The sequence below is a fragment of the Nyctibius grandis genome, chromosome 8, assembly GCF_013368605.1.
Source record: "Nyctibius grandis isolate bNycGra1 chromosome 8, bNycGra1.pri, whole genome shotgun sequence".
NCBI classification, from domain to species: domain Eukaryota; kingdom Metazoa; phylum Chordata; class Aves; order Nyctibiiformes; family Nyctibiidae; genus Nyctibius; species Nyctibius grandis.
Window position 1 is genome coordinate 17,906,852 of NC_090665.1, and position 136,886 is coordinate 18,043,737.

At 39.6% G+C, this 136,886-nt stretch overlaps 4 protein-coding genes across 4 annotated transcripts; 2 read left to right on the top strand and 2 right to left on the bottom strand.

Moving 5' to 3' along the window:
- The first annotated feature begins 22,922 nt into the window (after positions 1–22,922).
- On the top strand, positions 22,923–73,066 carry SPHKAP (SPHK1 interactor, AKAP domain containing). Its single transcript, XM_068406989.1, is given in 11 exon segments — positions 22,923–23,006; positions 26,913–27,023; positions 51,622–51,681; positions 54,957–55,091; positions 58,092–58,344; positions 58,629–62,367; positions 65,802–65,893; positions 65,896–66,079; positions 70,034–70,086; positions 70,171–70,355; positions 72,923–73,066. Coding segments are annotated over 11 exon segments (5,040 nt in total).
- A 6,881-nt stretch (positions 73,067–79,947) lies between these two features.
- On the bottom strand, positions 79,948–100,627 carry DAW1 (dynein assembly factor with WD repeats 1). Its single transcript, XM_068406895.1, has 13 exons — positions 100,588–100,627; positions 99,028–99,100; positions 96,121–96,265; positions 93,081–93,139; positions 92,298–92,420; positions 90,557–90,656; positions 88,436–88,543; positions 87,354–87,460; positions 84,496–84,598; positions 83,986–84,100; positions 82,826–82,902; positions 80,697–80,859; positions 79,948–79,982 (listed from the first exon to the last, which is right to left on the bottom strand). Exons 1-13 carry the CDS (start codon positions 100,625–100,627, stop codon positions 79,948–79,950), a joined length of 1,248 nt encoding a protein of 415 aa, XP_068262996.1.
- A 10,313-nt stretch (positions 100,628–110,940) lies between these two features.
- On the bottom strand, positions 110,941–112,568 carry CCL20 (C-C motif chemokine ligand 20). Its single transcript, XM_068407109.1, has 4 exons — positions 112,490–112,568; positions 112,114–112,228; positions 111,262–111,339; positions 110,941–110,968 (listed from the first exon to the last, which is right to left on the bottom strand). Exons 1-4 carry the CDS (start codon positions 112,566–112,568, stop codon positions 110,941–110,943), a joined length of 300 nt encoding a protein of 99 aa, XP_068263210.1.
- A 16,679-nt stretch (positions 112,569–129,247) lies between these two features.
- Positions 129,248–135,302, top strand: LOC137666448 (thiamine transporter 2-like). Its single transcript, XM_068406450.1, has 5 exons — positions 129,248–129,436; positions 129,800–130,616; positions 132,143–132,335; positions 133,896–134,037; positions 135,057–135,302. Exons 1-5 carry the CDS (start codon positions 129,287–129,289, stop codon positions 135,234–135,236), a joined length of 1,482 nt encoding a protein of 493 aa, XP_068262551.1. The 5' UTR covers positions 129,248–129,286; the 3' UTR covers positions 135,237–135,302.
- Positions 135,303–136,886: the final 1,584 nt, after the last annotated feature.

The window sequence follows — 136,886 nt, forward strand, 5'->3', positions numbered from 1 at the left end:
CTGAGCCTCTTCTCCAAAATCTATGAAGAAGATAAGTAAAATATAATACCACAGGTGCAAGTTAACCTTAACCACCTTACCCTTGGTGGTGACAAGGTTTATGTAACTACCGCACATAAACCCGTGAAACTGAACAAGGAATACACAGAATGAAGAGAGGCTGCAATGCTCAGGATGTGTTCAAGGGAAGGCATAAGAGGGGTTAGATGAGAAATTTGAGCCTATTAATGACTGAAATAGACGGCCATGTTACATGACTGGTAGTGTCTGTGTGTGGTATGTCTGTGTGCGTCAATAGAGCCAGGCACAGCCCTGTGATCAGTTGTACTCTTTAATTGTTAGTGTTTTCTGTGCAGAAAAAAAAAAAAAGTCTGGATGAGGTCACACTTGCTTTAAAAACTAAGAGAGTTTAAATATGAGCCATGCCCTACTCTGTGCCCATATGGCCAGAGAAGAGGCCTTGACCAGCTTTAATTACTAGCCTAAATGCAACCTAAGAGACACTGAGGTAGAGTCACATGTGGACTCAATCTGAGGTAACAGTAAATATCTGGGGCAGAAGAAATGCTTAAATATTGACAGAAAAAGAATAAAATAATGACAGTGAAGGAGGAGCAGACAAGCTATTGAATGAGGAAGGATGTGTGAAAGATTAGAAGCTCAGTGGCAACAGCATTGAATTTATCAGAGAGTGCTGTGCCAAGGAAGAGAAAATAGAATACTTAAAATACAAAACTGGAGATACGATGCAAAGTCATGTACAAACGACTTGGAGAATATAGGTGAAATTAAAGTAACTGATCAAGTGGAAGCTGATAGAAAATATTAAGCACTACATGGGTAGGGCAATGGTGTCTATTAGGGAAGAGCTGATGAGAAACAGAGTCGACAGGATTGAGGGACACAACAAACCTGGGAGTCTGATCAACCCCAAAACATGGAACACGGACGGTGAGAACTGAGGAGGAAGAAAGGACATTACAGCCTGCTTCCAGGAATGAAGGAATGCAAGAGCATTGGAAGAGCAGGAGAGAGGTATGGCACAGTGCTGCAGGAGTAATGTCAGAGTGGTGACATTCAAGTATTAAACAGAGATGGTAACGTTTCATGCAGACAACCAGTTTTGACACTAACCTGGGGTTGCATTTAAGCAGGTAAAGTCTCTGGTTTGTCTGGATCTGGATTTCAGGACTTTCCACTCACTCAGAGCCTGGAAAGTTTCTTCAGGACTCTATGCTGTTAGATGGGCTGGCTTTAGGCCAGCATTTTTCAAGTACTCCCCTAAGAGGCTGCCGTGTCTCTTAGTTTTCTCAGCTTCTCCACTTCCCATTTAAAACACAACACTTCCCGTTGCTTTGGTTCCCATTTACCCTTAACCACCATGATGTAGCTATCAGCCTTGCCATCTCTCATTTGTCACTTCACAAGTTGACAGATGACTGCTACCGTAGTAGGGATAATCCATATCTTTAGCACAAAGCCTTAAGAGGTATTTAAAAATTAACATGAAACTTTCTCCTCTTGTTTACACAAAAGTCACCAAGAACAAACCCTTCAGGTAGCCTTTCTTAACATTGAAATGTTGGTTCGGTAGTTAAATGGTACCACACCTCTGGCTGCAAAGTTGGTTTAAGAAATTTCTGCACTGTAAATTCGAACAGAAAACAAAACATGTTTTAGTATATAAAATAATTCCCTCTACATGACCCAGGCCCTCCCAAAACTCACTAAACTTCATGATTTCATAACGCTGTGCCAAGTAAAGTGAATAGCGAGGTGTAGAAAAGACACAGGAATGGCGCATTTAAAGGACAGAAACACTGAACCTTTATTGCAGAATAAAAGGATGGTTGCCAAAGTGTGGATTTAGTTACCCTTGCCACCTGCCCTTTGTCTTTGAACACACTCAGCAAATCTCTGAAAACAGCAATGACTAAAGAGCAGGACTCGCATACATCTGTCAAGCTTCCAGCAGTATTTGGGGATATTTATAAGTTCTTGCCACGGTTTTACTGCCTAATTCCTCTGTTGAGCACAGTGTTTGCTACATACCTAACAGAAGTAAAACGTTCATCACCTAACTGGAGAGAGCAGACCTTGGGCTCCGACCTAGATCATCAATGTATTGAAAATGAATCTCAGCAAAAGGGAGATCTTGCCAGCAACTACAAGGTGATGACAGTTGTCTCCAGCCCTGCAAATTTCACCCCTGAGCCAAAGGACTCCTACTGAACCCCGCAGGCTCTTCGTATGCTCTAGCTCAGGGTTCACAAATAACTCATGTTTGCACCGTGCATCACCTGTGACTCAGACGCTTTTAACCTCACCTCTCCATGACTAAAGACCAACTCTAATAATTTGTACTGCACAGACTCTCCAACGTGGGTGCGCAAACATGACAAAGCCAAGCCACGAGACATTTAGTATTTTCTTGAAAAGAGACTGCTGCAAGTAACCATATAAAACAGTCTAAAGGAGTTCAAAACCAGACACAAGTTGTAGTTAACTACGTAGGCTCCTTTTCTAAACTCGAGTCCCGCATGTAAGACAGAAAAAAAGAAACCTCCGTCATTTAAATCACATGGTTTTGGGGCTGGGGCTCTAAGAACATCATGACATTCATAACGGGGAGTCAGCAACGATCGCCTGTTTCTTGCTGGAGTCACCCAGCACCTCGTTGTCACGTCCCAGTTCCCGCACCACAAACAGCACACCACCAGCAACTTCTCCGGGCGCCCTGGACGCGGTGCAGCCCTCGACATCGCTGCAGCGAAGCAGAAACGACCCCGATCAGCTGCCTCCTGCCTCCCGACATGTTCCGGCCGGGCACCCGCTGCCAGACAGCGGTTTGCAGGTGCGAAGAGTCCCAGCGCTGCCGTGGGTGACCGCCGCTCGCCCGGGCAGCCCGCACCGCCCCGGGCGTGAGGGGCCGCGCCGACCGCTAGCCCGGGGAGCGCAGCCCCGGCCGTGAGGGAGGGACGGGGGAGGGCAGGCGGGGCGGGTAGGGGAGGAGTGAGGCAGAGAACGGGGCCGGGAGGCGCCGCGCCGCAGCCGCGCTCCTGCTGCCCCGACCCCGCCGGAGCGGAGGGTCCCGCCGCCGCGCCCGCCATGGCCGGCCGCCCCCCGCCCGCCGCCGCGCAGCCCGGCCGCCCCCCGCCCGCCGCTCCCAGGTAGGGCCCGCGCCCCTCCCCGCGCGCCGCCGCCTGCGCGCGTGGGGCTGCGCCGCGTCGCGAGGGGCTGCCGCCGCCTGTGGCGAGTACCGGCCCCGGGTGCCGCCTGCCCGCGAGTGACGACCGCACCGGTCCCTGCCTGCTGAGGAGCGGCGCTGGGCGCCCGCGGGTCCCCGCTGCCTGCCCGGTGAGTAACGGCTCCGGACGCCCGCCGGTCCCCGCCCGGTGACGAGCGGCGCTGGGCGCCCGCGGGTCCGCGCTGCCTGCACGGTGAGTAACGGCTCCGGACGCCCGCCGGTCCCCGCCCGGTGACGAGCCGCACTGGGTGCCCGCCGCCCCGGTGCCGAGGACCCCCGCCTGAGCTTACCACGGCACGGGAGTCGGGAGCCCGCAGGCAAGGGGTCTCCTGATGGAGGTCACGGAGGAGTGGGGACACCGCGGCGGGGCGGTCGCGGAGGCGCCGCGCTTCGCTTCTGCGGTACCTGACGGGGAGCGCGGCCGGGTGGCCGCGGGGAAGGCGGGAGGCGGCGGCCGTGCGGGGCCGCTGCCGGCGGGAACGGCCAGGCCGGGGCGCGGGAGCGGGGGAGCAGCCGAAACGGGCACCGCAAATTCGTGCTGAGCTGCAGAGAGACTGGGGACGTGCTGCTCCCTGCCAGGAGGTGGTCAACCGCCATGGCTTCAGTCCTACGCGAAAAGCAGAAATTAAAGGGCTTTTCTCAAAATAGGAAAAAAAAAATAGGTTTTGTCATCTAATTGTGCTATAACAGTTGGGTTTCGTGCCGTAGCGTCTAAGAGAGTCGGTAAGTTAATTAGTGCTTAATAAAATATCTTTAGGATATTGTGCTTAAATCACTTCAGTGCATTTACGCTAGCTAGTAAATCAGATTCTTTCACAATGGAAGAAAAACCTAAAAATCACAGTACTTTCATTATCCCGGCTCCACCAAACATGTATTTATAGCACTTACGAACAACAGATCAGAGCAAAACTTCCTTCAAGACGGAAATTGATGCACAGATAGGAGTAGCCTACCGGAGATGCAAGATGTGGTTAAGCATAATTTTCCATAATCACAAGTAAATTGCATTTTGATGATAGCAGGCAGACAAAAGTATTATAGAAATTGTACCATTTAAGTATGATACAGACTATCAGAGATAAAAAGCATATGTTGCAAATTATTACAATTCGTTTTGGTTTAGTTGCTTCCAGTGCAGTGTCCCAGTGAGAGATGAGTGGTAAAAAGGATAGAAATAAAGTTTGGAGAAAACACAGCCTTAAAAGGAAGGTAGTAAACCGATTTATAACTACCGGAATACTCAAGAGGAACTTGTTGGGGGAGGGAGGAACCACGACACTTAAGTGGGTGATAATTACTTGCAGGTGAAATTGCTTTTATTTACTTGAAGGAAACAAAAAGCTTTAAAGCAACTCCTCAAAGAGAGTTGACTGGGTAGTGTTACATCACAATACACATTTACTGACCAAAGCTTAATAATGTTTTTGCACTTTGATCTGAATTGCCTGATCTGGAAATAGCCCTCCCCGACTTTTTCCTTGGCATTTCAGGGTGAAATGAGCAGGATTTAGTGCTTTGTTGTTGTTAATCATGGCTAGTAGTTTTATATGCAGCTTTTTACACACTGAATACCAAAGTGATTGTACAAATTTTAGTATTTTATGGGAAGCCACAATCCGAAAGTGAGAGGGACTCAGAGTTTAAGGCCGGAGACACTTTTAGGTTGTCTGGTCTGACATCCTATATTTCACACTCTACAAGAAAAAGTGGGTAGAATGCAATCTTGACCCCAGTAACATGAGTCGGGATAAAACAGATATTCCAGAAAGACAGTCTTAAAGATATTAAGAATTAGACAAGCTGCTGCTTTGCTAGCTTATGGTCTTGCTTTCATACTTACACATTTACCTCCTCATAGGCATACAACAACCTTCCAACTCCACACAATTGTTGCTAGGCTTTTCATCACTGCATAAAACCGAGGAAACCAGCCCTACTACACTCCAGAGCTCTGCCATCTGGTCATCTCATCACCCCAGCTAGGCTTATTACCCAGAAAACATTGTTTCTGTAGCAAGGCCAAGGCTTATCTTGCTCCTGTGAGCAACATACCTCTTTCTTCTTCCTGAAGAGTGAGAGATTTCCATCCTGCAGCCTAAGCAAGTCAGACTTCCTTGCGCCAAGAACTACAGTTCTCTTTTTCATCTCTTTTATCTCCTGCAGCTGGTATGTTGACAGCTGCTCGTTATTTGTTAATCAAGGTAACCCTTTCTTTGCTGAACAGCTGTGTAAGCTTCATACTTTCTGGCTGTGAATAAGGGTCAGAGGACTCCAGAAAAGAAGGTGACCACAACAGCGAGTAATTTATTCAGGCCATTGCTGTCTTCACCAGGAAACCTTGGGAAAAAAGCACACCTAGGAAGCCATGGGACAGATAACTTGTCCTCATACACCTTCAGGTCATCATGCCTATCATACAATATTTGGGCAAATTTAATTGGGAACTAGTTACAGCAGCTGCCAAGAAATACAAACAATGAATGTTAGCATTCAGGAGTTAGCTTTACAGACCTTACCAAAGAAAGTTTTCACTGTCGAACAGTTATAAATAAAATAGTATTTTGCATCTTCCCTGCAGAATTATTTCGGCATTGGCCTGTTTCTGTGGCTATTCACGCCTGATCTTACTGACCTACACCCAACTACCTAAACCAAGGCCACAGCTCTGCCTACCTTCCTGACTCTCCTATCACATGCTACAATCAGCATGATCTCAGGGTGCATGTTAATTCCTGCTCAGTATCTTCCCTTGCTTTGGCTTCCATTTCTGAAGGCAAAAACATAGGCCCTGGGTCTGGATGCCTGCAGCCGCTGTGGAGTACAGCAGAGCAGGTTAGTTGCCCTTGGGCATCCACTGATCAATTAACATTTCTGCCAGTAGCTTCTTGCAGTGAATGCTTACACTGGGGATCAGATGAGCAGCTGCAGGGAACTGCACAGAACTGGTAGCTGTCACTTTTTCTTCAAGCAGCTAGAAGGCTTTTTTGGTGTGCATCACAGTTCGGAAGCTGGAACTGTGGTCTATAACTATTTATTGTTTTTTTGATGGAGAAACAAAACCACATGAAGACCTTACACATGCCAGCTTGCACTTTGCCTCTGCAGGTGAGAGGTAGGAAGAAAAATACTTGAATTTTTTACATATGAGCCAGGAAGTTCTGTGCTTCTGTCCCCTGTGTAAGCCAGAGACTATTTGGGATGCTGTTACACAGCTGCCTAAGGAGATACAACCACCCATTTTGGTAAAACTGCAGTTTCTCTGCTCAAGTTTATGAAGTTAAACCTATACGCATATGCAATTTGTGGCCAACCCTGTATATCTGGAAGTAGTCTTAGCTGATAAATAAGAGTCTTCAGACACACATATTGGACTGGCACATGCTTTCAACACCTCTTTTGTGTGAATACTGGAAAGAAATGGAGGGTTAATAAGGGTTCTTCAGTTCAGAATTAGAAGCAGCACTGGGGATTAGAAGCAACATTAGACTGAACAGTAATTCAAAAGAATTAAAATGCATATCCACCCAACAGAGATGAGAAGTAGCAGGTTTTCTATTTTAAACACTGAAAAGACAAGCCCAAAGAATGTCTGGCTGTTTCTGAGAAACTTACTCTCCGTGTGGCACAAAGAGTTTAGTATCACCAACATAAGATGAAATATCTTTGCTATATCTTAGTAATACCTGGCATAGCAGAAGACTTAAGCACTTAGGAGCACAGAGAATGGCTAAGAAAAGCCTTTCTGGTTTTACAGAGTCCTGTTGGAAACCAAGGATTTTTTACATTTGATGAATATGCTAGGGCGGACCACAGATGCGAAGAGGTAAGTTAAGATATTCAAAGCTACAAAGAGATCCAAAAGCTGCGGCTGTATCAGACCTTTCTTACAGACAGTAGGCATGTAGCACACACTGCTGTTGGTAACTTAACGCAGTAACACTGATGTCGCAGACTTCAGCTGACAGCTGCTCTTGTGGTCCAGCAAAGCAGCCCAGATCTTGTATAACAGAGAAAACAGATTTGGTGGCTCTGTAATAAGATGCTTTTTGGAATGAGTGAAATAAAACTTTGATCCTTTAAGGAAATAAAATTGCAGGCAAAGACCCAAATTATGAAGTTCAACAGTCATGGGACTAAGCTAGAGATAACAGTTTCTTTGAAGAAATCATTAAAAAAATTAAAAGTAAATAGAAAAATAGAACTCAAAAAAACCCCCCCAAAAACAGAACAGCAGCACATAAACCAACAGGAATCAGTACTAAGACTTTGTTTTGAACAGTTGTCAGTGATGAGCGGAAAGAAATAAGCGAAGACAACTACTCAGGGGGTGATGGGTGATATTTGGTGAGACTGACCGCATAGCTTACAGATCTGTTCTCCATATTTTTCCACTTCTGTGAGTAAAAGAGAAACAAATGTATTACAAATCTTGTTTAAATAAAAGAGGGAAAATGAAGAGATATCCTGAACAAGAGTGTAATGTCAAAACATTCATTATCAAGACAACTGCATGCATTAGAACAGAAGCTGGTGTCACATACAAGGATGAAATTTGTTTTTCTGCACTTGTGCAGAACCAGTACTGCAGCCCAACCAGAGGAATCAGTTTAATACTTGCTGGATATGCTTTTTATTTGCAAATTAGCAAATGAATTTACCAGATGTTTTGAGTGGAGTGGCCACAAAATTTATCTAATGCAATGTGATCATTTTGGATATTCACTACCTTCTCACAGTATCAGTTTGATTGTCAGTGGTGGGAATTCTTGAAATGACATGCTGCATCCTGTTTTCATGGAGAATTACTTTAAACAGTTCAATAACCTGTGTAACCTGTGTTGTCAAACATAGGCAACAATTCTCAGAGATGTTTTCCTTCAGTGAGGTCAGGGAGGAAAAAAAAACCAGCTAAAAACCAGAAGTAACTTAAATTGTAAAAGGTCGTAAGTCTGTGGATGAGGAATCTGATCCCTTGAGGAGTGGGACTGTGGGTGACAGGAGGAGGGAAACTTGCAGAAGTAGTAAAGAAATGAACTATATCATTTCCATGCTTTGTTTCACTAATCCAGTATGCACTATAGAGACAAAAACCTATTCCTTATTTCTAGACTTGCATCTCCACTTCTTCCTTTTACCAATCTCATCTGTTTTGAATTCTTTAATCCAGGCTACCCCAGCCTCCCACATGAACTTCACACATCTTTTTCTGAAAACATCCATTAATCTCCTCTTTTGGTTCCTGCTCTACTCCCATACATCACTTCTCCCATTTCTGACTGCAGTGCTTGTAGTAGTGTCAGTCACTCTGTTCACAGTTCCACCTGTATGTACCAACACTCCTTCTTCATCATTCAACCCTCTCCTTCAAATGTCCTTCCCCCAGGATTGACTTGAGAAACCCTAACAAGTTTGATATGCCCATAATTGTTGCTGTGCTTTTCATTTTGTACATGATTTAGGCTATGACCTCCTTCCAGTAATCATTGTAAGCACACTTACTAGGTTAGCAAGGTTTTGCCATCGCCTTCCTCAGCTCTATGTTAATTACTTTACTCCGTCTTGTAACATGTAGTTTGTTAGGCTACACTCTGAGTAGGAGGGAGGGAGGCATCGTTAGGCTGGTGGGAGCCTTTATCTGCACTGTGGGTAACGAACCCTAGCACTAAAACTTGCTTCAGGTCACTCCCTCATGCAACTGTCATTCCCTAACAACTTGGGTCTACAAACATAGCAAATTAGAGCATCCTCTAAAGAACGGTATTTTAAGCCATGATTGGCACCTGAACAGACAGAAGTCAGAACAGTAAGTCCCATATTCAGATAGCAGAGTGTCTTGTGTGCTAGAGGTGCTGAGGAGCAGGAACAGGCTGGTAGGAGAGGCTGAGAGAGCCCACTCCGGTGTGGATACCAACCTGGGATCACAGGGATCCCGGCAGTGGTCCCTCCAGGTACACTGCTCTATATTACATTCGTTCAAGCTCGGCCGGAATGCTGCAGCTGCCTCTCAGAGACAGTATTTAGTTATTTAACAATGGGGAAACAGCTTCAACATGAAGAACCAGGCACCCAAGCACTAATAGCGAAGTAGTTTTGAGCATTCACTCAGAAGTGGAAAAGGCAGTTTTCGTTTTCTCTCACAAGGAGAAAAATTAATTAAATTTCTCCATCAGAACAATAGCTTTAATTACCAACTCACTGGATAAAATGCAGCAGCAGCTCCCCCTCTCCCTGCATGTTGTGTAGGCTTGTGGCGGTGTTGGCTGTGCTCTCTGGGGAGGAGCAGGAAGGGAAAGCCTACCTAGCACTAGTACAGACAATGCACTTTGAAACACTTTATATATATCAGGAGCTCAGTGTCAGAAAATTGTGAGTGAGGGTTGTTTCCCAATTTTTAATCACCTCTTTGCTTATCAACAGATAAGCATCAGACTGCATGTACGGTACGCTACGCCTTCCCTTCCTCCCTCTTCACTTAAAACAGAGGGAAAAAATTATACTGGGTATTTCTGTTTTAATAAGAATTACAAATTCAGTATGTGTAGATTAATACTACAATTGCTAGGATTTATTTGGTGCCCGGCATGAATTTTAAACCTTCTTTTTTAGTCTTGTCAACCTTAGATTATTTTCATTAATCTCTTTAGTTTCCCTCATTGGTTTTCTTCCCTTTAAGTCTTGTCTGATTATTATTAAATATCTGGCTGCTGCCAATGCCCATGACACGTAATAGGTGCTCAGTGGTTTTTTATCAAAGCTATGTTTTCCCTTAGTTGTGGAATCACAATTTATTATATATCTAATTATTCTTGACTGCTATGTAAGAAAGTTTCATTTCTAAATCTTGATAAAATTTAATTTATAGCTGAAAGAAAAAGGACTTTTTAAAAAATTCTAACACAGAACCCAATGCTGCAGTGCACATTTCCAAGCTAGTGAAATTCAAAACTGGTCAACAAGTCCTGTATAACCTTAAGTGGTTACTTTTAAGCCTGGGACCTACCCTCTGTTCTGAGCTGGCTCCATGCACTTGCAATAACCAGCTTCTGAGTATTACAGGAGTTTTTAGTTTTCTGAAAAAGTTTTGATTTATTATATGAATTGCTGAAAAACTGGAATTCATTGAACTAAGACATCTTTGTGTTACCGTTAAAACATTTGAAACAGAAAGATGCACAGAGTTTAGGATGCCTAGAGTTGGATAATAGTTTTAACTTCGAGGATGAGCTTTCCCAAACATACACCAGGCACCCATGTGGTGGGATATGGTATAGAACTAGTTACTTAGTGGCAACTATGTAACTGGTTAGATTTGCAGGATTTATTTCTTGCATGGAGGTTAATTTTCTTGTTGGATTGGCAGCTCGGGGTATATGGGCTAGGTAAATTGAGAAAGCGTGAGTGTAACAGTTCAGCCCGCAGCCAGGAACTGCTGTAAAAGTAAGAGCATTCAGCCGGCCAAGGGGAGCTGCAGTGCTTGTCTATGCAGGAATCTAAGTTATTTGATTACTGTAGTTTCACTTCAGCGAAGGCTCAGTTTACTTAGAATGTCCCATAGGACTGGACTAGTATTTGCTTTCAGCAATGAAAAACTTAGGTGGTTCTCATGTCATCCTTGTGAGATTGAACAGTTATCAGAATTTCATATACCAGGCACAACACGTCTCCACCAGCAGTGGAGATGTTCATTACATGCAGTGGCTCTTCAGAATATTAGAGGGAGAAAGAAAAGGTCTCTCAGTTTTCAGAACTGTGTTTAAATTAGGTCTGAAGCATTTTCCCCCAAGATTCATTTATAACTGTCTATGCTATTTCAATTTGAAAAGGGAAGAGATCAAATCAGTAGGGTAACAATGTTCAACACCATGCTTATAGATTGTTCCTCTTCTACGTTGTCAAGGCAATGTCTTCCTTCTCAGTGAAAAATGTGTATTACCGTTGTAGACATCCAATAAAAATGAACAGCTGATTAATTTTTAAAAGGAAAAGATTTGCATGCTGTGATATTGACATGAAAAACCCATCATCCTCACACGAATTCTGGAATAAGACCCTCCCTTCAACTAGAAAAAAATTACTGTTTCTTGAATATGTAAAAATACAGAAGTGATAGTACGGCTATTAGGGAGCTTAGTTAAATGGTCACATTGTACCTGCCAATAAATTTAATCCTAAGTGTAATATATGCCATAAATTCAGTGAAATCAAATGGTCACATTACATTCTCAGAACTAAGTAGCATATATGAACTGTATCAGTGGTTTGCATGATGTAATTGAAATGTTAGTATAGTTACCAAATACAAAGTTTTGATACTTTTAAAAGTACAGCCATATTTCTAAGATTATGGAAATCAATACTGTACATTATGGAACAGCACATCTGAGTACAGGAGTACTACTATCAGTAGCAGATTTTTATTTCATACAGGTAAAATTAATTCATAGGTAAGCACATATTTGCTGAGTGCAACAGATGATTTTCTGATTCAGAAGGCATGGCTTTTAAGGTATCATGGTATCACGTATTAGAAAAATAATTGAGTAACTACTGAAAAAGTAGAGACGGACCACAAACAAATAATACGAATACAAATAATAATCCAAATCCAGTAATAAAAACAAACAAACAAGAAGCCATAGGACCAGGTTTACTGGCATGGATTGCTTTTGGATACACAGAACTTGACCTCTCTATTATACGGCATCTTTCTCCAGCTGAAGTTGTTAAGTGTTCCCCCGCTAATAAAACAATAGTAATTTTTCAAAACCTGGATTTAAGTGCATACCTCTTTTTTTGTTCCTTTGAATCAAAAGAACTTAGACTTTGCAGTGTTGATCAGAGTAAAACTTAAACACACCCGAAGACATGAAATGAGGCAAGCTCTGCCCATAATAAGGTTAATAGGAAGAGCATGGCTGCCGCTGGGATCTGCTGAAGCAGGGTAACATCCCTGACCCAGACAGTGAGCATCTTCAGCTTCCTTTGTACTGTGAGTTATGGTCATTTGGCACTTTGGGATGCATTGCAAAAAATAATATGGCAGCATGAAATGTTTGTGTTTATTTTTTTTAAAAAAGAACCCTGGACAAGCTAATGTTTGTGATACAGATGGGCGATTTAGATACCCTTTTTGTTCATCATCCAACTACATGTTCAGCTTCACTGAAGTTATTGTAGGATCATTCCCAGACTGTGGTGCAAGTGAACTTGTCTGTGTCTGAACTACTATCTAATAGAAACGCTTCTATCTGCAAGGACCAAGCATGAAAAAGAGCAAGTAGCATCAAAGAGCAATTTAACCTCTCTCAGATTCTCAGCAACCAAATCTCCTCTTGATTTCTGAAAATTCATTCTGCACATAATCTGGTCTATATTTTTGCATTAGGTGTAAATGCAAGAATACTAATTTAGCAAGTACTCACGTAATCACACTGCAGGTAGTGATAAAGTTATCTGAGAGCTTAACCTGAGCTCAGTTGATGATGCAGATAGTCGTGCTGGACCTTGTGCATCCCAGCAAGAACAAGTCAAGCACTTCAAGCCCAGTTATCACAACAGTTTCATAGTTACTCTGAACTTCACTGCAAAGCAGTGGCTGAAGCAGCTCTGCAGTTTATCTACATCATGCCACCAAGGAAAAATTTAGATTAATTAAATTAGTAACTCATTGATCTGGTTCACCTTTAGACTATCAGAAATGATGTCCTGTGTTCCTTATATATAGTTTTAAAGGCAGTACATTTTCGGGGGTAGAAAGTAGAAGGATTCATCTTGGCAAAAAAACCTCAATCATAATTTCTTGGACTGAAATGTCATGCTTTCCTTATGCTGGTATAAGATAGGAAAAAATTGAGAATGTTGCCTTTATACCTACCACTCAATCCTGTTAAACACCTTATAATCCACAGAAAAAAAGCTTCACAAATTCAAGCAAGCTAAACCAAAGACAATGTTTGTAGTATCTTGATAGAATTATACAAAAGCATGTTTTATTATATTAGAAGCCAAGATAATTAGAGGCAGCTTCATTTTGTTCAAATCTCTGACAATGTTGTTATGCTTTTTATAAAACCCATACGTTTAAACAAGTGGGTTTTGAGGCCTTGTTTTCTATAAATTGTCACAGATTGCTATTTATTGACATATTAACTTAGCATCAAAATTGATAAGACTTGTGTTCCTTTGAGATATTAGTAGCAAATCAGAATTGTTTAGGAAAATTTCAGGCATGTAAATTATGTTAAAATAAGATTTGTTGTGAATAAGCAATGACAGAATGTATCCTTTGGCATTAAAATAACTTCAGAAGGTACCTTGACATTTTAAGTAGATAGTGTATGAATATAACTGCAGGTGGACATAGAAACAATACTGGATTAAAGAGAATAGGAAATTTCTGTGAATATTTTAGATGAAGACACTTATTTTTAGACTACTGATTTACTTTTCTGATATCATTACTTAAGGTAAAAACATGTTGGTTTCTGAACACTATTATCACCCTAAACAAAGTTTTGAAAGATTTAGCAGGAATCTAAACCAATTTGGCTTTCTTTCAAATAAAAAGGACTGGAAACAAGAACGGAGTTGAAGAAATAATATGTTTACTAGATAGGTACTTTTGAAAGTACTTTAGATACTGTTGAAGTAAAATATTTAGCATGATCAAATTGAGTTTAGTAGGGACCAACATCACAACTACATAGAGTCATTTTGGCCAATTGTTTTTTGCATATATAGACATGATGGCAAAGCTGCTTGTCCAAGGAAATGAATGACAGTAGACTATGAATTGCCTTCATTTTTACAGCTGTAGAAATGATTTTGCAATTGAGTATTGTTATTTCTGAGAACTGAAGAAGAAGGGTAGGCTGTCCATGGAAGAATATCTACCAAAGCTTCCAGCTTTGGTCACAGCAGCAAAGTCTTGGTTCTCTCAGGGGTGGGCAAAAGGGAGGGATTCAAGCAGATGGGTTCAAAATACCTGCTTAGATCTTCTGTTCTGCCAAACAGAAGATCAAAACATCTTTGGTGGCTTGCCAGAACATCTGCAAGCCACCATTATGTTAAGGATGAGGGTAATCTGACCATTCCATGAATTAGAACAACCACACAGGCTAGCATGGTTATTTGGTGGTAGGAGGGATCATTCTGCAGCAGCACTGTTCTGTGTTATAAAAGGCTCAGCATGACACAAGTTCAGCTAGTTGTATGCCACACAGGTCCTGATAATAGGATCACCTCACCCTGTTCTTTCTCCCTCTACTCTGATTGACTTACATCTCAGAAATGCCCCAAGAAAGAAAAAAAAGAAAATAAAAAGAAAAAAAGGTATTGTCATGCTTTACTGATTCATTCTGTGGCTTACTGGTGGCTGAAGAGTCTTCAGGCATTTGGAATAAATAATTTCCTTTAGTATTCAGTAACATTAACTTTCATGATATGGAAAACTGCATTTTCAACTGCACTATGCTAAAGTCAATTCTAGGATCTCATGTTTTGTAAAAAAGAACACTGTACATCAAGATATTATGGCCTCTCAGCTGGTCGTACACATACTTTTTTTCCCAAGACATCAAGCTGTTCCATAATTCAGATTCTGTGTTTAAAAATTTGGTTTTCCAGTATCACCAGTCCATTTTCACTAACAGCTTTGCCCTTTACATTTTTTAAAGTACCTGAAAGTGATTCTGCAATCGTAGGAAATTCCCAAGCTTCTCCCTTAAATGTCTGTGGACAAGTCAGCCCTTTGTTAATCTCAGATTTCCAAAGCCAGATTTATTATTTCTGAGGAGAGCTGGTACAAAGAATTTCAGGAAGTCTGCCAAACATTAGAAACACGCCATTCAAAACATGAAAGCGATGATCACCTTCCTATCACGCACATCGTCCTGAGTACCTACCACATTTCAATTACACTTTTACAGTCTATTTGATTTATAATCAATCTAAAAAGGAAAACACTGGAACAGCTAGCAAGTTTTGATTAGTTACGTGCATTTTCTATTCAAATAAAATCATGACATACGCATTTACTTTTAAGTTAGGAACGTCTTTGTCACATTTCCTTTCAGAAATACTTAGTATCTGTCTTGAATTTAATTAATGAAATGCTTTTATAGAGTTGATTTGAGATGTTTAAAAGGTAACCTTTAAGAAAAGTTGTCACTGAAATACTTGATTGCACATGCTGTGCTTTGAATCCTGTTTTGTCAGTATTTGACTCTTGTTGCTCTACTGTTCATAATCAGAAACGCACTGCATGGGTTGATGGCAAAAGCTGATTGAGAAGCTTGACTGTGAAGTTTGGCTATATCATATAAACAAGATGCCAAAAAATACTTTAAAAACTAGTTAAGCCAAGATTAACAACCTCCACATGAAATCACCAGTTTCTTCCTATGTCGTGTTCCACTGGTTCTCCTGAAATGCCCACCTGACAGTTTGTGCATAGCAAAAGGATGAGAGGAGCAGTCAGAGAACACAAGTTGTTTGTTAGATACAAGAAACATTTGAAACAGCCTTTTAAAAATTACCCAATGGTTTGTGACATGAAAGCCTAATTTGCAACATCTTTGACTTCATCTGGAAAAATGCTGAGAATTTTAATTTCTAGTTCAAATCTGTGGGAGCTGCTTACACATTTGTTATGTATTTAATTTGGACCAAATTTCACCAGATTCCAGCTGTGTCACAGTGTTTTTTCCATTATCTTTAAAAGAAGATCAAATTACATCACACACTTGCAATATTACACTGTGCTGCACTAACAACATAATCTATATTAAGAATAGGCATTGCCATCAAAAGTGCAGTAATAATATAAGTTGCTTAATAAATACACAGTCATGAACATTCTTGTTTGAGAAGAAAAACAAGCGTTTCCTCTGTCCTCCTTTCTACAGCACAAGGACAAGTGCTATTGTACAGTACACCTACATATGCTAAGTGAATAAAGAATTTTTTTTAAATAGTAGCAAGCCTATTACTTTGCTGTAGAGGAAGTGAAACTACCTTATTCTGTTGTTTCTCTAATACCCGTGCCTGGATATAGTTAATTCGGTCTGTATCTTTCTAAAATCATCTTCCTGATCAGCACTGTCCACTCAAGTTATGTACATACAGACTAATTAGTTTGAAGAATTCTTCCTTTAACAAGTTTTCTTGTCTTTCCTGCAGTAAAACACTCAACAGTGCCTTAATTTCCCACCTAGCTGGCACTCCAGAACTGAATACAGACTCCTTGCTTTTAGGGCAGAAAAGCAGTCTTGGCTATCTTTCAGCCCATCTCTGTAAGGTGCAGTCCTTGAATTTAAGGGTCTGTTCCTTAATCTTTCCCAGGTTCAGTCATTCTTCCCCATCAGACTTTGTCTGGTCCCTAGTTGTTGATCCAGGACTTCTTTTCATACCTTCTAAAAATCCTCCAAATCAGGAACTCTTAAAAAATGACTGTTACCAATAATGCATCCTTCGTATCATTCTAGGCATTTTCTTTCATTGCCTTATACACCCTGCCAGGAAAAGATCTCATGGTTCCTCGTGTGCTTTTTCTGTAGTCTCTTCTGACTAAGGTCCAAGCCTGTCCTTTCTAGAAGGTTTCCTTACTAAGTAGCCATTCTATGAGCATAACAAAGGTCCACCTGGAATTGTCTTTAGGACATATCTTGACTTCAGGTCATGTCAAATCTAGGGACAGGTGGGAAAAAGGCAGGATGCCAATCAGCTGTATGCAAAAGCCCAGTTTATATTGGGTTGTCTCTCTGTCAGTGAACTACTGACCCTAAAAAAAGCCCCCAACCCAATCATCTGTCATTCAGAACCTGACTCCCAACACTTTGATTTGATTTTCAGCTCTCATCTGAGTATACCCTGCCATAACTATTGAATGTGGAGAAGTTTTTCAGGCTTGTACATAAAACTGTTATTTTTTCTTTAAGAATTCAATCAGTAAATAAAGGAAGGAATGTTTCTAAGTACTTCATGTAAAATTTAGTTAGTTTGGTTTACATTTATTCAGTGAAACTTGGCTGTTCTTTTATAATATTTTTAAAACTTGATTTGAAAGAAGGCTGATCATTGCGAACACTTACAGAGGCTTCTAGATTTGTTTGCTTTTTTTAATTTGGCACAGAATAAAGGGCATTCAGGGCTCTGTGAACATGGAAGGAAAAGGCTTTTTTTGTTGTGTGGTGTACCATAGTATGGGTTGTCTTTTCTCTGCTCCTGTTTTTCATTAGCACAGAGTTAAAGACGTGGCCTTTTTGCAGCTGTATCACTGATAAAAATGAAATGTAAATCAAGAGTATCCAATAGACATTACGAAATAAGCAATATGAATATAAAGCACTTAAACTTCTACTCTTTTTATTGCACTGATCTGTAAAACTAGCAACCCAATCCTGTACCTGTTAGACTGCATAGACACCCAGGTCTGATAATGATGGGAAGTATTCAATATTTTCAGTTCTCAATGAGGTCAATAGTAGCCAAGGAATACTGAAACAAGTCTATGCATACCTTACAAGATCAGACCCTGATACTGCCAGTGATTCTATTCTGCACACGGGTTCCAAATCCATAACAAAATCAGAAAGACATTTGTTTGAGGTATTTATAGAGTGTCTGTTTGACAAACCATCTGTGCTCTGATCGAAGTATACACATGGTCCAGACTGAACAAAAACCAATTCTATGGATTAAAATAGTAACTTTGACATTGTTACATCTGAAGATTTTACTGCTAGTGACTTTGTTGACCTGTTTACATATTAAGGTAAATTTTAGAACTGTAGAATCTGAAAGATAGCATAAGGAAAGAGTGTGACTAGTCTGTCCACTTGAAAAAGGCTTTGAAGTTAAGGGATGCTGTTTGAATGCTGCATGCCTTTCAAAACTGCTGCTTGCTTAGGGTCTGGATTAAGCTAGCTGCCTTCCTCAGTTTCTGAGTATCTTTCGGGTTTGTGAGCAGTAAAGGTAAGAATATGCTAGAGTATTTTTCCATGCTTTCACTTGTCTCACATTTCAGTTTCAAAATGAGATTTCATTCCTTTTTTTTTTGTTGTTCATGGTGTTCAGTACAAGTATTAGCAAAATATTAGAAATGTAGCCGACTGTAGCTTGGAGTTAACTGCACTGAGAAACCTCACTGCGTTCATTCAGTTAGTTTCCTTCATCAAGATTATCTTTTTCATGGATTAGTATGTTTTGTATGTTCAAAGTGCTGAGATCAGGAATCATGATGAAAAGATGAAAAACACTAGGCTATAATAGGATTGGTTCAAAAATATATATATAATGGTCACTTATTATTTACTGAAATTGCTCCTTCAGAACAATTATTGAACAGCAAGTTTTTGGAAGCTGGTTATGCTTGTTCAAGATGGTAGGAAATTGAAGTTTCTGATATTATTTCACAAGATTAATGTTCTTTAGTGATAACCTGGGGAAATCTTTAAATTACCTCCTCTTAGTTGTTGTAGCACCATCTGCCACATCTGCAAAGATGATAATGATTTTTAGGAGCAGCTGTGGATTTTTGATTAAGTCTTGATTCATCAATGTTAGTATTTTTGAATTATTCAATGTAGGAAAACAGAAGCAATTGTTTTGCATTTTGGTCAATAATAAAGGGTGTATTGTTATTACAGTTAGTGCCATAAACCTCACAGCTATTTACTACAGTCCTCTAATCCCCAAGAAATTTGTTTGCGTTCTTCATGAGAGCGTTTAGCTTTGTAGGAAAAAAGTATCAGTCATAATTTGTGAATCAGTAAGACAGCACCTGGTGGCAAATGAGTGACTGTGGAGAGACTTCTGTTAATGAAAATATTAAAGTGAAAATGGCGTACTTCTTTACACTGGGTCATAGGTCCAGGTTCCCAGCTTCAGTTTCAAATGCTGAATTTTAAGTTAGGATCTCTCACACAAAAGGAAAAATCCCCAAATGAGCCATCCTTTAACAGAGATTCCTTGTTATGCCTGTGGCCTTCCATGATAGCTCTAAATCAGATGAGCACATCTAAGTTAGATGATCATTCTCCATCACATAATAAACAAGGGGAGCCGAGCAAAGGTGAGAATTAGGACCTGAAACCTTCAACAGCTTGCTTTATCTTGTAGCAAAAAGGCTCTGATCTGTTCCAGATGCCTTGAAAGACTCGTGCTTTGTGTAAACTCTTAATGTGAAGTAATGAATATAGTAGATGAATGCAGAGCTATCATTTGATGATGAGATGGCTACATCTCTGCAGCAGTTTCTTTCTGCTTCCTGCTGTTGAGGAACTAATGAGAGCAGGCAGCTTCTCAAAGGCAGAATAGTTTTTCCCTGGGGAGTTAATGAAAAGTAGGTTTATCTTACTGGCTTTGCTACAGAGCGAAGGTGGCAGAGCTGTATGGCCTGAGGAGGGTCTCTTAAGAAATCACATACATGTTGAAAATTAAAGCTTAGAAAGGGTGCCCACAGGATAAAGAAAGAGAAGAGGAAACTTTGATCTGAGAGATGAGATAATTGAAAAAAGAGTCTGTTGAAAAGTCAAACCCATGTTCCATGTTGAAAGAAAGACCTGTTAATCAGAAGGTATCTAGTCAGAACTTCATACACCGCACCTCCTTGAGTTACAGAAGACTCAGGCATGTGACATTGGATGCCCAAACTGAAGCAGCTCTGCTAGGTGCTCATTTTCCCCCCAATTAGTACATACTGCTACATATCTACCTTGTGTGATACCTAGAGGTGTTCATGTAGCTGGCCATCAATGGTGGCCAAGGTGTGGGAATATGTGCTTCTCTGTACTTCTTTTAGAAATTGCGTACCTATAAACTCACTGAGGAAAGGCTGTGGAGTCTAAAACTGTTTCTGAATATAGCTCTCATAATGTAGCATTTCTTTGTTAAAATTATTCCACTTTTCAGTGACTGTGAACCCTCACTGCATGAACCTGTTTGCAAACAGTGGAAGCCTTGAGTTCATGTCACTAGGCACAACGCTAGAGTTGAACTGCAATGCAGCATGAGAATGGGGGTTCTGCTCTGAAAGTGTTACAGATACTCTTAAATGCGTTATCCCCTGTCCTGTGAAACACAGTTTCTGATTTTACCTGTGCTCTGAGTAATCAGCTGCATGTGAAATACAGCTCTGAGGACTGGGATAGCTGACAAGAGAATTTAGGTTTACCAGATTTCAGTAACACCAAAGGCAGTTGTTGTTGCCTCTCTGAACTTCAGTCCGAGATGGAGCCTTTTCTCATTCAAAACATTTAATGGCATTCTACATTTATTTCACTCATCATGTACTTTTAACAAGCTTTTCTGTGTTTACAAATGAAAAATGGGTTTATTTTGGAAAGAACGCAGATTTTAAAGGATTAAGAAGATTTTACAGATCTTTTTGCTTTCCACATGACTAGTTACTTCTGTATGGGACACATTATGTGCTACCCCTTACTGGAGCATTATCCAGAGATAGCACAAATTTGTTAATACTCCATAACATGACTCCTCAGCTACATTTTCCAGCTATGCTTTAATGCACTATTCTATTTGTACTGTTTAATAAAGGTCCAAAAAGGCCTTCAGTTAGTGGCCACACTATCATCTTTGTTGCTTTCAGACTCAACAACACTTCATGCACTAGAAGTTCAGTTCCCTGCACACAGTGTAACTGAGAGCAAATAGTCGTTATCAGCATATCAACTCCCTGTAGGGCAAAGCAGTGGCAAAGCCACTCAGTCTTCCTCTCAGTGAAGAGCAGAGGAAACAATGGGCCATGTACTTCAACCTGCAGGTCAGACTTGGCTTGTAATTTACTATTACAAGAAGTGATGCATCTTATAAAAACAGGCAGTGCACAGCTTCTTCTGGGAGTACTGAGCTGTACCTAGTACAGAGGCTGCATCTAAATGTGGACTTATCAAGGAGGGTACTTACACAATATTTGACCCTCTGAATATGAGGTTCCTATTTTTAGTGAAGATATAAAACCAGGATGACTTCATATGTTTAATGTCCCTCATTCTGTTAAAGAACTCAGTATAAGGCCTATAAAATGCTATTTTGTTTTGTCAAATGCCAGAGAAATTACAGCCCAGAAATGTTACTGTTTATCTATATAATCTGAGCAATGGAGCAGAATTTTGTAAACTGCCAAAAGTCTCCCTTCTAGATACAAATGATGCTGGTGTCTTAGAGAGTACTAAGTGGTATCACACTTTTCAAGTGAAGTCAGTTAACCTACTGGTCTCACTTGTGCATCTGTATTCAATCCTCCCATGCAATGCATGAAGCTTTCCCCCAGTTAGCAATTAATAAGTGCTAAGTTAGTTTTATATTTTTCGTTCACTCTTCTAATTCCAGCACATATACTTTTTTAATAATAATTATGGAATAGCACCATATATATCAGCAAAATTCTTATTGACAAAGTTACTTATCAATGGGAGTGGATATTCATAGCTGATCCTAAGCAGTATCAAGTGAAAGACACACACATGAATCTTTGAGAGAAAAGGTAGCCTTATTGGTGTTTAACTGTGGATTTGGGGAAAAAGTGGAAGTAGCCTCCTCTTAACATATTGGCTTAAGCTCCAATGAAGGTGACTTATGAAAATGCATTTTGGTTTTTAATTGAGCATACCAGGAAATTGCACATGGTCTGTTATCCCGTTGGAACTGATGAAACATATTAGGTAAGCCATAGCAACCTGGTCACTTGTTATGGTCTATCACAACGTGTTCCACATATTCTCATACATAACTTGCAACAAATTAAAAGCACTCTAGAGACCTAATTTGTGAAGCAGAACTTGATTGTGTAGGGTAATCTTTCCCTAGTACATTTCTGGAGAAATAGCCCTTTAGCACTGTGTGGTCTTTAATCACGACCACGTTGTGTCCGGAGAGAGAAGCTTCACTAAGCTTGCAACAATTTGATTACTATATGGAGGGAGATCTTACAAGAGTGTCCTGAACTATTGCAAAAGAGAAGTGTGAGAGGTGGTACCAGCCCTGCACACAAATAACTTGGCTGGGCGAGCTTGTTTTTATGGTTTTGTATTTCACATCTGCACAGTCCCAAAGTAAATACAGTTGTGTTGTGTACAACTGACTCACAAAACAGAGTATGTGCATGACTTACCTTTGTTCTAAACCTATAGCGTATCAAGCTATTCCCTCCAGATCAGGGAATTCAGCCACTCCTGTTGTGTTTTTTAGATTTTAATTGCTACCCCCTTTACTGCTAGCCAGGCAGGTAAAAATGCAGTAAACATTTCTTTTGTCTACCAAGCTGAATTGGTGCAGCAAGTATTTCATTTGCTGCTCCAAGCTGCCCGCTTATGAAAGCAAGCTAGTACCACTTTTTACAGTGTCATTCAAGACAGGCGGATATGACTATATACAGCTATATACTGTCCTCTAGTCTTCAAATGACATTGGTCTGCTGTGTTATATCCCAAGTACGTAGCTCAGGAGTGTCTTCCAAAAAGGGAAAATTAAGGTAATAAACAGGCTGGTAACATCAGCTAGGAGAGTATAGACAGCTTCTTGTAATCTAAGTTACATCTCTTTACTGAACTGTATTTTGGTATCATTTGAGTTATCTATGTAGCTGAGTCACTGGAAAGGTTTTTGGGGGTTTGTTTCTTTTTTGTTCTTCAGCAACTTTGAATCTCCACTGATGCATGAAGTCCCAGAGCACCAGGGCAGCAGCACAGACAGTTCGGCAAGCAGTTTGGGAAGCTCTGTCACAGCATGTAAGAAGGTAACTTCTAAGTATATATTATATTCAAAGACAGATATATCCCAGGTTATAGCTTTGCTTTTTAGCTTTTGTCTTCATTGGGGAATAAAAACTTTAACTGATACCTAAAAAAGAAAAGGACTAACACAGAAAAATAAATTCTGGGTGCTGTTATGGTATCTTACAATTTTGTCTGCCTGGTCTATACTTGTCTGGTCCCAAAATATATTATACATATATAAGAGAGAAACTCCCCCTGAACATTTCTATTTTCCCTCATTATCTGACAACATGAAATAAAAGCATTGCATAGCATGCATACCTTCAGGACTCTTCTTCAGTAGGTGGCAAGTTTCTGGGACCCAGCCTGAGGGTCCAGAGCTTTGCCTTTCTCAGAACAATACAATGGAGGGTCCTTCATGAAACAGCTTTTCTGCCTTTCCTAGTATCTGACTGGAAGCGTTTCAGAAACCCAGGAGGTAGTAAAGATTTGACTGTTGCTGGTTTTATTGCCTCAAAATGGGTTTATATGTAGTTATTTAATTTAGAGGATGGGGGGGGAGCGGTGCCTGTGTGTGTATGTATGTCATTAGGAGGAGTCAGATGTGACTGATATTATTTTATGCATAGGTAATTTCAGTACAACTGAGAATACACAGGTGAAGACCATGGATGCTTCCTTTTATTCCTCCTCCCCAGAGCCAGATTATGGCAGTACAGTCCGAGGGAAGAGAGCACTACCAAAGACCCATTGAGAAGGACAGGCCATCTTTCATCTCTCACTTTGCAATAACCCTCAGAGCTCTACTGTCTCCCACAGGCATAATTCTACAGCTCATAAGAAAGCATTTGTTCTAACACAGATATGTTATAAAACTTCACAGTTCATTCAGTTTTCCCATAATTCTTTTCTTTTCCTTCTGCTAGTAATAATAATGCTTTCCTTTTTTTTTTTTTCAAAATAACAAAAAATACATATTTTATATATCTAAGCAGTGAGGGAGAAAGGTAAAACAGTAAAAGATAAAGATCTATTTTCCTCATCCTGAAAACCACACAGTGGCTGGGGGGGGAGTATTGTCTGTCTACATAAAATTTATTAAATTTAAAATCATTGATATAAAAAGAACTCAATAGACTGATGCATATGCTGGGACTGGGCTTCTCCTGATCACCCCAAGATGGCTAAAATACAAAGTGTCAATATTTCATTCGATCAAAGGGTTTGTTTATTTGCAAAAGAATACCTGATTTTTAAAAAATGCTGCTAACTGTAATGGGAATCTTCTTATAGGCAAAAACAGGCAGAAAATCCATTGTGTGGGAGAACATCTTAAATTTTCATTTAATCTCAGAGTTGTCTATTTTATGTAAAACGGAAGTACAGTGGCACAGCACTGAGAAGTGCCACCAGTGCGTTTACGAATGCTCCCAGCTCTGTCACCTTCAGAAGCACCACTGTTTTAAAGGCAAGCTTTTACCACATGATTTAGAGCTGCTTCACCTGTCTGATCCCTTACATTTGAACTTTTCATTGTAACATGAGTCAATTTTATGATTGTCGGCACACTGAAAGAAGTGATTCACTTTGCCAATACTTCTGACAAACATCAGGTTATTTTGGGCTTCTTTACAGCATTGTCACAGAATGTGTTACCGTTCTTTTTTTGTGTGGAAAAGGATAAAGAAGTACCAAAAATAGGCCATTACCTTCTCTTTTAGCTACAGTGATTTTTAAGTTGGATGTGTACTTGGTGGTGGAGTGAAACACTATGGGTTCCTGCTGCAAGGGAACAATCTAAACAGTTGACTCGCAGGTTTGAGTAATTGCATTTGGCATGAATGGCTCCTGTCAGGAACCGTATGAGATGTGGCCTGTTACTACAGAGACCAATCTGAACAAATGCAGAAGATGTGCCCCTTGATATCTCATCTGATTCTGTATGTCCCACTTTCATATTTTTTTGATGAGTAGTAATTAACCAAAGCAATTAAGATGATCAGCCATGAAGACGCAGATGTTTCATTTGTGGAGCAGAGCCTTTTTAATGTTGTCTTGGTTATAGATATTTACTGTATTTTAATGTCTTATGATCTAAATCAGGGAGCAGGAAGCTGTTACACTAAAGTCGTATGCAATATTTTCCTCTGGGAAAGAGTTACTTTTCTAAGCCACACTCTGCTAGAGGCTGATTTAGTTCATTGATTCACAACACACTGAGTAATGCTGACAGCTGAGTCTCTAGATGAGAGTGGAAAACTTTTTTTTTTAGAACCATGAATTACTGCTGATTTCACATTTAGGGCATGATGCAAATTCATCCTGAATTATTTTTTGAGTGTGATGATCCTGCTCCAAACCAGATATACAGCAGTATAGTGTATGCAGCTGTTACATATAAGTATGGTCAATGAATCAAGTTCTGCTTTCAATTGTACCATTGCAAATCAGAAGCAACCTCGCTGAATTCAGCAAAATTGCTAACAATGTATGTCAGTGGGACTGGCCCAGAACTTGTCTTAATTAGGTAGGAATGAAGAGAAGTACAAGATAAGAGGAGGAAGTTTTGGCAAGTGATACTGTTTGCCTTAAAAGTGCAGGCTATATAAAAGAAGGATGCTGACTGACAGCTGAAGTAGTAGAGGTTTAGGTTTCCTATCCTTTGGTACAGACCAGCTCAGTATATTTTGAAAATATGCTTAAATGCAAAAATGGCAATCAGAATGTACTGGTAAAGTTACATCTCTGAGGAATACCAGTTCTCACATTGCATCTGGTTAATTAGCCCTGTTAATTTAGGCCAGCTCCTTCAAGCTTATACACTTTTGATCATCACAGTCATACGTTATTTTACTATAAGGACTTCAGTATATTCCTTTAAAAGCATGACTATCCCACCAAGTTTATTTTTTTCCAGGTAGAGCAACAGATTTCTATTTTAAGGTATCATTATTAAAATAAAAGGCTAAAGAGCTAAAGTACAGCCTATTTCCACATAATTTCAAGAAGTACAAATAAAATATACATCCATTTCACAAACATACTTCTTAACATTACTGGCTGGGTTAGACAATAAGCCGTATAAAATGTTCTGTAAGTAGCATCATTATTGCAGCTATTCTTTTCCTGCTGTTGCCTAGTTATTTTAAAAATACTAAGGGTCCCTCTTTTTCATGGAAGAATATTAGTACAGAGGCAGCAAGTAAGGAATTCAGCTCAGTCTAAGCATCAGACTTGGAAAACTGGCTTTGCCTCTTTATAGTCTATAGATATCTGTAGCTCCCCCCCGCCCCAGTTTTTGTTAGAGCAAAGCTTGTGGCCTGAGCTGTAGGACTGAGTCAACATAGAGAGATTAAACACGAAGTTTTGGTCTTAGGGTACTGACTGAGCTCTGTACTCATTACAGCAGGCCTTAAGTATTTTAGCTCCTCAGAAAGCAGAAAAATGTGTTTAAGAAAGAGTTTGTAGCCTAGGCTGTCCCAGAAATGAGGCTGCTGGGAGAATGAAGAGTACTGATCTATTGTGGAGAGAGATACAGTAAATCATAAAAGCTTCAAGTTTGTGCACTCTGGTATAATTAAATAATTAGTTTTCCCAACATCTATGTTTATCACTTTAACACAGAACAAAACTCCTAGCAATATTTTCCAATAAAAATGTTGGGTCTAGGCATCTCCTTCAAGTATCTCCAAGGACTTTCAGTTCTGAAAGAAAACAGACTAATACTTTATGGGATATATAAATCATTTCATTTAAGGTGCATTAACTGTACAGATCCAAAGGAACAGGGGTCCCAGTCTTGCCCCCCAAAAATTGTGTAGGCAAGATTTCCTTTGAGTTACAAAAAATGGAGTTCAGGCCCCCAAAGCACAGTAAGACTGAGTAAATTTTAAATTTTTTTAAACTATTTTAATCTATTTTAACAGATTCTCCGCAGTAACAGTCTGCTGGAATCAACAGACTACTGGCTGCAGAATCAGAGGACGCCATGCCAAATTGGCTTTCTGGAAGACAAGTCAGAAAGCAACTGTGCCTCAGTAAGTAATCACTGTAACCTCCTCAGGGGAAAAGTCCATTGAGAGTTATTTGGGTAGGGTGCGGAGCCAACCACAGTACATGTTAAATTAAAAAAAGTCAATGACTGACACTGAAATTATAGCAATCTGTCTATAGTTTGTCTAATTTGCAGCTTTATATTAAAAGCAAACATACAAGGCAAAAATGCATACAGATTTCTATACAGAGCACATTGATAAAGATTACTGCAGAGGTTTCCCCACATTTGGCCTTTGGACTTTGTGGCCCTCTGTATTTTTTTATGTTCATAATCTGCGACTGACAAGAGAGAAAAATAAGCCAAGGAGGAAATTATTCCAAACCATAACTTGTTAAGTGGCAGGTTGGAAAGAGCAGATGTTTAAAAGGCTGTTCAGTGTTCTTGAAAGCATAGAGATACAATTAAAGAGAAAACTCTTTCTATATTAGATGAAGAGAATCTGCTAAAGAACTCAAACAGAATTATTTTACATTTGAAATGAAATTTAAATCTCACTGTTGTGGTTTATAATGCAATTAAGAACAGCTTTTGGTTAAGGGTGTACACGAAGAAATAGGAGTTGTTATGTTGCTCTACACACTATCTACATGAAACTGGAAGGAAGTATGTTGCTATGATTGTAACAGTTTTTTATTTGATGAAGGACTTGGGAGAGCAGATCCTTCCTCAGAACTCCATATGATTGCTACTCCCTGGCCCCAGCGAGCCAACAAGGGCTTTAGAAAAGAGCAGTTTTATCTCAGGCGAAATTTGTCTGAGTTTTATCTCAGCACTGCTTGTGCTGCACACAACCCGAAGACCAGCTGAGGGCTGTCATGGATTCTGCTGTGATTCCCTCAAGGACATGGACATTTCAGCTCTAGCTGATGAACCCAGACACCTGCTGTCAAGAAACTGAATCTCCATCCCATGGTGGCCATGACTCCAGGCTTTGTGTCTTGCCTGGGGGTGATGCAGCATGCTCGAGAACAGCAGGAGTGATACAACAGTGTAATTGCAGCAGTTAAAAGTTAGGAATAGGGTCAAAGGTTATAGGGCTCAATTCACTGTCATGCCGTCCACTGGACTATCAGTTTCTACAAGACAGAGTGAGCAAAATACACAACCTAATCAGAGTGTGCTAGTAAGCAACTATACAAGGTATGAGGTGAGGAACTAAACAGACTCCTGTGTCTATTTTGGATGATGCTGAGTGAAACACGGAAGGGGATATTACGGAGTAATGTTTAGTGGTACTGATTTGCTATATTCCCAAAACTAGAGAGACAGCAGTTTCCTGTTCTTTGAGCATTCTGCATGTATTCTCCCAGGCAAAAGGGTCACAGTATTAGGAAGTACAAACATTGTTCAATTGCAGCTGAAATGCTGTCACTTGAACAGGATCCTGAATACATTCTTAACCAGAACGGGGTCATCAGGCAGGTAATCAGTGGTGTCCTTGTTGTTTGATATAGGAAAGGATTGCTTTTAATGCAACAAACACTGACCACAGTCACTTGGGTTTACTATTTAGTATTTCATATCCTAAAAAAAGGCTTATTTTCTCAGAGGAAATGATTACTCCAAATAATAATATAAAAATGAATTATGACTTGCTTTTTGATATGTTGAGCTTTGACTTTATTCCTCATGTTTCTTTGAGTTTTACAGGAAATTATATCTATCTCTGATAGCATGGAGCTACTGAGAAAAGATAGCTTGTTAAAGCAAGACTATACTCAGATTTGATTTAAAAATACCCAGTGTAGCTGCTTGATACACACTTTTCCTCTTGAAAGCACAGATCAAGTTTTAACTAGCACTGGTCAGTCACCTTGTAGGGAAAATAAGCATTACTCTTACCATCCTGCTGATGTGAGAGAAGAGGCAGAAGTACTGAAATGACTTTTCATTACAATCCCAAAAGGAGATTCTGAGATAAGGGGCTCCAGCAATTCACAGACCCAAATCTCACGTAAGCTGAATGCCCACAATTTTCCCTGGCAAGGTCATGCAAGGTGATAATTTTCTTTTAATCCCCTCTTTGTCAAAGAAAAGACAAACAAGACAAAGCTCTTCCCTAGGAAAACAGCTTGTGTTACTACAGTGTGATGGTGTAGTTCTGCTTGTAGGCAGAGGGTGGGCTCTGTGCTCCGTGAGGCTTCCAGGATACAGAACTGCCCCACAGTTCCTAATGCCATCCTAAACTAGAAGACCCTGACTGACCCCTTTCTTACATGGGAGGAGTATTAGGATATGCTTTGAAACAAGGTCTGCCAAACCATTTTCTCCCATTGCCTACTCTTTGCATAGTGTGCATACAGGGCAGCCAGCTTTCCCTGTATGGCTTTCTGAACACAGTGCCAACTCTACACACACAAGTTGTTTTGCAATTTTCAAAGCAATACTTTAGTACCTAGTTGATTCTGCAATTTACAGTTATCACTATAGAAGAAAGAGATTATATTGAAAGAATTTTGTATTAACAAGATTGAAGTGGAATGTACAATAATATATTGAGTGAAATTAAAATATTGTATAGAGAGAGCATTAATTTAGAAGCTAAGAAGTTAAATATTATTTTGGAACATTGCTGTTCACATCAAGAGAAAAGGTATTTGGTGGCCTGGAAGCTTACTTCTTGATCTGTCCCTGTGAGTTATGCTTTTGAGTTACTGTTAAATAGTTATTCATGAACTGTTAGAAGCAGAACTGGAGTTTTGTTCATATTCCTGGTTAATTTATTCTGAGTGGTAGTATAGTAAAGAATTTTAATTTGGGTGCCTAAAAAGTTGCACAACTAATGTAAATACAAGCAGTAAACTAGAAAACTTTGACGTTAGTCATCAAGCTTGATATGTGGATCAGAGTGTAAGCACGTATATTTTTTTTTCAGAATTGCTCTCCTCACCTTAGATATGTGGGTGGTTCATTTGGCTGTGCACAGTACATGAGCAAACCAGGGAACAGGAATACTTAACCACTGTGCAAGGATTAAGCATTAGTTCAGTATCATACTCTGAACCCGCAAAGCATTTCATCCTGAGCCCTTTCCAGTGACTGGCACTAGACAAGCAGAAGCTGCAGGAAATGAGGAGGAGAAGGATATGAACATGGAATAGTTTCCCCAGCTTGGCAATTAACAAGCAGCCAGACTGCCCTTAGCAGAAAATATGCTTCTCTTTCATGTGGAAGATTTTATAAATTGCTGTTGCCAGTGGTACCAGAGATGTTTTAATCAAACTGCCTTTGAAAAGTTGTCATTAGGTTTGTAGAAGGAAAAAAGAAATCTCCAAATGTACTATATCATTAATGGTTGCTTTTCCCAAAGATAGCTGGTAATACATTTAGCTATAGTGTTCAGTTTTCATTTGGAAGAGTTTCATGTTTAGTTTGTAAGAGATCTATTCTTACTGTAACTGTAAATGCACAAGACCATATGAACATAGCTTTCATAAATGTTATCTTCATTATGTCCTGTTACAGATTAGCACAGTTAGTACAAGTAAAATAGACTCATGGCTGTCCTACATATGCTCACCAAGTATACTAACATTGATTTTTTAAAACACTGAACATTTAACTCAGTTATAGCAGACTACTTTTTCAAAGAGAAGGGTTTTTTTAAGCAGAACAGGCATTCTGGTACATGTAACAGTCCATTCATTTCCAAACTGGTTAATGAAAATGTAGCCATTATCATATGAAAACAGTAAATTGTTTTAGAGGAACAGTATTTCATATTTGCTTGAGTTGGAAATCTTCTCCTGAGCTCTGAAATTGTTATTTCAAATTCTGGTACCCTAGCATAATAGGGACACACCCTAGCGTGTCCATATTTAATCCAATGTTTCTGGTCATCTGCAAGGACGAACAATAAAATCATAGGGAGAAATAATAGCAAGATGGGGTGTCTGTTCTCCATTTTTATGCCAACTTAGTGGTATGTTGGTGAGTGTCTATGAAAAGAAGTGTTATATGTATAGCGAGTGATTATGATGTGAACAGAGTTTTTAAAGATTGTCTTGTCCTAACTTCCTTTTCTACTTCCTGTACATACTATTTTTGGTCCTAATTCTCTGTGTTTACATTTAGGAAATCAGATAGATACACTGGGAATGAGTCCAGGGGGGACAGGGCTAACGTCTGAGGTTATAGGGCTTTTTTAGGGACTTCCCACAGAGGCTAGTCAGGAAGGGGCAGCTGAAAGAGACTTCTGTGTGCTTGAAGTAAAGGCACAGTGGGAGAGAGTGAAAGTAAATCCTAAGTACCAGCACTGTTTGTTTTCATTTCTGTACTGGAATAAAACATCCTACCAGCTCGCTTTAAAACATCCCTGGGTTGAAGTGTGCTACCCTCCTTATTTCAGGTGACCCTATCTGATTTTGCCATGCTGTCTGCTTAAAAACATTAAAATCCCTCAAAGAACTACTTCTACACAGTTTTCTGAGTGTTATTTTTCCTCTTCAGAGAATATTTGAGTAATTGCTAAACATTACATTAAACTTAGTTCAATTAACAACGCATACTGTTAGCAGCAGTTTACTGTCTACAGATTAGAATACATAGTTTCATGCTAGTATCATAATTAGCTAGCATAAATTTTAAAGGTAGTTTAATTATGGAAGTCTTTTGTTTGTTTCCACTGAATGAGAACTTAATCAAAATCAAAATTCACCTAACAGAATAAAATACATGGATTCATGAGACATAATCATTCATAAGCTGCATACAGTGACTTACAAATGCAATGAAAATATCTGTGACATTCTTCTTACCCCATGGAGAGACCTCATAAAATAAATGTAGTTTCACATAAATATATATACCTTTGTCCACTCTGTTATTGCCAACTATCTTTCTCTGGACCTATATCAAATGTTCCCTGCTTTGGACATGCTTTTAAGCAAACCTTATTTGAAAAGAAAAAACTGATAGATACTTTGTCCCTACTTTCCCTCCAAAGATCTAGATTATTTAATTACCAGTGCTGAACATTTGCGGTTGGCTTATGTTAGTACAAGTTAAGAAATTTAAATTCTTCCTTAATTAGATGATTTATAGTTTCTTCTAGCACTGGACTCTCCTAAAGTGCAAAGTCTTAATCTTGCACACAGAAGAGTAATTTGTGATTCTTCTTAGCAGTTCCTAAGATTTGACGTTTTTCTTTTCAATGCCTGTGCAGTAAGCATGAACATGATTAAGGTGGTATTGCCATGCTGCTGATGATGTATCTTAATTATCTTGTAGGAATTCTTAATGAAGAGAGTTATTTAGAAAAAAAGTAGGATACAAAACAAAACCAAAAAAAAAAAAAAAAGATGGTATTATAGTCCTGCAAGACATTTTGCATTCATTTACCTCAAGATGCATAGATCATAGCAGTGAATTTTCCGGAAACTCTAGACTTTCCAGACTTTTATGCTCTATACCAAGTAACAGATAGAAAAGACATTAGAAATTATATTTGCACTGAAAAAAAGATTTTCTGTCAAAATGGACCCAGACTCCAATAATCTCCCCACAAAATGTGACATCATGCCCTCTCCCTCTTCACATGACCATCTTGTCCCGACACGGAGGCTGGGAAGCAGGCCTTCCCGCGCCACACAGCCCAACAAGGAATTGCACTTGAGAACCACTGATCTAGGAAAATACACCCTACCCTTCCCTTCCCAAGCAGTGTGCCTCCATGTGAGGGGTAATGGGATTTCCAGACTTTGGCAGAAATGCTGCAAACCTGTTGTCAATATCTTGGAGAAGTAGAAACACAAACTTTACACCATTAAATGGCAGTGATAGATATGGAAGGTAGAAAATATCTGCTTTTCAGTTAAAGCAAAGCAATAAAAAACAGTGCTCATTTCTTACTATAGCATAACAAGACACCACTTTTTAAAGAATTAGGATGTGTCAAGGGCTTTAAAGCTCATTTCAAAATCATTACATGTCTCCTTATAGCTGAAAAAAACTCCTGGCTTTGCAGGCAGATGGGCGAGAGAACAGTTTCAATAAAGGGTTTAAAGATTTGAAACATTCTTCAAATAGTCCAGTAACTTTTCCACTTGCAAGTATACCTACTCTGTAACAACATAAATGCTCACACCAGAATACTCCATACAAGTATGCATCTAATGTAGACTATATGCACAAACATCCGCAGTTGTATATTGGTTAGATCCAGCCCCAGGGAGCAGCAGGAACACATGGCCAGAGTAGAGGGAAAGGGGAAGGACAGCAGCCTTCAGTCAAATTCAGTCTTGTTAAAGTACCCTCTCATCTAATTGTTGTCTGCTTTTATCTGACCCCGTGCCGTTTGCACTTTTTCTCCAAGTGGACTGATGAGTGCTGGTGGTAGCACAAAGGAGAGTGGAGGACAACATGACTAGGGAAGTGGGGATGGTGGGGACAGTAACCAGCAACTGGGTGGGCTTATGCCACAGGGAAGAACCCTAATCCATCTGCAGCACAGGAGGAGGAAGGATGGCAGCTTGGGGTTGTTAGCTGAGTACAGAAGACCATACCCAGTTTAGGAGACAGACATTAGCATCTCAGGGAAAGGAAGCAATGCTTAAATTAGTGAAGGGTGGCAAAGCTGTTGCTCTGGTGAGAAATAAAACAGATTGTTAAGAAGGCAAACAGGTGATGTAATTATGGATCACATTGTCTATAATCTCTCTGTTTACTTAGATAATGAAGAATGTCATTTTGCCATCATAGCAGATGGATTTTCAGAACTGGCTGCTTACCTTGCTACTGCATAGCTTTGCTGTCCTAAGCAGCTACCTAACCATTGTCAAGTTTATTGCAGTTTGGCCATCAAGCTTTTCAACAGATTCATGAGGAAGTTAAGGATGCCATTATGAGCTAATCTGAGCTGGTCAAATCAGGGCTTCTGTGGTCTCACCTGCTCCTCCAGTCCCTACTTCATCTTTTTTTACTGCCCTGGCATTTGTACAAATGTGCAGTTAAGTCGGTTCATAGAGAAAAGTAACTGTGAAATTAAGAAATTCATTTTTCTGGCCAATTCTTCCTTGAATCATCTCACCATATTGTCAGACAAATGCCAGTGCTCACTCAAGTGATGGAACAAAAACATCCAGGAAACAGCTCCCACAAATTAATTCAAACTGAATGGTAACATATGCAGAAAGGGAGAATCCTTGGCAAGGTGTATTTTAAGGGGAAAAAAGAGAGCAGCCTTCAGTTGAATTAAAGTAGATTGAGTGGTTTTCATTCATTTCTTCACCCAAGTCTTTTTAAGAATTTGACACTACATATCTTTAGATGTTTAGGTACACATATACAGATTTATATTTTACATCAGCCTTTTATGCTAGAATTACTTCCAGGTAACTTGCTAACAACAGTGCGGACACTGGGTCAGAGTGTTGAAATCTAAGCACTGGGACATTTTGTCTCTCTTAATCAGGGCCCCTATCTCCAGTATGTTCTCCAGAGTCTCCAAAGAATGAAAGCATGCCCTTACTGAAGGGTAGAGATTTAGTCTTCCAGAAGTTCAGAAAGGAGGGTATTTCTTCCCAGGATTGGTAGTAGTCAACAAGGCTCTTTATACAGCCAAGTAGGGAAGTGCAATCTTGAATCTCAAAGGAGGGGTTTTCTGTTTGTTGGGTTTTTTTAATCAAAACCATATGCATGTTCCTGAATAATGACCATACATAGCTGAAACAACTGTTTTGTTTTAGTGTTTGAATGAAGATTTACACTTCCTAGTAAACATAGCAAAACCCTATTTGTCTGCATAAAATAGACAGACCTACATACTAAGGTGTTTGCCCTCCCTCATGAGGGTGCATGCACACCCTCAGCAGTATGTCATATAGACAGGGGATACAAGAGTGTTTATTTTACCTTTCACTCAGTAATTACTCAACCATCTTCAAGAACAGCATTGTCTCTTTCAGAAATCAAAATCCATCTGTTGCTTTTCAAATCTAAGCCATAATTACTAGAGGTGTTTTAGTTTCAAGTCCCATCTTCCTATTCAGCCTGACGGTACCTTAATTATATCCTGACAAGGAGCAGGAATCAACAGCTGCAGGCTAAATTGTGGCATTGAGTCTTAGTCCTTTCTCAGGCATGTGTGGGTGTTCATGCTGCTGTGATAAGGAGTTGTACCTTCCAGAGAACCCCTCTTGCTTGCACAGGGAAATAAGAAACCCTCCTCTTCACCAATTACTCTCTGCCTTATGGAGCCCAGTGCAGGCAGACTGAGCACTAGTGTAAAAGACCACTGAAAGGATTACTTGTATAATCAGTAAAATATGTTTCTCTTTTTGCTCTTGTACATACCTGGCTCTGAAAAATATATCTTCACATATGAGCTAATGTTAAGGCAGAAATTAAATATGCCCTTAAAGGTTTTTATTTCTACATTTTCAGTACCGCACATGTATTTCATACAGCAGCCAAAATCTGCCTCATGAATTTCAGGGTGGGGAATATTGACCACAGATTTTATCCTCTTTCCTTGTAACTTCAGACTTTGACACTTTTTAATCTTCTGTCTAGATCTGTCATCTTCTTTCCTGTCCCTCTGTGATACTCTCATACAGCAGTGTTTTCCTACCTGTATTTAAGGGAACCGTATGCTTAGCCTTAGTCTGACAAGGCTATAAATAAACACCGGAAGGATCAAGCGTGGTATTGCAGCTGTGTCCCCTTCAGCATTTCACACTGGCATATTCTCAGTGCCTCCATGGTCTGCTTTATCAAGAAATGGGATTCTTGTGCTACCTCCAGAGTGGACGTCTGTAACTGCTTGCTGCTGTTATAACCACAGGCTCCCTCTAACATGAATTGCAGTGTGAGGCTTATAGAAATTTTTTAAACATTAAGTATACAGGGCACTGGAGAAAGCAGATGGTGCATGTGGCATAAATATTTATTGGCATATTTTCTTTAAGTCATAAGTGACAATTAATTACATCAAACCCAAAGGAACAAGCCTTAATGGGAAGAAAATATTCACAGCTGTTTTTGAAGCAATGGATTATGAAGAGATGACTTGGAATGATTCATTAATGAGTCCAGCCATTGAAATAGGGATCGTCTCTAAAATATCAAGACCTATAAATCCACCAAGTCATTTGAGATATGCACCTTCTGAAGGGTAATTGGGACTAAATTTCAGACACATTACTGCTAAAAATGCTGGAGGGAGAGCAGCATAACTCATCCTTCTGACAACATACAATGTGTACCTGAAAAAGAATTGTGGCTGGGCTGGGGGGACACAAGAAAGTCATGTCATCACCTTATTTAGGTGAACTAGAGTAACTCACAGAAGATAATATATAATGAGTTGTCTGCTTTTGGAAACGCTCCATTAGGGCTTGCAAGGGGAGTGGTTGGAAACCTCATCTGCATGGTAGATAGCAGATGTGCAGCTCATGGGAGAGATTTTTACATAGAATCTGAAAGGAGTAATGTGATTTTTGTGGCTGTCCTAATGAAAATACAGGGCAAGAAGGGGAATAATACTTTCCCCACTCACAGCGAGAAAGGAAAATTGTCACTCTATAATCATGTAAAGGACTATACAATAGAAGGAAGGGCCAGACTTGGCTTCAAGTTGATGTTTCCCCAACCTGCCCTGCATCCTGTTGAAATTCTGGGCAGAGAAACTGTCAGTAGAATGCCATGGTCCTACTTTGACAAGGATGGATTTTTTGATGGATTGCAGTAGCCTTATCTCACTTCGGTGAGATAAGGAAGGTACCACTGTATGGCCGCAGGATACGTGTCATGAAGCCTTTTGAGTTATTTAGGTTACAGTGCAGAAGGTGTGCCTGAGCTTCTTCATACTCTGGGGTTATCACTTGTAAATTCTCCCACCTGTGTAATACTGCTGCCTCATACTTCCATTCGTGTACATCCTTTTGCAAGCAGCTATGTGGCATATCTAGTACTTCCAAACTAATATTTTTATTTCTACATTTCAGAGCTGGTTCCTCTGCCAGAATAATTTTGGCAAGCATGGAAATTAATGTGAGACAAGCATTGCATCCAAGTGTTGATGCATAATTAGCTCTGTCTTCCAGAAGATGCTTTTTTATTCTGAGTCACTATCAGGCTATTCCAAACACCTCATATAAGACATATTCCAACTCAAGATCCTCTTTAACCACTTAGATATAAAGGATCAAATTCTACCATGTGTGGAGGAGAGAGCTACATCTCTTGTACCATTCCTCGTCTCCTATCTACCAAAAAGTTGAGCTATGCATATTAGTTATAACTGTTAATGATTCCAAAAAGAAGTGATGAGAGCCAACGGCAGGGAAAATAAGTCACCAAAATTTAGTCAGTGGGGTAAAGGAAATTGTGACCTAAAAGCAAATAACTGCAACATAAAAGCAACAACTGGTAATTTTCAGATTCCTTATTTTTTTATGAAATATCTCAGATCTCTACAAAAAGGAAATATCAATCCTTGTAACACATCCTTCTTCAGTAGGCATTTATCTCTCTGCTCAGAGAAGGGAGACACTTGGGAATTACCTGATTACATTCTTCCATCCTATGACAGCACACCAATTCAATAGCAAGGCAGGAAACAAAATCCTGCCTGCTACCCAGTGGTAGAGTAATAGGAGGCTAAATAATAGTAATAAAAAAAAAAAGAAAGGTGGGAGAACACTCTCTAGAATATTACCTGACACTGAATAAATTTCAGCTAGCAGTTTGTGAACAGTGGGATCTCCTCTCTCTCTCTCCGCCCCCTCCCAAAACCAATAAGTGCCTTTTCCTTTACATGCTTTATAATGTATGTGTCACAAGCCTCACTGCTCCCCATGAGGGCATTTTAAAGCAGCACACTATAAAACCAGAAGGAAGCTGAATGAAGATTACACATTAGGCATTATGAAACTGTATGCACAAGAAAGCCACACGCACGCACTCCTCCTTCAGATAATCCTCATTTCCTCTTCGTTAGGGTGTGTGTGACTGCACGGTTGTATATTTAAATAGCTGAGAAATTTGTGAGTGAGCCTGAGTGAATGCAAAGACAGTCTGAAAGCTGCCCCCAGGCAGCTTGTCTAATTGCCTCTGCTCCAGTTCAGTCTGCTGCTGGCTGCAGCAGCAGAGCTTCTGTTAGGTAAAATGAGCAGTTGTTTATTACACAGATAAACACACATGCCCAATGACAGTGTGAGAACTTGAAGAACATACTAGGGTTGGAAGTTCTGCGTAGCTTTGTGCTCTTTCAGATAAGAGAACTTGAAAGCTAGGAGATTCTTGATTTAAGGGGTTTGTTCTAAACCCCTCAAAAGTGTTATTGAGACATTTTTTTCTCCAGCCACATATACAAGTAAGTATGTGGAATGAACAACTCATTTTTTTAAGTTGCAGAGCTTAAGAATTATAATGATAAAGCTAATAACCAAACTCGTGGACAGAAAGATTTTTATTTCTGTCTGCTGCTATTTAACTTAGTAGAAAAACATCCATGATTTCAGCAGCTGTGTGGTCTGGCTCTGGAAATACAGAGCTTGTGAGAACAGGTGAGTGCACAGAAGTACAGGTACTTCTGCCTGACATGAGGGGATTAGGGATGGTTTCAACAATTCTGATGCAGTGGCTGCCTCCTCCAGATTCCAGCAGAAGACGGTTAACTGAGATATTCCATGCTCTTTTTAACTGATAGTATGCAAATGTGGGTAAAGTCATATTTTTCTGAGTAATTTTTCTAAGCATTTGGGAAGGATCAGTATCAAATCCACCAAAATGAGGTTTCCTCGTTAAAATCACTTTAAGTATCATGAACAAGAATTCCCCAGCTTGCTTCTTAAACTGGGTAAGATAAGTCCTTCCAGATCCGTATCTCTCCACAGCCTCCTTTTTTTTTTTCCCCCTGAAAGGTGCTTAAAGAACTCTATGAGAAGAAATTATTTATCTGTACTATTTCATACAGGGTTCTGGAAATCAATAGATCAGACTTCAAATGGGGCAAGACCTAAATCTGTCAAAAACTACATGTAATTAGGCAAAACATTGTCCCAAAGCAGCTGTGGATTTGTGTGCATAAAAGTAGTTTGACAGACTGGTTGAATTAGATTTAAATTACCTTGATTAAATTTTTTTTTTTAATCAAGAGAATACCTAGGATTACAGCCTCAGTAAAGAAGCATAATTATGGTTTCTGGTTGCCTGTTTACCAACAGAAATAATTTCAGGCTCAACTGAGAGCAATGAAAGAGCAAATTCAAGTTGAGGGGAGAGCAAGTAAAGGAGAAGTGGGGAGAAAAGGAAATTTCAAAGTTCATTTAAGGCTTTCTTTCTAATTATGCAGTGGCATTTAGGGTTTTGAGAGCATATATTTAAGATGTCAATTTAACTGACTTGAAGAATCTTTCTAATGTGACTGAATAACACATTCTGCAAGCATGGTAGGCATGGTGATGTGTGATTTCATTTTCAAAAAAATTGTGGGATCTGAGATGGTGGTGTCATAGAATACACTTTTTTTTTTTGGTGGATGCTAACACAAAGCAGTCCCCTAAAAATAGTCAGAGAGAAAGAGAGGGCAGCACCAAAGTAAACCTCTACTTATGCGAAAGCAGAGACCTACAGGCCCACTCCTTTGAGGGACACATTTGTCAACAGAGCCTCCCCCGATGGCTCCGAGAGGCTTAAATAGCAAGATAGACGAATCTGGTGCCTTGGAGAAGCCACATAAACCAACCTCCCACAGCAACAAACTCCATCAGCAGAAGTTGAGCATTGGGCTTCAGCTTTTTTCAAGCCAGATTTTAAGCCCTGATGGTCTGTGGGAGGCAGGTGAGAAGAACAAAGAGGGCTGGAGGGTGGGTATCTTTGATAAGGAGACAGACTGTTGCCACCAGTGCTGACAGTGGGAGAAAGAACTGGTGCTTCTGCCCCACCAGTGTTCTTGTGACTCCTCTGCAGTTTGCAGGATCTGGTATCTGATGTCATTGACATGCCACACAAAGCTACCATTCTGCGTGCTAGAGATTAGATCTTGATTTCCAATCAAGACATAGCTTATGAGTACAGGTGGTCAAGGTCTCCATGTGACAATCTATTGTCACTTTCGAACCTGCTGGATGATATCTATCTAATTTGCCAATAGGCCAGAGGTCCCAGAGGTAAAAGTTCCTCCAGGTTTCATGAATATAGGTGAAACTGGGAGAGTGTAAATGCACCAGCTGAGTGTAAACTCAAACCTTGCTTATACAACAGAGAAACAAGACAAAGCCACACCTTCATAAACACTACTGAAGGGACAGTGGCAGTCGGAGTTTACACCTCAAGATGCTGAAAAGTTAACCTTGAAATGTTAATACATAGGTAAGCAAGCTTCTCTAATCCCAGCACCCACATAGCCAATCAGAAAATCAGCTGTTTTCCAGACCACTTCATAAGCACAAGAACATGTAATATTTCTTTTTCAAGTAATCTTGCTGCTTCAGAGCTCTACCTATTCATAACCTAACAGCTGAGGCAGAGCTGCCCTGAAATTTGTAAAGCATGTGTGAGCAGACAGATGCTATGCAAGTCTCCTTCAGCAGAAACAGAGGTCAGTCCCTACAGGTTTAATTTAAAATGGCTGAAGCCGTTGGCAACTGTATGTTATCTTCATTACAGAACTTTAGTCAGAAATGACGAAAAGAGAGATTGGTGAGCCACAGTAGGAACAAAGCCCACAGTGAAAGGCTGAGCTCGTGAAGTTGGGCAATTCACCTGTTGTTTGAAGCATACTGTTAAAAGAGGACACACAATGCAGAGGTCATCACTGCTGTTCTGGGCTAATCCTTGACTCTGACAAGCCTGGCACTGACATTTCTGTTTTTCTGCTTTCATGTTATAGTTTTCCAAGTAGTTTGTGTCTTACCTTCATTGGCTTTAGTGTAACTGAACTAATGTAGGTTAGTAGATTTAAGGCTGTAGTTAGAAACTATGAATTGCTTAATTTAGAGGCCATGTCTTCTGAACTCAATGTTTAGAATAGGGGATGTTATCTTCTGAATTGAAATGGAAACCACTAGCTAGTTGCTAAGAGTTTGATTTATTTGGAAAAAGTCTCTAAAGAACAAACTGGTTCAGTCACAGAATAAGTGGATTTTTTTATTTGTACTTAATTTAGGGATTTCTACAGGGTGACTCTGTTAGACATTGACAATAAAGTGCATGAAGCTAAGAACACTGTCACCAAACCATATCCGTTATAAAGCTGTAACCTGTCGCTTGTAACATTGGTCAGCTATAGCTGGATCTTTTGTGTGCTGAATGCATATACTGTTAGGGGAAGGATGAAGCATTCCTTTTTGGAGGGGAGAAAACATGATGGTCTTGGTTTAAAAATTTAATCTTATGACCCAGGAAGCAAGAAGAAGTGCTGGGGCCAGGATGAGCTTGGTGGGGAGAAGGAAGAGTTTAGGGCATTATGCTGATCAGTTAGATTTTACAAACCTGATTTTTATTCTTAATGTGTATATTGATGCATATTTATCATACAACTCAGCTCAGTCAAAACCCATCATCAGACCTGCATGTTTCCTTCCTTAGTTCCCACCTCATTTTCTCAAAAGCAGACAGAACTTACAGAACGGTGTGCTTTTACTACAGAAGGATCTCACTAACCAGTGGAGCAAAGGGGCCTGTTTTTAACCTAGAGAGAATAGTTTCTGATCCACTAGATCCAGTCCTGAAGTCCTTTCCACAGAAGGCTTTGAGTAGAGATTTACCAGGAGACATGTTTCAGGAGGTGTGACAACCATGGAGCTGCTGATTTTGTCTGCTGCCCTGCAAAGTACCACCTCCCCATTCCTTCTTCCCCCACTGCAGTCCATAACAAAGGCACCTAAGCCCAGGGGACAGCAATATGTAGCAGACCTGCCCCACTGCGTGAAAGACAGTATGAAAATGAGAAACATGGTCTAAACTATTATGCACACTGACATTATACTACAAAAGGGGGAAAAAAAACATATTGAGTATCATAATGAAGTGATAAGCATTATTGAGTAGTAGAGGCAAGTAAGAAAGAACTATCTCGCTCAGTTTAAAAAAAACCCACACTTTTCCAGATATTGCTGCTTTAGCTTCTGATCTAACAGCTTATGTCTAGTTATATAATGCACAATTTACTGTTCCTATTCAGCTGATAGATATACTTATGCTTTGGTAATACCTGCTCATTAACACACCCCAGAGACCTGGACCAGGTGGAACTTGAGTCTGATCATTCTCTCATAGTCACGGCTATGAAATATTTTCACTTGACATCTTTGTTTAGCAAAATCATTTGCGTTTTTAAATTAGGCTTAGCAGCATTTACTTTCTCATCTTTCCCAAGTACTGAAAATGCCTGTAGAGCACCATAGAACTGTTTGACATGCACAGATAAGCAAAATGGATTTAAGTACTTATAACTTTTTAATCTCCTTTGCTTCTACATGACATACAAATGTGTTCGGGAAAAGTAATTGATTTTTATAGTAGTTTAGAGCAACACTGTACCAAGTGAGACTATCTAGGTGTGTTAAAAAATAGCAGACAAATATTCAACTGTCCCAGAAATCTGAACATTCATTTGGTAATGCACCATCAATGTTCTCTTCTCCATATATCCAACATGGTAATAATTCCCTGCTTGAGTTGCTTATAAGATTAAAGAATGCATCTCTTTGGCTTGGTAGACGACAGGCAGTTACATTTCTTGGCTTACCAAGACTGGCCTGGGCAGAAACCGCCAAGACAATCAAAATTTAGGGCTGCAGGGAGTCAGTCTTTCTTCTCAGTTTCATTGTTAAATAGCTCATTTTTCCAAACCATTAAATATTTTGTATTCTTTGGTGCAGTTATTTAGCAGAGTCTGGCCTATAGTTAACCACAACAGTTAAAACTTCATGGCGTTTTGACAACTGAAAATTTCAACAATTTCTATGAAATCTTTTCCCTAGAAGCATCTAAAATTTGGAAGTAGTATTTTATAAAGTTTTATCTTTGTCTTTCTGGAGCAGCCTGGTCACTGACATATTGTTCCAGACTGTGCTGGTAGCAGGCATCGGCCTGCCCTGCTGAGCAGGAGATCAAAGGATGCAGGAAAAGGGGAAGGAGCAGGACTGACTTCTGTGCAACCCACAAACTGGTCTCAGGTTCACACTTATTTTGCTCAGGACCAAATCCTCCTTGAAAGTAACATCGCCTGCAGTGGCCTGATGGAACCATAATTTTTCCATACCAACAATCTTCGAATACAGGAAATGGAAAAAGACAAAATTAACTTGAACAAAGCTAAATGATGATATCAATTACAGTTTATTGGGTTATATTTATCACTGTTCTATTCGGGCTGGCCTTGAAATCAGATTTCTCAGCTTTGTTAACTGTCACAGTTATATTATCTAGTTCTCTGAGATTCTACTTGACATTTAAATGGGTACAGAAAGAAACAAAATAAATAAGCATAAGGCCTAGCAAAACAGTAATTTATGAAGACTAATTGTCCTGGTTTGGCCTAAAACAGAACCAATTTTTGGCAAGCATGTAAGGTTTTACAGAAATGTACATTAACTTTGCAGTCTTGCACAAGCAGTAATACTTTCTATTAATTTTGAAGCAAGAACTGCTTTTGACCCCAGTCTGTAAATTAAAATGGTGACAGAGAAACATTAACTTTTTAATGGTAATGAGAGACAAGCAAAGGGTAGAAATATTAGGCTGGATATTGCTTTTGGCCTTGATGGATGCAGAGTCATTTCTGTGAAGCAGGTTTTACACCCAACATGTTCATATTCACTGGGGCAGTCACTGGGTCGTTGATAACAAGCTTCCCATCAAACGCAATGAATTTGCCCAAGACCTCAAATTTCTGAAGCTGCAATGTAGGGAGACTTCTGCTCTCCAAAGCCTGAGTCACAGTGAAAACCTGATAGCAGCTTTTCAGCACATGAATCAAATTATATTGTACAAATTGTACTGAGAGGTGCAGACATATTGGCCCTCAGGTGTCAGTTATGAAAGTTTTCTTTTAGTAAATAATTGTGGCGAAATGACCAAAGCCACAAGCTTCCCAAAGATTTCACACAAACTGCCTCCCTTCATGCAAGTCCTACCAAACCTAGATGCTAAAAAAATTCCTAGAATCTCCAAAATTATGAGGTAGTTTGTTTAATTATTAGCTAAAGGGTAATCTCATGTGACATTTTAGAATAATTATTTAGGAATCATCACTTTAAAGCTATTTTATTTGTCTTTCTAAAAAAACTAAATGGTACTTAAAACTCTGTTGGGATTACAGACTTGAAAAGCTGCAAGTTTAAAGAACAAAGAGGTCGATAATTAGTGGTCCTTGCAGACAGGCTATGTATATATATATACACACACATACACATATATATAAATCACAAGAAGTCCGGGAGTTTTTATTTAGCCCTCACATTAGCATAAATAATTCAAGTGAAAATAAATGCAAGGTTCTTTTTGGGAGCTTTGCAGATCAGCTTTATGATAACCATCAAAACAAATGATCTTATCATACAGACAGAAAAAACAGATGGCTGCATTGCTAGAGTCTGCTGGAAAAGGCATTTTACACTGTCCTAATATAAGTCAAAAACATGAACGTTGCTGGTCATGTTCAAAGAGACAAAGCTCACAGAAAATTTCTGGACAAAGTACAGCACCTTGCCACTCCTTTGATATTTCCTGTGGGTTACAGTTTGCTTTGTCTCAGATGCATGGCATAAACCAATATTTTTTCCTAGGGCTTTCACTGACTTCAGCTCCTACGGGAGCATGACATGCAGCTGTATTTTCTATGAAATGGACACTTACCATTCCAGTGAGTGATGCCTTGGAGTAGCTATATTTGGCTATTGTGCTGTGGGGAAATTACAGTGATCTGAACTATCATTCTAAAGCCAGGAGACTCTGACTTTGGTCTAATAAAAGTTTAGAGCAACTGTTTTGTTTTTCTACTTTTGCACAGATGAAATTAGGATGAGAATAGGGCTCAGAATTCCAAAATGCCATCCCATCAGAGAGTTATTGCTGAGAACAGAAATGAGTGAGGTCAGGCACTCCATTAAATCCTTAAAAACAACTGTCATAGCAATCACAGTTGCTGTAAAATTTCACAACCCTCTTCACAAACTGTATCTTTTACATTTTAAAAAGGGATAAAGCGTTCAATAGCATAATAGCACGTAAGAAAAAATACACATCCTAAGAACAATACCTGCCCAAAATATAGAGGGGAAACAATGTGGAAATAAACGCCAAGCCTTTAATTTCTCAAAAGATAATGCTAAATAGTCAGAACATCACTGCATTATTGCAAGATGTATGTTACCCACATTGGGCACAAGGAGCAAGGGAAGACACAAACGAGCACAGTCAGATACATATTAATTTAAAAGTCACATTGTGAGAGCTTCATGCCTGCATCACCCAAACCAGGACAGAGAGGAGACAGCCGACCGCCCTGACATACAGCTACCTTCCTGCTCCCACCACTGGGCTCCTGTCAGCAACAGATGCTAACATTTACAGTTAACAAAATGACTACTGAGTGTCGTCGGGGAAAGCTTAAAGTGCAAGGAACAGCACAGTTTGAACTTGCCTATCCTGCTGTGGAAGTACAGTCACTGTTCAGTTCTTTGCCCTCGAGGACTGCATTCTCATGAGCGTGTCGGCTGGTTTTATATACAAAACTACTGTCAGTCTTGGGCTCAGCCATCACTCAGCCTTCCTAGGCCACAGGGTTGTGTCCTGCACATCCTCAGGCTTAGGCATTTAAACTGTGTTTTTCCTTGCACCCAGGAACAGCCTGCTCAGAATTATTTTCTCCTGCGATCTCTCCTGGGGCTAATTATCTTTTTCACTTCTGTTTGTAGGAAATGAAACCTAAGTTTTATGGGCAGATTGCAGTGTGGTCCCAAACCGGTTATTTCCTCTTACTCTCTCCTGGGCTGTCTGAATTGGCACCTTGCATGTCTAATTAGTCTTGGTGTTGTGACAGAAGACAGGAGAGAGAATGGAGAAAGCAGAGCAGCACAGACCTGGGACATAAAGACCCCATCAGCTCAGTTTCCAGACAGCATTTACATACTGACATACCAACCAGGACAGCACAGAACACACTGAATTCTGCATAATTCCCCCACAAATCCAAATACAGACACAGAAGTTTGGCCTGTGCTGAGGTATATGGCACTAAACCCAGCCTGCTAGTGACACCCAGGCCAAAGCTGATGAGGATCAGCTGTATGGATACAGTGGTGGAGTGACAGAATGAAGTGGTTTGTGCCACCTGGATGTTGTCCTGCCACCATTTTGGCATTTTGATACTGTATTTAACTGCGTGGTCATAACCCACAAACTGACACAGCTTAGAAATGAAGAAACCTTGTTTAAGAGTGTCCTTTAGGTTACAAAGTCAAACTCAAATGTTAGAAAATGGTAGATACACAGTTCTCCGCTTCTTCATAATTCTGCACCTTTTTGCAGTCTTCCTGTTCATTGAATCAGGCAGAGATCCTGCATTGCATAAATGCGGGCATATGAGGTAAAGTTAAGGTTGCACAAGCCATCTGTTTATAGTTCTAATTTTTAGGTCTTGTCTCTTCAGTTTAAATTCCTTTCTTTTAAAATAGATACTGAAATTTATTTGGGAGGATGGTGTACAATGTATATGCATTTGGATTTTATGGGGGAGAAAAAACAAAACACCTCCTGCAGCACTTTAAACAAGCGTTTATCGCAGTCCTTTACGGCGCAGAACACAAGACTATGGCTCTCACTTCACTTACCAGAGTAACTGTATCAATTAGGTGCAAGGGACAGCTATTATGCCAGTGAGAGGGAGGAATATAGTGGATTTTCAGTTCGACCTCTTCCCTAAGAAGCAGCTGGAAGAACTCATACTTCATGGGAGAAAAAGGGACCAAGCACCACAAAGCTGTTTCTCAAACGCTGCTAGCAGCTCCTAGCCATCACAGCACTGTGCAAGAAGATACTACTACTGTGGCAGGACAAGCCCAGCCTTCCAACATCTCTGCCAAGTTAGTATTTTGACATAGAAGAGGATTGGAAAACAAGCAGATTTTCTTCTTAATTACAAAAAAAACCCACCTAGTTTAATAAAAATACACAAGCTAGGGCTTGTTTTAACCTCACCAAAAGCTGTAAGATATTTCACAGAACAAAGACAAAAACCTTTCCTTACTGTCAGGCATTGACACAGACAATAGAAAGAGGATTAGCAGTTCCTAAAACAAACAGAAAAAAGTAGTTTGGCAATCTCTTATCTGGGGAAAATAGTACAGAACTGAAATAGACTTCACTCTAGAAAAGCCACTTAGGAAAAAAGGTTTTTTTTAAATTACTATTGTTAGTATTATACCTCTGAGACAGTGTTTCTTTCTTACCATCAGTGTGCTTTTTTATCTAGGGAATATTAAAATGCCAGTAATACCAACCTTGGTTAATACAAGCTGAAATGAAAGCAATAAGGAAAATATAGACGATAATACGTTTCTTTGCTTGTCATTCAGCTGTTTGCCAGCATCAGTACTCTGAAAAAAAATGAAATTGCTTTACTCTTCTGAAGTGAGAGAACAGTGTTACGTTTTTAGCGATTCCCTGAGGCCATCTGTCAATGAGTAAAATATGTTGTATATATAGTACATTATATCCTTAAGTGCTTTATAAACACGTTATTTCTTAGCACGTAGTCCTTTAAAGAAGTAATAGTCTTAATTTGTAGACAGTGGATGCTGAGGTGTCTGCACAGTTTCTACAGTGACTCAAGAGTAGACTTTAGGACCTGAAATTGTTGATCTAGAGAATTTACTCCATACATCTCTTACCAGTCACAGAAATTATCATGCAAAACAGGAAAGAAAAAAAGAAAAAAAAGTTTCTCTATTTGATTTTTATATGATCCTGGAAAGTAAAGGCCTCTTCAAGATCAAAGCTCAGCAAGTTAGTGATGATAATCTGCCTGGTACTGTCGTAGTAGAAATGCAGAGGAGGCTTGGGGGTCAGACCCCAATTCGTGTTATTCATGTACAAGAATCTGCATAGTAAAAGGGTTGCTGTTTACAATGTGATTGTGTATTAAATGGTTTCTGGATAGGTAGTACGCTGCTTTCTGCCAGTATTGAGACTCCAGATAGAGTGCAGTGGTACGTGTTCACCAAAAGAAAAATATCGTTCTCACTTGAGCAAACAGGTTTTCTAGACTGGAAAACACTACTGAACCAAAAGTAGGTATTAGCATCCAGCAGGGAAGTTGTGGGTGACTGCCTCACTATGTAAAGCCAGAATTTGGCTGGTGCTTTTTTTCCTTTTTGTATTAAGTAACACCATTTAATTTTTGTTGTTTTCCTCCCCCTAAAATAAATATTTCCTAAGCCAGAAAAAAAGGCAATATCTTGACATTTCTGCATGGCTTCCAGACAGTAGCTCAGTATGAGTGGAGAGCAGACACATTTTGGAAGTGAAAAGATGTTTGTGGTAAGACAAGAACGTGAGGTGTAAAGGAGAAGTGTATGGGAAAGGACTGACATTTAAAGATACTATGATTAGAACAAGGTTAGGTTCTAGTTAAAATAAGCTAAAATACATTAACCTGCATCTGATCCAAAGGAAAAAAGTCAAAATTAAATTGAGGTTAACAAATGCTGACCTGACCTTGGCTCTTTCTTCATAATCTGTGCAATATTTCCTTCTTACAGATTATGAATTATTCCGTAGTGTTGTTTTGCCTTGTTTTGACGGCGGTGTCTCTGATAATTACTAGAAGTTCATCAAGCAATGTAAGCTAATGAAAGCTTAAATTTTGTATTAAGTAAGCAGAAACCAATGAGAGATTTTTCAGATGGATCTTTTTCTCTTTGAGCACCTCTAGTAAAGTGTCTCCAAGAAAAATATCCTAAACAGTAAACTTCCTAGAAGGCAGCAGTAGTGCAGACCCTGCCAGGATGGAGCTGTAGAGTTAATTTATCATTAGAGTAGCCATCTAGTCCCACCTCCTGCTCAAAGCAGGGCTAATCTCAAAGCAAACAGCAAAACAGAAGAAGTAAATGAGTTCTTCAGTGTCTTTCACCAATGCAAAACTATTTTTGTGTAAAAGTTGCCTATAATTAAAACTGCAGAATCCACAGAACATGAAAACGCTAAGAGACTGCATTGGCAGTGCAATAAATCAATGTCAATGGAATTTGACAAGTGTATTTTGAAACTGGATTTAGTACTGCCGTAGGTTTTATAAGTTCATTGGGTTCTGAAAATTAAAAAAAAAAAAAAAAATGAAAGAAAGAGAATATGACTTTAAAGAACAGATATTCCTGCTTATACTGTTATTTCTTCTACTGAGGCATTAGAGAGTTATATACCATCCATGCCACAGGAAATAGAGACGATGATTTTTCAGCTGCTCGGAAAGGGCATATCTTTAGGGTGGTAGTTGGTGTCACTGGTAGGAGCGCCAGCGTGTAACACAGCAAAGACATGAACTATTGTACCAACACATAGGTAGCAAATGACAAAACAAGGTTTACCAGAGAGTCAAATGTTTGGCTGCAATGTATGCACAGACATGACTGCTCCTACGCAGCTTTTTCACTAAGTTCTGACATTGAATCCAGTACAAAACTAGACCTTACCAGTCTGGCATGGGGGCTTGGAAACAAAGCTCCTAAGTAACAGCCCGACCTTCAGTATGCTGGTGAACATGCTTGAAAGGACTAGAAAGTGGACCCGTACCTTCCAGCACTCCTACCCTGGTTGCCAAATTAATGATTGCCTAAGCAAATGCACCTCTGTGCACCTGCAAACTCATAACCACGTATCACTGTGGGCATTGGGCAAGTACACGTGTGAATAAAGAATGTAATTTTCTAATGCTTTGTAATAACTACCTATTGCTGATATGTAAAATGCGTACGTGTAAAATCCCAGTGGAAAGTAAGACAAATTTTTGGCTGTGTAATTAACTGCAATATGTTTAGGACATTATATAACTACCACATTATATTGCTAGGGAGTATTTTTAATACTTTATAGCTTAGAAATTTTTATAACTATTTCTTAAAAGTTAGCCACCCATAAAATGCAGGTGACAGTGGCATATCCTGATTGCTGGCATTGTCAGGCAGAGAAATATTTACCCTAAAATTGTAAAAGTGTTGGAAAATACATTTTTAAGTTCATATGAAGATGCTATTAAACTATTTAAAAGGGCAAAAAGCTTTCTTTTCCAGTGGGTTTTTTTTTGGTTTACAATGGGATGTCTGTCTGGATCCTTCCATCTGCTGTGCTGGCTGCTACTGCAGATGGTCATAATCTGTACATATGGTATGTGCATATATAAACTGAAGTCGGTGTTGTCTTGGGGTAAAAACAGGCACACAACGGAGCTCGGATGCCTAACACAAGAATATTGGTGAAGGGGATAATTTAGAGCATTTTATTTTTCTAGGGGAAATTTACATAGAATTAGGGAAAGAAGCATTTACTGTTTGCTGGAAAAGAAGGAAAAAAAGAAATCACTGAGCTCTTAGAAGGTAAATTCTTGATCTGCAATTTATTTAGAATCAGGTGTTGGCTTCAACTCAGTCCTGAAGCTGTGCCAGGTTTTGGTTTAAATCAAGACACCACCAAACTCTCACAAACCTCTAAAGAGATACCTGCAGTGTTCAGGAGCAGGACAGTCAGCCTAGCTTTGGAGTCCCTGCTTCAAACTTGGAAATAAAGCTGGAGGAGGGATTTTCTTATTTCTGAAAATTAGAAAATGGCTTTCTAGTCATGTAAAAAAATAAAAGTCTTCAGAAATGAAATGGTGGCTAGATCTGAAGTTTCTGTTTAAGTCCATCTCACCACCATTAAATGGTTGGTGAAACTCATAATGATCAAAGAAGGGGCAAAAAGACCTTGTTGTTAAAAGCGGTACTTTCCAGTGAATCACATGTAAACTTACTAGAGAATAAGCTGTTCTGCCAGCTATTGTGGTGGCTGGTTAGCACTGCTGAAAACTTCTGCTTGCATATTGGCTCATGAGCCAAGGTTAAAAAAAAATTATTTCCATAAAGTCTTAAACTTCTACTTAGGAAGCTTGAAAAGTTACGAAAAATATTAAAATATTTATGTGATGTGGAGAAAACTCTAAAAGCAACTCACTATTTGTACATACATCAATACTTGCACTTATGAAACATTTAGCATCAAGTGCCTGAAAAGAAGAAAGCATTGGAAAAGCAAGACATGAAGAGTTTCTCTGATCTACAATCAAATGCATTTCTAATATTGCCTCTATCTTTTCTAATATCCTCTGTATTACTGTTTATTGGCAACATTTGCCCATTCATTAGACAAGCTAATTGTCAGAGTAGATAAAGTCATGACTCTTTTGCTCTTTTTTTCCTCCTTTCTTAATGTCTACTCTGCTATTCTCTTTGCTAACCTTTCAACCTTTCTTGTACTAGGAAAAGGCTTCACATATTCATCTGCAAGGCTAGAAAAGGAACATATATTGACTTTAGAAGGGTTGCTGCCATTCTAATATGACTTCATAAGCTACTGTTTCTTTTTCTCTCTTATTACAGGTTTGCTTTGTGAATTTAGATGCAAACAGAGATGATTGCAGCGATGAGCAAGTGAAACAGGTAACAGTTTAGGTCTTAATAACATGCACATTGGGTCTAGTCAGGTACACCAGGACTCTCCAATACAAACCCAGATCAAAATTCTATGGACAAATCAAAGCCAGCTCTAGATTTTTAACCCTTACAGAGAGCAATGCCTCAGCAATCTGAAATGATCTCAACACCAGGCCATATTTTATAGTTTTTCTTACTCCCATCCCAGTAATATGTAATGGATTGTTGCAGCCTGGGAATTCACAGCAGTTATCATGTCAGTAGGCTTCTTGCTCAGCCTTGGTTTTATCAGAGAAGTGAACATGGATATGTCATACATCCAATTTTTTATTTTGACATAATACTACGTAAAAATAGTTTCTGATGTCTGTCTTTCCTACTACCAAAAAGCCTTTGAGAATCTTCTGCTCATTTAGGTCTTGTTCAGCTGACCAGTCTTACTCAGTCAAACTCCAGATAGTTTAATTGTGTGGTCTTCAGGAGGGGTCTAGATAAAACAGAACTAAAGATGTGTTTTACTTGTTTAACTGAAAGTTTGGAGGGTAGAAAAAAAGGGATTTAAAAAAAAAAAACCAAAACTTGGTTATTTTACAAACACTAAGACAAACTACATTATGATATGCTATTTAAAATACATACCATTCCAAAAAACCCTCAGATTTGAGGAAGTCACATTGTAAAGATATGGCCTGGTGTCAGATTTGAGTTTACATCTTCCTTTATCAGTTCATTTTCATCATCCTGGGTTGGTGCCTGTGATCGACACAGCAATATGGCAGCAGTATGTGGTAAGTGAACAAAGGTAGGATCTCCTGATAATATCCAGGGAGTTCCTCAGTAAAGCATTACAGTTAGTTTGCTGAAACCACTTTTAGCTCATGGGAGGACAACCAATGCTGGGACCTTGTTGCCTCCTGCAAGTCATTCATTAGCAGGATCTGTTTTTCTATGCTGTTTTCTGCATCCTGAATCTGTGAAAATTCAGATGTCAAAAATAAACATGGCTTCTTGCAGCAAAATTATTTTTCTGTTGAATCAGCAGGTTAACTGTGCAGAACAGCTTGAGAGGTTTAACTTTACCGAATCCACAGAAGCAGTGGTTGTTTTCTAATAAGCAATGGTTTTATTGTTGTTTACAGTGTTTATTAAGGAACAAAAGCTATAGCAAGTCATAAGAAAATACCAAAAGCTTCTCCCTCAAGCTTACAGCTAGATATCTGTAAAAGCCACCTTAAACTAGCTTTATGCAGCTACTCTTTCTAATGCCTGGAGATTAGATTACTTCCTCACAAGCACAAATCACCTTTGAAAGCAGCTGCATGATTTTTGCCTATGAGCCCTACAGCAGCGGTGCACTCACCGCCCACGCGTTTCGCGCAGCCCTCAGTCCTTCCTTCGCAGCAGAGCCTGGTCGGCTCCCCACAGTGCTGCACCCCGACATGCCCACAGCTGGCACCCCCTGCCTGGCACATGGCGGGACTGGTAACGGAGAGACAGCAACGTTTGGCAGCATTTTAGAAAGGTAGTTTCTGGTGCAGAGTCAGCACATTTATTAGCCATGACTGGGAGATGATACTTTTCATTTCCAGTGTAGGTAACAATGCTAGCACAGGTACTGTGTATTCTTCTCTAAGAGGAAACCCCCTCATCACAATTTTTGTGTATAATACACAGTTTGGGTAAATTAGCTTTTAGTGGGGTGGAGTTTTATACAACACACTGATGTGGTGAAAGCATTTCATAGAAGAATTTTAAAGATGTTAGAATAGCTGTTCTTCATATGAAATATATAACTATTTACTAATAAGTAGTCAGGGTTTTGCATTACTCTTTGAACCTTGGAATGGGTTAAATTGTTTTTTTTTCACATAAAATAGTCATCTTTCCAGACTTTTCCTTTTTTATTCTGAACAAAAGATAAGGAACCGAAGTAAAAGATATACAAAATGCCATGATTTCCTACCTAAGAAATCTGATAAAATGTGGCAATTTTGACAGTAGAAAAATAGAGGTACGTAGAAAAATGTGTGTGATAACAGAAAGGTTAAATTTGAAAAAAAGAAAATCATGAGAACTTTTTTGTACTATACTGAAATGTCAAACTGAATTGAAGCACTGAATTTAGTTATGTCAAATATAAATACTTAGCCTCATCTGATGATCAGTCTACTGAAAAGTGAATTGTTCCCAAAAATTGAATTACATTTGCTAAGCCAGAAAGTTTTATTATATCTAATTCACTCTGAGGAAAAATAACAGTACTGCAAGGTTATTATTTTGAAGATGAAAAGGAAAAAGTGAAGTGTCATTGAATTGCATAGTGAAGTGTCATTGACTTGCAACTGAAGCATATGGCTGGGTGCCTGAGACCCGCATTCCCTTAATGGCTTTGCCATTTGATGGGCTGTGTTAGTGCATAATATGGAGGTGGTATTTACTCCGTCTGTAAGGGTCATCCTTGGTTCCCTGTTCCTAAAAGCGAGCACACAGAGATCCCTGGCAGAAAAGAATTGCAAGCACTCTTAGAGTAGGTATTGTCGTTTTGATCCAGCCTTTGGGCGCAGCTATCTCCTGCACATCACTGCGAACTCCAGCAGTATCGCAGTACAAATCTCCTATGTTACATAGCATCATTGATGTTGTGACTATTACCACTTTTGGCTCTAGCAAATATGTAACAGGTAGAAAATGACTGTATCATTACAAATGAAAGGTCATGAAGGTGTCCAGTGGAACAGCAAAGAAATGTACATTTCACCTCTCTATTAAATACTTCTGTTATTCCAGGTTTAGTATTGCATCAGTTTGGTCATCAATTTCCAGCTAACTTTCCCTTTGGTTTCTTGCTTGTCATATGCCTGGAGGAAAACTGGAAGATTTGCCCTGTTCCAATTACCATCCCTACTGAATCTTTTCTGGTTTAGACAGTAACAGACACAGTGTTCTCAGTCTCTTAGGAACTCACTCGTAATAGGAGGGCCGAGCATTTAGATGCACAAATACAATCAACCTGCTTAGCACATGACAATGTAAGGGATGACAGAGTGTCCTGCTGGACATCATGCAGAAGTTTATATCACTGTTGTCTTGCCTGATGGCTCAAAAGAAAGAATGTGCATTTTAATGCTGCTGGTTCTACTTTTAATCAACAAAAAGGAGTAAGTTCAAGTAAGCTTTCTAAAGGGATGCCTGTAAGTGGTATTTCATTTTGATATTTATCAATATAACAGTGCAACTCAGACTTCATTACCTGAGAGCAAAATCTATCTTTTATACTGCAGAGGTTGATCAGCGTCTCTCCAAATCTCCCCAAACTCATCAGTTCAATGAATGTACAGCCACCAAAGGAAAATGAAATAGTCCTGCTGAGTGGATTAGCATCAGGAAAGCTTCAGGCTGATTATGAAGTTCCCCAGGTAGGAATCAAACTCTTCTTTAAGATCACATCACACCTGTGAAGGATGGAATTTGGAAAATGGAAAAAAGGAAGCTGAAAGCAAAGACCTTGCACCAGTTTAAGAGATGAGTGGGAGTTTGCAAACATAAATCTGTCTAACAAAAGTCTGTTAAGTGTGTGTGGTGGGGGGCGGTGGGTGACACAGATAGGAGAGAGATGCTGCTATTCCCTCTAGATCCTGTGGATGTCTGGGTTGCAGCTGATAATGCTTTAAGCCGTATTAGCGGTTGATCCTTGAGGGAAGGCAGGCATTGGTGGCAGAGATGATTCATAAGCCCAGATTTCAAGAGTAGCAGGAGTCAGAAAGGCAGCACAGAGGGGGGAAAGGAAAGATGTAACACTTTCTGTGCACATGGCTAGATCGGGGCACAGCTCCTACAGACTCCCTTTCAAGTGAAGTCTTGCTACTTCCCACTTTTGTTCCCAATCCATCTTCTCCCACACGTGCACCTTGGAAAAGAGCTGATGATAGGACCTTAGGATCCTAGAGGCTACTGTAAGCCTGAATGTGACAATGGAAAATACCAAGCTACATTAACGATATCAGAGCTGATACCTCATTTAGCTTCTGTCAACTTAAAAAGTAATTAATGCATTAATTAAAACTTAACATTTAAAGGAGCTGAAGGCAAAGTTCTCATGCTGACTCCTTCACTCCCATTATTGCCAATGAAATGTTCCCTATCTGTGATCTGGAGGCCAAGAATCCTCTTACTGGCACCACACAGAGAAAGGAAGCAAATGATAACATTTGCTTAAAGGCATTTTAATACACAAGTTCCAGAAGCTTAACTCCTTATTGTAATAAAAAGCTTTTTCTTCGTTTCCATTTTTGTCATACTTTATGCCTGTTCATGTCTGTGTGAAGAAAGAGAATGAAAAATTCTTCAGTATTTTTGGGCCTGATTCTGATCTCATTTGGCCAAGCATGAATTGGGAACAACTTTGTTAGAACTGCAGCTTTACCCTGGAATGCGAAACTGTCTCAACAAACTTAAAACATGAACAGGTACCTCCAGTTTTACCTGCTGCAGAAAAAAAAGCAGAAAACTTTTTTTCACTGAAATTAACTTGTGTACAAAAGTCTTCATGAAGCAGGCCCTGGAACAGCTGTATTGCAAAGATAGTTGAATTTTATGTTATACCAATAAGCTGATCTTTAAAGAGAGAAATTGCATGGTTATGGAGCTTTCTTGCCACTTGTGACTAACGGCTGAATTCAGAAAGATTTAAAAAAATAAGAGCACAAGCCTGTGGTGGGAGCAATGGAGCTTCAAACCCCGCTTCCCTGGGGAGAAGCCGCTGTAATACACACAAGGGTGTTTCGAGGCCCGAACAAGATGACGAGTACCCGAATCATCCCCATCTCCAAAAGACTGTGGCCATTGAGACTTGCAGTCTTCTCAGAGAGAGTGCAGGCAAGAGACAAATGAGAAATAACTTAAATTCCTGTTTCGTAAGATGAGTAAAGCTTTGCATTGAGATGGGGTGAGATTTATTGGCCAGATAAGCACGTGCTATATTCATCCTTACATTTGTTTGGCTTTCCAGAGAATTTCATTTGTAATTTGACTTGCATAGTTTTCATACAAGGATTTTTATTCTGCTCCCCCTCAGCCCTTTTCACAAGGACAACCCTGCAAACTGTGGACTGGAGAAACAGCAGGGGAATGTTTGAACTAAGGCTGCATCTGGTTTTAATAATATTTTTCACAGTGTGGTGTATGCTCAAGTCTGATTCAGCAACAATTTCTTAGCAGCTAGTTCAAAAAAAAAAATTCTATCTTTTCTGTTTTACTTTTAACACAGTAATTTATCTGGTTTTCTGTTCAGACACATTTTGTAGCTGGAAAGGAAGAGCAAGCTAATAAAACATGCTATCCCAACATAATGCTCATCGCACTCCTTTTATTACTAGATATTTGCTTTGCATTCTCACTCAAAGACAAAAGATCTAGGATGGGGTTACATTACACTAGATACTGTGCAAATGCACAGGGGATCCAGGGCATCTTTTGCACAGCTTAAAATCTACTGCCTTGATCCAGAATTGGTTCCACGCAAGCTGGCTCCTTCCTGGGGGCCTGGAGTTAAAGCACAAGATCACAAGCTGCAAAAGCTTGGCTTTGCTTCAGAGTACATCCATACCACAAACGTAGTCCCACGCAGAGATATCAGCTTAGCTCTGTGGTTGTATAACTATCCAACAGTTTTAATATCAATAAAATGCGGATAACAAGAGTTCCTTTCTCTCAGTTTCTGTCCAACTTTCAACTTAATTGTACAGCTTCTCTGGGTAAAACAGTTTTATATAAAGGCTCAGCATAGTGTGCAGTGGAGCCTCATTTCCAGTTGGAGGTTTTACTGGTCTGAAATAATGGGGCTTGGGGCGAATAAGGAGTGAGAGGAAAAAGAGCAAAGAAACAAAATAAAATGCTATTTTAAAACCACCTGTAGGAACATCTAAGGGTGACCTGCTCTTAACAGTCTCACCAGCCAGTATTTACAGGGCTGCCTTCAAACAAGTGTTGCAACAGAAATTATAATGAAAAAGGAATTCATACCGACAAACAATTCCCTCAAGAGACAGGTAATACCAGGTGGTGTGAGGCCATTAATAACAGTGTCAGATGGCTAACTCTGACATGGCTAAAAGCAAATCAGTCTCTCTCATTAAAACAAGTTGACTGAAAACAAACAACTTGGTAATTTCAACAAAATAAAGATGCCCCTACGTTACAGCTGGGCTCTCTACTAAAACGCTTGTATAACAAAAGCTGTCAGTCCAAGGGGTCTTATTTTGGCCTACATGTAACTGCACACTGTGTTACAAACATCTGAATGACAAATTGCATTGTGTCTTTGCAACAGAACATTCCTGAGATATTTATAGAGCGAGAAGCTTAAAATAAGGGTTTTTTTTAATTAAATAACTATTTGAGATTCTTTTCCCCTCTAGCATCCTTGGCTGGCAGATGTCTGCTTGGTTCAGTGTGCGAGAGGGGACAGGAAAAACAGCGCAAGCTGCATCATTTTTGAAATAAACAAGTTTCTGATTGGACTCGAGCTCGTTCAGGAGAGACAGCTGCAGATAGAAGCTCATGTCTTAAAGCCCGAGGATGACACAAACTGCTCAGTGTCCTCAATAGAAGAAGATTTCCTCACAGCATCTGAGCACCTCGAGGATGACGAGACTGATGAATATAAAACTGGTAAAAGCAACGGGACTGAGCATAATTCTGCTATTGTTCGTACTGCAAAACTGCCGTGGCAATGCTCACAGAAATTGCACTTGATGTTAATTCACGCCTATATTTATTCGTAATTTAGAAAATGGACAGCCATTCGTATTTTTAAATTGTTGTTCAAAGACAAGGACAGATGGTTGTGCAGTAGTTTTACAGAGCAGTAATGCGTTACACAGTTGTGCAGCTGTCTTATTTTTAAAGTTACAGGGTACTCTGCAAAAACTAGTTTCTTATCTTTCTTTTAATAGGTCATGAAAAATTAAGTGTTTCAGAAGCATCTTCAGATGTCAAAAAAAATAAAGGAAAGGGATTTGAAAATCTCCACTACAGAAAAGCCAGGTTGCCATTCATTCTTGAAGGGAACTGCATTAATAAAGATAATGCAGCTACTAGAGTCTCTGAAGCTGCGAACGTTGTGGCTGAAGATGGCATCTTACAACCTGAAGATAAGTCAGACCAGGAAATACTGCAGCAGAAGGAATTAGCTGGAAGAGCTACTTCATCCTTTAGTACTACTAATTTGACTAGTGAGATTGAAAATCCCTGCTCAGCGCATGTGTTAGAAGATGTATCTTTAACTAAAATGGCTAAAGAGGAGCTGGGGCCTCTGTATGACCCAACAGTGAAACACGACAGTAAGACAGATGGAGAGGATTGTGCAGGTATCAGGAAAACTGATCCTCCCTCGCAAAATGAGCGGGCGACTACAGGTCAATATGCCACAAATTTAGCAGAATCTGTTCTGCAAGACGCGTTCATTAGATTGTCACAGTCTCAACCCACTTTTAGCGAGGAGGCTGCAGTCAGCATCTCCGTAGGAAGCTCCTGTAAGTCAGAAGAGGTATCTGCCTCCCGATCATGGAATGAACTTCCAAAGATTGTCATAGTGCAAAGTCCAGACAGTTCTGAGAATATATCTGACTGGCCAGGGTCTGCCTTCCCCAGCCTGTGCCACTGGACTGAATCAGAAAGTTCTGCTGAAGTTTCGGATTACTTTGAGGAAGAGCATTCAAATGGACATGGCCAGAATGCACTGGAAGTGGCTCTGGCTTGTGCAGCCACTGTTATTGGAACCATTTCCAGTCCCCAGGCTGCAGAAAAATTCAGACAGGATCAAGAAGCCACAGACTCTAAAACGGGAGTGGTTGATAATGAAGAGCTACCCACAGCATCTTCACAACTACTTGATGACTGTGCTGGCACAGAATATTCATTTCCATCTGCACTGTGTGGCATGACTCAAGTAGCAAGTGCTGTAGCCGTCTGTGGTCTGGGGGAAATGAAGGAGGAGAAGTACCCTGCAACTTCAAGTGGACTTCTGTCTGCTGCTCAGACTTCTGCAGCTATTACTCTTCATTGTAGCATAGCTATAGGAAGCAGCATGGAGAAGCTAAATGATAGCATTGCAGAGGCACTTCTCAAAGAGGCATCAATAATTTTGACAAAACCCAACACATACAAAAATGTAGGGCATTTTATGGAATCTATGAATGGAAAAATTATTGAAACAGCAGCAAGGCCACGGATTCCATACACTGATGAAGTAATCAGGGATGAACTTGCGCAAAACTTATCCAACATTATTCTACGACATTCTATTGAAGAGGTTAGGAAGAGACAGGTATACCCCCATTCAGAAAATGGCCCAAGTACACAAGATATTTTAATGGAGACCGCAAACAAGTTGCTTTTTAACATAATATATTTCACTTGCAAGAAGATGAATGACATAAGACAAGTTGAAGAGTGTTCTCCTCTCTTTTCCGAGGGCGCAAAAGCAGAGAAAGTAACAAGAGCAGAAGGATGGTCAACACAGGCAACAGCATGTGAAACTTCACACAGCCCCCTTGATCACTCTGCTATTAATCCATTCGGTCCATCCTACAACACCAGTGCTAGCAAAGACCTTGGAAATGTCACAAACACTAGGAAAAGTAATATAAAAGATGTAAATAACAAGGAAAGTGCCACACTGAATTCAGAACCAACAAGTAGAGCTACAGGGCAAAATGCACTTGTTGCAAAAACATCTCCCAAGAAAAGATACCTGAAAAGAACCACGCGAGACTGTTACAAATCCCCAAATCAGAGTAACAATCATCAGAAGAAGAAAGACTACAGATCGTTTTCAGACAGAGAAAATACCTTTGCAAACAGTGAATGCAGGCATGGTGTTCAAGAACAGCTGTCTTCCAGTGCCACCACGAATTCAGAAAACCAGGCCAAGAAGAAGTGTGATGCTGTGCTAAACAATGATGTTCAGGTTAGCTTGTCTTTATTAGGAAATCATGTCTTGCTTCCTTCTCAGCCTGTGCTGCAGGTGAAACATTCAAGGGACAAGTACTGTATCACAGATTTTGCAGAAGAATTAGCAGAAACAGTTGTCTCTATGGCAACAGAAATAGCTGCCATTTGTCTTGAAAATTCAAATGGAAAGCAACCGTGGTTCTGTGCATGGAAGAGAGGCAATGAATATCTGGTGACCCAGAGTTTGTCGTGCAGAACCATGAAAAGGAAAAAGGAAACCCCTGCTAATGGTTCAGTTGTTCGGAAGAACAGGGCACCTAGACTTAGTGAGATCAAAAGAAAAACAGATGAACATCCTGAGCTAAAGGAAAGATTGATGAATCGGGTAGTAGATGAATCTATAAACCTTGAGGACGCACCAGATTCAGTCAATATCTTTGCAAACGAAGTGGCTGCCAAGATCATGAACCTCACTGAACTCTCCGTGGTTGATAGCATCTGGCAAGGTCCAAACCACCCCAGGAACAGGCTGCACTGTGAAAGATGGAGCAGAGCCAAGGCCTCAAGCTGTGAGAGCATACCAGAGGAGGACTCGGATTCCAAAGCCTCTTTCAATACCCTGGGCCTGATGAACACCTTTGGTCAGACTGTGAGCCGGACAAGTTCTGTCTCAAAGCAGTCTAGTTGTGAAAGCATTACGGATGAATTTTCAAGATTTATGGTGAACCAGATGGAAAATGAAGGAAGAGGTTTTGATTTATTACTGGATTACTATGCAGGAAAAAATGCGAACAACATCTTAACTTCTGCTTTGCAACAGGTAGCCAAGAAAAATGGTCATCTTAATGTACGACCAAGTTGCCCATCCAAACAGTCCAGCACAGAAAGCATAACAGAAGAATTTTATAGGTATATGCTAAGAGAAATAGAAAAGGAGAATAAAGATAACTTATCTTCCCCTCAGAATTCAAAGGACTGGTGTGGCAGTTTGCTACCACCCTCTCTACGATCACCTTTTTGCTTTAGGCAATCATCAGTGCCTGACAGCAGGTCATCAGGCTCTAGGCTAACAGTTAACGTCCCAGTTAAGGCAAATTCATTAGATGGATTTTCCCACCATCACCAAGATTCCTTAAGTGTACAGCCAGTCAGTACCGTGGGTTCTTCAGGTCTTTGCAAGTCTGACTCATGCCTGTACCAGAGATGCAAGACTGACCAGATAACAGATATGTTGATTCACGAGACGTGGGCAAGTTCTATTGAATCTCTAATGCGCAAGAACAAAATCATAGCAGATGAGGCAGAGGCTGCAGAGGCAGACCAGTTTCACAGTGATTCCCCACCACATGTGGAACAATATGCAAACAGACTGGCTGCAAATATTGTTGAAAGTGGTAAAAATTTAATTGTTGTCCAGCAGGATTCCTTTGATTATACAAGCCGTGAACATGTGCTGGAAAGCAAAGAGCTCCAAAGCGCAACTCCGATTCAACCAAAACCCAAAAGGGATGGAGTAAGTTTGGATGAAAAAGAGCTTATGAAGAGCCCTGGACACCTCCCTGCAGGTCAGCACAGGGAAGTGCCTTTAATTCAGATAGAAACTGATCAACGAGATGAGCCAGATAGAGACTCAGAGTCCTTAGCTTCATGTGGCCCTTCTGAAAAGGAGCACCAAAGCAAAGAACAGCCTCCAGAAGCTTTTGATGGGAAACACATGGTTTCCAGTTCCCTACTAAATAGGTAAGTGACAAAACAGCAAATCAGCCCATTACTTTGGTGTTTGTTTTAATTTCCCAGTAAAAAGTATTTTGATATAAGGAAGAAGATCAGAAGAGAAGCACTTTTAAAGAAATAACAGGTTAAGTTCTGACTACAGGTTTCTAATGGCATAAAAGCACCCGATCATATATCACAGTGCCGATTTCTGGAGCAAGCTTACACTGAATATGACAATACAGTGGTTCTGAGATTCAAATCTAATACTGCACAGACAAGTAGTTTTTCACCCTACAGGTATTTAAGTCTTCCATAATCAAGACAGGAAAGATGAACAAAGTTTGAAGTTTCATTTAGCACTAGCTGATAACTCAAAACACAAAAAAAAAAGTCATTGTTAGCATAAAACGGAAGATAGTAGAATGCTTGTTTGCATAACTAATGCTTTGTGTACCTGGAAACAAGGCCAGATTCTGAGAGCTTGAAGTTCAGCTTTGTGTTTACAGTCTGGAGCTACAAGTAATAAAAATTCTTTAGTGGAGGAAATAAAATAGTAATTAAAAGCACCCCTCATCTCCTTTGGTTCAAGACTTCTCTGGTGGTATTTAGATAGAGAAAAGAATAAAATTTGAGTCACCATCTCTGGATGTGTTTAAGAAAAGACTGGACATGGCACTTAGTGCCATGGTTTAGTTGACATGGTGGTGTCAGGGCAATGGTTGGACTTGATGATCCCAGAGGTCTCTTCCAACCCGATTGATTCTGTGATTCATTTTATTTTAATCTCATTTCATGGAGTTTATACCACAGTTTACCACCCTCTCCTTACAGCTGTACTCCTTTTGTTGAGAAATCTGCTGCTCGCTTTGGTTAAGGCAAAGGGTAAGCCCAGTATGAGAGTGCAGTGCAAATGCAGAGCATTGCTGCAGATGCTGTGAGGTTAAGGGCAAGGCTCGCTCTCAAGGCATTGCCTATTTTTAACTGTACTTCTTCATTGTATCTGTTACTTTAATGGTACTTTAACTTGGAGCATTGCAGCACCCCATTATCTCAGAGTGCTAGAAAGAGTGCAGGTGCTGGTGTTAGAAACTATTCTGTAGCTCATTTTATTCTAGGCAGGGCTCTGTTTTGGCTTTTGACAAAGCTCTGCTTGAAGTGAGAAAGCATTGAAGTTTCCTGCGTATGGTAGCAATTAGGTGGATAATTATCATAGTGTAGCTATTCTTTCATACTGACTCTCCCCCACTAACCTTCCTCTTCCTTCAAACGCAACCTGCTTTTAATAAGATACATTTAGAAATCTACCCGTTTGGAATCTTCACTGTTTGAAAATGAAGTTATTTTTGCACAGTTTATGAGCCCCTAAATAACAACTTTTCTTCTGCTTTTGAAGCACAGTTCCCGAAGTGGCTATGGGAATATTAAAGCAATAGGATTGGTAGGGCAGAATTAGTAACCAGAGGCTAGACCTACATGAGCATTTTGGTTCAGCAATGCAGTGCAGTTCTGAATCAACCTGTCTCCACTTCCATGCATTGGCTCTGTTTGTGGCATGCAGTGCAGATTTCTTTTAAAGGAATCTTAACTGGAAGCTGCACAAACGTGTATCAGATGTGCTTGTGCCCCTGCTGGAGAGGCAAAGCTTCCAGTGGTTCTTCACATGGATTTGAACCACTTGTGGCATGGCTGTCTGGACAAAATCTAGGCTGGAGTAAAAACCTAAAAATATTTATAACATATATATATAAGTATCAGCACCAATTGCTTTGATCCACTCCTACTGCATGAGATTACTTGCTAGTGTAGATACAGGCACATAGAACTCCAGGCAAAATATCAAGCAGACATATAGTCAATCAGAAAAAAAAAAAAAAAAGGAAAAGGAAAAAAAAAAAGCTATACAGGCCTGGGGAAGAGGTCTTTAGCAAGTTTAAAAAAAAAAAAAAAAAAGAGAGAGTTGTTTCTTGTACGTAGGCAGTGCAACACACCCAGTCCTGTCACAGAGACACAGAAACCGTTCCAACCGACTGTTCAGAAGCAGGGAACTGTCAGTTCAAAGCATCACTAGTCTGAGATGTAATTGCGTAATGAATCAAACAAAACCCAAAATGCCAAGTAATGACGCCCATGAAAATCTCTTCTGTTTGGTCCAAGCATTAAAAACATGAATAACACCACTGCCCTGAGACCTGGCTGCTCAGTGCCTTCATGTTACTACAGACGATGAGTTTTGTACCTGAGGGGTCAGGGAGGACAGGCATAGTTATTTGACAGAAGTTGACTGCCTGGTAGAGCAGAGGCCCTCAGGCAAACAAGTCACTTTCTCCCTGTACAGGAGGCTGCCTCTCTCTCTTGCATCCAGCATTAACGCAGCAACTTCTCAGTTGTCCTGAAAGTGAGACCACAGCAGAAGGAGATATCCACAATGATATTGTCTCAGTATATTCTTAATCAAGTTAATTACTTGGGAGCAATAGAATTTTTGGGGTCATCTCTTGCTCCAACTGAAGACAGGGCACGTCACCCATAACTCCAGATAAACATCTGAAGGCGAGAACTTCTCTAGGGGGATCCTGCAGAAGGTTGCCAGGACACATTACACACAAAGCTGCAAATGCAGACCATCCAGTAAACATAACAAAACTACAGTTTTGCTGTAATTGTTATTCTGGTGCTGCAGTGTTGGATTTTTATATACTTCCCTGCCTGCATATCAGAAGTCCCATGGTAAGTCCCACAAAGTCCAGTTGCCATAAGTATAGTTTTTATTTTTTGTTTGCATATGTGTTTGTGGGTGCATGTATATGTATATGTGTCATATAAATATGTGTGTGTGACACATACATCAAGTGTGCAGAATTATAAAGCATTTTTCCCTTAACCCTGTATTTTCTAAACTCAGTCTGGGCTCCATATTCAGTCTGGTTTCTGACTACCTGCTGCACACCTACCTAGAAAAAGAATACCTTGTCCTTCCCCAACCTAAGCAGCAATGATCCTAAGAAACACAGAAGGCTAAGAGTCCTTAGTGATTCACAACTCACTATGCCTTCCTACTTCTAGACCTCTTTTGGGTCTACAATACTAACAGAGTACAAAACCCTGGCAAGAAACTTGTTCACCCATTAGTGTGACAGGGATTGAGTGCCAGTATATATTTCCAAGAAATGCTGTCATTCTCTACTAACACGTACCACATATTTCAACCACTGACTGGCTGAAGTGTATTAAGCAATAGGCCTGTGCAGTGAGCAGTTCTTTTTGTACTTGTAAAATCTTTTTGTACAAGTTAAACATTTTTAATGCATATTTTGGCATAAGGCTTACTTTGTTTTGTGTTTGTTTATAGCATTCATAAGAAGATTCTTTTTTAAGAGCATCTCAGACCATATGTTCAACTGGACTTTGTGTATAAATTATAAGCATGTCCAGTCTCTTGCATTTGTATAATTTTGCAGCTTGGTTGACTTTAATGAGCAGCATTGCCTGAAGATTGGTGGCACCAGTTTGTTTGCCCATGTTATAATATCAATGTGCCTTCCTTATCACCCTGCACAAACAGTCCTCAGAGCAGACCGGATGCTGAAACCACAGCAGAGACAAAAGCAGCTGAAGAATTTCCAAACCACCTCAGCAGCAGTGAAGAAAGCACTGGCAGCTGGTCCCAGCTAGCTAACGATGAGGACAATCCTGATGACACAAGTAGCTACTTACAACTCAGCGAACGATCCCTGAGGTACCCATACTGTCTGTTCTCAGTATACATTATGGTCCAATCAACCAAGCCAACGATTTGACTACCATGCATCAGGAATGAGGGTACAAGCTCGACATTTATTCAGAATACTGTAAAGAAAGCCTAATGGGAGAGTACGTATCTTTATTTTTAAAAAGGGAAAAAAAATTAGCCACATTCTCATTCTCAGCCAGGTCTTTTATTATTGGTGAGCAGCTAGATTCAGACGAAGAAAAAACTTCCTGGCACCACTCAAGTGCCTCAGTCCTACAGTGAAATGGCCATCAGACAAGATAATTGCTACAGTCTTTCCTTTGATTTATTTGCTACTATTTGCATAATGTTTATTTTGGCATCCCCTTAGCTGAGGTTGGCGAGACTGCTCTTCCCACTGGGTATCTGTGCACTGAGAGCAGAGAGAGCGAGCCCTGACCTGCTTAGACTGGCACAGGGGAGCACATCAAGAGAGGATGACCGAGTTCCCCCTGAGTAGGCACAAATTCCAGAGCTCTCATTGCCACATGCTGCTTTTTGTTCCTGTTCAAGTCAGGACATGTTTAAAGATGTTATCTAGTCCTTAGAGTTTATATAAAGTGATGTTAGTTTGACTTCAGCCTTTTCATGAATTCAAACTGAGCAAGGTTTTTTTTCTCCATGAGGTCTTAGATTAGGTTTTAAAATATTGTCAAGTAATTATATCTTTCTCTTGGGTATTAAGATGACAAGGAGGGAAGACGGTATGGTAATGAAGCAGGGAAGAGAACGAGGCTCTGTCAGAGAGCACTGTTGGCTAGTTGAAAAAAATACTGAAAACTTGTCTGTCAGTGTGGGTGAAGGTTCATCCCATTATTACAGAATCAACCTTTAACAAAGTCCTTGGTCTGAGAGAGCTGATGTATTGTGCCTTTTGGCTCTGCATTGAAACAGAACTTGCTACAGCAAGTCTGAATGCATGGCATGCTGACACTGACTCAGAAAATCCTGATGGGGAAAGGAACTGTCGATCCTTCTGATGTAAGGAAAAATACTATTAGTTGCTTTTCCAGTAAAAATGAAGTGGTTCAAGTTGGCTCGCCACACAGAACTTGTTTGTGCTAATTGACATGCAGACAGCAAATTCACAACCTGTTCATCAGACTATTACAATATCTGCATAAACATTCACTGTCAAATTTATAATGATATTATAGAGTGAACAGGTACTATTTTTTACAAATATTCTCAGATGCAATGCTTCGTTCTTGTGAAGAAGCCAAAGAGAGTACTTCTATGTATTACTGGTCCCAATGAGCACTGGCTTTCATTAAAATCTCAGTCTCTCAGAGTAGTCAGAAACCTAAGGGGCCATCTCTGTACCCGTGGGTTCCCTCAGACCCCCGACAGTATTTGGGGTATGATGTAATACACTGAAACTGCCGCTGGTTACAGGCATGGAGTCACCCAGCAGGCAAGTAGTATGATGGACAACCAAATGCCTTGTTATAACTCACAATATTCAGAGGTATCTGAATCTCTGAAGGTTTTTTCCAGGACATCTCTGTACCTGATAAACCTTCTTCTCAAGGACTCATGCAGACTGCCTTTTTGTCTGAAGCCAAACATTCATTGCATAAGCCATTCACAAGAAGAAAGTCCAGTTGCTTTTTTTTTCCTCCAGTTTACAGCATCACTTGATACATGTTCCATCTAGAACTATTTTAATAAAAGCCTAATTATTTTGAGCAGATTAGTGTGCTTCATTCTGGAAACCACTTGCTGAGCAGAACTGATTTTGTGGAACTCTGCATAACAGGGGCCAGCCTCCTCACTTTGCTTTGTGCATGAATAAATTAAAAGAAGACGTATGGAGACATGTTCAGTGCAGCTTGGCACTAATATTTAAACTTTTGCTTTGTCAGCAATGGCAACAGCAGTACAACTAGCAGTCTTGGCATTATGGACCTGGAAATTTATCAGGAGAACGTGCCATCTTCTCCTATGATTAAGTAAGTAGTCGCTGAAGTGAAACTTGATGTTTAGTCTAATTTTAACTGCAAATCATTTACGCCGTCTAAAATGTGCCAAGCCCTGCTTTGCGCCTGCTGCGGAGCCTGCCACTAGTTTCAGAAAAAAGCACAGGCAGGTGTCTGTGCAGAGTGACGGCACTAGACAGTGAAAGGTTACAGGAAAGCCCACCCAGGTGGATCTCTCAGGAGAATACGGATCCACCAACTGCTCTGCCTAAAAGACAGTTTTCTGCAGTATCTGTTTCCCACTGTGTGAACTTTCTTCTCCAAAGAACTTAAAGTATTATCAAAAGTTTACTGTAATAGCAAGTAAGGTCAAGCAAACAAGGATCAATTAAAGTCAAAGGAAAAAACATGATAATAATTTGGCCCAAAGTACATCTTATTGTTTCTGAGCTTGTTTCTACTGAGCATGCAGTAAAATTATCAAGAGATGTGCAAGTACCTGCCTAAAGATTCTGGTACCCTGAAACCTGGTATAGCCTGCCAGCTGGTGAATGGCATGATGCAGTCAGGGCACAGCCACTGCAGAAGTGTATGGAGTGTACGTCACGCATTGAACACGGGGACTTTGTGAAGTCGCTGACTTCAGAAAATCTTCACAGCTAGTTATCAGATATATATACTGCAGCTTTCCTGCTTTCAAGAGGCTCTTTTTTTGTAACAAATCTGGGCATGTGTATTTCTGTAGTTACATGCATTCTCTCCCAGCTGCCAGTTCAGAGACTAACCTTGTTAAAACATGCCCATCTTCACAGCAGGCAGCAATACCTCTGACACACACTCCTAAAGATGACTCCTCTCCCTTATATTTCCGAGGACCAAAAGGATAAATTTCTGACTCCCCTTGTTAGCTTTCAGGGGCTGTTCTCAGGTGTTAGCCAATAGGCGTGAGAAGTTTGTACTTTCACAAATCAAAGTCAAGGCACAGAATACATCTGCTCTTCAAAGAGAAAACTGGAAAAAAATCTGGTGGGAAGGAAGTTATTTGGCACCTATGACTCTAAGTCATGACAAACCACACATTGCATGCTGCCATTTTATTCTTTCCTCTCACATCTTGCAGTAGCTGCTACACGAGTATATATAATCTTGATTTTTTGAAGCCTTGGGGGAGATTCTGAAATCCTGTGAATGAGGGTGGTAAGAGTAGCATCCTCCCATGCTAGAAACAAAACCTTGCACTTGGAGCGTTCCCCCTGGTTGAGAGCAGAATAGGAGTCTGTAAGTGCTACCCCTCCAGGAGCGATGAAATGAATGCAATAGCTGTCACATCAATAGCGAATTTACAGCCTCCTGCCACGTGTACAAGAGCATGGACATTGTGTTCAGACATGGATGCTGAAGCAGTGACCACATGCCAGGAGTTTGTGTCCTGTAGTTTAACAAGAAAGAGATGGTACATAAGAAACGAAGATCTTTGGAAGATTTTGCAAGGTGCAAACAGAATTTGTTTATCCAAACAGCTACTATATTTAAAACCAGCAGTAGCTGAAATCATTGATAGTTATGATTGTATTTAACTGTGAAAGATAAAACTAGAAAGCAAGACGGGATAAGATTCAGCCAGGGAGTGTAGCACTGCAAAATGCCAACATTGGAAGCTCAGTATTTCCCCCCAGGTTGTAAGACTTGCTGTGTCTTACCATAATGTCATTTGCTTGTCAGTGTGTGAAGATACACAGATCCTGATGAAATGCAATACACAGTGTAACCAGTACCAGTACTTCATCCTATTACAGGAATAATGCTGCCATTCCTATAGCTTTTCCTGATTTACAGATTAAATAAATGAAATATATTTTGCATTTTATTATTTCATCCTATGTAACTTTTTTCTTGCAGTTTTCTAGGTCTTACATTGAGAGAGAAGTTTATCCATCAGGAAGAAATGTTGTAGACTGTTCCTAAATATCACTAATAAGCTTTGTTGTTGTTTGTTTCTAAGTGAATTGGTAGAAGAAAAGGTTTTCCTTAAAGAACAGACAGAAAATACAGAGGGTAAGTTGAACCGTAACAACTAAAGCATACCATTTGAAGTTAATGCAAGTAATTGCACAGTAACTGTTGGGATTATTTTTCCAGAAAGCACTTCTGGGCTTTCAGTGGGAACAGCCAATTGTCAAAAGGACCTACTGGTGATAAACTTTGATCTGGAACCAGAGTGCCCTGACGTGGAGCTGCGAGCCACCCTGCAATGGATAGCTGCTTCTGAACTTGGAATTCCAACCATCTATTTTAAGAAATCTCAGGAAAACAGAATTGAAAAGGTAGTATTTACAGAATCAGGCACACTTGTAATTCACTTTAATCACCATAGCAGTTAGGATTTATTGAAGTTACTGAGCTTAAATGCAGATGCAAAAACATCTTCATTACCACAAGGTGGCAATGCTACTGTTTATTACAGTAAAGGAGGAGAGGATTAAATGTGGCAGAATTTAAGGTATATGAAATCTTTAGTAGTATGTCCATGGCACAAGAAACAATCACCATAAGACCTTCTCCAAAGGCTCTGTAACATGCTTTGATAAGTCTGTTCACTTTTTCGTATCAATGGTTTGTTAAGTATCAATCCTCAAGGCAGAATTAACAGAGAGAGTCCTTTATGTGGCTGCATTTGAAGGGTTGCAGGTGGCTTATGAGTTGAAGCATGTAGCTTGAAAAATAAAAATCACACATACAAAGTTCTGCTACTCGGTGACAGTAAGAGCTGACTATGATGCGAGACGTAAGTTGGAATTAAGATTCCCAGCTTTGAGATTTGTTAGTCCTTACACAGGTTCTGCATTGCCTGCAACACCGATTATGGCAGCCTCAGGCAGGTCTGACCTTGTGCCTGACTGTTCATAAATTGCTACAGCTGGGGGTACAGCAGGGGCCTGACAGTTCCTCCTACATTTATGCAAGATCTACCATGGCCAAACGCGCTGACTTTATAGTCATTTTGTGCTGGCAGAAAATGATTGCTGCTCACCAAGGAATGGGCCCACTGCTGAAATGAATAGAAGAGACTAACTGCAAAATAAAGATAACCTGTATTAGCTCGAGTTCAGTGTCTCTCACATAACAAGAGTACAAGGCTTCTGCAGCAGAGCTGATCGAAAGTTCAGAGGATAGGCAGGATGGACCTATCTGCATAGGCATATCCTTACATTATTACTACCCTGAGAGACAGTTTTAGCCCAGGCAGTGATGAACCAGTGTTTCCAGTGGAGCCGTATTTGCAATCACACATCTGTTACCTGGAAAATTAGACTGACTGAAATATTTTGCATCATTGTATGGAAATTATGAAACACCTCCCCTGGCTTAGCAATAAAAAAAGTGCTGTGTGTGCCGGTACCCTTTTGCTCCTGGTCAGATGTAGCTTAGCCTCTGCCAGCCACTGTTTTGACAGCAGAAGTCTCTTTCCAGAGAGAGGCAGACAGATGCAGACTACCAGAACTGAGGAACCTTCTGAGGTACTAGTCCAAGCCAGAGCACCAAGAGCAACACCAAAGACCAAAACAGCCACATAGACTGTTTCTATTCCAGAATGATTAGTTAGTGCTCCATTGTAGGCACCACCAAATGCCACCTACAACATTTCAGGAATAACCAAAACAGCCCCTTTTCCAAGGTCAGCAAGAACAGCTCAAACCTTAAGGCTCACAAAAAGTGTCAGTATTCAAATCAATTAATGAAAACAGTGTTACAAATCAGTATTTTGGTCTTTTAAAATAATGTCTGTGGGAAGATCATTTTGAGTAGCAGACATATTGTTTGGTTTTCTTGAGTACATGCATTTGGGAATCATAAACATAATTTAAGATGCATTCAGCAGCACCATTCCAAATTGCATCTAATTAAAGAAACAGCTGTCAGCTTTACCCATGTGCTTTGGCAAACAGTTAATTCAATTGCAAAAATACACTAGAGAATAATGAAGCACATCCTGCCTACAACAGTGCTCTTGGAAATCGCGTGCCTATTAAATATCATTAAAATACACATTAAAAGTTTAGGCTTCAATATGTAAATAGCAAACAGCTACACTAACTAGAGACACAATATTTTCTTGTGTGGTTTAAAACTGGAAATGTAGAAGGAGCAAGATAATTAGATATTGATTGTGAAATTCAAAGAAATGAAAAGCTTTGATTTTCATTTATGTGCTTCAGAAAAAAATGGGACCAGATGTATGACACTGTGAAGCCCATTATTAAGTACAAAGTGGACAAAATTCAGGATTTTTTACAGCTGCTTAAGAATATATATTTAACCTCTGGTTTATCTGGAAGTTAAAAAAAAAAAATCAAGTACATATCCTCTCTGTGATTCAACCACAACTGTGACAAAGGTCTTCATGGGACAGAGGTTTACCCAGAATTCCCTCTCACCAGTTCTATGTCGATATTTAAAATACTGCAGCATGTATAAGTGGAAATACAGAAAATTAAATATAAATTAAAACATAGCTAATGCTAATGAAGAGGGTTTGTTTTTTTTTTTCTTTAAAATGGGTAGTCACACTTCCATTATTTTGACAGTGAGTTGTTAATAACAAGGGAAGTTGTGACCCTTTATCAAGCTCACTTTGTTCCTACTTTCATTGCAATAAATAAGAAATAATTGATGAGAGCAGCTAATTTAGAAAATGTCATGAGATCCGACCAGTCTTTGGGGAGCTACGGAATTTCAGAAATTAAGTTTTATAAATAGAAAGAACCTTTATGTTGCTGTGCAGTGAGTTGTGTCCACTCCCTCTTACAGCAGTTTGTGCATATTAATTTAGCAAAACATTAACCAAATCCTAAGCGTGTCTTGTTTTGTTTGTTTTTTTTTTTTTATTTAGTTTTTAGATGTTGTGCAATTAGTTCAACGGAAGTCCTGGAAAGTGGGGGATATCTTTCATGCCGTGGTGCAGTACTGCAAGCTCAGTGAGGAAGGCAGAGAGATGACACCAAGCCTGTTTGATTGGCTTCTCGAATTGGGTTAAGGAAGTTCACCTGTTCGGCATTTTTGTTTTATTCCAGTTTAAATAAGCAGTGGTTTGTGCCACGCACTGATTTCCAAACATCACTGAATAAAATGAGCAAAGATATACAAACTCTACAGAAACAGCACACACATCCGTTCCACAACTGACCAAGGAGCAAAGTGAAACCAAGGTGTATTGTGTCTTTCTGTATCACGAGGGACTCTTGAAATAGTGTGCTATAGGATGTACTGTACTAGGAGGGGATGGAGTTTTAGCCTTCTGAATTAATGGACTACACAGTAAAGGCTTAAGTATCTAATATGTTCCTTTTTCATCAATTTGATTAAATCAATCAGCTAAAATGGGATAGTACACTAACATTCAGTTTTAAAACACCAATATTTGTACAGTTTAGCTATTAGAACCAGTGGGTGTTCCAGAATACCTAGAGACACCCATGTCCCTAGATAAATTTTTTTTTTTTAAACCCCCATAGTCTGCTAAGGGGTAAATACTTTTGAACACTTCAGAACTTTGCAGTTAGACAACACAATAAAAAGCTGCTGAAAACACATTTTAGTTTCTTTCCATGTGACTATTTCTCTTCCACAGCTGTTCCCCATTCCTGTTTTCTTCTCAATGAAATAAAATCTAGACTCTCAGTTATTACCCTTAAAGTCATTCCTTTCCACGTGGCGGCAGTGCAGTTCAGGCAGCTGCACATGGTATGTCCCTGAACACAGCTCTGCGAGTCAGGGCAGCAGGTCTGTAAGCCCCAACCCACCACAGACCTGCCGCATGACCTTGGGCAAGTCATTTCACCTCTGTGCCTCAGTGTCCCTACCTGGTAAGGGGGAGTAACGATAGTACATTTGTTACCTACAGTGCTTCTATTTAAAGCACTATGTAACATGCTATGTGTCAGTTAAAAGCAGTGAAACAAATACTATTTTAATTTTAGTTTAATCAAATAAATTGTTAATAAGGTAAAGAAATGCATAGCTGAAAAGAGTACCATCTCATCATTAAAATGTTAATTTTTGTAACTTACAAGAGAGCAAAACGATTGTTAAAATTTCAGCAGACATACTTGTTTATTCTGGAGATGTTTGGACTATATGGGATAGTTCACGTTACTATAACATTTATAGAATTGTGTGGTAAGATATACTATGGTATTGTCTTGTTGAGGTGATCTGTTAGTATCATGCTCTTGATACGTTCTTTTGACTCTGCCAAAGAGATTGGTTTTGAATTTAAAGGTAAAGATAACTTATCAGATCACAGCTCTTCTGTGGTTTGTTTCTTTGAAAATAGTTATCTTTCATCTCTCCCTACCCAAATAGCGTAATAGAAAACCTGCCTGCTTTTCCCAATAAAATATTTAAGAGATGTTTTATTTTCCATATTATAGTATACGCTTCTGTAATATTTCTTGGAGAAAAAAAACCTATCCTTTTGCACTAAATATTTTTGAAAATTTTGAAGTAGTTTTAAATAATTTATGAAAAAGAGCCATATTCTCAATTTTCTCTTTAAAACCATTCCTAAACTTGCATGATTGCATCACTCCTTTGTTACAAAATACAAATTGGTAGTGAATCAAAATCTGACGTGGAACATTAAACAACATGAGTAATTCTACACCTACTCTGCGGTATACACAAAGCAGTGAAGGTCGCTTTAGTGTCAAGATAAAGGTCAATTTATCTTGCGTACACTGACCGTAACTGTGCAGTCACCGGGCCCACTCCTAAGAATTGCTGAACATCCAGTACTCCCACTAACCTGAGTGGCAACGCTGAATGCTCAGCATTTCTGAGGCTGAAAGTTTCTGAGGCTGAAAAGTACCAAGTATATTAGATTTAAAGTGCTTTGTTTGAGTTAATAAGTGGAAAGTGTATTTATTTTTAAACCAAATACAGTTAGTTGTCAGTATAAAGTTTTTTGCTGTGATAGAATAAATGTTTACTTATCCTACAAAGCACAAATATCATGACAGAGTTTTAACAGTGTGATGCAGTTTCTCTGTACAGTAGTTCTTAATGTTGCAAATTATTCAGAAATAAATTTATGTTATAATGTGTGTCCTCTTTGCCTCTGTTGACCTATTAAATAATATTTGCCTGCCATCCCTGTAGCTTCTCAAAGCTCTGCTTCTGAATGAAAAATTTGACCCATGGCCCTGACCAAAACAAGTCAGAGCAAGCCCCAGGGCTTACCTCAGTACCAAAGCTGTGGCTTTGCTCAGGTTCCACAATTAATTCAAGTGAGACGAGGGTAATGGTAATATTCTTAGTATCACAGGAAAATAAACAGAAATCACATGTTCACTGCTGAGAATGAGCCCCAGAATAATTCCCAACATAGCAAAACTCTGTTAGCGCTCACTCTAGCTGCATTCAGTACCTGCAAAAGTGGGCAGGGGGGTGGGGAGACACAAGTTCAAGAGTTTCTTCTGCTTGTTGAAGTTTGCACAGATATTTACTGCTCTACTGCCTCAGTGTAAAGGTATTTCTACTGCTAAACAGAATAGGAAACCAACCCTTAGCTGAGTAAGTCAGAACAGGACTTGTCCACCATTAATAAAGGCTGAAAAAAATTAAAGTCGACTTTAAATACACATAAATGAGAACTTCATACTACATACAGTTTTAGGTAAAAATCTCAGAGTAAATTAGGTGTGGTTCAACCTCTCTGTGTACACAAGCATGATGCAGGTTGTTAATATCATGAGGGCGTGGAGGGGGTGGCTGCTCACTGTCTTTGCCAATGTAAAAGCTAGGACCCAACAAATGAAACTCGTAGGAGAGATTCAAAGCAAACAGAAAGAGGGGACACATTATCAAATAAGAGGATGCAAAACTAGTACATAGGTTCAAGCAGGAGCTGGATAAGTACTTGAAAAAGATGCACCACAATTTACTAAATGAGACAAACCCTGTGAGCCTCAGGAGATGCTGCCCATGGGAGCAGCGACACGTTTCCCTCAGCACCTCCCGCAGCGCTGGTCCCAGCCAGGGCTGCCCCGCTCACCTTCTCACTCTGCAAGAAGGCTTCAGGGAAGGTCCCTTCCACCCCAGTGTGGACTCTACCGCCCACCTGATGTTGGCTTGTAGTTACATTAATTCAAACACAGGAGAATTACGTATTGAAAAATAAGTATTTAAAGTCTTCATTTTTAGTTTGGTTTTGTTTAGGGTGCTTTTAATGTTGGGATCGTTAGAAGCTGAAAAACTATAACCTGCCTCAATTTTGTCATAACGCTGAAGATTTTCATAGTGTCTTCAAGTAAATTAACCATTTTATTGTGATCTATGATAAAAATGGTCACCTGTTTACAGTTGTCCTATTAAATTCAGCAGGAAATCTTTCTGGAGAGGCTGATTTTACTGTTTCTCTGTCCGCTTTCATGCGGAGCTGCATGACAGACTAGCATAGGAACGTCGTCATGAATCCTGCACTCTGACTTTCAAAACGTCAGGGGAAAAAAGCCCACTGCTCCACTGAAATAAAGAGCCCACATGAGCTACTTAATAAATAAAACAAATTCCAGCTGAGAAGGAAAGCACATCCATACTGGCCAATTTTAATTCAAGGCAGAGCCATTCCAAAGCCTTTGCTAAGTATGAGCAAACTCATAATGCCACTACTTCAGTTTTTCAAACCCACTCTGAAGCCAGTCATCACTAGAACAGGCCCTCAGAAAGCAACTCGCAGCTGTACAGCATTTAGCAGGACAGACAGTTAAATTAGACAGCTGGACTATAATACTAATTAAAACAATTTGCAGTGAAGACAGGTCCAGCTAATAGATACTTTGCCCTCCTCCCAGCTTCAGCTGAAAATTAGACAGTAAAGTGCGGCAAAATGGAAAATAAAACCAAGCAGGATATTTTTCATATCCTTTCACTAACTACCCAGGAAATGCAAGTGATCACACAGAAGGAGCCCATTCACAAAAGAATTTGAATCTCAAGAGATGCAAAAAGCATACATCAAGAGTCCAAGTACACATCATATGCTTACATGGAAATCCTCATCCTGATCTTCTAAAATCTGTTCTGTGCCAGGGAAGTTACATGGTACAAGCTAAGGGCTTCTTTCCCAGAAAAACAAATTGTGTATTCCCAGAGGTACATACTGGAAGGATTCAGAAGTCTAAAGGACAGAAACAATACAGAAAATACAGTTTCCACTGTGACAGTCCTTACTAAAGCACGTTTCAGGAGTCTCCTGAGGCAATCCTTTTCTATAAGGCCACAGTGAATCAAGTTTGCCAGCATTTCAGGATAACGTTGAAAGCCACATCCCGCTCCAATCACTCAGTGATTAAAGTGGCAGCTTGGAGAGTGTAAGGTATGTAGAAACCAAATGTTTGTATAAGATTAAAAAGGCACCAGACAGTAGAGTTAAAGCACACACATAGGCTATTTTGGTTGCAGGGACTGAAGTGGAATTAGAGAAAGGGATCAAGCTGCTACTAGAGACACGCAATGATTTTGGCATGATACATCTATACAATGCACTTCTAACGTATATCTCTATAATTTGTTAAATCTACATATGGGTAAACCACGGTGCAGAGGACCTAACATCAAAGCATTTATATGATGGTACCTAGAGTACTACTGAAGTTCTTACAAGGCACCAAGTCAGCACACTTTTCAGCCGTACTGCAAATCACACCAGATGTGAAAGTATTTCACATTTGAGCAGGAAACCTGGATAACTTCACCTGAAAAGCAATTCTACTCACTCAGTGAATCTAGGGAGAGTCAGAAATAGAGCTCAGATGGCTTCCCAGTCCAATGCTTAGGCTATGAAACGTCAACTCGCTCACAATTTTGCATAAAAATAGGACAAAAGCTCGAAGACACAAGCTACTACAGTTGTTTGATTCACTGAATATCTAGCAGTACAAGAGAAAAAACATAAAGGAAAAGGCAACAGAAAATAACACAACCTGAAAGATGAAGCAAAAAATCTACTTCCTAATCACAGTCCAAAGATTTTTTACTTTGTGATGGTTTCACAGCAAGTCAAATTTCAGTTTTTAACTATGTAGCAGTATTTGTACACATTTCATTGCACTAATTTTCCTCCATTTTTGTTAGCCAGGAATCCCCCATGTCACACCGGTAAGTACAGGTGCAAACTGATCTCGGGACACAGGGCAATTCTAAAGTAAGACAGACCAGCATTGCCCTTCTTGCCCCTTTCCATTCTGGATAACCAATACACCCTTTTGATACCATAAGTCTTTGCACAAAACAACAGGAAACACCACAAGCATTACTGTAACTGTAATTAATATCAGCCACTCTGCCTACTGTTAAAAGTTTAATTTTAAATGGTCTACAGCACACTGCTTAGTTCTCCCATAACATGACACTACTTGAAACAACCAGGATATTTGCCAAGTGATGACAGGCACTTTTGTTTCTTCATTTACACACAAGGGTGCTGGCAAGCACTCGGAGATGGTCAGAACACATCAGCATTAGTAGCTTCCTATTAAATTTAACAACATTTAGAAGCCAAGTCCATAACCACCCAGAGATATACAATATAAACAAAATACCTTCACGTTCATTCTCTGCTACACACTTCCTTTCTTTCTCTCAGTCACCACACACACTTTGCTCAATCCTACCCTTTTCGCCTCTTCATCCTTCTTCCAAGGCTGCTGGAAGAGACCAGTAAGCTCTGCTCCTTCGCTACTCCCCTGCAAAGAGCAACTGCAGTTTCAGGTGCTCTGCTAGGAAGTGGGGAGAGCTCTGCACAGGTGAAACCTGTTGGCAATTGCTGGCGAGAAGTAAGCCTGGGTGAGAGCTCATTCTATCATGGTAAATAACTTGCAGCAGTTCCTCATCCACTTCTCAGTTTACGTCATGATCCTTGGCTCCAAATCTTTGATGTGCAGAGTTTCTTCATGCCGGCCATAATCTTTAGGCCAGGATTCAGAGTTGGAGTCGCCACCCATATTATTTTTTTTACCACAGGTGAAAATGGGAGAATGAGAGCTGAGCAGAAAGGAATGGAATGAATGGAAAGATGTGGGCAAGTATGAAAGGGTGGGGGTGAGCGGGAGTTTAAATGCAGCATGCGTGCAATAGTTAATAGCAATGCAATTCACAAATGGTTGCTGGTTTTCTCCAGAAATACCAAGTAGGACGTTGTATTACAAGTAGCAAAACTGGCATTTTAACTCAATACTTTATTACATGACAAAATAATACAAAACTACTCAATCCAAGTACATAACAACACCTCTTTCACACCTAAGAGTATTATGATGCTGTATTATTTTATTAAAAGGGTTACAAGTTTAAAACGACACACAAAGAAATGGGGCCATCCTGCAGGATTCATTCACACTAATCATGATTTCTCTCAGGTGACCGAGCTAACATAAGTTATCATAAGATAACATAAGAGCTCATAACTGAGCTCTTCTCAGTGGTACCCAGTGAAGAGGCAACATGCACAAATTGAAATACAAGAAAACATTCTATTTAAACATAAGGAAAAAAAAAACAACTTTTTTTTTCTGTGAGAGTGATCAAACATTAAGCAGGTTGCCCAGAGAAACTATGGAGTCTCTGTCCTTGGAGATACACAGAACCATGTCAGCCTGCTTGGTTGACAGTGGTTTGAGCAAGGGTGTTGTACTAGACAATCTCCAGAGGTCCCTTCCAACCTCTACTATTCTGTGATTCCATATCTACCAGACATCAGCAAAGTCAAACCTATGAAAATCTAGGTAACTTTTCTACCTCAGCAAAGCTGAAGGTGAGCAAAGAGGGTAAAAGAAAATAGATCTGAAAGACTGAGTTTATTGACTATGAAACTCACGAAGTAGGCATATACCAAACTGGATTTTTCCTTCTCTTCGGTCAGTGCCATATTCTACAGGTGTTATCCTTGCTCCCTAGTAATAAACACACATTGCGAAGGAATCATTTAGCTGTATCATACAATCTATACATTTTTGTTAACACCTACATCAACGATCTACCCAGAATGCTGAGGAGCCAGAAATATATTTTTCTGTCCATGACTAGCAAGAGACAGCAGGACCTACAGCAATATATTTAGCTGAGATCATCCTGCATCCCATATTTTGGTAGTTCAGTCAAAAGATCGAAGTAATCACAAACACCTGTTCACATCTTTTCCCCCTCCCATGACTTTTTGTCTGAAATGAAGGAAACCTGAACAGAGTTCAGAGGCAAATACACAAAAAGTGTGCTCCCATTTAAAAAGCTTTGCCTTTTGCTCATCCAGACCTCCCTCCCTGCAATGCATTGTGAGAAAATGGCTTAGTCACTGGCCTGGTGCTAGGATATGCCCATAGGAGAGGTGGTAGAGTATGCCCATGCCTCTATGCAAATTTGTTTATGGCCACATTCACTTAAGCCTCAGTTCAAAAGTGAGTTCCTAGCTTTTCTTGACCATAGTTTAAATCACCGCTGGTACCTGCATTTGGGATATGGCCCCAGGAAACTTTTCAGACTCTTGGGTTTTTTTACCATAACAAGATTTCAAATGTCTCTCAAAAAAAGAAAAAAAAAAAAGAATATATGCAATGTATGTAATATTGGAAATATGTGTGTGTATATATATATGGAATATATGTAATCACCTGTAATGATTGTATCGCCTTTGTAATTGAAAGCACAGGAGAATATCTCTTCAGTATGACCCTCTAATATCTGAAGGCAGTGTCCAGTAGCAGCATCCCAGAGTCGAGCTGTTTTATCAGAGCTGGCTGTTAGTATACGATTGCCTTTAGGGTTGAAACATACCTTTAAAAATATATATAAAAGAGTTATATTACTTAGCAGGTCAATATGCCTAGAAAAGGAAGCATATCTAGTGATTAAAAGATGAAAACAGAAACCAGCAACTCTTGCATTCAGCTTTTCGGCTCAAATTAAGGATAGTATTCCACTAGAGTCACCCTGGCAAACTGCTGTGGCTGAAAACTTTGTATATGTACAAAGGTCTCTATACAATGACCTTACTATAGGATCAAGATTGCAGAATATTACCCCCCAAAATCACAATTGCTTTACAACTGTAACAACTTTATTTAAATGTTATCATTATTCCAATGTAAAATTTATATATATTTTATTGAGTTCTACATTAAATAACACATCTCTGTAATACCAAAACTTCCACTGAAGGCAACTCATTTTGTAGTATGTCTTCATATTCGTTAAACTTTCATTGCCAAAGTTGCATGCATTTCCAGATAATCAGATATACTTTTCTAGCACTAACCGGACAACACTAGGTTTATTATATAATGCAAAATGGTTTAATTACTGAGGGCAAAATCCAATTTCCAAGTAATAACCTTCCCAAGTGATCACAGCTACACAGAACATCTGCAAAAACAGTTTGACTTCTCAACATGCTCCCAAATGAGCAGATTCTCGCTTCCAGCAAAGAAATCATGCCACCACTAAGGACCCTGATGGAAACTGTCCCTAACCCACCCCCATGTCAGCATGTATTCAGACTGCATTCCTCAGTGCATCTACACTGAGTGTGAAATATTGCAGTGAATACACTAAGTGAGGAAAGACTAGCCTTTCTGAACTTAATATTCTCTCAGTGGAGTGATTATAACAGCCAACTCAGTACAATGAAAGCATGGGAGCTTTGTTCACTAAGAACCATCCTAATTTCAAAATATTAACATTTCTATTACAAAATACATCAAACAAAAGCAGCGCAGACTGAGCACACTAGCTGGAAGCTAGTGAAATTTATCCATTTGAAAGAAAAATGAAAAGTTGCAAGCATTAAATAACAAAGTTTGAATATCTACAATTTTGGAAGTAACTAAATGTATTTGGAACTGAATTTTGGCATTCAAAATTGAGCGAGACGAGACTACCAGCAAAGTACATGAGCACACTCCTCATAACCCAGTGATTTTGAAACAGGCTTTATACTTTCGAGTCCCTTATGCACTTTTGAAAATAAGACACTCTGTGTATTTTGCCACAGAAATATGTTTTTTCTGTTCCATTCCATAAATCAGGTGTGCAGAGAAATGAAAAAAGAGTAAAGAGGAGCAGATCTGGTAGAAGCAAGGAATAAGAGTGATGGTAAAAGCCTCAGAGGCAATAGCCTTAAGATGTCATCAAGGCACTAAAAAAACCTGTGCTTATGCTGTCAGAGAATCTGGGGACTCCAAGGGCATAACAACACAAGTACAATTTAGGACAGGTCAGACAGAAGCTCTATTAATTATGATCATAGTGAGAGACCATTCAGACGGCATCTCCCTCTCTGCTCCCCTGTTCTCTGCCAAGAGATTGCGGAGCCCCAACCTATATTCTGTTTCAGAAAAAGGAAAGAGGTAAGGAAAAACAATCATTTCAGTGTTAACAAAGCCAGGTATCCATCCCTGGGAGGGCTGGACTTCTTAAGCAATTTGCTAACTGTCACAATTCTAAGGAATCAAATAGTAAATAACATGACAATATGGAGATATGGCTCTTGGTGGAGACTATAGGAGTAGCACACCCAGTATTATCTTAGCTCAGAAGCAGGGAGTTGGAAACAATCATTGACTAATAGCTTTTAGTTGAAAGGAATGTGCTTTTAGTAAAGATAACTTCTTAGCCAGGCCTCTCAAATATTAATGATTTTACCACCACATTCTTTAACAGTATTCCTGTGTGATGGGATAACTGGTGAACTGGACGTCACAGGTAATCAAATAAGAAAAGGTGCAAACCAGAAACAACTTACCTTTGAAATTTCACCTCCATGCCCTTCTAGCTTTGCAATGCACTTTTTTGTTTCTGCATTATAGACTCTTGCTGATCCTGTTGTAGTAGATTAGGAGCCATTTGTGATTGTTATGCTTAAGCACGCATTTCAATAAGAACATTTTAATAAGGCTGGAAGAACCTCATCGTCAGGTTTGATTTCAAAAGAAATAGAAGACAATCTTAACACAGTTTCCCCCAAGGATAAAATATGTCAAAACGTAGCTGAAATCTGGTTGGAAAAGGTTGACTTGTTAATGGTTTCTGCTGGAAAACTTCTAAAATGTGAATACAAATGACCACATAGAACATGGATGACTGAAGTCTGTAATTTCAGAATCCATGTACAATATATTCAGAAAGCTTTCATTATATTTCAGATATTTATTCTATTTAATAAGCTATTAATTATATTTAATAACCTATTGATTACATTTCAGGAAACTTTTTACATTGTCTTATGTCTCAATTTAGCAGCTACAGCAAATCAGATCCAAATAGTGCGCTCCATCCAGTCTGGTATCCTGTTTCTGAAAGTGCAAACCAAAACACTTAAGTATGTAAAAACAATACGGTATTGTCATTATGCACTGTCATATAACACTGTGCAGGTGAATACAAAAAACTATTTATTCTGATTCCTGAAAAATTAATAAGCATCCGAAACTGCTGCATACCAACAATAAAACAAAATTGCTTCTTTCACTACTTCTTTATTGTGTATTCTCCTGCTGTGCATTTGGAAATCCTAGTAGCAAATCCACCATTAAAATTCTAACTACCTTTTTTATTTAAGCCTGAATTTGAGCCACCCAAATCAAACCACTCAAAAGCTACTTACCTAAACATTTAAAATGCATTTCGAGCCACAAGTGAAATATTTCCCGGCAAGTTTGAAGTTAAAGGGGAAAGACATGTCAGATTGATCAAAGTGTGAAAAATAAGAAAATTTTCACTGGGGAAAATTTCTTAAGTTTAATGCCAAACTTTCTATAGTGCAACAAACATTGCTTGATCTATAGTTTCGAGTCATGATAATCCTCTCATCAAGCTACATTCAAATCAAAACCAATGGAAAAAGACAAAGGTGTTTTATACTACTATTGCAATTCTTATAGCAGTCACGGTCACTTCACTTACCGTTAGCAGAGGCAGTTGCAATACGCTGGCCAGCATAATCAAAGCAGACATCCAATATTTCATCACTGTGACTTGTTAACGTGGCTATATGTGTCCCAGTCATAGCATTCCACAGCTGCATAGATAAATAAGGGTTATTTTTTTGCTTATTTTGACTAATTTACTTGATAGCTATCTAGTTGATCCATAAATCAAAATGTATAGGCCATTTCTGATGTCTGACAATGTATTAACATGAAACCTAGATATAAATCAATAAAGAGTCAATGTTTAGTCAGTTTAATGAAGTCCTATATATTTTTTATTTCAGTGAATTGATTAAACAAGCCTTAAAATATATATTTTTATTTAACTGGAATTCACTGAAATGAATAAGCTTATGGGTTTTGCATTTAGTTGTAAATTCTTTAATGAATTACATGTACAGTTTAAAAGAATGCTTTTCCATTTACAAAAGATACATTTTTATATATCTAGTAGCTGTATTCAGTACATACTCAACTTTCTTACCATGCATGTTTTGTCCATTGATCCGGTGACAATGAGAGAACAGTCCCAGTTGAACTGTGCACTGCTAATCTCTCCACGGTGACCTATTAAAGTATGTAACATCCTACAAAAAAGAGAATTTAGATTTTTAGTGTGTATTTTGATATACACATATAAATTATAAGTAAGTTTATAAAATTATATAGTTAAGGTGTCAAGTCTTCACCATTTTATTCATTAAAGCAATTAAACGGAGTGGTACAGCTCATTTAGGATTCTAGTACTACATCAATTCCATTTTTTTATCTTTGAGACAGAGAGTCAGTAAGGAACAAAATGGAAAAATCCTCTCTTCTTTTTCAAAAATATTTTAGTGGATGTATTTTCAGTGAAATGTGATGACTTTCCAATGCCAGAGACAGATTTCTTGTATTCATCTATATACAAAGCACAGACAGCAAGTTTTTCCACATTAGTCTCCCATTATCCTACTTCAACGAACTGTAAAGAGTACATCTTTAAAACTCCATATAATCTAAACCTTTCATAAAATCCACTGACGATCAAATGGAACTTAATCAGGTACTTAATGTGAGCATATTTCCAAGTAACAAGCAAATGACAGACAAACTGAAATATGATTTCTAATCCTCATTAATCCTAAATTTCTTGCTGCACAAGACTGGCAATACTAGTTCCATTAAATTCTTCATCTTTAGCTGAATAGAGAGGGCACAATTAGCCATTATTGCTTCCTATGAATTAATGGCCTATAAGGCAACGAACCCTGAAAAAGATTAATTGATATATATATATAAAAGGATTAGTAAATTAGGTTATTATCACAATGCTAATATCACTGCTATCATTAATAGAAAACTGCTTTAACTAATGGATAAACTAATGACTAGAAAAACAACTAAATGAGTTTAAGTGACTGAAATGTTTTTATTCATTGCGTAAGATATATAAGGGTAGCTAAATTAATATATATGCTAAATGAACAGCAAAGCAAATCTCCTGAACAATTGAGTTTTCTATTTGTTTATGATAAAAAACTTGATTATACTCACATCGTTGTACAGAATTACTCCTTTTACTTTCTAACAATGTGAGGCCTGCACTGTATGTAACTATGTAACTATATTTTTTTTACAATAAAACCAAAAATCAATAAGTAGAAAATAACAGTGGAAAACTTCTTTATTTTGTGACCATATTATTTGGCCATCAAGACTGCTTATTGCAATACCTAATACCCAAAATACCCAATAAGGAAAAAAGTTTAAATTTAAAATTTAAAAGTTTTATTTTCCAGATTTCGAAAAGGCAGTCCAGACTTCAAGCTTCAACGTAAATATTCAATCAATAAGCAGAATAAAGAGCAATATGTGGAACATCTCACAGAAACCACTATCAGCTAAACAATTGGAAAGAACCCAGAAAACGGGCTTGTGAAATGCCATAAAAATTTTCCCTTTGAATTATTAAAAAAAAAAAATCAAAAAAAATCAGCTTCAGTCATGATAATACTTCTTTAGCCTTCTGTTTCCAGTGAAATTTAATATATGGATGCTCTAATATTTTCACCACAATTGCAAATAAGAAGAAACTGTCTCTCTCAGCATCCTGGTATCCAGCACTTCTGACCCCAGTTACAGGCTGTTGCTTTGTCAAATGAAACTCTGAAGACACCTTCAACTGAACTATAGCTGACTGTGGAGCTGCCATGGAGAAATTATTGACGGAATACAGACCTATATTACAAAAGTATGTTCCCCTCCTCCTTTTTTTTTTTTTTTTTTTTTAAATTCTAACATGTTATGAAGAAAATCTTGAACTTTCTTGAGATTTCTGTCCCTACATCAACTACCCTCAGGACAATTCTGGATACCTACCCAGAATAAAACTGAGGAACACAGACACTCATCAGTCAGCCAGCAAAATTAAAAGAAACTTCAAGTTTTGCTCCTAAGTATTTACATGCCAAACATTAAACTGTTGGTGTTGAATAAGCTCAAAGCTTACAGCATCAAGCCTTAAATGATGTATTATGTGTACGTTATTTTTTAAATCACATGATTACTCTCATTTTGAAGCGATACACATTGTTTATTACCCAAAGATATCACTATATACCCACATTCCTTTTATATATAAATTTCAGAGATATTTCCCTTGCTCTCACAAAAAAAAAAAAGACATGACCTGTGAAAACATAATAAATCATTATCTTCATAAATTACTTTGTCAATAATCAGAGCAATCATTTTATTATTCTACTTATACTGAGTTTCCAGTTGAAAAAACAAGTGGATTTGTCAGGATAACCCAAGTTCATATTTAGCTATTACATAATTATTTGTTGGCATCATGATCAAGACATTTTGTTCTCTGCAGTCAGAGGGGCCAAATTTTCTCCTCTTTATAAATTTATACTGACATAAAGGATTGTGAGAAGGAAAACAGACCCTCTATATTTTTTAAAGACAATATGACCAGACTAAATTTCTGTGACATAAAATACACTTTCTTTCTACTTTAACAGTCTGTTCCAAACCATGAGTTTCCATGTTGATAAAATATTTTCCTGTTTGGAGAATTCATCAGCAACAAACACAGGATCTGTGCATTCTCAGTGCCTCCTCAGTGCTCATAAGATGAAAATTTAGAAAAAAAAACATATACAAAAGCATTTCATGAGCAGCATTCCTTTTCAGAAGAAGAAAGGGAACAGGAGTAACAAATGATAAGATGAAGGAACGCATACTCTAAATGAAGCAAAAAATAAGGTCTGTAATTTGTAGCTCAACATTGTCTCTTTCATTTGTCATTAAAACATGCAATGTAAAAAATGGTATTTATTAGTACTTTAGTACCTGCCGGTGCCGACATCCCACACTGCTACTGTATGGTCAAAGGAGCCAGTGATAATCCTATCTCCAGTGGTGTTGAAAGATAATGCAATAATTTCTGCTGAGTGCCCCTGAGAGAATTTTAAAAAAGGAGTATGAGAATTATGACTTTTCCATTAATGTAGTTTAATATGTAGCTTTTTTTCAGCAGCATAATACTTCTAAAACCCTCCAATATATTATTCACTGTCCTGTCCAGTATATCACAATTTTGACAGAAAGATCTACTGGACTGTGGAATAGTCAATATCCCAACAACTGCAAACAATCAGGCACATAACTTAAGCAGTGAGCAATTGTCCAGTGATGTCATCAGTGCATATTTTCCATATTTGATTTAAACAGAATCACATTTGTTCACCAATACATACTGAAATCAGATGATTCATCTACAGTAAACTACAGTACAGCTTGTCATTGGTGGTGGTGGAGAGGGTTGGAAAAATGAATGTAAGCATACTTATAAGCAAAAGTTTCACACATTCCACTGCTCTTTGCTCTGCTCAGGGCTCTAAGGAAGAGAAATTAAAGAGGGAGAAAATGCCTTCCTCACTCTGTAGGCCACATACACCAAAGGAACCTTATGAACTACCTGTTACTCAGGATTCATGTGAGAGAAATGCATTTAAACAGCACGTGCCAATCTGAACCTGTGGAATCCCAGCAAGCCATGTAGAGCAAAGAGGCACTGCAATCTAGAAGTAACTGGATGGCTGTCCTCTGCTGGAAGAAGACCCATACAGATGTAGTGTCTGATATTAATGTTCCCAGAGTTACTTTATGTTAACGCAGAGGAGGTCATAATTTACAGTATAGCAAGATGTTTTAATGAGCAATGGAAGGCATTCTGATCTATAGCAGTAATGCTGAAATGAGAAAATCTGTCTTTTGATAAATAGGACTTCTTATAAAATACCATAGTAATACCTGGTAAAAAAAACTCTGCAAGTTTTGAAACTGTTGTAATGGTTATACTGTTATTGATCTCCGTTAGAAAACTAAGAAAGCAAGGAACACCTTTAAGAACATAAGGAAGGCAAACATACACTTAAAGTGACTAGTTCTTCTCCTTTCTCTATATCCCATAATTTGGCAGTGGTATCCATGCTTCCAGTTGCCACCAATGTGCTCTGAAGATTAAATGATAAACATACCTGTAGCAAGAAACATTGGATGGAAAAAGTGGGAAAGGAGAGTATTTATATACATTTTCTCAAAAACAAGGGTCGGGATTAATATTTTTAAACAAGACAAAAGTCTGACTTAATATTTTATGGCATACACAAAAATTGCAGAGTTCTTCCAACAGTTCACTAGAAGAGCAACAAATCCTTATCACATAGCTCTGGATGACTACTCAAATCAAATGGACTAACTGGCTGCTTTGCAATGGCAATGCATTCAAAAGACTTACTGGAAGACTTCCTGTATTGTTTTCTGAGCCTAGATTAAAATTCACTATTTAGGTGCTTCATTTTGTGTCACAGGGAGAAATTATTTCGTTCACAAAGTTTTAATGAAAATCAATACTGAAGCAGTTTGTTAATTTATTAACAGCACATAGATAACTGGCAGAGAACTATATATTCAGTATTGGTATCTGTAATACAATAGATGAACTCATGCCAGACAGTCCTCCCTAACACTATCATTTGGTAGGCTTCCTCTTGAACTTGATCAGTTTGGGGCAAAGACCCTCTAGACAGTTTTGTGTACCCACAAACACTCTCCGTACACTCACACTCTTAACAGGTGTCATTATCTAGGCCATTTGCCAAGGGTGTCCTCACAACGTCATGTTTATTTATGAAAAAGCAAGAACAAAAGCTCAACAACTTCCGTAATTCATTTTTCACATTAAAAAATCATGTACTCATCTTCCCATTCTCTGTAATTATTCAATATGATTGTTCTGCTAATAAAGAATAGGAGGTGCCACGTAAAAAGGAAAACAGTAGCTGAGGTCACTGGTGCATTTTCACTATGCCCATTTCTTTTTTTTTTTTCTTTTTTTTTTATATTGAATAACTATGGACATGCCCTTACCAGCAATGTATCATACACAATAATGGCCTTTCAGAAACAGGTCTCATTCAGAAAAACACATCATTTTCTGCTGGCTATTATCTTCTCCTAATTACTTGCTAGCACAACTCATAACACTTTGGGTCTAATCTAACCCCTGCAGAAGTCAGAAGAAATTGAGAGGCCTTTTTTTAGCTAGCTGATTTGTGGAAGCAAAATCACTGCAGCCTGTCTCAATAAGTAAAAATGTTTTCCATTGTAAGGGATAACTATTTCAAAGTATCCAGAGAATCAAAAATCCACTGAAACTAACCTCACCTTCCACCAAGGTAAAACACCATTTTCTCACACTAGTGATAGGCCTCGCAATCTACAAATTAAATTCCAATTGTTTCCAGAAACAATTTCCAGAAATGCTTTATTGAATAATGATTGTATAGCTATTTTTGTTAAAAAAATATACTCTGCATTGAAATTAAGCGTTTCAGTGGATTTGCCCTGATCTTTTCAATCAGAACGCCGTGCATCAAGATATTTGCTATTGCTAATAGGGCTCCTAGTGCATTGGAAAGGAAACCAACCATTTTTAAGCTTCAGCTGTTTTCAGTCATATATCTCTGACATTTCAGCATCCCACATATTTTCAGTTAACACACTTAAAATTTCAGAAATTCATTCTTCTATGGCTCCAATTGGTCCTGCACATGAACTACAGATCTCAGCGTGAAAGAGCAATACAAGCAATGACGTTCTTGTGTATTTAGTTCTGCACATGAGAGGCAATGCAAGATATTAAAAAAAAGGATATATAAACAAATCAATGAATAAACATGTGCAATAAATTGAAAATTCCGAATGTTATGGTATTTTTCAAAAATGTTTTAACATTTAGCAAACAAGGGAAATTGGAACAAACTAAAAATAAAAATATCTTTTCAAACTGTATACAACGTTTTGTTCTATTTCTTAAGAACTGTCAGGCTATCTTGGAGTGCAGAAATGTTCACAATGTCTGAATGTGTGAACAGATGCAGCAGAATAGCTGCCCCTTCCAATGTCAGCTCACAGGGACTTGGAACCCACAGCCATCAATGATGCTCCAAGGAAACATAAAGGAATAAGAAATGTCTATCAGTACTCACTATTTCTGCACTATGTCCTCTGAAAGTATGGTAACATTTTCCTGTTTCCGTACTCCACAGTTTGCAGGTTTTATCAAAAGATCCAGTGGCAATCTTGTCACTAAATGGAAAAAGTCCTGTCATTTTTATTTAGAAAAAAACCTCTGACTTCAAAGACAGTAGAACTCACAGAAACAATACTTAGTCATCAAAGCTTGCATGCATTTTGGTGCATTCTGCTGAAATACAAGATCCTGGAGCAGGATTTCACAAATAGTAAGGGAAAAAAATAGCAGACATAATGTTTCTAAAAGAGCCACCATGCCTATCTATTAGCACAGAAGTGTTCATAACTGATGACTAACCTACATTAGGGATGAAGTTAGCTGCTGTACTTCCAGATGTGTCTAAAAGTTATGTCATTTCATCAGATAGCATCTGTTAATCAAGTTATAAACTCTTTTTTATAAGTAGTTTACCCCAAACTTCAGAGGTCGAACTCCACTCCCACTGAAGTCAGTGTTGTGACCAACCGCAGTTAGAGCAAGACTGAACTACAGTGAGGCACTCAGAAGATGTAGCAAGGGACACTGTATTGAAACCTAAAGATTACCAGGAAAAAAAAGTTCTTTTTTTACTGAACTTTTAAATTAAAAGTAGCTCAAGGTTCTCATCAGGTTTTCGCTCGCTATATATTGCTTCTCCACTTCTATGTTACAGTCTAGTTATTGATCCTTGCGCAGATTTTTGTCATACATTAGTTTCTGCAAAGTATATAAAAGAATTTCATTAATTGCTTTTTTAAAGTAAAGAATAATATCAGAACATGACATTGACATAGCAGGTTCTAGGTTAGACAAAGTCTTTTCATTTAGAAGGAAATGATGCTCCAAATAGCATAAGAACAAGTCTTTAAAATTTGTTTCCTCATGATAACTGTGTATTGCTTAACCGATAAATAGGACATCTGACAATGAAAGAAGTAATGTGATCCAATATAAAAATAAGAACTAATTTCTCTTATTTTGCAGAGAATCAAAATGGTTTACTTACAACAGCTTCCTCAGGAAGCAAATGACAATGAAACTTCACTAGCTAACATGTCATTCCCTACACCTAACAGGTGGCAATTCTAACCTAGGGCAAACAGTTATTGCAGAAGCACAGATTCATATTTGACATTCACACAGCGGCACCCCTGTGGATTTTATAGAAATTACTCAACAGCTGTGGACACTTCTAAATCATGCCCTAAATAATAATGAATGTGTAATACCAAATGGAGAAATCCTCTTTATTACAACAGAAATGTCCTTTCTCTTTAACTGAAACAACACAAGCTGTCGTAAGTACTATATCTCACACCATATACAATTACATGGAGGCAGTAAAGAATTGTGAACATTCAGAACACAATCTGATCATGTAGATGTTATTGAAATAAATCTGTGTTTCAATATATTAAACTGACTCATACATGATTTTTTCAAGACACTGAATACCTAATGAAATGTATGCTTTGAGTTTCTAAATTTCATTTTAAAAAATTATAGCTGAAAACATGCTTGAATGTATCTCTTATACAAATAATATACAGTGTCATCCCATGGTGATCAGCTATACTTGAACTTTACAAATTCAGAATTTGTAAACTCTTGCAATTTGAGATAGTCTATTTTATGTCAAAGTTTGAGTAACAGTTCTGTATTTGCAAAATAACATGATTAGCAATTATGATGTATCTCAGAGAAAATTTATTTACCCATAGGGATTATTGAAAACTATTACATAGACAACGTTTCTGTGTCCCTCCAGTGTACGAAGCTCTTCTCCTGATGCAGTATCCCATACTTTGCAGGTTCTGTCATAGCTTCCAGTGATAAAGCTAAAGCAAAGAGAAATTAATTTCTGAATACAGTAAATATCTTACTGGCCCTGGTGCATAGTCAAATGAGTTATTTCCACAGATTTCAGTTAGCACTGTCTCAGGCCCTAAATCTCTTCTTTCTTTCAAAAATATAGATTAATGACCACAGAGGTTCCTTTTTTAAAAAATATTACTCATTAAAAAAACTTGTTTCTAATCTTTAATGTATTTCAACTAGAAAGCAAGCTGCTCCTTTCAAGACATGAAGAAAAAAATTATTAGGCATATGCCCACGGGGAAATCAATTAACATGAAATTCCACTACAGTGAAAATCCAAAATGAATTTGAGTCAAAGACTCTTTTAGCTTTTAGTAATATTCACTTTATTGCCATAAAGGTGCTTCTTTCTGAAATATGGTAATCATCAACAAACTATCACCTTGGAAGAAAAAAGTTACATAAATTGAATCTCACCTGCTACTTTTTTGCATCTCCCATTGGTTCTCCCACAGAGGCTTGAAATTCAATCCCCAGTCATGCTTGAAGCTGCTTATAAGCAGCACAGCTGAACTTTTTTTTTGCAGCAAGATAAGGGGACTGAAATTCCCTTACAATTTAACTTACAAATACAAAACTTCAATTAGTGATTATGTATTTTGACTTTGAAAACAACTTACCGGGAACCAGATTTGTTAAATGCTACATTAGTCAGTGGCAATATATGTGCTCTAAGTACCTGAAATAGAAGTGAGGAGAGGGAGACGAAAATAACATTTGATGCAAATAAAAAAAAAATTGCTCAAAATATTCACTAGGTTATTATTTTCTCCTCTTCCTGTCACATTAGCAGTTACAGCTGTAATACATTAACCCTTAACTAAAAAATTCCGCATGCCTCAGCAGGTTGACACTGCAGATACTATACAGTACTGATTTCAAATTTATATTTTACTTGAATGAACTCTCTTTTCCCCCATATTTGCTTTTTCTCCTCCTTCTCTGAGACTGGCAAAGTAACCCTAGACCAGAGCTAAAAGGGCAAAAACAAATGAGTGAGGAGACCATGCCTGGCGAGATCACTGATGAAAGAAATCCCAACTAATATTAAGCCTTATATAGTGAATCAAGAGATCCAGATGAATTGAGTATTTTGATACTTTCAGCTGGTATATGATTTTGTTTTAAAAAACAGGAAGACCAAATATAAGCTACATCTATGTCCTGTGAGGTCATAACAAAAAAGGCATGCAGAACCATAACAAATATACTAATTAAGACAAAATTCAAAGAAGGAATTTCAAATTTGATGTCTGCCTGTATTGTGTAGGTTACGGATGTCACTGTTTTTCTGACATTGCTTCTAAGATCCTTTAATCAGATAGTATATATGTTTCATGTAAATTATCTCATAGCCATAATAATACATATTAAGATTTATCAAACATAGGTGAAAATGGTTTCAGATACTGCCAATGAAAGCCAGCATGCCATAATACTTTGAAAATTACCAAAAATATATATAATCTGGTTTATGTTTGAATAAGCTGGCTACTGTATAGTAGGGTTTGCATTTAAGCAACTTTTCACCTATTACAAACTGGCTTCTGCTCGAGTCTAAAGCATAATAAAACCATAACCTAGGAAAGCACAGCAATTGCTGATGGTGAAGTAAAGGGATGTTAAAATGTTAAAAATACAGCAGTGGTCCACTAGGTCTTCTCTGTAGTGTGGGAATAATTTATGAGCAATGCCATTTAATGACTGACATATTACCAGAGCTTCAACTTTTTGTTCTTATCTCTAGCTTTCTCAGCTGCCTGTTTCCAAAAGGAAAACGAAAGGAGCTCAGAGATCTTCTACTCAGAAGAGGAGGGACTAATCAAAATGGAAATAACAATGGTCAAGCACAGGACTGAGAGAGAGAGAGGAAACGTATTTTATGTTAGAGAAAAAGCAATTTCTGTTCTCTAGAGAAAGTAAGACAAGTTGTACTTCCAGCTACAGCAGTGGGAATGGGCAATCAAGATGTGGAAATGACAAAAATATTTTCCTTTCTTTAAAACAGCCACAGTATACAAATATCTGCATATGAGAACAGATAACCACGGAAATCTATGGAAATTTGATCCATGACATTTTTAGGGCTCCATGCAAGCAGCTCTGAACAACAAACATATTTAACAATTATGAAAAAAAGGGGACGAACATGAGATGGGTTTATGTTCAGTTTCAGATCATGGGACTAATTCTGATCTTCCAATGCCCCATGTCACAGTTGCTTCATCCACAGAACTCTAAGCCAGCAAGAATTGCTCATGCAAATGATCCAATAATCAAACCCTAAGGCAATATTAAAAAAATGTACCTCGGTTCTGCAAAATCTGCTACAGCAGTCCCTAAGATAAAAATCTGCAGATCACTACAGCATACCATTGCTATGTAATAGTTTAAAACCTGAGACATTGTTACCCAAAGCTTGTTTCTCTGCAGGGTGCCTACCACAACACAGTCACCACAATTACTGGAAATAACAAAAAGATGGGTTTTATATACTCATTGAAGATTGTGCTCCAGCACAACAGGAAAAAACATTTGTTTCCAAACAACACAAACACATGGAACATTGTTTGGAAAAAAAAAAAATCTCACTCCCACCCATCTCATGTATTTTATTAGTATCTGAGAAGCATTTGATACTCATGTTTCATTTACAAGCCTTAAATGGAACTGAAACATAAAACAAGTTCTTTTCACACACTTCTAACTACTCTTGAGTGAAGGAAATAAGCCAGCACTGATTGGATTTGCCTGCCTCTAGCATTTCCAAATACAGAAGCTCAGACGTGGCACTATACCCAACAAAGAACAAATACGTTATTTACACTGAAATTTGAACAAGCATTTGATGACTTGTCAGTCTCTGTAATGAACAAACAATTTTAAAAGCTTGTGAAAAGCAAGGCATTAGCTCAGTTGAGACTGTCTGTTCTTAAAACAGAACAGAAACTTTTTAAATTTAAGATGCCATATTACATAGCACTGTTTCCAAGGTTAAGTACACAGACTTTTGCAGAATTTACCCAGATGTGTACTGTTGGTCAAAAGAACCCAAGTTATACCAAGCAACATGTAAGGGATTTTTTTAGCCAAATAAACCAACACAAAACTTCTCCCTTTTCTCCTTAAATTTAAGGTAACAGTAACATAGCACTGACCAGCAATTTTTAACAGCTACACATTGCCATCTGCTGACACAGTAGAGATACAACACCTAATTATTTCAGATCACAACATGCAATCTCTGGAATTTTAGACAAGGGTATGAAAATATTTTGGGCCTCTCCCAGCAGCCAATTTACTTGGAGTCTATCTACATGTTTTGTTGAAACATAACTATGGGTGTTGCTAGTCCACAGAGTCTTATTTGACAAATAAGAGAACTATTTCTCTCCATCCCAAACACACCCTTCTACATAAGCCTGTGTAAACAGTGTCTAGGAACAGTTATACCTCCCAGCCTTTCGGGGGAATTCCTGGCAGACATAACCAGGCCAGACTCAGTCACTCTAAACAGTGCAGAGGTGATTGAAAAGAGACAAGAAATTGGTCATAAAGTCCAAATTTTGCTCTCAGGCACAACAGGTAGCAGTAAAAACATACAACATCACAACTGAAACCCCCCCAAATGCACAAAGTTATTGTAAAGATGCTTCTGACCTTAAAAAGATAGAATTTGTGATCCTCTTTTTCCCCTAGCTTCTCTTGCAATCTTCGTACTAAATGTATGACATGTTCCTTGCACAAAGCTGTGATGAGAGGTTCTCCTTTTCCAATTTCTTCTACTAAGGCTATGGCATCTGTGCTAATTATGGGGAAAAAAAAAAAAAAAAGACAAAAAAACCCACAAACCCAAACCCATCAGATTTCATCCTCCAGCAATAATTATGAATGTAAAACCAAGAATATTATTTACTTGCAGAGAAACTGAAGTAAGCAATTAAATTATATGCATTTATCTCATTCTGTAATGGCTTAAATAAATATGGATAGATCTTTCTTGGTTTCTATATTTCCTTCCCTCTTACTAGAGTTGTTCAGTAAGACTTGTCTTTTAAAAATTCTAGCTTGGCAAGAAATTTACCTTTTCAAAGGGTTTCCACAGAGGGTCAGACATGGGAAATGTGTATCCAAAACTGATAGTTTTGGAATAAATATCTAATTAAAGTGAAATTTCATGAATTCCAAATGAATTGCCCATGAAGTAGCAACAAGATAAATTATATATGGAAAGTTTTAAAATTATCTCTGTTTGTGGCTTCATAAATCTATGCCTGTTCCTATAACTCTTAGTTACGATAATAACTTCCAAAACATGGTCTGCAGTCTGTTGGTGTCCATGGAACCCCCAGGAAGTGGTTCACAGCTAATCTGTGGAATTGGAACAGTTTTCATATCATCAGATAAACTGCTGATTCCTGGCCATCCATGAGAAAATGAGGGTTGACAATACCCAGCAGTCAAAGTGCCAATATACACTTACAACTAGTCCTAGCAAGAAAGCCTAGCATTTCTGTTGGTATATAAATTATTGCAGTCTAAAAAGGATTTTCTATATCAGTCCTCTAAACGGGAGCCACTAACATGCCCGTAAATTAGTACCCTCTTGGGGTTTAGACTCCTGTTAAGTAATACCAGACAACTTATTTCTTTGACAAAGTGACTCATTAGGTTTTATCCAGAGTACTAAGCTGGACAGTTCCAGGTGGACAAAAATTAATAATTTTTAAATTTGGATTTTTCATCTTGCATGTGCAGCCTGCATTGCCTACTATCTTTGGCCCACATGCAAGGACTCTTCCATATCAATGTTGGTATTAAGACAATCATATTACTTTTGCCTAATAAACTCCATGGATTTTGGCAATATTATTTAATGGCATTTTTTTATCTTTCTGAAGCTCTTCCTCCCAGAGCTGGCTGAGTAGAGCACGTAGTCTGACTACCATGACTGAAACCATATTAATGCATTCAGATTTCTTTTTGGTTTTTCTTTTTGGTGCCTAGAGGAAGACGTTAGCTGGAGGAAAACAGAAGAAATAGTCTGAGAGCTGAATAAAACTTGATAATCTTTCCATGGTGTTTGATGCCAGCCAAAAAGTTCTGTGAAAAAATCCACTAGATATGACGTGCAAATCCATGTAATTTCCATACTTTTTTTGTGTACAAATAGCTGACAGGAGGCAATGAAGTAGACGGACCCAGGCTTTTCTCAGTACTGCTCACTGAGAGGACAAGAGCCAATGAGCAAAAATGAAAAAAAATTAAGGAAATTAAATCTGAACACAAAAATACACTTTTTTGCTCTAGGGTGGTCAAACACTGGAATAGGTTTCACAGAGAGGTGGTGGAGTCTCCATCCGGGAGATAATTCAAAACCCAACTACACGTAGTCCCGGTCAAACTACTCTAGCTAACCTTGCTTTAGATGAGCTCAAGAAGTCCCTTCCAACCTAAACGATTCTCTGATTCTGTGACATGCCATTATATCGTGCCACTGAATGCACAAAATAGCCAGTCAAATAACCTCTCAAGCACTGGCGCACATCACATGTAGCAGTGTTAAAGCTAATTCGGCATAGTAACTTGTGAAGTCAACATTCTCATTACAACAAATTCTTCCTATTCCTCACAAGGAACACACATGAGAGTTTCGGATTGGTGCCTTCCAACTGTCTGAAAGCCAGAGGCAGAGGTTACTGAGTATCGTCCTCCACATAGCAAGTCCCATTTGCTTCCTCATGAAGTGACCTCTGCCCCTACCTTACCTAAAGATATCCTATCAAACTTAAATCTAAACTTGACTTTGAAATACGTTGTATTTTTTATTCTTCAGTTAGGCCAATCCCTGATTTTTAGATATATATCAAGCTCCTCCAATTTCTTTCATCATCTGTAGGAGACTAGAAAATCAGATTATGCACTCTTACTTGTTCTTTCAAAGCAGTCAACTGCAATTAGGTTTGCAACAAAAGAAACCAGAAAACTTCCATTACTTGCAACAGAAGCAGATGCTTGGCTTCTCCAGACAAACATGAGAGGGAACTTGCCTATCTTACACCACCTTACCTATGGTTGTTATGAGGGTTAATTAACAGAAGAGATCTGAACTGATGTCTAGTTGTTATTTTCAGTTATTTCAACAGAGGGCATTTAAACCAATGTAAATGGGGGCTGAGTTAGACCCACTTTTTGAAAACATTCTGAAGAGCAGAAATACTATTACAGGACCTAAGAACTAGCTGTCATTCATCACAACATTACAACGTTAAGCGCTGCATATTTCTGCTGGCTTTGTACAGGCATCTTGATAATCATAACTATAAGCAAAAAGAGGCTTCATCTCTGAACAGAAAAGCGTGATGGTAATAATCAGCTGGAATGCAAGATACTGTATTTAAAATGGTAGGAGAATGATTTGACTATGTTATTTTCTTTTCTATTTGTGTGTTTTAGTGAACAAAGACATAGCTGACCTCAATTATGTTTAAAACAATCAGTCAGAGTTGTGTATGAGCATGCTATAAAACGGCAGAGTGCTGTTATCGGAAATAATATCATACTTACTCAGGTCTAAGATTAAGTAGATCTATAGATTTGGTCTTCGGCTCACCACCTTGTACATATTCCAGAATAATTCCTTTAAAAAAAAAGTGATAAAAAGATCTTAATGAGATGTCTGGGACTTTAAAACATGCGCTGTAGACAGCAATGTTTCCACTTTTATTGCTCTACTGACTTCAGCAGACCTACTTCCAGTTCTTGGAACTAGAAGGAGGTTGGCTGTCTTGCTGAGAGTTAGCAGGGTGATGAACAACTCTGATGTGTTTGTATGATGAATGAAAGTAAACATTATTAGTTACAAGCCATTTTCTATTCTGGAAATGAACGAGCTCCTTTTTTCTCCAACAAGTTTTTGCATGATTTCATCAGCTCTATTTTCAAATAAGTTGTCCTGAAGATACTTGCTGTAGTTTGGTGTTCCAAGGAGCCTGGAAAACATGTTTTACAAAACCTGTCATATTTACTTCAGTGTTTGCAAAGGCCTGTGTGCAGTAATGTATAGAAAATCATAACACACTTTCCATTTCTAGGTAAGCTCTGGCATCTCTGCACCTTCTACTGAGCTGATGTATTAAAATGTTTAACCGCATTGCTTCCTGTTTTGAAATAGTTGTCAAAGAATTCTGCTGCTCCTTGGTTTTCTGTGGCAAAGGATAATTTAGATGAATTTTTGTATCATTTTGCATTTTACCAAGTCTGTAAGAAAAGTATTTAACTTGAAAGAAAGATCATAGAATCACAGAATCGCAGAATGATTTGGGTTGGAAGGGACCTTAAAGATCATCTAGTTCCAACACCCCTGCCACAGGCAGGGACACCTTCCACTAGACCAGGTTGCTCAAAGCCCCATCCAACCTGGCCTTGAACACTGCCAGGGAGGGGGCATCCACAACTTCTCTGGGCAACCTGTGCCAGTGTCTCACCACCTTGTTATTACAACAGATCTGTTATTACAACACACTTCCCAAGCTGGCCATCTCCATCTTGTTTCACTGCTGAAAATTCATTAAGTCTCCTGACTGACTTCATGATAAATGCTGAAGACAGCTCAGCAGCCTAGCTTTTCAAAGACTGGTTCTGCTCAGAAAATTCACAAAACAAAGCAAGAAAAAATAAGAAATGTGGCAGCTTTTTGCTAAACAGGCCTTTGGAAAACGCATATAGATTTTTTTTGGTGTCAACTACTATCACTTTTGACTTTTCACACTCCTTACTGTGATGCGAACAAGACTACCTTGATTTCGCGGGGGTGAGTCATTAATTACAGCCCCGACCGGCGATGAGCTGGAAGTCTCTCAACAAACCGCAGTGCCAAAATACCCGCACCTGAAGTCAATCCAGCTGCAGGTGCGCGATCCACCCGCTTACCCCTGCCCTAGCCCCGCGACAGAGGGGAGGAAAACCTCCATTACAGCAGGCCCCCCCGCGCCTCCCTGACAGAGGCGCCCGCCTCACGCCCACCGGCAGTCCCCACGCGTGGCCCCAGCCCCGCCGTGCCGGCACAACCGCTGACAGGGCAGGGAACTGGCCCGGCACCACATCCCTCCGCGTCCCGCTCCGCACCCGGCGGGTAGTAGCGCAGCAGCAGCCGCCTCAGCCTCATCCTCCATCGCCGGCCTCGGCCCGCTGCCACGGCAACGGCCAAACAGCGCCTGCGCGCATGCGCCCTCCCTCGGGCGGGAAGGGCCGCGGCGGGTCGCGGCTGCGTCAGATATGGCGGTGCCCCTTCAAGCCCCTCAGCCCAGTTCTTGGTATCCACACGGCTGGAGCGGCGGGGAGGCTCGGTGTGGAGAGCTGGCTGCCAGCCACGGTGGCTGCACAGCTGAGGTCACCGTGAGCTCATATGGCAGCATGGCACTATTTTATTTCCTACTTTCAATTCTTTTCTATGAATTCATAACATTCAGGGCTTTTTACTGTTATTTTCTATCAGCAGAACTATCCATTATAACTTCAAGATGTTACCAGAGTAGTAATAGCCAGCTAGAAGCCCATCACTTTTTATACAAATTCCAGCTTGCTTTCTCCCAGGTGCATAGCTTTATAATTATCCCTGCTGAATTTTCTCTCTCTTTTGTTGTCATTTCTCTTAGTATTGCAAGGCTTTTCTGCGGGTTTTCAGTCAGCTCATCATGACTACCCTGAATGCCATCAGCTAGAACTGCTCGCACTACATAATTCATACAGAGCTGCAAGGGCGTCCGATTTATGCCATAGAAAGGAAAATACCAGATCTTAAAAGGCTGGAGTGCACTAAAAAATGATAAAATTCGGAGTGCTAAAGAGCCACAAGTAACGGCGTAACAAATATATGAATGTTATTTGAAAAGCAAATAGTCAATGACTATGGAAAACAGGCAAAGATTAAAAAAAAAAGAAAAAATAATCAGCTTAATTTTTATAGAGAAACTCAGGACAGATACGTGAGTATGAAAAAACTGTTGCATCAAAGACAGAAGAAAAAATACATTTGAAAATGTGGAATCATTAAAAATTAATGTATTAATAGAACTAAAAATTTGAGTCAAGCTTTGTGCAGAAATGACTGTAGAGCATCCATAGGCAGAAGCAGTGAACACATTTTCATTTAGTAAATCTCCTCATAGCCCACATCGTTGGCAACAAGTCAACAGAAGACTGTCCCGGTCAGTGTTTAACAATACGTGACTTCTTCAAAAATACCCGTGTGGCTCCCTACAGCGTCACTTTGAAGACAGTCCGTTGGTCTTTGAAAGCCAGGAAGTAAAATACAATGGCCGATTCCAGATTTACTCTGGGACATGACTGGGGGACAAAGTGGTCTCGAGGTTTTTCATTCCTATCTGTTTGTTTTAATCTTTTGTCTTATTTGTATGTGGAAAGTCTTGAGGCAGATAAATATTTTGGTTGAAAACAAATAATCTGAACAGCTTTTCAATTGAATTGACTTACTTGAAACAAGCCTATTCAAAAATAACTTTTTGAACAACCTCTGGTCTCAGTGGTCTCCAGTTTCTTAACAGCTTTTTGTATTTGCTTAGCATAACGTGTATCCACCCAGGTCATAGTTTGTGGATATAAATATTTTTCTGTTCTTTTAACTCAAGTGGTGTCACCAATGAACATGGCATGGGCACTGCTTCCTATGTTAACACCTTCTTTGTTCTTCATAAACACACATTCACGCAGCCTTTCTGGTGCCTTCAGTGTTACTCAACACCAACTAGAAGTATTACATTTAAATTTTTCAGTCAAATTTAAAGGTTTGATACTTCTCTACAGCATAAATGAGTATCTGCAGTTCCACTATAACTTGTATAGGAAGCATCACTTCAATTCTGTACTTCAGGGTTGAATTTGCATCATTTAATTAATTATTGCGATATTCTGGAGCAATCATATTTTCAAGGTTTTGCATATCATATGCCAACAAGCTTGTTTTTGTGTTTGCTTTTCATGAGACACAGAAAGGGCAAATGCAGCCCAGTCTAAACAGAGGAGAGGGAAATGGAAAGGCTGCAGAGCTCCATGATGGCAGTTCACCACGTTCCCTCCTCTTTCTTGCTGTGAATCTCCATCTGAACATGCACACCTCACAGCTTGTCATCACCTGGGATTAAGAGGCAATAACGACACTGGAAGATGATAAATCAAATCAGGCCTTGTCTCTCATCTCCTTTTCTTGCTTCTGTAAGCAGAAGATTCAGGAGCAGTGCAGTCATGACAGAAATCAGTCCCTCTTAGCTCTGGGCCTGCTCTCCAGACTGTCCCAAAGAGGCACTACCATAATGGCATTGTTTGCTCTGTTTCTATACAGTAACTAGAAAAAATTGCTGATGACCTGAGCAGAGGACAAAGAGCTAACACTATGCTGAGATGAAGTTTTTCCCAGAGTGCCACCCAAGACAGGCCTGTCTGCAAAATAAATATATAGGAACTAACAGTATGTCTTTTCTGACAAAACAGAACCAGAGTTGTAGCACAGGTAGGATTATCTAAGGTGATTTTAGGCAGCAAAGGGAAAAACTGTAGTGAGGGAGTGAAGGGAAGGACTTCAACACTGCTAATTACTTGAGGACTAGGCAAGCAAGGACTCTGATGATAGGCAGACTGGGCTGAAGTCCATACCACTAAACTTTGTCTGTTAAGCAGAAATGCAACTCTTTTTTAAGTTCAGGGAAATGGGCAACTAGGGTACACTTTTAGAAGGAAAATTTTTAGACTGCTGGGGCAAAATTGTTGCTCTGATATTTCTGAGCATCCAAAGACTGCACACAGCCTCTAAGCCGTGAAAGACCGTCTTCGAAGAATCTGCATACACACCGTAGAGAGTTCAAAAATATCTACACTGGAAAGAAAAATTAAATGCTGAAACATACAACCAGGCTCTCCAGCGATTTTTATCTCTGGATGAGATAATGAGCTTTTATGTACAGAGATCAAAAGTATTAATGTTATCACCCTGGAAAGATAACTTATACATCAGTTTCTCCCTGTGCATTTTTGCTTATGTCAGCAGTTTGCCGGAGTGGCAGAAAGTTAAGATACTATAAACCTCACTATCAGTCAATATTCAAAAGCCTTTGAAAGGCCTCAACACACACTTATCTAGAGTGGTGGAGACAACTGTGTTGGACAGTATGAGGCAAAGTCAATACAGTTAAAATTAGGAGCTTCCTTTTGAGAACTCTGGGTTCTTCCTGCCAACACAGGTCTGAAAAATCTAAGAAGAATAACAAGAAGAAAGTGTTTCTGACTCAAACACACTCTTGCTTGCAGAGAGGAGTGGGGTTTAGGCTTCCTGGTTTAAAGCTGTATCATGACCCACTTGTTCTGAAGTAGGTCAGTCTGCGGTACGCTGAACTGAATCAGAAAGGCCAGCCCAAGAGTAGTCTGAGTTAAGGGAAAGATGTAAAAAGCCACTTCCTATTTCTGTTATGTTAGTAATGGGTGCAGTGAATTTTTACTAAGGGGAGCTTTTGCATGCTGTCAAATTTTTTTTTCTCACATGCTGTCTTTTCTCATGATTGTCAGGTCTGTCAGATGCAGAAGGACTGTGATATTTCCTTGTTTCTGCTTGCTGAGTTAAAAGGGTTTAGGTAATTTTTTCTAAGGTTGTTATATTCTGGCGTAGATAACCTGCTTCCTCTTGCCCAAACAGACACCACTATACACATACATACACTTCTCTGTGCATTGTTAGAGCTCCTTCTCACTTCTGCTCTGTTATTTCCAATGCTAATCATGACACCACAGCCATGAAAAATGTTAAAACTATATTACTTGTATAAGGAACATGATCTTCTGGGAGTTTGCTAGGTAAGAGCTATTCTGGAAGAAAGAGCTGGCAGTGTGTTATAGAACAAAGTACTCTCTTTCCCAAAGGTTGTTTTTCATCTTTGCATGGCTTTTTTCATCAATTTAAAGTTATCTTGAATAAAAAAAAAATTACTAGTTGCTATTTGCCCAGAAAGTGTCACCTACAAGTTCCTGTTCACATGAGTAGATGCATGTGTTGTTTACCTACAGTGAGATAATAAGTACCAGAAAGGAACAGTAGTTCTCTTCTTTCCTCTTCCATTTGTGACACACTGCTTACAATCCCATGCAGTCAGGCAGATTCCATACACTCTTACTTGTTTCAGTCAAATTTTCACTTAGCTGAAGTTTTTCTTTGCTGTCCACTTTTTAAAGGAGAATCTTTCCTCTTAACTTTGCCTTACCTTGATGGGTAGACCTGACAACAAAAAAAAACTCAAAGCAAAAAAACCAATAAAATATATTTATCTTACCCTCTCTGAGAAGAACTCAGAAATGCCTTTAATCTTTCTTTCCATGGTCCAGACTGTGGGGGGCTGAAGGCCTTTTGGTTAAGGAGAGCTCTGTATCATGCAGTCAAGACGGCAAAGCTGAGGGTATCAGGTAATTACGCGTGTATTCTGCAGTCAGATTGTCTGAGCTGCAAGATGAAAGCCAGTGAGTTATCCGGATGCACCTAGTGAGGAAAATAGAGGAGCACTTCTCCTACACGTACCTAACACACAATTGAGTCAAACCACTTTGAGTCAGGAGGAAACAAAAAGCTCATGATGAATAACAGGATTTCTAGTAAGTCTACAATAGAATTGAAAAAGATAAATAGTGAAAGTCACTTTGTTTTAGAAAAAACAGCTTCATTTAAGTGGAAGTGTGTTCATCTCACCATTGTTTTTAATAAAACAGTCAAAATAACTCTGTTGGGCTTTTATATTTCATTTTTATAATGCCAAAATTCATTAAGCATTTCATATAAACCATCATGTTTTCTACATATCTATATGCCTTCACTAAGTGTGGTAGTCCTATTGCATTGTCTCTGTGTTTCTTGTTTTCTAAGTTTATTTACCATCATTCTGATGTACTTCATATGGATGAGCAAAACAATATATATGTATATCAGCCATTCATTGTGATTAGCATTAATACAGCACTACCCACTTTCAAATCCATAAAACATTTTTGCCTACTCTCGTACCAATTTGGAGGATGCTATAGAGCGAGCAGCTCTTTGAGATTTGCGGTATATCAGATATCTTTTAGATTTACATTGGCTCTGAAAGACACTTTGACCATTTATTCCTAGACATAACAGTATGAAACATTCAGATGCCCACTGGAACACATAATTGTATTTTTCAACCAGCTCTAGTAAATGTGCATGTGAAAAAAGAAATCACTGTAGTAAGGCATATAGCTAAAATATTAATATTTCTCAGATATGCGTGAGAAGCTTTTTATGTGAACATTTTGATTTGTATTCCTTAAGTACAGCTATATTACAAAGCTTATTCATACGTGAGATGCTGCCACATTTGAGTGAACGGTTGAAGTTACCACACTGACCACTCTACAGCTCTGATTTATTGGCCACATTAAATCTATGATTCTCAAATTCCCATTTGCCTACTTTGTAAGTTTATAGTATTCTCACTAGCTTTGTACCTGATCAATTATAGTATTCTCACTAGCTTTGTACCTGATCAATGATACTGCAAGGATATTTAACTACTAGTTTAATCTTGACACTGTAATTATCAATTTCACTGCAAATTGAACCACTTACTTGAAGCCATCTCCACTGACACAACTCTAACTAGATGGCTTGGCCGGTCGGTGCATAGCACCTTGCTATCCCCCCACCCAGGTATGAGTCTGTGGCTTCTTACAGATTCGTAATGTTTCTCTGCCCTTGGTACCTAATGATGCTATTCTACTGTCACCTCAATATTTGTTATATGAATTCTTGGTACAGAGTTTATCCCCTTGCAAGCCACATTCCTTCAAGAACAATCTATGTTTTGATTAAATTTTATCGTGCATAAGATATAGGAGGAGTCTAGTACAATTTTGTTGTACTAGACCATCCTACACATAAATGTTTTGCCTTGGCTTACAGGCACATGGCCAGAAGAGAAGAGTGTTACAATTTGCATCATAAATGTACCTAAAGTTTGACTCAGAAATAAGAAATACTTTGTGCTCTGTTTTATATACTTTGGTACACGCCTTCAGTAATCACAGTACCCCAACTGCACTATCTCAATGTTTTTTCCCTAAGTTACTTTATCCTGTAGCTGCCTATTAAGTGTATCCTATCACTCATGCTTTTTTCACCAGGGAGCCCAAGTGCTGGGCCACACTGACCCTGTTTCCAGAAGCTCGTGTGTCTCTTCTCCCTCCATTCTTACCATGAGCATGTTCTTACCAAGTGCGTTATTCTTCACAGGCTGAAAACTGGCCAACTAACGAAAAGCGTATCTGATATCTTATTACAGCTGTCCATGTGTGTCTTGTCATTCACCACGGCACAGGAAACAGTTAATGTGAGACCCTGAGCAAGCTAAATCTTCTCTGAAGCCTGTGGGCTATTACATCCATCTCCAGCAGTAAAGAAGTGAAGTAGGAAAAAATCTATAAGCCAAACAGACAGAAACAACATAATCATCTTCAACTTCAGCCAGGACTGTGATTTTTTTCACTGAAAAAGTGGCTCAAGATCATAATTTCTGATAACTGAAAGTAGTGCTCATTACAAGAAACATGGCAATAACCTTCCCTTTAAATTTCACTACTACAGCTGCTACTCAAAAACATGAGTAGGATATCAAAACACGATACAACCAGCTTAGGTGTGAAAAGCTGTTGTGTTGTTGTTCTTCATCTTTTGTTTTCCAAGGCTTTCTCTGTAATTTTGAGATAATATACTTGAAAACATGCATAGCACAGACTAAGAGGGGCCTTCACCCATTTGTCTCTTGGATTTGCACATACTTTACAACCCCTCTTTGTGTGGAAGATGGAAAAAACAAGAGATGAGGAACAAAAACCAGTCTTCAACTGATAGTTAGGAGCTGTCATCAACTGAACAGTAATTAACAAGTAACTTTTTAGTAATTGCCCAGCGGATGAGATGTGGCAGGTTTTATATTTTAACAGCAAATTAAATCAGCAGGCTTGCTATTCCTTACAAAAATCACTGTCCATGCAATGCTGTTATTTTTATCATCATCTCTACTACCTTTAATTAACATCTACTGATTTTTAAAAACATAGTGTGCAGTGGCAGACGAAAATGCATACTAAAAGCCATTCCTCATGGTATACCTTTTTCTATATAGATAATTCCATAGGACTATACACAGATATGAGAAAGTATAGTATTTAAATACATTTTCCCCAATAGCCAACAACAGATCCAAATCCAGAACTGGAACAGGTCCAGATCCATGCATCAGGCAATACTAACCAACACTGGTCATACTACTGAATTGCTTTAAACTGGTAACTTACACAATAGCATTATTTCACAGACTTCTACTGACAGCTGCTCCGTGTAACTGATGAGAGCCCTACAAACACACTTTTCTCTGTTGTAAGAAAGGCAGCACTCATGGTTGCTTTGTGCTGGAGTGTGAGAAAAAAAATACTAAGAAATGAGTAAATCTTATTATGATTCCATATATGAAGAGAAAGTTTTCTGACAAAGATCCCAAGCTAATGAAATGCTGCAGAAATGTCCTGACTGGGAATGGTGTGAGATTGCTTTAGGACAAAAAAAAAAGAATTAAAAAAAGAAGTAAAAATAAAAAAAGACAAAACAAACAACCCCACAGAAAGATTATGCACAAATAGGATTCAGTAATAATACTCCAGCAGGCACAGGAATCACTGAGGACTGGTCTCAATACAGCGAGAATAGGAGACTTTGGAACTGAAGTATGAAGTTGTGCTGAGACTTTGAAGGGAAAGCTCTCATACCCATTAGCCAAATGATATCCAAGCTGTAATAAAATGCCTCATTGGCATTTTGCAAGAAAACATGATTTGTTTTTTTAAAAAAAAAATATATAAAGGAAAAGAAAAAGTCCCCAAATGACCATCTAATACTGCACATCAAATTATTCAACAAAGTCACGTATGCTGAGTTAGGAGCTGAAGGCCAAAGATAGAGAGGAAAAAGAAACTTACCTACACAAATGCAGAATAGCCCCACCAAAGTAATCAGGATTAAATTTTTCCTAGAAGTGGTCATGATTTTCAGAGCTGTCAGAACTTTTAACTGGCCACTTAAGGTTACTTGCTCACAAAAATGGGCCTCAAATCTGATGATTTTGGAGATACAACACTTGCTTATAATAAATACCTGCTTGTATCCTCAGGAATGCGTGGAGGCACATACTATTTCTACATGGGATTTCCTACCGGTAACATAACAACTTTATCAACCTATGCTATTGAGCATAGAAACCAATTTTCAAATTATTATTTTTTTTTCCTCCAGTGAGGTTGGTTATAAAAAATATTCAACCAGAATAAGAGGAACTAAAAAAAAAAAAAAAATCCCACGAGTCATAGCTCTGTGGATGAAGCATCTGGGTTTTTGTGGCGAGGGAGCCATGGCTGACAAGAGGAAGGACGAGTTGCAGAAGCGATACAAAACTTTTAACAGGCCCGACCTGGGAATACAGATTGCCACCCATGCAACTTCACACATAGGTCTTCGCTTTCTTATTTTCCTCCCCTGCTTTGAATTTGCTAGCTTGGACTCCAGGCTTTTCTGCACCAAGTTCATATATAGCTCTGGTTCCTAATACCTCCACTGATGTCTACCTATTCCCAAGGTAGGCTTGGGGAACCTCACCTTCTGATGCTTTTAACATGAATCCATTCATCGTGTCCGTACCATTTCACTGGTGCCTGATTTAGCTTGCAAACTCTTTGAGCCCAAACAGGAGCCTGCACCAGTGCCGGCAGGTGTGGGACAGAGCTCTGTGGTTTGGCCCAGAAGTTAAGGGAATTCCAAGGGAACGTGCTGGGTATTTACTCCTCCCTGGGAGGTAAATAACTTCTTACATTATATCCTTAATATCAGGGACATGGAATCCACCTGCTGGAAATTAAAGCCAATTAATCTTGCCCTTTCAGAGTTTCACCCACAGAGAATTGCCAATTCCCAGATTTGCAGAGCCACAAGCAGATTGCTTAAGTTCTAGCAAGTTTTGAAGCCAGGAAATAACAGCCTTATGCTCATGAACATGATTTGGAAAACCCAACACCTCTCAGCTCCTCTCTCAAGGACACCGAAAATGACTGACATTTAAGTTTAAATTAAATTAAAATTAATGCTTCTCTCTCTATGACTAAAAGGTACCAAAAGCCAAGGCATAGATTTATCTGCAAGACTCTGGTGTTGACAATGAGAAGACTACACCTACACAGCCTATTTGGTCACATCCCTGAAGTCCATGGGGGCCATGTAATAGTACCTAAAAAGCTGAGGAGCCTTCCTCATTCAACCTGCACCCATGTCCTACCTGCTCCTTGAAGTCCCATTACAGTTTTCCAGGCATCATTTGTACTGCAGTAGTGTCCGAAGACCTCCATCAAGAGATCCTGCATCAGGAAAATCTCATTATGCTAGAAGTCATGGGATACTACAGAAAATGCATAAAAGGTAGGAAAGCACTGCAGCTGTCTCCTCTAGTGACAGCCCTTTGAGAGCAGACTGTGTTACCATTATCATAATCTTTCCTTCTCAGTGGATGAGCTAGAAGCTTGCCCTGTAACAATATGTGTAAGATTTCTCCTGAACACATAGAGAAACTGGTAAGAAAAATTCCCTCAAGCCTTATTAAGATGAAATTGAGCTAAGAACAGGTCTTCATGTTAAGCAAAAGCTTCATATATAGCTGCTCTCTGGGGAGGATGAAGGAATTATATCCTATGGAGTTCATAGCTACCCACAGGGCAAAAAAAGTGAGCAAGGTGGAAAGTGGCTTTAACAGGTGTGAGCACACTTGCCTAATTGTTTCAGCTGGAGGCTCATAAGCAAAGGAATTGATTTCAAGGGGAATTCACCTTTTTCAACTAAAAATAAATAAACATATCACACAGTACACTTTTTCACATTTATTTTTTTCAACTCCAACTTCCATTTTTTCTACAAGCAGACTTCGCTTAACAATAGTTCAAGAAGTATTATAAGGCTAACTACAGTTAAAAGATAACATTTTGGCAGAAGACAGTGCCAAAGAATTAACAAAATAAACAGAATAAATAACCTGCTTTACGCATGCTGAACAAAACAAAAATAACATGCAATAGACATCATAAAATTCATACTCTGTACAACAGCTTAAGATAGCCCTTACTAAATAGTACTCATGTCATATTAGTGACATACACATATTAGTAAAAACAGAAACTTTAACCAAATGCTTAATTCAAGCAAAACAGTGATGCAATATGAATCAACTGAAGTTGTTCAACGGTTCCAAAGAAGCCAGAGATAGTGGTGAGTAAGCACACAACAGTGTACAAGACGACGATCTCAACCGAGAGGTTGAACCTAGTGGTTCTTCAGCCACATCTGTGTTTAGTTCCCTGCTGGAAACCATATCACATTGCCATCCTCTTGAGCTTATGGCTGTTAAAAAAAAATGAGAGAATACACATAAATAAGGACCTCAGCCATAGGTCAATTATAGATTTTTCTCTCTCTAAGATATAGCACCTTCTGAGAGAACAGCTTAGGCAGGAAAAGGGACATGTGGCATGACTGTGCCTGAAAAGACTCTAAAAAGGAGTTGCCCTGTCTGACAGGAGATGGAAAGACAAATGTGTTGAGCACTGCCATCAGAAGTGGCATTCGAGAGATGTAAGAAACTGACTTTCAAACATGTTCTGTTTTCATCAGCCTAGTAGTATTTAGATTTTTACCTCAGGAAAAGAAGATGCTTCTTCACCCAGCCTTCCTTAGGATTTACGCAGGCGTTCAGTCCACCATAGGTGTGGAAACTGGAAAAGAAATAATGATAAAGAGATCAGTAAATCATTAGGAATCCCTGCTAGTAAATACTATGAAGACGCATTTGGTCAAAAACATGCATCATAGTTACTCTATGTAATAAACAATAGCAACTGCTTTTGTAAATGCCAGTTAGATATGGGATGCTCCACAGCCCCTCCAATACTATATGAACAAAAAGAAACACCTAATGAAATTAAACTGTAGTAGCTGCTTTGGTCTCAGGGATCATTTTTTTGCACCATAAAGTTGTGTTCAATTAATTGGAACTATTAAGACAAAGAACTTTGCTGGATGCCAGAAATAATTTGTGAGACTAAGGAGAATAGTTGCTGTCAAGCTAAGGTGACAGATCAACATTTAGGAGGGCTAAAACCTTGTGGGAAAAAAATTCTGATCTCTGTGAATTAAGAAAACTCGTCACTTATGTGTCTGTTAACAGGTTTTGGCAAGGGAACACCCTGTGTGGGCTAGAGTGGCCCTCAGCTGGAGATGAAACATGCCTTTGTTAGTACAGATGATCCTAAACAGTCAGATTTATTATTTACATTGTACAGCTGTCCTATGAGTTAGTAGTCCCTATGAACTCAAGGTTGTCTATTTTGTTTACAAATATTACACACAATTTATTCAGTTAATTTAACGTTTTGGAAAAGCAAAAAAAATCATGCTTATAGTGTTCAAATCATTGTTTCTGCCGAAACAGATGTCCTAAGGTTAACGCATGTCGGAAAAAACAGAGGATCTTCCGAAAAGTAGCTTACATGATTGCATGGATATCGCAGACTTCACTGGAGAGCTGTTCAGTGTAACCCTTCAGGGCCCACCGAGGCAGACGCACTTTGGTGTAAGACAGGCAGCAATCCTGGTTGCTTTGTGCTGGAATGAAGGAAAATGACAAAGTAAATAAAACCCATTTGGACCACACTGTCGTGCTGCCTAGGGTACTCGCTGTTCAGCCCCCTGACTGTCCAGCTCCCCATCGACAGAAGAGGAGGATTAGGCAGCGTACTTTGCTGAAATTATCCCCTTCCACCTCTCCCTCGTCCCACTGCGAGCACGCACACCCCAGCGTGGCTGGCGCGCTGCAGAGCGGCACCGAGAACCGCTTCCCGGGGCCAAACGCCCGAGCTCACTCACCTTCAGAGGTGCCGCACAGGAGCAGCACCAGGAGCCCCAACAGGGAAGCCAGGACCAGGCTCTTGCTAACGCCAGCCATTTCCACTCCACGCAGCAGCTGTGCCCAGTGAGTGCTTGGCTGCTGCCTGCTCGCTGTGCCAGCCTTGCCGCACCTCCACCTGCCTATGAAGGGGTGGCGGGAGCCGCGGGAATTCACACGCGGGCGGGTTCCACTGTCATCAGCGGGTTTCCCCACGGCAAATTCCATCGTGCCCGATGCTGCCCCAGCACACCTTGCTGGTGCTATAACCGGAGATAACAGCGAGCTGGGGATTTTTTTTTTTTTTTTTTAAAGTAGGTTAGAAGATTCAGCCAAAAAAGAAAAGGAAATAAAGGGCTGTGAGGTAATGGTTCTGTGGGTGAAGCATATGTATTTTTAAGGGTAGGAGTGTGGGTTGTGAAATGAGGAAAGCCAAATGTAGGTAGCTCTTGGTTACCTCCAGAAACTGCGTATCTGCTGTGCTCTAGTTTAATAAGCCCAGCTTGGGAGGGAGAGGGAGGTGGGCCTAACCCAGACATTCATTTCAGTACGGCATGCTCACAGGAGCTGGGCAGCTATCTGCAATGATACCAAAGCACTACATTACATTAATATTTACTGGTTGGCCAACACAGTAACATCAGGCTTTCCAGATTACTGCTTTCTGAGCTCTAGATTGTAGCACTGGTGGGGCTGTGCAGGCAACGTTGAGTATTCATGGAAATGGGTTTCTTTTACCATATATTCATTGCCATCACTCTCTGCCAGCTTGTCACATCTGAACTATTTAATCTGAAACACAGCTGGCTTAAAAGCAACTTGAAATAGGACTGTATTTTCTACTGAATCTGTGCTGTCCAGAATGGATTAATGCTGCTTCATAAGCAATAGCTGTACCTTTTTACTTTCCTGTGCCAAACGGTACCCAAGTATTGTGACTCCTGAACATTCAGCTAAAATGCACAATCTTAAAACTGCCTCGCGTGGCTCAGGAGCAACCCCCAGAGAGCAGCTCTGTCATCGCTGCAAGGACGCTGTTTGTGCTGCTACCGAAGGCTGTTGCTTTCCAACGCCTGTGTGAAATGAATGTGATGGCTGCAGGGCACGTCCTGGTCAGCTGGTGTACACAGGAGCTGCTACCAGCTCCAGGTGGTTATAGAGTAACCTGAGCTTTAAGTAGCTTTTCTTAAGGTAGAGCTCAGAGACACAGTCATAGTCAGTCCATAGTTACATACCCTCTGTTCTTCACAGGCTACCAGTACCGCTCAGAAAAGGTGCGTTCCTATTATTTCTGCCTAGAAATGTAAAAAATTCGAACTCTAGAACGGATTGTTATTCAGAGAAATTAATTTCTCTGTATAATAGCCAGAATTTAGGAAAGCTCATACAGCTGGGGTACATAGGACCGGCCTTGCAGCATGCATGGCGTCACATCTGTTAGAGATGCTTTTCCTCAAAGCCACCACCATTGGCCAAGGGACAGGGGAAGAGGCAATAAAGATTGCATGCCCTGGTATACACTGCTTTTGAACTGCTTTATGGATCACAGTGAAGTGCCATAAAAATACATAAAGGTCAATGTTCTCAGCATGTAGCTATTTCTGAACTGGTTTAAGGACTGTCAGCATTAAGCAATGCTACAAAATAGGTAACTAGAAAGATAACACCTGAAATGACGGAAGTTTGGCTCAATAGGTTTTTCCTTTCAATAAAGACAGAAGTAGTTAAATGTGAATCACTTATATCAGGTATCAAGAAGCATCGGGTTGTCAATAAGCAATTCTCTATCTTCCCCAACAGCACTACTTTTTTTTTAAATTGACTGTCCAGTAACAACCTGGGATTTTTTATTTATTTATTATTGTTTTTAAGCAGGAGTTCACACCATCCAGTCTTTATTAAGCAACTGCCTTTAAGAAGATATGAAAATTAGGCAGTGGGTTATCAATGTGCATTCCTCTACTTCCACCCTCCCATTTCACTTTAGTGTCAATACTAGGAAAAGTCTCCAGCTACTTTAGACAGAGAACTTTCTAAGATTGTCAAGACAGTAACTGTATCTTCTTATCCATGAGCATTAAAAGCACTAGGCAAACAATAATTTTAAAAATTGCTAACAAGACCTTCTAAAAAAAAAAAAAAAAGATCAGTTTGTCTCCTGTCTTGCTGATGGTCTTGTTACTCACTAATTTTAGCTTTCCCCCAATCAGTTTGGAGACTTGAGACATAAATGATTAGGGTGTTTATAATGTTTATTGATTTGGCAGTGCATCTTTCCCCAAAAAGCTAATACCTTAATTGGCTAATAAAAACACCACTATTATCACCAATATTACTTCACAATTATATCACTTCAAGTAGTACTGAGTTTCAATTCTATTGCTTACTATTAGTATTGATACAGTGGTTACATTAATATATTGGTTAAATTATTATAAAGAACTCTGAAAAAATCACTAGTAAGTGCTATTAAATTGCAATTCTGCTGCCTTGGCTCCTGCACCGAGTATTAAGGTACAGGTCTATCCTTCCTTACAAGTTTATCCCTTCTTACTCCCCCCTCCTGCACTGTCTTTCAGACATAGACCTAATAGAGAGTCTGGTGGGTTGTCCACAGGGGTTGCCCCCAGCATCCGGGGGAGCCTGAGCCCACAGGCTGGCTTCACCACTGCCTGGACACAGCCACACACCTTCTGTCACAGGATCCCCCCATTTCTTGCTCTCCTTCATTTTATACCTTATTCCCCACTTTTTCCTTTTCTTGAACCCACCTTTTCACCACCCCTGTATCTCCTTTCCTCTGCCCAAACTCCCCACAAATATACCACTCACCCCTAATTCCTTTTCCTCATTGATCCCAAATCTGTTACACCCATACCCAACTTTTGTGTTTCTTAAGCCATTGACTAGGCAATTACAGCTTAACATGGGATTACTGATACTGTCATGTAGATGGAGAGGGCCTTGCATCTCAAGTCTCCATCATGACTCTACAGCTCCGTTTCTTCTCCATTCAGTGCTTTTTTGGACAGAAACTTCTCACCTGAGCTTTGACACCCCTACCTGCTCCTCATTAAGCACAAGCAGTTTGGATACCAGAGCAATGACATCACCCAGTTAGCGCTCACCCCATACTTCTGCCCTCAAGCAGTTTCCATCACACCTCTGATTCCCACAAGAGGCCATGGCTGGTGTTGTGCCTCGTGTCTCAGCGGGACTTTTGCTCACGGTACTCTTTTTTATCTCATAGTTTGTTTGATTTAGGAAGTTAGGTTAAGATTTAGTACAAAAGCCATCAGGAGGGCCTCAACTTCAGGAGCACTGTCCTTTTATCTGTACTTAGTGTGTACAAAGTACCTTTGGTTTATTTGCACAAAGTAGTTTTAAAAAAAAAAAATAAAAAAGTTTTAATGCAAATGGCTGAAGAAAGTTGCCTGCTAAGTCCTGATGTGACTCATAACCACATCTTATCAGTCTTTACAAGTCCATAATGCAAACAGAAGGCAAAAAAAATACAAACAGGGAAGTGCTTATGTGTTCAAGGGAAGTGATTATTCCCTGCAGACAAGGGGACGGTGACTGTTGTCCACCCTGATACAATGAGACTTTTGTTCTAGTTTCCCTTAGCACCTGTGTGACCAAATGGGGCCCTATGGACTGGCCAGGGGACTGCAAGACTGGGCCGCTGGGCTCCAGGGTAGTGACCAGCACCTCAGGGTCTTCTCATGGGCCACTTGTCTGTGGTCATTGCTGGGCAAATATATTGTGTTTAGTGTCCCAATATTGATGCAACTAGGAGGCTGCACATGGAGTGGGGGTCAGGGAGGGGACCATCCAGTCAAGGGAGGCCATTATTTCCCTGCGCTGGGGCCCACGAGGCTGCGTGGGGAGGGCTGTGCCCGAAGCCTCATCAGAGGGGCACAGCCGAAGCACAACAGGTGGCAGCCACAAGTTGTGAGGGGAAATTCTCATCAGACATAGTGAAAAACCCTCTGCATAGCAAGGAGGGGGGAAAGCACTGGGACAGGTTGCCCAGGAGGGGATGTGAAAGCCCAGTTTGAATACTCTTGGAGGTACTCAAACCTCAACTGGATGTGGCCCTGCTCTGAGCATGATCTTATGCTTGGGTTCCTTCCCAAGCCACAGTCAAGCCCACATTTTTTTTGGTTTTGTCATGTCTAAGTCTCCTTTTTCTTCTTCTAGTTTAACTTATTTGTCTCTTCCCAACTTTCCTTTGCTGTAAGTTTCTCAACTTCCCTCCCTCCTGTTTTCCTTCCTCAGATCCCCTCATAAACCCTGCTCTCCCTCCCTGTTGCTGCACTCACAGTAAGACAAAGCACCAAAACACAGATCAACAAAGTTCTCAGCCTCTCCTAAACCTCCTGTTCTGCTGCTCCAGGGGCCAGACAGAACAGGCCAAACCCCCCCTGTATGTATTATAAAAGATGAGGCAAAGACAGCCGAGGTGCCAGTGCTGTAGAGCCGCTCAGTTAGAGCTGCGAAAGGAGAGGAAACACGTCGGGGAAAACTGGGCTTTTTCCAATGCAATATAGGGAAACCGATAGTTCTGAGCAGTTTGGGGATGTTAAAGAGGAGAGCTGGGGAGTCACAGCACTCTTGGACACCAGCTGCAAAGCTACAGCCTCTCTATCCCCACTTTCCCTGGTCACCAGGCTGCTGTCTCCTGGTAACACGCTTCCTCCCTTTATCCCAAAGGGCTTTTACTCAGAGAAGTATCTGCTGAAAGCCTGAAGTGCTGAAGGGACTTAATAGTTCAACCTTGATAAACATCCCTGTACCAGTGAAAAAATGGGCATTATTTCTGGGGGATTTCACTCTCGCCATTGCAGAGCAGCACAGAAGCAGACTGCCTGGTTTCCAGGTACACGTGGAGTTGTGTCAGTAAAGCTATGTCTGTTTTCATTCAAAATCTTGCAGATGAAAAGCCGTATGCTCATGAGCCATTCAGAACTGTACATGATTTTGAAAGCAGTTTGAAATGCTTTAAAACTGTAGCCCCACACAATGGTGATCTATTTGACTATGCAGCTCTGGTATGAGATCCCAAAGCAGTCATACAGATGCAAGGCTTAAAACACTCCATTGACTTCTGAAGAGAGACACAGAGAAGAAATTTTATAATCATTAGCTATTTGATTGATAGGCTACAGCTTACAGTCACTTCTTTATGGGCTTAGGTCTAATATTAAACATGAAAGATTTAAAAAAAAAAACAAACTAACATCTCTTACCTACCCTGATGTTAGACACTGTCTATAGTATCTTTACCTGTCCCCTACAGTAAGATGAGGAACATATTGACAGTTTTTAATTGATTGGCAGCAATTTACCAAAATTTCCATTTTTATTCATCCTCACAAGGAAATGTTGTTTTATTACATATTACTGCCCTTGTTGAAACTGCTGAAAATAAAGCATTATAGCAACACAGCTGATTAACCAGGAAGGACAGAACCAAAAAGGGGAAATTCCCTTCTGTAATTTCCAATGGTTTAAGGACACCTTTGACAGAGCAAAGGGCAGGAGAGGGCATTAGTTCAAAGGAACAGGGCCAAATGTGGGAATTTAATCATTGCATAATCCCGCATTATTATATACATAATAAATCCCAAGCACAGTAGTTCCACAGGTAACTTGCTCAACATCTCTGGGGCTTTAGAGGCTGTGATGCAATACAGTGATTTCACACAGTTCAATGCTTGCATGACTGACTAAAATCTTTATCTGAAGGAAGTAACCAATTTACACTAATTATATTTTGCACTTCATAAGAAACAGGTGTAGAAATACTATCGAATGACATCGGTTTGATGCAATTATGGACAAATTATATTCCTGTTGAGAGAAATGAACATCTGAACTCTCAGAAGGGCAGGTTATGAGGAGACTAGTGCATCTGCTATTAGCACAGAATTATAGAATCGTGGACTCATTTAAGTTGGAAAAGACCTTTCAGATCATCAAGTCCAACTGTTAAGCTAGCACTGCTAAGTCTGCCACTAAACCATGTCCCTAAGTACAACATCTACACATCTTTAAAGTACCTCCAGGGATGGTGAATCAACCACTTCCCTGGGCAGCCTGTTCCACTGCTTGATAACCTTTTTGTGAAGAAATTTTCCCTGATATCCAATCTAAACCTCCCCTGGCACAACTTAAGGCTGTTTCCTCTTGTCCTATTGCTTGTTACCTGGGCGAAGAGATTGACACCCGCCTTGCCACAACCTCCTTTCAGATACTTGTATACAGCAATAAGGTCTCCTCTGAGCCTCCTTTTCTCTAGACTAAACAACCCCAATTCCCTCAGCTGCTCCTCATACGACTTGTGCTCTAGACCCTTCACCAGCTTCGTTGCCCTTCTTCGGACTCGCTCCAGCACCTCAGTGTTCTTCTTGTAGTGAGGGGCCCAAAACTGAACACAGTATTCGAGGTGCGGCCTCACCAATGGCCAGCTTACATGCTCTATCTCCCTTCCAGTCTAAATTCTTATGTGCCTTTAGGCATAATAAGCACAACAAAAGAAACATTTCAACTAATATGTTTCTGAGTATTAAAGAGGTTGAGAAGTGCCAATTTTCTGCATAACTTTTACAAAAATTGGGAAGAAAGGAAGGAATTGCTTTAGAGGATACAATATGTATCTTCTGCAAGGGCCTGAGACCACCAAGTGTCATTTGCAGACAAAAAAGTACCTGCTGACAAAAATAAATAATTTACTATGATTTAGAATGATTTACTGTGATCTAACATCCTGGAATCTTCACCAAAAGAAAAAAGCTGCCAGCAACCTTTTAGCACTAGAGTCATCATACAACCCCACTGAAACCAAGCCTGAAGCTTCTGGTTTTCTATAGATGAGGTTTTTCACCTCACCACTTTTATGCATGTCAGTCAGTGCTTCTCCACTGCTGTGGTATGCCTGAGAGTTTCCCAGTGACATACAGGTCCCAAAGAAGATCTGGAAAAGGACAGTGGCTGGGGCCAAAAATCCACAGCCTGAACATCAAGGCCCCTTCCCATACTAACAAATGAGGGTTTGCACTTAAAAAATATTTAATTCAGAAAGAGGAGAAAAAGGTACTATTCCCTGACAAATATGAAAGAGGTATTTGTGACATTTTCCAGATTTTGACAATTAGCAGACAAGAATAGAGGTGGGCAAAAAAGATCTGTCACTTAAAAATTTCATTAGAAGTGCAGTTTTAGGTGGGCCGAAGCTATTAATTAATTCAATTGAGACATGGTGAATAGTTTTGTCTAAAAATTAGAAGAGAATTATTTAGAAAATGTGAAGCTTTTCTTGTGTTCTACATTTGCTTCCTTGAGTTGATCTCAACCAAATGAAAAAAAACCCTAAAAAGAAAAGAGAAAAAAGAAGAACTAAGTGACATGAAGTAGTGAAGTTTTAAGTTGACCAAGAGAACTCATTGATGAAACATCTGCCAGGGTAATTTTCTTCTCTTTCTATGAGGTTCCCCTTGACTGCTTCAAGCAGACTTTGAAAATGAGGACAAGAAAGATATTTCTCATATTATTGCTGGCCTGAACAACTCTAATCAGCCCACTGGCAACTCCAGTCAGATACAGCAGTGCCCTGTTTGTTAGGTCCTTAGCCAGGGCTTTAAGGAAGGCGCTGTTCCCAACCATGAAGGACTGCTCACAAGCTTCAAGGGCTCCTGGAAATAACAAGGGCTTGTTCTGCAAGAACCAAAGCCAGAAAAGCTGCTCAAACACAAAATGTTTTAAGCCAAGCAGTCTGGGCTTGACAGAAATGTGCTATTCCAAAATGAACTATGTTTTACAAGAACATTTTCACCTTACGTTACTAGACTTAGCCTTCCTCACATCAGAGAACGGTCCTTTTTTTTTCTTCATGTTTGAACACACACACACACACAGAGGGACCTGGAAACCAGGGCCAGAGCTTCAGGATACAACACATACTATAACTGCTGCCTTTGAAAGGACTAACAGGAAGATGAAAGCACATGGAAAAAATCTTGAACCACATAAAAAAAAAATTATTCTTCATGAAAGGGACAAAACCCAACACACTGTTGGTAGAAAAAGACAAAACACCCAACACCAACCCCAGAACCTCCCTAGTGCACTGCATATGTTTGGTGACTCTGTTATCCAAACTCTTTTGAGCTGGCAAGAAATCAAAGTATTAGAAGAATCCAGGACATTGAGTACAAGAATTCTTACTTTCAAGCAAACACTAACAGTTTGCTTGAAACAAACTAACAGCATGATGCATTTATTTTGAGTGTCTCTCTCTCAAATGTCATTAGAGATTTAACATCAAATGAAGCATCCAGCTAGTTATGTGCACTTGTCAAAATGTGACAAATATTCTTCCCACAGGACTTTACACTACCTGGGCTGTTGCAATGATTCAAAGTCTCTCACAGTGTCTATAACGTGAGATGCACCTTGTGGGCGAAACAAAAAAAAAAAAAAAAAAAAGGTAGAGTGGAGGTGCTGAGCTGAAACTTCCTACACACAGAAGTTGTGCAAATGGAAATTTGCATCTCTGAAACGAGATGTCCGTCCATGACAACAGGGCAAAATCTGCTACCAGTGGGAGGTTTATAGGATAAATGTACAAGGGAACACGCCTCAGAAAGTGATCTTTCAACATGGAAAGTCACTTAGACATCCTTTCAGGTTTTCCCTCTCATCTCTCTTTGGCAATCCACAGTAAATCACAATTAGTCACTAAAAGTATTAGCCAATTCAAATGAGATTTCTTTGACTTACATATCATTTCCTTTTTGTTACTTAACTGGAGATGAAGAAAGCATGCAATCAAAGAAAGGCTAAAGCACAAGCTAAGAGTGCGCATTGAATTAGATTGTAGAGCATCTTTACAAAAAATGCAAATAGGATGGCAAAGTCACCAGGTACAGTCATCAAATAGCAAACTTGGAGTTATGGGGTTTTTTGGATGCTGGGATATGCATGCTACACACATCCATCCATGCCTGGAGCGCCCTACAAATTTCAAAGGTGAAGATTAATAGTTTCTTTTATTCTCTTCCTCAAGCATGTTTTTTACTCATTTTTTGTTACAGTGTTGAACAATGATTACACCGAATTAAAAAGATGAGGTTTTTTTTTCATTTTTATCAAAAAAAAAAAATCAGCAAGAGTTGCCACAAACTCTATATCCAGAGCCTACTTGCCTCGTGGACCTTGGCTGGCTCATTGGTCATGTGGAGCTCATAGCTGTCATGGGAGTGATCTGTGGTTGGCACTGATGAGAAAAGAGGTCACAACTTTTAGAGCATTTGGTACTTTACAAGAGTGACTGTTTCATTCTTACATGTAATGTATAGCTCATATCAAGGAAGTATTAAGCAAAATGTTCTTATTAGCCACGGAAAATAGACATTTTTTTCAACCACATTGTTTGCAGAAGTGAAGAGCTCAAAGCCAACTTGTGAACCACACTGACAATCTTAAAGTGATGGTGAAAGATAGCTTTGCAGTCACAACAAAAATTCAACCACTTCTTCCTTCCCAGGATCATTTATCCTCCGCTTCATCCAGAAATACCACCAAACTGCTGTTCTTCCTTTAAACACTGATGGCTTCTATGCCATTAGAAGAGCAGACAGACATACTGTGTGTGGGGCAGAGGGAAACCAGAGCCCAGTACACCCACCCACAGCCAGCACTTACACAAGTCAGTTGCGTACCTACAGCAACCACCACAAAATTTTAAACAAAAGGAAAATCCCCAGAGAATCCCACTGACAAGTGGTAGTTCCTGTCCTCCACTGATGATCTGGAAGGAAAATGTAAGGAAAACAAAAGGAACTACTTAAGGTATAACCTATTCTTCTGTAAGCCTTTCTTGTAACATTCATTGAATGCAACAGGAAGACTCTCCAAATTCCAGTAAACTTTGGATCACACTATTTTTTGATTTCAGTTCTCTGTTTTAAAAGTTTCAAGACAGTATTTTGCTATTGGTACAATTGCAACAGAAATAAATTTGGCTGTTAGGACTAAAATGTACCCCGATGCCAGGAGGGAGACCATACATAAGATATCATTTGTCTGCTCAATCCTGGAAATTATCTTTTGTTGTTGTTGTTGTTTAAAAGTAGTTTTGAACCATGAAAACCAAGGTTGAAAATGTTAATATTTAATTTTCCACCATTCTCAGACCTATAAATCAAAGGGGAAGATACCACAAAGCTCACAACCATTTTCAGTTTGAACAGTGAACTTTGTAGCAGAACAGTATCAGCAGATACCTTCACATGCTGGACCATTTTCTGGCTCAGATATGTGGCTCCTCTGGACCGCACTGGTTTGCACCCCTCAGCTGGGAGAGCATAGCATGTTTTATGCCAATTAGAGTGAGAAAGTAAATGGGAGATCTTGCTCAACTAACAAAACCAATCCTCACACAACATGAAACACCTTTATTTGGAAACCTACCAAAGTCTCTGACAGGTTTTCGCAAAAGACAAGGAGCAAATCAGAGAGCTGCAGTGCAGCTCACTGCGATGCAAAGAAGGATGCCATACATACCTGTAAAGTTTTGGCAATGCTTCCAAAGGGACACCCAGTGTAAATTGGATGCTACTTTCTCAGCCTCTCACAACTATGGGGGTGTTGACCTATCACCTACATTTAATTCAACAATGAAACTATAACCAAAAAGAGGAGAAAATCCAGCCAGTGACTTATATTGCAGAAAGCTAAAGATATTGAAGTTAACTTTCCCTGGCCAATAACATGAGATTAAGAGGGTAAAGCACTGGCCCAAAGTTAGCAGTGGACAAAGGGGACATAAAGCACGGTTCTGCAAGCAAAGTAGGTTCAGCCGGTCTTTATAAATCCATCACAAAACCTCTACCAGCTCCATATTACGTTGGTACCACATTACAGCAAGAGCTCCATGCCTTATGCAAACATCCAAGTGTGTAACCACTCAAATGTTGCCTGTAAGAAAAAAAAGCATTAACTCCCCCACAATGTCCCAGAGTGGTGACTAATGACACAGCTGTTAGCTCCAGATCCTGCACTGCTACCAGCAGCCACTGCCCTGCACAGTGCAAATGGCAACGCACACTCAGTGACGTGAATAAGAAGAGTGACTGGATAAAAAGGAAGGGCATTAGCCTTATGTAAGCAGCGGTATAGTGAAAAATAAGGTTATGTCATTACTTTGTAGTAAGGAAGCACTCATAAGTCTACATTTAAAGTGAGTACTAACATTACTTTTGTTGAATGTATTGTCTATCTTACCCCTTGGACTAATGCACTTAGTACTTTCTAGCTAAATATTCTAAACTAGAATTTGCATAAGCATTTAAGTGTCTCAGATGAAAAGCATTTGAGCCCACCATGTGAATGTCTCCCCACCTTGGGAATCCTGCATGAGATTCAGCTGAGAAGCAAGTTATGGAAACCCCCACCCATGCACCGCGGGGTTCAGGCTCAGACTGCAAACAGCAGCTCGTTCCCAAAATGGCCATGTAGTGCATGAGAAAAGATGAAGATCTGCTCATTCATAAATCAAAAAGTGAACTTGCCCTGTGAATACTCCTGGGTCTAAGGAATCCAACAAAGAAGCAGTTTAATCTTTATAACTGCCATTGCAACCTTTCTGTGCATGGGCTGTATTTGACCACCAATTGAGAAAAATTTCTAGTATTAGCAACAGTAAATTGTTTTTGCCATCACTCTTTAAGGGAGTATAGTACACATTCTTCAAAAAGTATAAGCCTTCAGTTTGATTTGCAAAGTGTCTTCTCCTGAGTTATGCAGGTGTCAAGGAACAGATGTGATTTGGGAGTTGAAAGTCAGTGCCTAAGTCAGCACCCAAACAGACAGTTAGAGACAGAGAGAGAGAGAGGGACGTACCTCACACAGCCAAGGTGAGGTGCTGAACCTTGGAGCCATCCTGGGAAGCACCAGAAATAATACCAGGATAGAGCCCAAGGGGCAGCAGAGGCAGGAGAAAGCACCAGGTGACACAGGTTTGCAGTCTTGTTCTCTTACTGCCTTTCCTTCCCCTTCTCTCCTCAGAATCTTCCTGTCTCCTTGATACATTAGGAAGCATATTGCATTAACCCTTTAGGATACCCTACTACTATAAAACTCACCTTTTCTCCAGGTCTTACAGAGTCTTCCCTTTCCCACCTGAACAGAATTGGGATGCCAGCTATCAGCAGATCCCCCAGCCCACCCTCCAAGCAGAAGAACACTTCTGCTGGCGACACGACTACATTCAAACTTGGCGTAAAGACCACGGTCCCCTTCAAACCCAGCAACTAAGCTTTGCTGCAGGCAGCTTATGACATAGAGCTCAAGATGACAAAAAACTTGGCTAAGTCCGTCATAATTTTACTGTCTTCCATGTGGCATTCAGATGTGAATCAGTGAAAAAGGATGAAATTTTAGGTGCAAAAGAAATGGACTAAAGAGTGTGGAAAGAATACCTAATAGAGGATAAAAGAGGATCTGAAAGCAGAAAAAACAAACATCAATAACTGGAAGTTACTTAAATCGTTCGTTCTCATTATTACATTACAGGAAGACATAGTTTTGGGGTTTTTTTTCAGTACCAAGAAATCTGAGTTGGATTCTTACCTCAGCTAAATCAATGCAAACCCAGAGTAACGCTATTCACTTCCACAGAAGCTCTTTGCATTTTAGCAAGAGCCCTTGAGAATGAAATCGAATGCAGGTAATACACAGTCTCCTCTCAGATGGGCTGTCACCTTCTATAGCTATAGGTTCAATTAAACATGCAGTGAATTAGAACTAAAATAGCTCTGGAATCAGTGTCAGACAGTGACTGACAGCTGGGAAAGTGCCAAAAGGAATTATTACATCCCTTTCACACATTAGTTTCACAAATATCACAAAAGTTCACACAAGTATGCAGCAGTGTCCCAGGCAGGATTAGATGGATTCATGGACAACAGGTAAACAAACAAATGATAAAGGCCATAGGCAGGGATGGCCTCTGTCATCACTAATCCTGTAACTTTCAGTGCTGAGGAGTAGGAGACAAAAAGGCTGCAAAATACAGCCAAGGCTGAAGGCAAAATACTGGCCTACCTGGGCAACTCATCTGACCCAGCAGTGAATTTCATATGTTTTTCCTATTTATGCATATCTCCCTATGCTAAAGTTACTGTACCATTTTACTGTATATGAACTAAGAAGATACCTTCCTCCGAAATCATTGGCTAATTCACTGTTATTTACAAATTTATCATTTTCCTCCTGTATTGGTTGCATTCCTAAGTAATTACTGTATCCTCATTCCAGACCTATATGTTGTAGGACTGGATGGGGGTGGATTCTTAGGTACATACTTTTTGTGCAAATCTGTACATTTCAGATAGCATCCTTTGCTATTGTGAGTCCTGCAGGATCTTCTGAAGATGACTGTAGGGCCATCTCCGTTGTCAGTAGGACTGTGAGAACCTGCCTAAGCAAAAGATCTGACAAATTTGCTAACAAACAACAGTCAAGGAGAAGCAGAGCAAAGTGTTTTACCTTTTAAACCTGCTAGAATAGTATGAAACCCCATGTATTTAATGGGGAAACATTTAAACTTATAACACTGGTTCGTTTGTTCTTCCTTGTCTCTATTGTTACCCAGGCATAGCTACTGCTCCATCTTTAATACAGACCAGTTTCAGACACAGGTGGGTCCCAAGCCACATACCCTGTCAAACAGATCCAAAATTCTTTGGGAACAGGATTAACTCTATTGCTTTTGTGCCAGGCAAGCACCAAACCCATAGTCTGGGTCATGATTTACTGCTGCCTTTGGGCAAGGACAGTCCAGTATTATCTGGCTGTTCCTTTAAGGGTGCTGAAAGTGGATGCCTAAAGAAAGCCAGCTGGAAGTGTTTTCAAAGGAGGTGTCGTCAGAGCAAGCTGAAATACCAGAACAACAGGAAAAGCACAAAAACCAAAGAGAGTCCCATTGCTGCAATGCACAGAGGACAGCCCGGAGAAAGACTGGAGATACTAAAAGGGGACCTTTCCCTTGGGAGTAAGAAAGGAAGATCTCCAGCAAACAAGGTATGATAATATATGAACTTCAGAAATCCCACAGTGACAAGGGAAAGGGGGAGGAAAGAGAGCAGTCCAGTGGGGAACTGAGGGGCTAGGTCAGGCTGGGTGGGAGACGAGCTGACAGCTCGGGTGCTAACCAAAAATTGATGGGGGAAACAAGAAACAGAGGATTGTTTTGCTTCAGAACAACAGCAAGGCATCCCACCATCTCTCCAAGAGCTAAGAAAAACCTGGATTTATAAAAGTCAAATTGACCAGAAGGGGTGAATGAATGGGAACAAGTTGGATCCTTCCCCCTTCAGCACCAAGGTACAGATCTCACTGTCAGAGGTTTAGGGTTATGGATACAGAAAGGAACAATTATAGCAGCAGCCAGCAGAGCTGAGCTGGGGCTGCAGCAGAGCCCTTCATTGATGGTGAAGAGTTGGGGTGTGAGGTCAGCACACCCTTTGCTGCAGACAGAGCAGCACCCGCCTTCCACTCCCCAAGGGCAGAGCAGGCTGCCCCTGCAAGCCCTCAGCCCACTGCATTTCCCAGCTCAGCACCAGTGGCAGGTTTTTCCTGCACAGCTGCTTCAGTTGGGTGGGAAGCTTCTCATCTGACTTATCTGCCAGCCTAACACAGGTGCCTCAAAGAGTAAACCTACAGAAAGGAGGTACACGCCTAGCAGAAAACCCCAAACAGTGCATGTGCTGGGACTGGAGGGAAGCAGTGACCAGGGCACGCCTGAAGTTTTCCTGTATATGGCTCAAAACAAATTGCTGCACATGACAGCACAGCCCTGCCACAGATGGGCAGCATCAGAGGTGCAGCACACAGTGCCCTGTGAGCCCTGGGAGTACAGCGGTTTGCCCCACTCACCTCCCAAGGTATGGCCATTGTGAAAGGATCCATGAGACCTGCTGCCTTTGCATCATACAACCTGCTGCGGGGGGAGAGCAAACGTGGCAAGACCTGAAACAGACTGGGGCAGAGAATCTAGGCTGGCAAGTGAAAAATATAACCTGGCTAAGTCAGAGAGCTAACTTGTACAAACATTCGTCATTAGTGCTAGAGATGATCTTCATCCTTCCTCTTCTTGATGCCCTTCTCAGAACCCCTGTGTACCACAGGAATCATTCACATGGCATTAGAGTGCTATAATGCTTTCATGATTATCATGTGAAAGGAGAGCAGGGGATGTTGCAGTGACTAAGTGAGTGTGATCCTGGGCAGGGCCAAAACTGGTCTTGCCACAGCCAGTTCTGCAGCAGAAGCTATTACAACAACTGGGGAGGAAGGAGGGCAGAAGTGCTTCTTTCTTTGAGCGCTCTGAATGTGTCTCACACTCCTCCCATACACGTTTTTCCTTTGCTGGGGTCCTCTTGCCCTCTAGTGGTTCACACTGCAGAGCTGACACAGAGCTAAGTTCATTTCTGCTGTAAATCCTGTAATGTCAATGGTTTCAGTTGTTATGCATAAAGTAACTCAAATTCCCTTGGATCTGCACCCATTTCTTGCTGCATCAGACCACTAGTAAAATGTGCTATCCTGGTGTGAAGTTAGTAAAAGAAGATGCATAATGCCTGGTGCCTTATACATTGTATATCACACCCTGTAAGAGGATCCTATGCCCACCCAATCTGGAATGGTGTAGTCAACAGGTACATGAATATTTTTGGCTGTTTTGGAAGAGATCTTTCTTCAGCTTTTACAAAAAATTGAGGAAAAATACCTGCAAAATACTTCATTTTAAGATTAAAACTTTTGCCTGAAAAAAATAGTTCTCAGGAAGTAAATGGGTAAAACTCAAAAGCAGCATGATGGAAATTCCAGCTGGTAACAAGGACCCTCCAGAGGGGTCCAAAAGATATAAAATTGTACACATTTAGATTCCTGACATTGCCTACACCAACATGAATATGGAGTATAACTCACTGTCTGTGTTTCCTTTGCATGCACCCCATTACACCCATTTTGACTTCTCTTTGGGCTCTGTCCAGCAGAGTTGCAAAGTTTTATTTATTCTGTATGTCTCAGCTAGAGACAAGAGCAAAAATATCTGCTTCATTTCATTTAATGTGAACTATTACCTTCAGTGACCACAAATGCTTTTTATAGATTGAAAATAGGATGTCTGTATCCAAACTGGACTTCTGACACAGTTAATTCCAGCTGAGGATCTGGCTTTACATCCTTTCTGTATTTATTAGCGACTCTTATCTGCTGGGCTCCGGAGTTACCAGCTCTCTGTAACAAGAAAGCCATGCACGTCTAGGAGGCGAAGGAGTGACAACAGTGATTGTGAACTAGTTACTCGTCATTCAACAAGGTGCTTGGCTGTGATCAGTCACGGTGTCAAGCGGAATCTCAGTGCTCAGCTGTCTTCAGCAACTTTTGTCTAGAAAGGCTCTTCCTGTGGTTAGCTTGGTCAGTGCAGGCTGAATGACAGTGTAATTTGTCTCCCAGTTAAAGATCTTCCAAGTCATTCTTTATACACTATCTACAAAGACAGAGAAACAGCAGACAAATATAAGGAAAGGTTGTTCACTTTAAAGTTACGAAGAAAAATGTTTTCCCATTGCCAGCCTCTAAAGAGCACTCCTTAGCATTAGAAACCACAAAATAAAAATCAATTACAAGACATCTTTGCGCTTACTGCTGCAGGCGGTATCATCCTTCTAACAAACTTCCTCCTCAGCTTTGCTGCAGAGGCCATGGGCTGCTGGAAGCAAGAGAAAAGCAACACCTGGACTTTTCCCACCCTTATCCTCTGCCTCTATGGATTCTTATACATGATGAAACCATCAGAACCTTTCCTAACCCCCTATCTAACAGGACCAGACAAAAACCTGACCATAGATGAGGTATGGGTTTACTTTGTCTTTTCTTTTATATGGAGCAGCAAAAAAAAAAAAAACCAAGAAAAAAAAGTAAAACTTTAAACAAAGTAAAACTTTAAACAAAGTTTTCAAGCAAAGGTAAAAAACCAAAGAAAGCACACTGTAACCAGCTTTGGCAGGTTACAATTTGCAGCAGATGGCATAAATAAAAGATTCATTTAATGTATTTAAGATCCATTTGCCTGCTCAACAGTCATATGCTGCTTCAGTGTGGGTATATATTTTAAGAATCCCTTCAAAGCAAAAACCTCCCTCTACAAAGCCATTTAAAATAAATGAACTTCTTTTCCCCAAGAATAACACCACAGATTTCCTCTTCTCTTCTAGGTTACCAACCAGATTTTCCCAGTTTGGACATACTCCTACCTTGCACTCCTTTTCCCAGTCTTCCTGATTACAGACTATGTGCGCTATAAGCCCATCCTACTCCTCCAGGGCATCAGCTTCATCGTCACGTGGCTCTTGCTCCTCTTCGCACACGGAGTGGTGGCCATGCAGGCGGTGGAATTCTTCTACGGGATGGCGACAGCCACCGAGGTCGCCTATTACGCCTACATCTACAGTGTCGTCAGCACCGATCACTATCAGAGAGTGACGAGCTACTGCAGAAGTGTCACTCTTGTTGCAGCCACCATTGCTGCCGTGCTGGGACAGCTCCTGGTTTCCTTAGCAGATGTATCCTACTTTCACCTTAATGCCATCAGTTTGGCTTCTGTCTCCCTGGCATTTGTGTGTTCGTTTTTCCTCCCAATGCCCCAAAAGAGTATGTTCTTCCACAGGAAAGATGTCTCAGAAACTCTCCCAGGACCAGATAAAGTTGTGGCTACAGTCGGCTCTGACAGGCCATCGAGCTGCTCAGAGGACAAGGGCTCCGTATCTGCTGACCAGGGACCAACACCTGAACAGCAGCCTGAGAATGCCAAGCCCCGGAGTCAGGTGCTCAGGGTGCTGGTGAAACTGAGCAAGGACCTGAGGGATTGCTACAGCTCCAGGAAACTTCTCTACTGGTCCCTGTGGTGGGCTCTGGCTACAGCAGGCTTTAACCAGGTTCTGAATTATATCCAAGTGCTGTGGGACTTGAGAGCCCCCTCTCACAGCTCTGCAGTATACAATGGAGCTGTTGAAGCAATAGCAACTTTTCTGAGTAAGTTAGTGTCTAAGCATTGATCACAAAGGCAACTTCTAAAGTTTTACTTTAGAACATTTTTGAAGTGCCATTCCATTGCAGACACTCCAGGAAGCCAGTGTATGCATTGTCCATTCAAAATCTAGTTCTTTGGTGTACAAAGCAGTTCAAATGCAGGCTATGCTATCTTTTTTTTAATGACTGGGACACCCAACTTTATCCTACCAGTATGCAGAGAGTCTACAAGTCACATGGACCTTGCATCCAACTGCTAAATCCATTCAGAAGCACCTATGTTTCTTTTGATGAGGTTGTTGGGTTTTTTTTTTCCCCTCCCCAACCAAGTAATCGCATACCATAACAATGGTATCAGCTTACGGAGATGAGAGAAGGTTTTCATAAATATTTTACATGAAAAGGACACAATTGTCTCATTAAGGTCTTGCTCTAGTGAAATACTCTTGTGCAGCAGGAGGGAAAGAAGAATTTTAGTCATTCCAAGATACAGAGTTTTGCAGAAAAAGACCTTGTTGAATTCATTATTCTACTGAGGTTAAACATTACCCTCTTGCACCAGAGGCATGTGTCTACACTGCATAAGTAAAGTAATGTTATTGAAAGGTAACAGAAGAGGATGCTGCCCTGACTTGGCAGTGTTTCACATTTTCATATTCTGCTGCTGTAGAGAACTTGCACAAGACATTGGGGTGTGATCCACCAGGTAAAATAAACATGTCTGCATCGTACCTGGCCATTCAGTTTACCCTTACAGTCATTAAGGAGAAACAGATACTTCTACAATTAACAATTACTCTCATCTTGAGGGAGGCAACTAAATAGACCAACTGAATCACAAATTAGAAGCACTTAACTCCTGTAGTCTCTGCTCTGATGAATTCCTCTTTCTCATGGAATTGCCTATTTCTCAATGTAGAGGTGTAGAAGTTTCAAAATTGTACGAGACCCCTAAGATGGATAGTCAGGCAGCCTACCTTCGCAACAGATGCACCTTTGTAGCAGGCCCACCAAAAGCGAACAGTGCCATCCTTTCTCATTTCTCTGAATATATTCACTTGATACCTCACAAAACTCCCTTTTTTGACAGCTTAGCCCCTTTATGAGCTGCACAGAGCTGAACTGTTAAGCTAGAAGTTACCTGTTTACTAGTTTAGCTGTAAAGTAAGCTAGTAGAAGCTGGAAGAATTGCACTTTTTGAGCTCCAAATCATGCTCCTAATTCTCTCCCTAGAGATACATGCTGGGTACAGACAGCTAAATAATGAATCCTCCTACATAACAGTTTATCCTGTGAAATGGAATAAAACATTAAGAATGGAATGGCAGAGACTTGATTATGCAGTTGTCTAAAAATGACCAGTCATCTGCATGACTTCAGAAGTGATTAGAAATGCTTTCTAAACACTTCAGGACTACTCTGCTTCATTATTCAGCATTGCCTTTCAGCACGTGAGAGTGGCAAGATTTAGTGATATAGGCTATAGAACAGATACAACATTTACGTGTTATTTTCTCTTCTTTTTCTAGGCTCAGTAACATCTTTTGTAGTACAATATATGAAAATTAACTGGGACCTTTTTGGAGAATTGGCTTTAGGGATCTTCTCCACAATAGATGCTGGTTCTCTACTTCTCATGCACTTCACTACCAACATCTGGGTATGTTACGCCGGCTATCTCATTTTCAAAGCATGCTATATGCTCCTCATAACGATAGCAACGTAAGTATAAAACCTTACAGTGCTACTATTATGCACAAAATACCAAAAATACTTTAAATTTGGGCATCCCTCCTTTTACTCAAAGGCAGCTGATCTAATGGTAGACATAACTGTTTAGATAAAGATGAGGACACTTAAACGTCTAGTTATGTTTTCATTTTTATAAACCATAAAAGCAAAACTATCAAAAGGGCATTGAACATGTACCTAGGCAGAAGTTAAACAAGGTACAAGGCATCTTTATTACTAAAGGCAATAGTAACAGCAAAACATATAAGCTATTTTCCCCTCTTCGTGGCATAGAAGATGCAAAGTGAACACGAGAACAAGTGTGCCTAGACAACCATCCTTTAAGATCCCCTTATGTATAGACCACCTTGATGATATACTTGTTAGCAAGCTATGAATTGCATGAATGCAAGAAAAGATTTGGCATAGAGTGTTTTCCAACATAACTTTATACATATAATCCTTAATGATACTATGATGTGAACAAGGAATAAAAGAAAACATTGGACACAGACTCAGAAAGATATCTTAGGAGACCAAGCTATTCTGTTGCCAGAAATAGAAAAATAAAAATAATATAAATAAAAATATAATATATATTTTCTGTGTAATAAATGTGAAACATTTTTATTCCTCCAGTTATTTTATTGATTGGCATGTCTTTAGACATACCACACTATTTCACTAACAAAAATACCCGATGAATTTATGTGTCAAACCCCAAAATTATTCAGATATTTCAAAAAACTGCTAAAATTATAATGCATGAAAAAATTATCCCTATCTTGAATGAAGCCAAGTGAATCCTGTATTTTCATTTTGGTGGACTGTTAGTACCTTATAGTGGATCACACCTGGACTACTACTACTACAAAAAAAAAGCTTGCACAAAAAAAGCCCTGATAAAGATCAGTTAAAAGCGTGCTGCAAGACTAACACACATTTGTTCAGATAGAAACTTTGGAGGTAAATATTGCAAGGAAAGATGTTCCAATTATTGTCAAAAAAAGATATTGCAAGGCAAATCTAATGGCTTTTGACTGAATTAAATGGTATGCTACCTCCACTGTCAAGCCACAAAGCAAGAAGTGATTCACATCGTCATAGAAATGTTGATTAGAAGATACCCATGGTGACCTTCTAGTCTAACATCCCAGTCAAGGCAGAACTTCTGCCAAAGCCAGATCAGGTCACAGTTTTGTCTGGCCATGTCTTTCAAAGCCTCCATGGAAACTTTACAACCTGTCTGGCACAGACTATAAAGGTAGAGAAGAAACAAAGGGGATGATTAAAGAGATCTGATTCCTAACTGGAGAAGCAGAGCACCTGATAACACTGGAAAAGCAACACAGGCAAGTAAAAAAACATCAAAATACATTATGGTAGTCAAGACATTGTTTAGAGCAATCAAGGAAGCAAATAAACAAATAAAGCACTATTTACTCCATCCTTGATATATCATATGCATGAATTGTTTCTCTTCATCAACTAAATTGAGAGGAACAACTTTCCACCCAGTGTGAAGTAACTGACCTGCCAGTCTCACATTAGGTTCCAGATTGCAGTCAATCTGAGCATGGAGCGCTACGCTTTGATGTTTGGATTCAACAACTTCGTTGCACTGGTGATTCAGACCATTCTTACAGTAGTTGTCGTGGATTCAAAAGGCCTGGGACTGGACATAGTGACTCAGGTAAGTGCTATTAACTTACTTCCCTACCTGACCAGCTTTTGCTAATTAACAGAACACTGAATAACATCTTCTCTGCCCAAAAATTCAGACTAGTTTTCTCAGATGCAGAATCAACATGGCCACATGTTGTTAGGGGAGTTCAAGACCATAAGACACAGCCTGGATTATTGGAGTTATTTCAGATCAAGCGACAAGGACACGTGCCTTCTAATTCCAGCTCAGGAGCAAACCTGGTTCATATCTCAATGTGAATAACAGAGTCTTCTGCCCATAGTTTGGGCATTTAATTTGGGGCAGGATATCCTGTCTCACAACAGTGTCTCTAACTTCAGTCAGCCCAATTCCACTCATGCTGGAGTCAACTGAAATGTACTGATTCTGCATTTTCTCATATGGGATCTCAGCTGGGGCACCTTCTTACTCCCATGGATTTGAAGAAGACTAAAGCTATTCAGATATTCTGCACAGATAAGGCAAAAGTTACTTTAAAAGATTAAAGATCAAATTAAACACTAAAAATTAAAACTGTAAAATTAAGGACAGGAATATGTAGGACTTCATAAATAGGCTTGCCACTGTTGTTGGAAACATTGATACAAAGTCATAGTCTATTTACTGAAGCCAGTGAGGTGACAGCACTAAAATGTGCAAGTAGGAGCAAAAAATGACCAACTCAGACTCTTCACTTATATTACTCATGACTATGTAGGTAATGAAGCTACTTCTGCATTTTGCACTAATAGAAAAAAAATACTGTTCTTATCCCTTCCCCCCTCTGATGTTTATTAAGAGGCATAAGGATTGGAAGCAAGAGGCAGTTCTTCATTCCTCAAAGATTTGCTGTTTGCTGGAAAAGCTAAGATTTTGCTTGATTACAAAAGGAAAAACTTGAGCATAGAAAACTGTGCCAGAACACAGATAAACAAAATAATAAATTGTCTATCATCTCCAGAAGAAGCAGCATTTCCCTAATGTGTTTTTCATTAATTCTTCTGCCTTTTTCTCTCCCCCCCTCCCAGTTTTTAATTTATGGCAGCTACTTTGCAGTCATAGCTGGGATTTTCTTGATCAGAAGCATTTGCATGCTTGTTTCAAGCAAATGCAAGAGGAAAATAGCAAGAACTTGCAAAGAGCATCTGAACCATGCTGAACATGAATCAAAAGAGCAGATTGTAATGGGCTATACGACACGGCTGTAGGACTCAGGCCGGCAGGCTCACGTGGCCAGACCCTCGTGGGAAAAGAGCTCCTACTGCAGCATGCAGGGAACAACGGTGCAAGATGAACGTACAACAGCCCTGAAAAGCTACGCTGAGTCATTACAGTGCTTCGTTATAACATGTGCCAGCTAAGAAATCACTGTAATGGCACTGGGCCAAGAAGAAAAGATAAGTTGCTTTACATTCTTATTTACTTACTTGCCTATAAATAGCTTAACAGCAGCAATTTACACACAGGAGCTGAGCAACCACCTTGGCATCGCACCGTGCACAATGGCAAAGATCAGAGTTCACCCTGCCTTGCTTGTTCTAGCTCTTGTCTATGGTGGTGGCAAGCAGCTTCCATGAATGTTTGCTCATGCATGTGGGTGAAGGGTCTATCCCCCAGCTTTGCACATACCTTGTCCTGAACCAAGGAAGAATGGATTGTGTTTGCATCATGATACTCTTTCCTACCTAACCACAGGCAATTCAGTGACAGACTCCTCCCTTCTGATTTAAAAACCCGTGTCAGAAGTGGGCCTTTTGCACACAGCGGTGCTGAAAAGCAGGGTTCGCACAACCTGCCTGAGAAGGTTCATCAAAACAATGCTAAGCCACAATTGTTGCTTGGCCCACATTTGAAAGCTGCAACCTAAACACTGTACTGAGACCATAGCAATCTGAGCCCAGAAGGGAAAAACTTCAGAGTCAAAACAAAATTAAAGAGCCCCACTCCTTTCCCTGTGTGTCCAGTAAAATTAAATTCAGGACTGAGTGTCTTCCTGTTTCAACAGGAAAAAAAAGAAAAAAATTATTATTTGTATGGACTACTACCAGAGAAGTACATTGTGGAGAAATTTGGCTGATTCTGCACAGGAAAATTCCAGATTAACACAAATATCCAAGAAGATTCCTAACGAAAATAAAAAGCTATCATCATATGTGCTTCTGACTGCCAAATGAGGAGGTCTGCTGATCTTGGCCAAGGATTTGGCAGAGTTTATCAAGAAGCTTCAAGTCCTATGGCTAATTTAGTCCAGCACAAAGGACAGTCAGTCCAGGAGAAGAAAAAAAAAGACTATAAACTAGTTTGCATAGTGAATGCCTAATTTAATGAAAGTTATATTCGTATGTTGAAGTTATTTCTGTACTGCTGTTTGCTTCTAGCTTCCAATACCTACTTCTAACTAATAAAAATAGAAAATACTTAGCATTTACAGAATACTATTTTTCCTGTAGAGACACAAGCTCTCATCTGTACAGACATACGTGCTTTTCATCCAATTGTCACATACTGCAACTAGACAAACTGCCCAGAGGCGAGAGCAGGCAGGAGAGAAGCAATTTGTCTCAAGTCACAAGAAGAATCGGTGGGATTTGACCAAATTAACCCAGCTAATTTTCTAGGCTTTTTGTTTCCTATCGTGCATTGTGTGGGCATTCTCTGTTGTAAACTGGCTCCAAGCAGAACAGCTTAACCAGTGCAGCTGTAGAAGCAGGAGATGTACTTAGTCTCCACTAAGCAGTAAGTATCTTTTATTACTGCAGAACAGAAGGCATGATATTCCTGCCTAAAGAAAGTGGGACACAGTCCAATAAAGCAAGGACTATTTTATGTTACTTTTCCTCGTGAACAGGAATCTTCTT

What these genes read in the sequence shown, in the direction of transcription:
- DAW1 (XM_068406895.1), bottom strand. Translation starts at nt 100,627, where the DNA reads ATGAGGCTGAGGCGGCTGCTGCTGCGCTACTACCCGCCGG. An exon ending in TGGGATGTCGGCACCGGCAG is followed by an intron (nt 84,599 to 87,353) that starts GTACTAAAGTAC and finishes TCTTTTTTGTAG; the next exon opens with GATGTTACATACTTTAATAG. An exon ending in ATGGAGGTGAAATTTCAAAG is followed by an intron (nt 80,860 to 82,825) that starts GTAAGTTGTTTC and finishes ATATTTTTAAAG; the next exon opens with GTATGTTTCAACCCTAAAGG.
- CCL20 (XM_068407109.1), bottom strand. Translation starts at nt 112,568, where the DNA reads ATGGCTGGCGTTAGCAAGAGCCTGGTCCTGGCTTCCCTGTTGGGGCTC. An exon ending in TGCGATATCCATGCAATCAT is followed by an intron (nt 111,340 to 112,113) that starts GTAAGCTACTTT and finishes TTTCTTTTCCAG; the next exon opens with TTTCCACACCTATGGTGGAC. An exon ending in AAGCATCTTCTTTTCCTGAG is followed by an intron (nt 110,969 to 111,261) that starts GTAAAAATCTAA and finishes TTTTTTTAACAG; the next exon opens with CCATAAGCTCAAGAGGATGG.
- LOC137666448 (XM_068406450.1), top strand. Translation starts at nt 129,287, where the DNA reads ATGGGCTGCTGGAAGCAAGAGAAAAGCAACACCTGGACTTTTCCCACC. An exon ending in AAAACCTGACCATAGATGAG is followed by an intron (nt 129,437 to 129,799) that starts GTATGGGTTTAC and finishes CTTCTCTTCTAG; the next exon opens with GTTACCAACCAGATTTTCCC. An exon ending in AGCAATAGCAACTTTTCTGA is followed by an intron (nt 130,617 to 132,142) that starts GTAAGTTAGTGT and finishes TTCTTTTTCTAG; the next exon opens with GCTCAGTAACATCTTTTGTA.